The sequence below is a fragment of the Candoia aspera genome, chromosome 3 (assembly GCF_035149785.1).
Source record: "Candoia aspera isolate rCanAsp1 chromosome 3, rCanAsp1.hap2, whole genome shotgun sequence".
Lineage (NCBI taxonomy): Eukaryota > Metazoa > Chordata > Lepidosauria > Squamata > Boidae > Candoia > Candoia aspera.
The window spans coordinates 140,986,969-141,131,147 of NC_086155.1; the positions used below are offsets into that span (position 1 = coordinate 140,986,969).

The 144,179-nt window shown below is 39.7% G+C and overlaps 2 protein-coding genes across 2 annotated transcripts; both read left to right on the forward strand.

Moving 5' to 3' along the window:
• Window positions 1-725: 725 nt before the first annotated feature.
• HIVEP1 (HIVEP zinc finger 1) lies at window positions 726-100,570 on the forward strand. The gene is made up of 9 exons (XM_063298896.1): window positions 726-828; window positions 7,426-7,555; window positions 44,150-44,203; window positions 54,568-60,449; window positions 81,752-81,879; window positions 83,503-83,678; window positions 85,352-85,453; window positions 95,150-95,667; window positions 98,804-100,570. The coding sequence occupies exons 2-9, from the start codon at window positions 7,510-7,512 to the stop codon at window positions 99,974-99,976; spliced, it is 8,079 nt and encodes a 2,692-aa protein (XP_063154966.1). The 5' UTR covers window positions 726-828; window positions 7,426-7,509; the 3' UTR covers window positions 99,977-100,570.
• A 20,696-nt stretch (window positions 100,571-121,266) lies between these two features.
• On the forward strand, window positions 121,267-128,657 carry EDN1 (endothelin 1). The gene is made up of 5 exons (XM_063298897.1): window positions 121,267-121,537; window positions 123,044-123,197; window positions 124,620-124,778; window positions 125,708-125,824; window positions 127,291-128,657. The coding sequence occupies exons 1-5, from the start codon at window positions 121,474-121,476 to the stop codon at window positions 127,430-127,432; spliced, it is 636 nt and encodes a 211-aa protein (XP_063154967.1). The 5' UTR covers window positions 121,267-121,473; the 3' UTR covers window positions 127,433-128,657.
• The last annotated feature ends 15,522 nt before the right edge of the window (window positions 128,658-144,179 follow it).

Sequence of the window (144,179 nt, forward strand, 5' to 3'; positions counted from 1 at the left end):
TCCCATTGAAAGTTTACTAAAGTGCAAATAAATTAACTTACAGTTTACAACTTGATTCTGAAAGCCCTCTCTGATGCATTAAGTGGGTTCTGAAGTCTTCATTGATGGCACTTAAGCAAGGCAGGCTTAAGCTTCAGGAAATTTACTCAAGGCAGTGAATTCAGTAGGGATTACAATAAGGTAAGCACTGTAGGATGAAAGATGTATAGAGTTTAATATTATGAGCTACCTTGAACTTTTTAGAAAAATAAAGTAAGACATGCTTCCAGTGAAGAAGAGAAATATGAATCATTGTATTGTGTTATTTTAGAAATGAGAATGAAAAGCTACCAGATTCGTTTCTGTATTTTTATTGTATTTATTACTGTATTATTATTTAACAGCACTAGATAATTGCATTTATTGGTATTATTTAAAATAAAACGTCCCCTTGATGTTAGACTATCTTAGGAAAAACTCATACCATACAAATAGTGTACATTTTTTAAAAAGATAAATTAAGCCTTCCGTTTAGCAAAGACTTCGTCAGTGCACTCCTTCCTATCCTGCAAAGAGATCCCGTTGCCCTACAGACGATCTTTATAAACAGCTGATGATTGCAAAGCAAGCCAATCAAAGCCGCGCAGCGAAAGCCCGGGCAGGGCCAAAGGAGACCTAGCGTCGGGGGGTGGGGGGGAGAGAGAGAGAAAGAGAGAGAAGGAGCGAGCTTTAGGCGCCTCCCCCTCTGATTTCCTCTCACGCCCACTTCCAACAGCGAAGCTTTCCTTTTCTTTCGGCTTTTGTCGTTTCGCGTTAAAACTTAATTGGTAAGAACCGGCGCCGGCTTGGGTAAGTTCCCTTCTCCGATTTCGGGTCAGATTTGACAGAACCGGGAGGGTGCTTCGCCCGCTCGCGTGGTGGGGTGCGTGTGTTTCTGCCCGCGTAGTTTTGCTCGGTCTGTCGCAACGGGAAGGAGGCGTAGAAGGGGATTAAGCGTGGCTCCTAGCGAACGGGAAAACCCAACCAGGAAGGAGGAGGCGGCGGCGCCGGCAAGCGCAGCCTGCATGACCTGCCAGCAGCAAGGAGGAACCTCCGGGATCTCCGCGTCAGCAGCAGCCCCAGCGATGTGCATACATGGGAGGGTGTGCGTGTCTCTGTCCTGGAGGGATGGGCCTCTGCAGGGGGGCGTGCGACGGGCACCGGGGCTGGAGGCGGCAGCGCTAGCGCTACCGCCGCTTGCCTCGGTAAGGACTTTTCCCGAATAACTTCGGACTTTCCCCGGGGGAGGGAAAGCACCAAAAACCCTGAGTTCCGTCGCCTGGTCGTGTTCTTTCCTTGCTTTAACCTTTTCTTTACTGGACCCGAGGGAGCTCGCTTTCTCCAAGGAGCGAGAGAGACGGTCAAGGAGGCCTTACGGAAGTGCATCTGGGCTGGCAAGCTGGGGAGGGCTCAGCCAGAAGGAAGACCCCCTGAGCGCTGATGAGCTGCTTTCGTGCTCATGCATAGGATTAGGCTCCGCGTGGGGGGTGTGCCAGAGAGAGGGCAGCTTCCAGGCAAAGCTTTTACAATATTGCGCAAGTACCTTCTTTTATCCATACTGTTGGGTTCAGATGAAGTCTTCTCTCCTGTTTTCTTCACAAATTCCTTCATCATTTTTCTTTCTAGAAAAAAATCTTGTTAAAGTAAAAAAACAAACTCCAGGGTGATGGCACCGTGCCCACGGAGTGCTAGCATTAGAAGGCACCTTCTCCTGTGAACCACTCAAGCACAGAGAGTAATATAGTGGACAACCACAACAGGTAACCACAGTGGCAAAAATAGATCACATTGATGGAGCATTCTTTGAACATGGTGCCCTTAAAAGCACCTAGGATCTGGCTGGTGCTGAATAAATGGGGGATGTAGTAATAGCACAGCATCTGTTTTCTCCAAATGTGAAGTACTTTTGGCTTTCAGAAAGTGCTGGTCTACAGCTGTTGCCATCCTTCACTTTTGGCCATGGTGGCTGAGAGTGGGAATTTAGCAACACCTTGAATCCAGATTCCTTACCCTAATCTGAATGGCAAAACCATATTTTTTACAGAATCGTTTATTTCTTAGTTGGATGCTACTTCTTTCAGAATGCAACATTCCTTTAGGTAGACACCAGGTTGGATGAACTCCACATTGGCCTGATTTCCTGGTCATTTCTTAGATTGCCAACCTTGAAATGTAAGAACTACTCTGGACAGTATGGTTGGCATATGGTCCATCAGTATCCCTCCCATTGTTCTAAAACTTCTTTAAGTTTAGAATGATATAACACTAGAAGTTATTCTAGAAGAGGCTTCCATTATGTTGTTGTTACCCTACCTCATTTACATAATTTTGTAGGGGATGTGGGTCCAGACATTGCTTCCACTTGTAATCTTCCTGTGATTTTATACTAATTCCCTATTATTTCTATTATTTGTCCATTAAGAAAAAATCCAAAATTACTGCAGTATCTTGTAGAAAGGCTGTGCTAGTGTTTCTATAGTTAAATTTAATAGCAGAAGCTACCTGGTATTACCTCATAACATTTCAGTTTATTACATTTTCCTATACTTTTGTATCTTTGACCAGCTTTAATAGTAGATTTTAATTTTAATCCAGAGTTAGGCAGAAAGAAGATTGTGGCCCACGTAGTGCTTCCTGTTTGGTGGGTGTCTTGAAATGAAGGATCTGATTTGCCCTGACACTTCCTTCTTTTAAACAAGGCTGCTTCCTCAGACTATTTATGCCTTCATTAGCTATAGAAATTTAGCATATATATTCCATTCATTTAGAAACACTTGGGAAGGTTGGGAAAATCCATATTTAAAAAAAGAGAGTGAGTGACTGTGCAAGCTGGCTAGTCAATAACTGTATGTGAAAAAGAACCCATTAATAACATCTTGCAGTAAAATTGGGGTGTAGCTTGCTGCTGAAACAGACAGTACTAAGCAGTGTTGTAAAGTAAAATACTTATTCTGAAGTTTAGTCCTTTGACTCCCAAGTCAGCCTGGCTGGGAATTCTGGGAGCTGAAGAGCCAACACTGGAAGGCTAGGCTGGGAAGACCGGCACGTAGTTTTGGAGTTTAAAGAATGTTCACAGCAATGGTGGTTAATAACCCAGGGATACTGCCCCCTGCGAAGGTGCACAGCTCCCCTTCAAACCAGGGCTTTCCAGAAGGACGAATGCTGTCTCAGAGCTGCCGGGATTCTTCGGATGGTAAGGATCTGGAACGGCAGCGAAGGAATTCCCCCTCCCCCCGCCTCCCGCTTTGAGTTCTTAGTTTCACTTCTGCCCTTCCTCGTCGAGGGCCAGAGGAAGCGAGGAAAGCCCCTCAGCCACCCCTTCCTTCTTCAGTCCCGCCCCTTCTGTCCTAGGCAGACGGAGAAGGGGGCGGGGCCCGGGAGACCCGGTGACGTCACCCGGCCCGCTTCCTGCAATAGAAAGTGAGGGAAGGTAAAGCAACCCCCCTTTCCATTTATCTCCTCTCCCCCAAAGGCCCGGAGGCGCAGCCCAACGTGCGCCCGACTCTCCCCCCACCCGCCCCTGCTAGAATGGGGGAAGGGCACCAAGAAAGAGATGGGCGGGGGAGAGAAAAAAGAGGGAAGTGGCGGCGGCGGCCGCCTCAGCAAAAGCCCAACCCCCCCCTTAGCCTTGTAGGGTGTCTCCGCCCATTGACACCTTCTTTGAACCTCCCCCCCCCACTTTGCCCTATGGACTCCTACTTGCTCATGAGTCTTCCTGTACAGCTGCCTCCTCTTCTCCTTAATCTCTCCAACTTCCACGCCAAGACCTCCTAACTCCTCTCCTTCGAGTATCTGCCAGTGGCACGCCCGTACCTAGCCCGTTTGGCCACCCCGCCCTCAGCGCCCCTGCAGGCAGGGACTTTCTCCTGTCCACCTGCCGCCGCCACCACCCTCTCCTCTCGCCCAGCCGCCCGTGCTTTGTGTAGTGGCGGGAGAGGATGGGAAAGTGGGCTTGGGGGGCAGCTAGATCAGGCTGTGCTGCTAATCTTGGGTATAAACGACGGAGGGCGGAAAGGACGCAGCCCCGGGGCTCAGGGTTTGGTCGAGGGGCGGGCGGAGGGCTGTGGGTTTGCTGGGGTGGGTGGAAGCCGGGGAGACTGTTGACGTGTAGCCCGTGAAACGTGTGGAATACGCGGAGTGAGGTGGATGATGCGGAGAAGGTAGTATTTCTGAGCAAAGCAGCGTCGAAGGTCCTAGGAGGGAGCACGTGTTGGAATAAGGTGCTAGTTCAACGAAAGATATGTGCGTGTGAAGTATCTGAGGGGGGCTCCTTTCCTGAACGCTTTTCAAGGAAAGTGAGATGCCTGCGTGTTGGGTGCGGAGGGCAGGGACGGAGTGCTGGAGCTGGTGCTCGTGGGTACGAGCAAATACCTAGGGACGTGAAGGAAGGCAGCCGCGAGGGAAAGAGCCCGGGGAGATGGTAGGTGGGCAGGGAGCTCTCAAGTTGGAGCAGATGTGGGGAGAGTTGGCGGTTACTCTCGGCAAGGAGGGAGGGGCGCTGAACTTCCCGCCAGGATGAGGCATGGTCCCCGAGGAGACCGCTTGCTGAAGGGTGTGTAAGGGCCAAGAACTGCTAGGGTGGAAGTTGGGACGGCCCCGGCATGGTTCTGCTGCAGCCCCCGAAGGCAGAGCCGAAATGCTCATCGAGGGTGGACCGCGGATGTGGGCACCTGGCATAGCAGAGGAGGCTTCGCTCGTTTCCCAGCCCGTGTCTTACTCCGGCGACCCTTTCGGCCCACTCCGGCGTGCCTGGAGCGACTGGGGTAGAGCAAGCTGAACCGAGAAGGCGCTGGAGGGTTGGGGGGCGCTGCCGTGTTTATGTGTCTGTGCGGAGCCGGGGAGGGATGCGTGCGGCAGGGAGGGGAGGCCTTAGTGAGGAAGAGGATTGTGGGGAGGGGGGTTTAGCGCCGGGTCATGTTTGTGGAGGAGGCTGTCAAGCAGAGGAGGATCCCAGACGTCGCCGCCGTGCTGGGGTCGCCGGGCTTCCCGGCTGCTGCCGCGGTGGCTGCTGCTTTCTACGCCGGCGCCGCCATCAGCCAGAGAAGCGGCGGCGGCGGCGGCGGCGGCTGCCTACTGAGCAGGGTTGCGGGGGGATCCAGGAAGGGTGGCAGAAAGGGAGAGCTAGGCGCGCACCCCTCGTCTGCCAGCTTCCCTGCTGGCCGCTTCTTTTAGCCCCACTGAGCCTCCCTGCCCCTAGAGCTGGGGAAAAACACAGCTCCCCACGAAGTCTCCTTTAATCATGAGAGCTGCGGGGCAGGGAGAGCCGGGGATGAGCCGCGAATGCAAGGGCCGGAGAGAAGCCTGCATGGCTCGAGTTGTTGGCTCTGGCTGGCGCGGTTTGCTTTGGCTTGCGTTTGCGTGTTTGCTCCTGTTTGCTCCTGTCCTTTTCGGCTGCATGCGTTTGTATTCTGTGGCGTCTACAGCTTCAGCAAGGTAGGTTTTTTGCGTCTGGGCTGTGGCTGTGGTAACAAGGCATCCTGGGGAGCTCTCCCTCCCTCGGGTCGGTCCCGGTTTGCGCTCGTTCTCCTCCACCTCCTGGCATGTGTGCTGTGCTTTGTTCAGTTTTGCGTTGCACAGGGGTTTTCCCAAGCTCCTCCCTCTTTATTCATTCATGTTTTTCCCCTTTGCAACAGTACTTCTCACAGGGCTACCCGCCGTCACTGCGTCTCGTTTCATTTCCATTTTTCCGTAATGTTGTTTTGTTAATTCGAATGGGCTTCTTTTTTTTTTTCCATTATTCATTCCCTGTGCCCTTCCTCAGCTAATTACATAAGATATTCTTGATGTTTTCCTATTTGAAAGAATTGTCACCCAGGCGCCTTTTATGTCCTTAACTATTCTAAAAAGAGAAGGGAAATCCTGCTGGTGGCCAGCGGAAGTACTACTCTAAAAGAGTAAATATTATGTAATGTGCTTTTTATATATTGAGTCTAAAAATTCTTGAATCACTAGGTTAAAGGATTCATCTTAATAGCTGACCAGTCAGTACATCAGCATCTGCAATGATTTGTGACTGAGAGGCTGAAATCTTTAAATGTTGTTTTGTCTAAGACATTGGCAACATAAGTTTGGTAACAAACTTGATTGCCAATTAAAGAACGATCCATGTTTCTGGTAGGATTTTTCACATACTTGTTTACCTAGCAAGGCCCTGAAGGGTAATAACATTTTAAAAAATGTTTTTTTTTTTTGACAAGAATTGTGAAACAAGGGGAGAAAAAAGCAAGTTCTTCTCATATTGGGGTTAAAGAAAATAACCCCTCCTTGCAGTACTATGTAGACTAAGTATCTCCCTTGGGAGATCCCCAGCAAATAATTTATTTTTGAACCTCTCCCCTCTTCCGCATTATATGATTCCTAACAATTGTTTCAGGGGAGAAAGATGGCCGTACATTAATTTCTCTAATAATTTATTCATTCTGTTGGGGTGACATATCCTAAATAGGATATAAAATTTATTGAAAACTAACTGAAAAGAGCAGTATAGAAAAAGTGGATTAGAGTCTTTCTTGTCTCTTGTGCAATATAGAGAAAATTTTGTAATTCTGCAGGGTGCATAATTTGTGATCGATGAAAATCCAAAATGAGCTGTTAGTGCTTTTGTCTAGGGGTCTTTTGATATCTGTCTGAGATCTGGGAAAACATTAGCAAAACAGAATTGGAATACTGTATTAGAATATTCATTATATGCACATAATATTTTGACAATGGAGTTTTAAACTACTTGGGGAGGCATCTCCTTCATGAAGGATTTGAGGGGCACCTGGTTGCAGTTTCTTAAAAAGGAATTCTGGATTTAATAGATTCTCATCTGACCCAGCAACTTTGTCACAATCTTAGTAATTAGCATCTATTATTCTGGTCACATGTTTTGATGACCTAACATGGTGATAGGTAAAGCAAAACTCTACTCAGGCTGGAATGAAAGTGGATTGTCCTGCCGAGATACTTCCATTAGAAGTGGGCTGCAACATTAAAATACTTCTGTACCTAATACAAGTGTGGATACAGTTTTAAAGTGCTCTGTATGGTTGACTTCAGTAAGTCAGGATTAATGTATTGCTTTTTAAGTTGTGATTTGTGCTTGAGGAGGTGATTGTATAAAATTTTATGTTGAGTATAAATATTGAGATAATTAAACTTTTAGTCCTAAGTACATCATTTTTAAAGATTATCTGTGCTACAAACTAATGGGATATTTGCTTCCAGACTACTATTTTCTGTGTCACAAACATTCTATGAAAATTTACAAGCATGAAGTAATAATTACTTTGTATGTAAAGGTCACTCTCGTCTCATGTGATTACCGGCTATCCATATTGTTATAATGTAATCAGTTCATAAACTGACATTATATGTTTAGGCCACTGCTTCTGACATTACTTAATCTAATCTTTTTCCCCCCAGTATGTGGATTAATTGACCCCATTGGCATATTTATGGATCTGCTTTTGATCTGTTCTCCATTTCTGCAAAACTACCTATGACTGGATGAGAATGCCTCGAACAAAACAAATAAATCCTAGAAATTTGAGAGGTAAGAAAGAAACATTTATGTAGGAACATAAATATCTCTATGAATTAACACAAAATAAGGATAAAAAAGGATAGTGTTAAAATGTACTTGCTTTCAAAGATTAGTATAATGGGAGTAATTTAAAAGAAATGTTTTATACTTGAAGTTAACATAAATTTCAATATCCATTTTGTATCTCGGACACATGCACTCTGGTATGTTTAGTGAACTGTTCTTTACAATTAGTGAATTGTAAGGGGCTTGAAAGAAGACAGTTCTGAAGACAATTACTAGCTTGGCATGCAAGTTCATGAACTATATTCTCTTTAACAGGTGATATGTTGTTGCTATGATCCAATTATCGAACTTTAAAGGGTTAATATTAGAACCTTAATTTCATATTGATGTCTACTACATACTATATTGTTCTATACTTACTGAATGCAACCTGACTTAAAGCTTTTCTTGTGGCCCCTGTGACATTTGAAATTATTTTTTGTTGCTGCTTTTTTCAAATCATTCCTATTTCAAATGCTTTGGGTAATTTAAGTGAATTACACCCACTCCTCGTTTAGTGATGGAGTTCTGTTCCAATGACCAGGCTGTTAAGTGAAATGGTCACTAAGTGAACATGTGACTTGAGAGAGAGAAACACTGCAAAATTCTCTGGCTGCTGCCATCTTGTTCAGATAAAGTTCTCTTGTACATCCATGCCAGTGTTACTCTCACTCTGGCATGTGTTGTTGACAGGTGCATGAAATTTGGTCATAAATGCATGCATTGGTTAGAAAATGAATGTTTTCTTACTGTCGTATTTGCGAATGGTTGCTAACCGAGGTAGTCGCTAACAAAGGAGTGGGTGTAAATAACAAGCAAAGATAGTGTAGTGTAACAAATACTTGTGTAGTGTACTATACAACAATAGGGATTGTAGAAGGTTTTTTGGCTTTACATTTATAAATGAACCATGTTTGTACTCCTTGTGGCTGATTGACAATTGTGACTGTACAGTTGCAACTGAATACCAATATTGTCATATTTGATAATCACCTAGGTTTATGCCTAATTTTAGGCCATGAATTCTATCTCAGTAAGCTAAAATGTGAACAAACACTATAAAGGTGCATATAGCCTCTTTGTTCATGGTTCATAAACTGGTAAATAAATGAGATGGAAAGATTTGTTTGAATCATCTGAATGCAGAATCATTGCAGTTAAACACACACTCAAAAACCCAATATAGAAGATCTCTGTAAATCAGGATTTGTGATTATTTGGTTTGTTCAGACAAAATACATTGTAGTTTCTGGTTCAGGCATTACACAAAGTTCACCCTTTTCTGGTTTGTTCCTCTGTTTGTGGGAATGGATGGAAGAAATAAGAATGCATTGCTAACTACCATTACTCCACTGCTTGCCCCATAAACATATATTTTTGGTAGGATTAGTGAGTAGATTAGTTGATTTAATTAAAACAAAAAAAGTTGAATGGAAACTATACATTTGGAAGGTGTCTTTCTATGTGTCTTTCTACTTTATGTTGTTTTCTCTAGTTAATTCATTAAGCAATCAAAAGGCATTACTGTCATACTGGTTTTTATTTGTCATTAAAATACATGAATTTTATTACATCCATATTTCTGATTGAGGTATGTATCCTGATGCTAAATATATTCTACCTGTAAAACAATGAGCTCATAATCTTAAAATATTAGTATAATACCCTGTCTTGCAGTGAAATGCTTTAATAAAGATGGTGATGTATATAAAGTATTTCCTATAATTTCTAGGTTTAGGCTCTCTGCTTAGCCTCAGTTAGCTGGCTTCTGTTCCCAAGTTACAAAATAAGACTAATAATATCCACTCTTTAGTGAGACAAAGATCAACCCAAAATAAAGCATATTATAGTTAGATTATTCCACAGCTTCTTCAACTTTCAATACTGTATAGCAGAGATTAGCTATGAGAAGCATTACAACCCAAGCTGTTTCTTTAAAAGTGATGTACGCATGTAAATATACCTTGAAAATGCACATTTTGAATAATGATATTTATAGACTGTAACTGCCTGAGCTGGTTTAATAAATTATTCAAAATATTAAATTTGCCTCTAAGAGTTGTGTAATATTAACTCAGCATTTATTCCAAATGGGTGTATTAGCATTCTTATTTGAAAGAAGTTAAGGTTTTAATGTCATCAGTTTTTCCAAGTCTTTTTTCTTATTTGGAAAATTTACAGTTTGAATTTGAGAATTTGGTCCAAGTGAAGGAGAGAAATTTTTCCATCAATATTACTAATCTCTTCTCAGATTTTCCATTTATGCCTTTGTAAAATACTGCAAAACGTTTTGGTGCTTCTGTCCAATTTTTGTTAGCTGACTTTTGCAATCATCCTTTGATTTGATGCTTCTTAGGATTAAGGGTAACTACTGAGCTAAGGAAATATACAGTAACTGTAGAAATTAGGTTTACGTTCATAAATAAAACCAGTTAAGTTTCCAAACTTGAATCATCATCATCATCGTCGTCATCATCCTATATGACTCCCACTTCCATTGTATGTGCATTTGATAGTAAAGCTGCTTGCTGACCACTCATGGTGGAGTCAGTTTCTCTGATCTTAATTTAGAATCCATTTTTCCTTTGGCATTCATAATTTTTAAAAATGATTTGTTTTATTCTAGTACTACTATGTATGTTTAATGGCTATTCAGAACTGAGATAAATGGTTAAATCACTTGTCAAAGAAAATTATACATAGATAGATTTATGCCTTCTCTTTTCTGTAAGAGCTCCTGGTAGTTTATGTAGCAACAATAACTGTGAATTAGGTTGGGCTGGGAGATAATGATGTGCCCAAAGGCACTAGTGTGTTTCCTGTAATCCTAGACCACTACCTCAATGGCTCTAGTTCCTTTTTTGCCTGCCATTAGTGATCAAATACCATGTCCAAAAAGTTTTTGCATGATGGCAGATAAATTCACATGTCTTGGTTCTGCAAACTTTCATTAATCCACAACTCAGTTACATAAATATTGCACATATATATTAGTAGAATGCATTCAAGACAACTGAAATTATCAGCCAACTCTCACTGGCAGACAGAAAAAGGAAGAAGAGCCACCCGAACAACTACAGTGGTGTTTTCTCTCTGTATACACATAGTAATTGAAAGTCTCCATGAAGGTCTTGTTAAAACAGTGCTGATTTGCTGGGGTAGAAACACTATCCATGTCAGAAGCAGTAGAAAGGAATGGTATGCAGATTTGATCTAAGGCATGGGTTCTCAGATTTAGGGAAACTGCATCCCCTCTACAAAGATAAATGAATTTCTGCCACCTCCCAAGAATAAAACAAATTATTTAATTGAGGTCAGGGATGAGCAGGAAATAAATGAGCCCACTTGTATTGTGAAATTTTAAGCTATAATATTTTTATTTACAAATATTTTATTTGTAAAATAAAACAGATTAAAAAACTGAACATCACTAACATGTAGACTTCTACAGATGCTCCAAAGATTATGGATATACTGTTATATGCCATGCCCGCAAAGATGGTAGAGAAGACAAATATTTCCAAGAGAAGCCAAATCCTGCTATTAGTAGTCAGTGTCAGTGCATCACCAACATGGAACTAGTTTTCCAAATAAGCAACAGGTATCAGTTGCTATATCTTGCAGAATTAGAATTTCCTCCATATTAATGCCATTAAAAACCCTATTCCATAAAATACATAGTGCTGTAATCAAAGCAAGTCACAAAACTTTACAGATAATTTTGACATAATGGTAGATTTTAATGGTTACAACATTAAAACGTTTCTTTTAAAAGAAATAGATAAGTGACTATAAACATTTTCATTTCAAAAAATTGTATATAAATACATGCTGTACTTTAAATCAATTCGTTTTGAGTTCACAGAATCCTTATGCCTCTGCCAAAAAAAGGAACAGATTGGTGAGCATAGAAAAATTCAAAGTCCAAGCTTGACTAACATGGCAGAGGAAATTGCAAGCCTCTTCTAAATTGTTCACAACATCCTTGGGAGTTGCAAGCTACAGTCTGAGAATTATGATATGTTGCTCCTTGAATGAAATAAAAGGATGTCCCTTTGTCATTAGATTTTGTGCCTAGAATAATTACTGTGGCTTGAGTGATGTCTCATTGCATGTCACAAGATTTTATAGGATTAGATACTAACCATGACTTATCAGTTGGCCATTGATGCTTTAAATAGTTTATTTGACCGAAAGCTTCATCAGTATTGCAAAGAGAAAAAGAAGTATGCTTGAGTTTTAGCATGCAAGGGTTTTAAAGATACGCTATCTGACGCTGAAACCAAAAAGGCTTTTCTGGCAATTTGATTCCAGTATAAACATATTTCAGTTTAGGAATGAACATAATGCAGAACATCTTGATGCAATCCCATCTGTGCTTCTAATGGATCAGAACTAGGCTGCATTACAAAATGTGGTCTCGGTTTGGAGGAAAGAAATATTTTATCCCATTAAGATCAATATTTTTATTTCAGAAATCGACACGTGCATAACTGTTTATGAAGCTTTTTCCGTCTAAGCTCAGGATCCAACAGAATGTGGATAAAGAGTCAGTAGGAGGGCTGTAGAGTAGGATCACTGTCACATTTGTGGGGTTTGAAAAATAGTATTCTCCTGGATGCTGGGTATAACAGAAGTAAAAATCCTGTACTCCAAAAATTTGTATTTATATCACATTATGAGCTAGGTGTAGACTCAGGAATTATGTTATTCATCCCTGCTGTGTGGTAGCTATTTTCCAGAGCTCCAGAATTATGCACATTACTAAGAATGTAAGGCTAGGTAATATTGTTCTCATATTATTGGGCAGGAAAAAGTGATGTCTGAGAAGAACCTTTAAACTGAGCATTTCAACTCATGCTGTTAATCAAAATGTTCCTATACTTTGTCCTGGGCTAGATATTTAAACATTAACACTTCATGATTTCTGAACAGCAAATGAAGGCTATACTCAAAAGAATATCATGCTTTTCTTTAGAGATTACCCTTCCAAATACAAAGATGCAGTATAAATAACATGGACATGTTAATGATCCAGCTTTTGGAAAGGAATACTAGTCTCAGCAGGTGGTGGTACATGGCTGACCTTACCTTGGCTTCACAGCTGAGTAAAGACCAGCCTGGTTAGTACTTGGATGAGAGATCACTGGGTAGGACCAAGACTATAGATCAGAAGGAGTCTAATAACACTTTTTCTGAGTAACAGATTTGTTAAAAGGCATAAGCTTTTTAAGCTCATAAAAGATGATGCTTTTTAATAAGATGTATTAGAAAAGGTGCTATAAGAGTCCTGATTTCTTTCCACTGTAGATTAACAGAGTCTTTCTACAAAGTCTATTCCAAGGCTATGGGTGAGATTAAAAAGAAATTTAAAAACACCATGGAAAAAACAATAGCAGGCCACTTCTGTACTGTTCCCCCAAAACTGTGAGGGTATGTCAGTGTAGTCACCAGGAGGCCAACTTAAGGCTACCTTTACTATATTACCTTACTTAGATACATTAGTCTATGGGAAATATTGATTGTTTGATCCCAAAGACTGCTTTTCATTTTGGTATTGTTTTGTAGACTAAGTGGGAATTGGCAGGTGTCATGATTTACATTATTATCCCTTTTTTGTACTGTTGTTATTGTTACTACTATTATTATTTTCCTAAAGAGAACAAATCGAATTCTTGAGCCCAGGAATTTCTTTTTTGCTCACAAATTGAAACTGAGGTTTTATATAAAATCCATTCCTGGGTACCTCTATTTTCTCAATTGGCAGAGTGTGAAGAGTTGTTTTGTTGCAAGTGTTAAAAATGGAGAATCAGTTATCCTTGCCAATATAATTCACACTTCCCCCCAATATACCAGTTTATCCTATTCTATCTCCTGCCCAGATATGATCTACTTAATCAGATGCTCTTGTTGTTGTTTATTCATTTAGTCGCTTCCGACTCTTTGTGACTTCATGGACCAGCCCACGCCAGAGCTTCCTGTCGGTCGTCAACACCCCCAGCTCCCCCAGGGACGAGTCCGTCACCTCTAGAATATCATCCATCCATCTTGCCCTTGGTCGGCCCCTCTTCCTTTTGCCTTCCACTCTCCCTAGCATCAGCATCTTCTCCAGGGTGTCCTGTCTTCTCATTATGTGGCCAAAGTATTTCAGTTTTGCCTTTAATATCATTCCCTCAAGTGAGCAGTCTGGTTTTATTTCCTGGAGGATGGACTGGTTTGATCTTCTTGCAGTCCAAGGCACTCTCAGAATTTTCCTCCAACACCACAGTTCAAAAGCATCAATCTTCCTTCTCTCAGCCTTCCTTATGGTCCAGCTCTCGCAGTCATATGTTACTACGGGGAACACCATTGCTTTAGCTATGCGGACCTTTGTTGTCAGTGTGATGTCTCTGCTCTTAACTATTTTATCGAGATTTGTAATTGCTCTTCTCCCAAGGATTAAGCGTCTTCTGATTTCCTGACTGCAGTCAGCATCTGCAGTAATCTTTGCACCTAGAAATACAAAGTCTTTCACTGCTTCTACATTTTCTCCCTCTATTTGCCAGTTATCAATCAAGCTGGTTGCCATAGTCTTGGTTTTTTTGAGGTTTAGCTGCAAGGCAGCTTTTGCACTTTCTTCTTTCACCTTCATCATAAGGCTCCTCAGTTCCTCTTTGCTTTCAGCCATCAAAGTGGTATCATCTGCATATCTGAGATTGTTAATGTTTCCTCCAGCGATTTTAACTCCAGCCTTGGATTCCTCAAGCCCAGCATGTCGCATGATGTGTTCTGCGTACAAGTTGAATAGGTAGGGTGAGAGTATACAGCCCTGCTGTACACCTTTCCCAATCTTAAACCAGTCTGTTGTTCCGTGGTGTGTTCTTACCGTTGCTACTTGGTCGTTATACAGATTCTTCAGGAGGCAGACAAGATGACTTGGTATCCCCATACCACTAAGAACTTGCCACAATTTGTTATGGTCCACACAGTCAAAGGCTTTAGAATAGTCAATAAAACAGAAATAGATGTTTTTCTGAAACTCCCTGGCTTTTTCCATTATCCAGCAGATATTGGCAATTTGGTCCCGAGTTCCTCTGCCTTTTCTAAACCCAGCTTGTACATCTGGCAATTCTCACTCCATGAATTGCTGTAGTCTACCTTGCAGGATCTTGAGCATTACCTTACTGGCATGTGAAATGAGTGCCACTGTTCGATAGTTTGAACGTTCTTTCATGTTTCTTGTGTTTTCCAAATTTGCTGGCATATAGCATGCATTACCTTGACAGCATCATCTTGCAAGATTTTGAACAGTTCAGCTGGGATGCCATCGTCTCCTGCTGCCTTGTTATTTGCAACGCTTCTTAAGGCCCATTCAACCTCACTCTTCAGGATGTCTGGCTCTAGCTCACTGACCACACCGTCAAAGGTATCCCCGATATTGTTATCCTTCCTATACAGGTCTTCTGTATGTTTTTGCCACCTTTTCTTGATCTCTTCTTCTTCTGTTAGGTCCTTGCCATCTTTGTTTTCGATCATGGCCATTTTTACCTGGAATTTACCTCCGATGTTTCTAATTTTTTGGAAGAGGTCTCTTGTCCTTCCTATTCTATTGTCTTCTTCCACTTCTGCGCATTGCTTGTTTAAAAATAATTCCTTATCTCTTCTGGCTAACCTCTGGAATTTTGCATTTAATTGGGCATATCTCACCTATCACTGTTGCCTTTTGCTTTCCTTCTTTCTTGGGCTACTTCTAGGGTCTCAGCAGACAGCCATTTTGCCTTCTTGGTTTTCTCTTTCTTTGGGATGTATTTTGTTGCCGCCTCCTGAACAATGTTGTGAACTTCTGTCCATAGTTCTTCCGGGACCCTACCTACTAAGTCCAGTCCCTTAAATCTATTCTTCACCTCCACTGCATATTCCTTAGGAATATTAGTGAGCTCATATCTAGCTGATCTGTGGGTCTTCCCTAATCTCTTTAGTCTGATCCTAAATTGTGCAATAAGACGTTCATGATCTGAACTACAGTCAGCTCCAGGTCTTGTTTTTACCGACTGTATAGATGTCCACCACCTTTGGCTGCAAATGATGTAGTCAATCTTAATTCGGTGTTGTCCATCTGGTGAAGTCCATGTATAAAGCTGTCTCTTAGGTTGTTGGAAGAGAGTGTTTGTTATGCAGAGTGAGTTGTCTTGGCAAAATTCTATCAGCCTATGTCCTGCTTTGTTTTGTTCTCCCAGGCCATGCTTACCTGTAATTCCAGGTGTCATTTGACTGCCCACCTTAGCATTCCAGTCTCCTGTGAAATCAGATGCTCTAGGTTATCCAAATTTAAGCCATAATAAATATGTGGATTTCCAGATGGTGCAACACATTTTGTTGTGTTTTTTAAAAAAACCTTCTCTTCCATGAGAACTATATTAGAGCAGTTATATTCGTCAATCTGTCCCTTAACCTCCTGTTATATTTATTATTTGTATAATAAGTACACAGACTAAGTGGATAAGACGTACACTTATAGCTTCTGCATTACTTTATATGCCATATATTTAAATCATACCAGGGCAGCATGTAATTTGGCTGAGAAACTTGTTTTATTTTCCAGTGGAAAAAAAATTGTGTTGAAATGATAGTATTAAACATTCAGTGGTTTATTAATCATCAAAACTATGGAAACAGTTAAAATGGATTCACAGAATTTTAACAGCATTGTTTCTCTTTGCAGTTTATTTATTTTATAATTTAATTTCTGTGGCTGCCCACTTGCACACAACCTTGGTTCATGTCTCATGAGAATATTCAACATTTTGTTAGTAAGGAAGAATAATAATGAGTAACACTTTCCCTGAGAATGAGAAAAATGCTTTCTGAGAATAAATTTAAATTTCCCAAGTACTGTAACTTGCTGACCAGTAAATTATAATGCTTCCAACACACCTTGCCGAAACCCACTTTGGAAAATTAGAGGAAGCAAGAAAAAAAAATTAAGTTGAGGGTACTGCCATGTCTTCTTTACTAACATTTTCTTGGAGTGAACATAGCCTTTAAAGGGGAACAAAAGAAGGGACTAAAGAAAGATATTGAAGCTACAATTAATGAGAAATCTGGTGTAGTAAAATGGTTAAATGTGAGCTCAGTAGCTCCATTTGTGGATGCTTGTTTGAACATTATAGAGAAACACCATATAAGTGAGTGGTTGAAAGCCTTTAAAGGAACACAGAAAACAATTGAAGCTAAAGTTAAACATCTGCAACATCTGGGAGGACAAAAATATTCTGCAGTAAAGTGATTCAAAATATAAAGGCACAACAGCACAATGTATATGATACCGCACTCAATAACTGTTAACTCTGAGCAACTCTGATAACAGTCTGCTCCTGAGAGATGGGTTGACTGCAGAAACCGAGCACATGTTTCTTCCCCTTCTCCTTAAGTTTCTACTTTTTTTAGAGAAGTTAAATATTCATCATTTCCATGTAATATTTAAGGGGCAGCATTGTTCCTAGAACTTTAGATTAGGTGGGATTTGGTACCGGATCCTATTGGGCTGGTCCATTTTCCTTGGATATGAAAAGGTTCATATTCTGATCTGAAATGGATGCTTATAATCATCTAGCAAGATGAGAAGGTAGCCTGTGTTTATGTATGACTGCACTTGATTTCTCCTACATTCCGAGGTATAACATGAAACGGATGTGTGAAATTCCTTCTGATTTATGATTGTTTTGATCTTTGTTTACAAGTTCTATATAATTAGCTGTTTATTGGCCAAGAGATAAAGCATGCTCATCTCCCAGCCTTTTAGCAATTCAAAATAGTTCTTGCCTCTAATTCAGTTAGGTTAGAAATATAATTTTGAAGCTATCAGATTGTGTGTATATTGCAAATTGGTGGTTCAGTAGTGCTAAATTTGGGCTTGTGGGAAGATAAAGCCATCTGAACCTTATTTTAACTTGTGCTTGCAATTCTAATGTGAATTCCATGTTTTCCATTCCAATTTTTTGGGGTCATCCTTTCCTAAAAAAAAATAAATCTGTTTCTGCTGTTCTCTTCCTTTTTCTTCCTTATCTGTCTTTGCTTAGCAGCTAGTCCTTTGGGAGTCTCCCCTTGCACTTTAAGAAACAGGCAGCTGAATACAGTCATGGACTTGTACCTGCATGTTAATTTGAATCCTGTGCTTCTGGTAAACAGTGCTGCAAATGTGTCTCTTGAGTCAGTACCATAACGAATCAGTCTTTTTCCCGTAGGCTTTGGAAACACAGCTTTGGCAACTGTAGCAAAAACAGTTTGAGGTGGGGTTGGGGATTCTACTAAATGGAAGGAAGGCTCTCAAACTTCTTGAAAAGTTGACTGATATTGTATCATTTCTTTTACGTTCAGTGCTTAATTTTGCTCCATAAGGAAATAGGAGTTCCCAGATTACTTTTTAAAAAGTTGCTTAATAAACATTTAAAAAATTTTGTAATTTCCACCTGATTTTTAGAAAAGAACACTGTTGTTGGAAAGCCAAAAAGAAAAATGGCTTAGTAGGGAAGTATTTGGAAAGGATCAGCCAAATACGCTTCCTCCTAATTTTTATAATGGTCAGTATCAGCAACAAGTGGCTTTTATGATACTAGTGATCAGTGGACTAATGTTCTCCTTTCTCTCACACAATTGAAATGTTGACCACCACCACCATCAATTCACATAATTTGAAAGTCTACAGAAAAGAAGAGCAACAATTACCTTGCATAGCAAAATAAGAGAGGCATGCTTGTGTAAAACCTTTCTATAGAGACTTTTTCCCTTTCTCTAGTAGGTTACCATAGACCCAATGTAAAGGTCATTTACGAATCCATTAAGAGTGGATACTTTTACACAGGACGTTAAAACTTACTAAACCAGGCATGGACAACTTTCCTCTTTCTATTTATTTGGTTTTCCAGGGCTCAAGGTATATAACTGATACTGCACTGCCAACACCAAATTGGGTAGCATTGATTTTTTTAACCTGTTTTTTAATTATTAGAAGGGGGGTATAGAAAATGAATTAAAAACTTTTATGTATTAGATATTTCACAGGGGTTTTTTTAAAGATAAAATTGCAGCAATAAACATAATGTTGCTGCTATAGTTTGGTAGGGCAATCTATGGGGACCAGGGCTGTGGATTTGCCACTTCCAGCATGAACTGTGAATAAGAGTTGTAGACAGTATGGAAGCCCAGCCAGCTGAGTTTGTAGTATCCCAGCCAAAAGATCCTTTTCAGAACAGGAAGACGCCTGCTTGGATGAGGACAATGGGCTATGTCCTAGCCCCACACTCTATACATTTGTCCAGTCCCCTTTTGAAACAGTTTAAATTGGTGGCACTATCACATCTGATGGCAATAAATCTTGCAGCTTAATTGACCTGAATTCTAACATTGTGAGAGATGGAAAAACACTTCTTTCTATCTGTATTTGCATATTATGCATGAATTTATATTCTTCTGTTATTCCCAATCATTGTATTGTCTTTTTAACATGTTTTCTAGCTTTCTTCTACCTTTTTGCGGTGTTTGATGCTCAGAACTATATATGTTCTAAATGTAATCTCACTGTAGATTTATATGAGGGCAGTTTTATTTTATATTGCCTTCCTAAGATTTCAACCATAGAATTGACTTTTGTTTTGTTTTTACAGCAGCAGCACACTGGATTGATACTTTCTTTGAATAAGGCCCCTTTCCTGATCAGTCACAGTTAGCTTGTAAGTCATTAATGTGTGTGTAAAAGCTGAATTTTAGAGCCAATATGTGTCACATTACACTTGCTTACGTTTTACTGCATTTGCCATTTAAAGCCTATTTTCCAGTTTGTGGTGATCCTTTTGGAGCATTTTGCAATCTGTTGCTGATTTTATTATGTGAACAGCTTGGATATCATCAGAAAACCTGGCCACCTCACTACTCTTTCCCAACTTCAGAGCATTTTCAAAACATAAAAATGAACTATCCAAGCAGCGATCCCCTAGGGACTCCACTTGCACACCTCTCATACATGAAAATTACTGTTTTGTCCTCAGTCTCTTTTACTAGTAACCAGTCCATAATAGTGCTTGTTATCTTACCCCATGGTTGCTGAGTTTGCTTAAAAACTTTTGATGAAGGCCTTGAAAATCAAAGTCTGCAAATTCACTACTTCATCCTTATCACGAGACTTGATGGTATTTTTACAATGTATGGGAGATCAGTGAGACAAGAGTTTTTATTGTAACAAAAGTACTTCCTTATTCTTCTACAATTTCTATGTTTTGTCTTGAACAGACATTAGGCTAACTGGTGTATAATTTCCTATATTGTTGTGATCTGTTTTTAAAACTTACATTACACTGACAGTTTTCCTGTCTTCAAGAACAGATGTCTAATAATTGCCTCCTTTAGGTAGAGGAAAATAAGCCCTAGCCACAAGGCAGATACTTCTCTTAAATATGATGCCAGTTTGATCCTGTCCATTTTAATCAACCAGGAAATATAAGGGAAGTGCAAACAAATAACCTTTACCTTTCCATAAATCCTGTCCATCTCTTCAAGATTGACAAATTGAAAGTAATCCAGATTAATAGGACAATAAATTGCTGTGGTTACAATGGTTTGGCCTATCCCAGCACTAGAGTGCAAATCACGCTGGATCTGATGGACTTCATCTGTAAGAAATTATTCATAATGCTCACAAAATGCTCTGTTTCTCCTCTCTGAGTATCTTAATGAAGAAAAACCTACATGGAGCAGGAAAACTTCCTTAGCCTGTTCTGGATGGACATGATGGAAACAGAGAAGTACCAGAAAGTAGGTTTTCAATATGTTCCAGCCATCCAAATGCAATCTGACATATTTTCTTCATGTCCAATGCTGTGCCATTTAAAACCGTTATTATATATAACATAATTTATATTATGAAGAAAATAAGCTAGAGTTCCAAGAACAAGGCTGGCCTTAATGAGCTTAAAATTCTTGTGGGGGTTAGTATGCTTATTGTAAGAAATACAGCAAATATGTTTTTCAATAAAGCATTTAATACGATATTTAAAAGATTCGCTATGTAAAACATGCAACTTGGAATAACACAATAGGAAACAAATGTAAGAATCCAAATTCTTTGTTTTGCATATTTTCCCCTTGTGGATGCTCAATAACTGGAAAACTAGAAAGTAAACATCAGGTCCTTTGTTCTTATCTCTGTACTTAAATTTGGCTTGGGAGTGGGCATTATTAGACTCCCTATTTTATATGTAAATCTGGGGTCTAATGAGTAGAGATTTACCTACTTGCCTAAAGGACTTGAAAACTTTTTTTTTTCTATGATTGGCCCTTGCCCCAGAGAAAAATAAATCAGGGATCACACCTGATAATGGGTGGAGTTAACCCTCTTTTTTCCTTTTTACCACTGGTAAAACTTGGGGGATAAAGCTCTTTCAGATATTGTAGGCTTTGGGGTTGTTATACTGTAGTTACAGAGCAAAAATTACCTTTTATGAATAAGTAACATTTTGAATTTTTTTTGTAAAGAATAAAACATGGGGGGGGGTTGTTCTGAAAGTGTTCCTTTTCATGTATTGAAATGAACCTAGGCTTGGTGCATAAATACTTTTCAAATTAATAAAGTATGAAATCTTGCATAATTAACCACTGTGTAGTAACTTTCCATTTAAACAGCTGTTGATTGCTCCAAGTATACATATATTGAATTGAAGAAGGGTAGCTAAATATGCAGTTATTTTCCTGTTCTGGGTTTTAGTAATTTTTTGAAAAATAGTAGTTAGAATGAAAGAAATATGCACCATTTTTCCTTTATTTTCTGTAACAGCTAAATATGAATTTTATTTATTAAAATATATATCTTTTTCTGATCTAAAAAAAGTCTGGAAGGTTGCTTATTTAAAACCCCCCCAGCAAAATTAATGTAAGAACAATTAACACTGCAATTGTCATGAGTGAGGATGGCGAGCAGGGGGCCCCCATCCAGGCTGTAAAACGCATGCGTAGTACTGAGGAATTAGGTGGCCATTCAAAGAGACACAGATCGGGCCCGCCTTAGTCTTTGGGGTTTATATGTCTGGGTTTTCCCACGCTTCTTCAGTTGGTTAGGATTCTCTGTTATGTAGCAGTAAATAAACACTAGAGACCTATTCCTTGTCTCAGCATGGTTCCTGGCTGTTAGGACAGCAATAAGAACAATCAGGTTTCAGTAATAGTAAAGTAGGAGTAAAGTGCAGATGAGAATGAAATAATATATTGATCATTTATTTTGCGTGATTCACCTAACTTAGTAATTATGGGTACCAGAGTTGCAGTAGCAATGTGGTTTTGTTTCTCTAGTGCTGCATCATTGAAACGTGCCATTTAGACTCCTTAGATAGGCAAGAAGACCATTAATTGATTTAGCATTGTGTTTCCTGGTCAGTGAATGGGGGCTATACAAATTGAATTGATAAATAAATGAAACTGGCATACCAACTGGGTGTGGGCAAAGACCTTCTAGGCCATGGCCTCCACTGGGAATTTGATTCCAGATTGAAAGCTTGTACTCTCAGGGAGATCATAACCCATCCAGAACCAAAACTAGAACAGCCCTAAAATTGCTTGTGTTGAGTCTTAGCCTGTTCTCCTCAGCCAGACTCTGAAAGCCTCCAAACACCAGGTCAGGACCTCAGCCACACCTCCCATTTGATTCTGGATGGAGATACAGAATTGGGTATCATCCACACATTGATACCTTACCAAATGCCTATGAATGACCTCCCCCATGGGTTGGAGGAGAGGGTTGAGCCCTGGGGTACCCCATACTAGAGTGCCCAAGACCTCTCCCACCACAGGCACTGACTAGAATTGCCCACTTAGGAAGGAGCAAAGTTACTACAGCATAGTACTACCTACTTCCATCCTTTGCTGGGGATCCAGAAGGATACCATAGACAGTATCGAAGGCCATTATGAGATCCAGTAGGAAAAGGATGTCACACTCCCTGTATCCTAGTGTCACAAATCATCTATTAATATGACTATTTCTGTCCCATACTCAGCCCTGAATCCTGCTGGATGAGAATCTAGATAATCTGCTTTTTCCAGGGTCCTCTGTAATTGCTAGCTGACCATCTTTATGACTTTCCTCAAGAACAGGAAGCAAATTTGGATAACTATTACATATCACCAACCTTCCACAAACATGGAACATTTACAATAGAGTGATAGTCAGTTGACTCAAGGCAATCCTCTTGAAGAGGAGGCACATCAGTGCCTCTTTTAAGGTAGTCCACACTTGTTCCTCCTGCAGTGAGATGTTGACTACTGCCCAGATCTAGTTCCTTATCCTGCCCCTGACTACCTGAACCAGCTAGGTGGGCAGGGATGAGTTTACACATAACAGAACTGGCATCATAAAGCACCCTGTCCACTTGCTTGAAATCCATATGTTCAGAAACTTCCCAATTAACATTGTAATACATCACTGCTATCAACTGATCAGATTCTGGCCATCAAACTTTTAGCTTGGAGCAAATGCGAGCAATTTTATCATTGTCCAGTTAAAAGGTCACAGCAGCCTTTCAGTGAAACTTCCAGGCCAAAGTTCCTTAAAGAGTTCTAGGACATTTTAAATAGTACAGCTAGATTGCATGGAATGCAATCTGGCTGTACTAGAAAAAAAGGTTTGTTGCCCTTTTTACTGTGGCCTTTGATTGAATCTGAGTTTGAAATCTCTGTCTAGTCATATTCACTCTTTGTCTTCCACTAGTGGAAGAGTAACATATAAACTTTATCCCTGGAAAAGAGGAATGTAAAAAATATGTACAATTGTTATTTTTAGTTTAAAGAGTTTCATTGTGCAAGAATTGAGGTTGAAAGAATTTGTTTCTACATTTCTTCTCAAAAGTGAATTGGAATCAGTTCAGAAAAAACATTGGGAGAAATCAGGTAAAATAAAATATATAAACATGAAGAGTCCTAATTATTTTTTCTTACTTTATGCATGGAAAAAAATTAAAGAAGAAAACTCTTATGCTTAATTATTTTATACATATGCAAAATAATCTATCTTTGTATCTGGAGAATTGTTTTGAAAGAGGACTGAACATATCTCTACATTTAGAGGGAAAACACAGCACACTTTTTTTTAAAGTTTATCTAAATTTGGCATGCTTCTTTTTAAAGCTGTTTGGGTGGGGAGGGAGAAAAGCTGAAACCATGTGGATTTCATATTGTTATGTAGCTACTTGCAGTAAAATGTAACTTGCCACAGGCAAACTGTTTAAATAAAAGTTTAATCCATGGTATGTATGTTGTTAGTATCTATAAACTCTTCTTCCATAAAGTCCAAAATCTCTACAAGTTGCTAGGAATTATAATACCAAATGCTTTCTGATTGAAAAGTTGATGTAAAGTCAAATTATTGTGCATTCATTCTTAATGTACCTGGCTGGTCAAGCCATCTGTTCTCAGACATGTAATGCACAATACCATCTACGCTTGTTATGTTTGGAAATAAATTCCAGTATGTTCAGTGGATCTGATTCCCACATATGAACAACAGATTACAACTATACCAGTATCAAAGTATAAGGAAATATTAAAACTTTAGACACATCAACGTAATTACTGTTTATTGGCTATGAGTTGTTGGTACTTAGAAGGTTCAACAGACTGTGCATTCTTATGTTAAACAGATCCATCTTAGAAAATTAAGCTCTGTGAGATGTGCTTTGAAAAGCACAAATCTTATACACAATATCTTTGAGATAGTAAGCTTTTAAACTGGGAACTTCATGTACAAAACATTGGTGAATTTTTGTGGTGCTGCAAAACCGCCTATCGCAGCAAGCAAATGCCTCTAATTATTTCTCATCATGCACTTATCTGTTGGAAGCAAGCTTTATTTGGATTAATGTGGTCTGAGTTAACCACCAGGATCAGGTGGATTAGGCATGGTGACCTAGGTAAGGCATCACCATTTTGCTACTCTTTTTTTCTTTTTTAAAGACCCAAATCCTTTATAAAAGCTGTATTTTGTACTTTTGCTTGTTTGCTGGCCTTCACCGTAGGGTGTAAAGTTTCTCAAATACATTTCTGTTCATAATTCTTCAAGACCTTGCTATGTTCTTTCTAGTAATTGTAACCCTTAGGTTTCCAATAAATGCAGTCCCTACTTTTCAATAAGATTTGTGGAATTAGTCAATATTTAATATGGTGTGGATAAACTGGGGCTCTAAACTATAAAGTAGGTTATTAAACTATTTTTCTGAATTAATAGCACAGTTAAGTTGTTATTTATGTGGTAAAAAATTGCCAGTACAGTAAAAATACAAAATTATGTAAAATGTTCTGATAACCCTAATGTATTTTAATGCAATTTTATATACAACTTTCAAAAGCTGAGAAGAACCACAGTGTAGTGATGTTGGTAACATGATGGATATTAGGACTCAGGTCAGTCACTTTCTTTCAGTCCAAATTACTTCATAGGATCATTATAGAAGAATAAATGAGTTATGTATGCTTCTTTGAGTGCTCAGGTAGGATATAAATGATAAATGTGTTTAATTGACTTAAAAATCACAAGTTTAATGGTTTACTCCCATCCAAGTGGATACAGGGATGTGTTGGTTAATCACAACCAAGCTGTTTGCATTATATTCATTTAGAAGACACATTTTTCTACAGCTTCTTAAAACAATTTCTTCTTGTTCTTCTTTGGATGTTAACTCCTGTACATGGTTCAGATACAGTTTTTCCCAAGATAATTCTTTGGCCTCTTCTATTTTTTTTTTTTAAAGTCACTATGGAAAATGACGCATCTTGTCATTGTTTGCTTAAATCTTCAAAAGTTGACTTAAATGATTTGTGTGTTCTTTTTATATATAGCTGATCCCATTCCTATTGCATGAAGAAAAAACAGATGTTTGTCAGCTATTGTTTGCTTTTTCTCACTTGATAGCAGCAAGTAGAGAACTGAATAGCTGGGCTTGTACATCATACATTCACCAATTACATCTTCATGGGTTTAATTTACTGAATTAAATCATAGTTTAGCTTGTTGCGCAAATACAGCCAATATGAAGGTAGAAATAGATTTTTAGTTTCTGTGATCTAATTGTACAGTTGGTTTCAAGATTATGGGAATTTTATATCCAGTTTTCCACTTGGTGCTATCAAAATGACTTATTGTAGGTGTTTATGATTGCTTTGGATATAGTATTTGATGTAGGAAAAGAGTGACCAGACTCTTTCCATCGGCATCCAGATTCTTAACCTGGAAAACTTGCACAACAGAACAGCAGTGAAGAAGGGCATAGCATTTTTGGGGAAGGGGGGCAAGTGATGAACTATGAGTCATGATGTCATGACATAAACCTTGTGACTAACATTGGTGTCTGATGTTGGGACAGAAGTGTGAAAGATAGGTTGCAATGTACATTCCATCATTGTCATTGTGGTTTGATCTAGATGCCTATGGATTTTGGCCATAAAAGATTATGCTAAAAGCAAATAGCATACAGAGCAGTGTAACCAAGGATGATGGCAGTGGCATGAAGAAAGTAAACTGGGGCTGTGGTAGCAGGGAGCAGTTACCAGTTTCTTTTCTGGAGGGCTCTTTCACTTGACAATACTTCTGGGGAGTCAGATGGTTCGTAACACACTAGGTGCATAACCTGCAAATACTATTATTTTTCTTTTATGATGAGTCTTGAGTAGCTTTGGAGCATAAAGAACCATCTATTAGTTGATATTTCTATATAAGGGCAGAGACAGTTTGGCCAACATTATTCATGCCCCCCACAGCTTCTAAATCGGATTATTAAGTGGCAACTGTTGCATGTTCTAATTTTCTTAACTTGACTGAATATCTTAACTTGAATATCTTGATTGTATTGAAACTTGGATCCTAGAAATATTTTGAATGCAAACTGAACCATTAAAGTCGTAAGACCGCTATAAAATGTTTCTAATTGTGGGATCTGCTGAACTGTATGGATTAATTATGCAAAGTTGCCTTTCTCTTGCTGCAGTTGTCCAATGCTGTGGAAGTTCATGTGATTCGAATAGAATAGAATAGAATAGAATAAACTTTTATTGTCATTCCACATATACCAAGGTGCACATTAAAATAAAATTTCGTTGCAATTGGCTCACAAAAAATAATTACTATAATATATAATATATATTTTTAACCATTCCACTCCCCTAACCATTATCCCTAATAAATATCATGGTCCTACTTACAACATGTACCACAATGAAGTAAGAGGGGATTATTAAGAGTTCAGGAGTCTAACAGCCCAGGGGACAAAACTATTACCTAATCTAGCTGTTCTGCATCGAATGCAGCGGAACCTTTTTCCAGAGGGTAACGAGAACAAGCCACAATGAGGGTGGGAGGGGACACTGGCAATATTTTGGGCTCTAGACAGACATGTATACGCTATATCCTGAATCGGAGGAAGTGAAATCCCAATTATCCTCTCTGCTACCCTCACCACCCTCTGCACAGACTTCTTATCTGAGGCACTACAGCCTCCAAACCAAATAGAAATACAGTTGGTCAGTACACTCTCTTTAGTACTTCTATAGAAAGTAGGGAGGATGGGAGGTGGAACATGCACTTTCCTCATCCGGTGCAGAAAATGCAAACGCTACTGTGCCCGTTTTACCAAGGATGCAATATTAAGAGACCAAGTCAAACTTTTTGTTATCTGCACCCCCAGGAACCTAATGCTACTAACTGACTTCACAGCTATGTCATTACATACACCACTCTTTCTAAAATCGATGATAATCTCCTTGGTTTTTTCAGCATTTAGAACCAATCTATTTATGTTACACCAATCCACCAAACCCTTCACCTCCTCCCTATAAGCCCAATCATTGTCATCCCTGATAAGACCCACCACTGTTGTATCATCCGCATACTTCACAACAGAATTGGTGGTAAACCTAGCACAACAGTCATGGGCCATCAGGGTGAACAACGGTGGGCTCAGCACACAGCCCTGAGGAGAACCGATGCTCAAAGAAATAGGCTTGGAGATATTATTTCCAACTCGCACTGACTGAGACCTATCAGTGAGGAAGTCAAATGTATATTCTCGTACGTACATACATACATACATACATCAGTATAGTGGCATCTCTGTTTAACAACACTGCTTACAAAGCTTGTGCTACCCCCAAATGCTTTAATACCTCCATTAATGTGTTTCTGTCCTGGAAAGTGGACCAGAGAGTACCTGGTATGCCTTGACTAATTTGTCCCATTGATTTCAGTAGGTTTATGGTAAGCATGACTAATTCTCATACTGTGTGTGAGGACTTTCCAGAGCTGGGACCTAGGAAGCTAAAAGGCTTATTTACAGTGTGTCTGCCTAATACTCATTTTAAAATTTCTTTTATAGTTCTCTCTCTATGCCTGCTTAGTGAAAAAAACACTGCACGTAGGAGAAAATCTCCAAGAGTAATGGTTACGCCATGGGTCAGCAACCTAGGGCCTGCAGGCCAGATCTGGTCCACCACCCAAAATCATCTGGCTTAAAAGTGGGTCCTAAAAAAGAATTTAGGTTTGTAATTCTATCTCAGACTTGATGCAGAACCACACTATTTTAATAAATTGTAATGATTTGGACTGAGTTTTGAGCCCACATATAAATATAGATATGTGTTTATAGTGCACCTTCAGTTACTGAGGTTTCTTCCTCCTCCCTTCATAAGCATTTCTTTCCCGAACCACAAGAGGCGCTCCAAGACCCTGCAGAGCACGCTTTTGTTTTCCCCTAAGGAAAAAAAAACATCTCTATGGTTTGCCCTGAACAGTCCTCCCAAGTGCCAGTGTATTTGCCTGAGAGAGAGGGAGAGAGCAGCCAACCAACCACTCACAAGGCATGGCCACCGGCCCCTCTGTGAAAGAAGGTTGCTGATCCCTGGGTTATACCTTGATGCTGAAGCTGATCTAATATTTCAGGGTCCTACCCAAAAATGAATGAGGTTCTCTTCTTATTCTTCTTAATCTATTTTTTTAAAGTAATTGTTTAAAACAAACTTCTGTGTCTGGGTTCACTTTTTAAAGCAAGATATTAAAACATCCCAAAAGTCTGTAAAAGCAATCCAGTGGCATATTCTTTGTTGGGTATTGTATCAAGAAAACAAAGCTTTTAGTTTGAAAAACTTTTCAAAGACAGTGTATTGTTGTAAGGCTTTGATTTAGAATTTTACTCTCACAGAAGGATGAACAGATACGGTGCTTGAAACATTGGTAATCAAGAAGGAGAAAGCAAAGCCTTTCTGGAAATGTTTGAGAAAAGGCTTTTTCCACATGCTTTTTCTACTTGGAAAGTACTTGCAGTCCTAATTCGCCATTCTCTGGGGCAGTGTTTTTTTCTCCCAGCTGCCCCAATGTAGATCAGTGTGTGTGCTTTTCTAATATGAAGAAAATGAAATCAGATTGATTGCTGTTTCTTTAAGACAACAATTAAACAGGGAGGAGTAAGAGTGATGTTTTGACTGCTGGCATTTGTGGCCTCTTTCTTGGCAGTGTTTCATATTCCCTTTGCTTGCGTAAGAGGTGGACTGTCTTTACTGTAGCTACTGTTGCCATGGAGAGATAGCGGGGGAGGATTCCTAGGATCCCTAAGCCAGCAAGAGATTACGTCTTAGAATTGCGCTTTGAATATAGCATGATGTGGCAGGGCAATTCAGGTGTATTGTGGCACTTAGAATGGGGGATGACCTGTCAGCTCTCGGGTAATGTGACTATTAAAAAGCTCTCTAATTATCCTAGACCACAAGAAAAGGTATAAAGCAGTGCATATGAATTAGTTAGAAGGAAGGTTCTAGGAAAAAGAATTGTTTCTGTGGTGTTTTAAGCAATGTGGCATTTCCTTTTATATACAGGAGAAGTTTGCAATATTAGGACAACTATAACTAGAAAGAATTTGTGAGTGTTATCTGTATGAAGCCTCTGCTGCAGTTTGGGCTGTCATGTGAACAAACTTTAAATACCTAGATTTGTAAGATTAATTTTCTTTAGTCTCAGAATACAGTATATTTTGCATTTGCATGTAATCCACGTATTATATCGCAATGTAGCAGTATGTAAACAGAAATATGCATTTCTGCAGTAACAGTAAAGACTGTCTCAGTGCAGTAAGTATTTTACCAGCCCAAGAGTTAGTCACTGAGAGATTTTTAGCATGAATGGGAGAAATTACTATATAGAAGAAGGCTTTGTCTGCTTTGGTAAGTTCTTCTCGGGTTTTTCTTCTTTTCATTTTCTCCATCAATTACTACTGTTCTAAGTGGGCATTTGAACAAAAGTAGATTTTATTTTTTAAAAGCTCTGGAAACTCCAATTGGGAATAATTTTTCTTTCAGTCCTAAATAGTGATGACTTCTTTCCATGTAATCTTAAAATTTCAGTGTATTTTTTTTGAAAAATGTAGATTAATATTTACATGTCTAAAATTAAGAGAATGCTAACATATTGCCTTTAGTATTTATATTTTTCATATTTGATAGCTTGCAAATGTCCTGGCAACAACTTTGAGTAAATGCCAAATATTAAAATGATCCTATTGTAGTTGGAAGGAGATATGGAATGGAAGAGGGATCATTAGTAGGAAACAAGGTTGCATTATAGGTACAGAGCAATTCACAGTGCATTATTAAATAACATTGGCTGCAATTAATGGACTTTTTTTCTGGGAAACTGAATTTGCATGCTAAGCATATTGGATTTTGAAAGACCAAGTGTCCTAAATGTTCATAGTCCTTACTTTCCTTCTTGCTTCAAATCTTGTGACATAAGGTAGCACTGTGGGTAGATGTTTGAGGATTGTATTGTGGAGATTATCTCACTATTATGCAAATAGTCACTGATAGGGCTTGAATGTAGTAAAATTACCCTGTGAAATAGTTATTAGTTATCATGCTGCTGACTGATGTTTGTCTTTTGTGCAGTATATGTTTAAAGAGAGTAACAACCATTGATTTTTGAATGCCTGTTTTTTATATTTATATATATATGCAGTGTGTGTGTGTGTGTGTGTGTGTTCCAGCATTCTAACCATATTGAAGATTTTGATAGACTTTTTAAAAAAAAGACGAAATAAATATTCAAATTGTATGAATATCAGCAACAAGATGATACAGTCATATAGTGCTATAATTCATAGGTAATACAATAGGAGAAGGAAACTTTGGTTGTGATGGTATCTTATATAAAGCTAGCTTAAATATAATAATAGGTAACAGTATTTATATCAAAATAAGTTGCTTTTTAAAGTAAGAACTCTAATCTGAATCTGCTTAAAAACTATCTTTTCAATTTACCGTTCTATATGAGTGCAAGCTAGTGATCAGTATTGCTGACCCTTTTGTTAACTATTCAAAGAATGTCTGTGTGGGGTTTCTTGTGTTTGCTAAAAAAGAATATCCAGAAAGTTATACAATCAGTTGGGGAATACTGTGCTGTAGTTCTGCAAACTGTAATGCTGCCTTACGTACTAGCTTTCTGTTGCAGTTCTGGTATGTCTTTCTCCAGCTTCATAAATATTGTACAACAACTGCTGTTTATAGCTATCAAATGGTAATTTTTTTCTTTAGGGAGGCACATAGTTGTTTTGCTATTAAGCTTCTTAAGGGCTTGAGGATCTAAAATAATTTGCTTTTCTTGGAATGTATTTCTAAAATATTTTTGTCTGATTGTTAGCTTGAGCAATAAGTTATTTGGCAAATAGATCAAAATCAAAATTGTGTTACTTGACCTTACTATTATTTTTAGCTGCATTAGACATATGCAACTGAAAGCAAAAAAATAAACTGTTTGACTGTGCCTTTCACAGTGCAGGATTTCAGTAATTACTTCCTGTGGAACGGGCATGACACATCTCCTGATTTTATTCCAAAATTCCCTTAAAATTGAATGGAGTCACAGAATGTCTTCATCTGTATTATGTTGTGTACTTGAAGTGGATAGTGTTGAAATTCTGACTAGAATTACATAATGAGTTGTGACAACATCCAGCACATCTCAGAATTCCAATTTATATATATATACGCACAACATTATTATCTATGTAAGATAAATATGAGAAACTTCATTGTTAGACAGCTTTTTAAAAATGTCTGAGTAATGGTTCCAGTGCTGTAGGCTGGAATAATTGTACCACATAAATCTTACCTTCACCTCTCAGCTACTGCTGCTACTATTCTCTACCAATTCCAGGCATTCCACACTTTCAGAAGATGCCATAGGCTTCACCCTTTATCCAGGGTAAAAAAGACTAGAATATATTTTCAGAATAAGTATTGATTTGTGGATTAGAGTGTAAATGTTAGCAGTATATTCCTACTTTGTGGGACATGAAGAAATGCTAAATATTTCTGAAAACTATAAATCAATCTGTTGCATCAGTGTATTTGGGTATAAAAAAATACGGTTCTGTTTCTGATAGTGGCCCAGAGAAAACTGGCCAAAATAACTCCAAAAAGGGGGGGGGGAGGAAGAGAGAGAGAGAAAGTTATGTAGACATATAGCATCGTCTTGTAACATTCTTGTGACCCCAAACAATAAAAAATGTGTTGTTTTTCTGAAATGAGATAGTTCAGTTAAAGACTTCCTCAAACTCATGTTCTAGCGACCTCATGACCACTTGCATGGAGTATTCTTGGAAGCAATATCAAAATGGCTTACTTTCATCACCTTCTCCGATGTTTTTTCAGTTGCCCTACCCAGCCTGTAAGTACTGGAGTTTCCTGGTGGTTTCTCATCTAATACTAATGAATGTAACCTTGCTTAGCTTTTTCTAGATCTGCTAAGGTCAGCTTGATGCTGCCATCTACTGTGATATATACAGTATACTACTATTTGAAACTTTTTTGTTCTATCTCTTTCCTTTGACTCATATAAATCTATTTTATTTTATAAAAACTCCTTTGCTTTTCCTAACTTTGATACTCCACCCTTGTTCCTAAATTATAGTGCCTTATGTTCACACATCATATTAAGCCTAAGTTTGTTTAAAGCATGATTTATTAAGCAAGCAAGGGTTAGTTCTGTAAATGAGTAAAGTAATGATGATTGGGACAATTTCTGATTCATTTCCCTTTCTGTATAGATGGTTTGTCTTGCATGTCTCAGGAGTGATTAAAGGTTCAGGCAGTGCACAAACAAATACCTGTAAATAATCAAGGTAGTCAGAATTGTATCTCATATATCCCTGTTCATACATCATTAAGCCTCAGTTACAACAATTAAGTTAACAAACCCTAGTTTTACACTAGTTTAGTGCTCTAAAATGAACTATATATTATTTACTAATGCATATACATCAATTTGAGCATCATATGTAAATCAGAAAGAAATATATTATGGCTTAGTGTGATTTACAGAATCACTGTCCTCTTCAGTGGGCTAAAATCTATTTTATTAAATAGTTACCCTCAGTGGGAAACATGAAAACACAAGAAGTAGGGAAATGAAAAAAGTACTATGACATTTCCCCATTTTTGTTTGCTGATACTATAATAAGCATATTTTATTAAGATGCTAGTTCACAAAATCTCATATGATAAGAAATCTGTTAATCTTTAAGCTGCCATAAGAGCTCCCCCCCCCTTTTTTTAAAGTCTTGCTTTGCAGACTATATTGATTTACTATTCTGAGCTGTTACTTTTCTTGTCTTGAGTAGTAAACTTCAGGATCAGTGAACAGACTCAGCACTGCAACAATCTTTTGGCTGTTAAAATGAAGATAACATTTAATTATAATGTGGCATTGATTTATTACATAATAAAGACTGTCAATAAAGCAAAGCTTTCAACTGCTGATGAAAAGACATTTATTTATTTTTATCCCACCTTTATTATTTTTAAATAATTCAAGGTGGCAAACTACCTAATGCTCCTTCCTCCTCCTATTTTCCCCACAACAGCAACCCTGTGAGGTGAATTGGACTGAAAGAGAGTAACTGGCTCAAGGTCACCCAGCCGGCTTTCATGCCTAAGGCAGGACTAGAACTCTCAGTCTCCTGGATTCTAGCCTAGCACCTTAACCACTAGACCAAACAGGCTCTCTTTTAAGTACTTCTATGTCCTGAATCATTGCAATCTCATTACAGAGATCTAAAATGGAAAGGTAGACTTCTAGAGGGTATGTTAAGTCTCATAGAAAGTTCCAGCTCATGGGGTAGTTAGCTCTTATTGAGGGAGACAAGACCCTATGGGCAGGTAATCATGAGTGAAAAGTGGACTTTGAAAACTTACAATTAGTTTGCCTTAAACCTTGTTTTTGAATTAAGATAAGGAAACTTGGATGCAGGCAGCGAATGGGTATAGAATAACCTGAAGGCTTAGATAGGTTGTTGTGAAAGGACTTATAAGATGGCTGTTGCAAACCTGCTATTTGATTTAAGGGAAGGTGAAATCATTCAGGCATAATCAATGATATTGCATGCTGTATTCAAACATGTTCATGAAGTGTGAGAAGTTTGTTTTCTGGTAAATGAGTATTTTTGTGGTAGGTATGCCCCCCATAGCATCACTTTGAGAAGAGTTACCTCACTGGCAGCACTTACTGTCTTTTACATGCTCTCAAACTTTCAGATCTACCCACTACTTAATAGTTTTGAATTACATATTTACCTTGTAGTGTCAACTTGTGTAATACAATTTGAGTGGTATGATGAAACCACTCAACTTTATGCCCATGTTACTTATGATCGAGGGTGGAGTATCTCAAAGACATTTGGAAGAAAAATGTGGTAGTCCCAGCTGCCTATACAAAAGTTATCCAGATCTCCAAACTTATTATTGCTTGTACATGCACCCATGAATCTTTGAAATTTAACATCTATCTGTATATGTTACCACACATTGATGAAAAAACAGCCAGCTATGGCTACCACCACTGGTGATGCCTTCAGATGTAGCTTGAGGCATGGTGATATCATAAATCCATTTGTATATTTAACAAATGGTTGATTAATGTACTGCATCCTGACTGGGGTTATTTAACTTCATAGAAAAACTTTCATAGTATGTTTTTGTAACACTGCTGCTGCAACAATAGTTTTAAGAGTTATGTACTGACACACACTGATTGCTAGAAAGATAGTAATATTAATACTCTTCCTATCATACATGTGCAAAAAGTGATCAATTCTCATTAGCACTAACTTTTCTTGTAAACTGGAGAATGTCTGATTCTAATAATGACTTATACAAAGCTGACTCCTAGTGGTAAGTCTAAGATTATACAAGCTTTCATAGATCTTTTTTGTTTTGTAGGAGCCAGGTCAGTTTTTGGTACTACCTTTAATCTTTATATTGTACTAAATTATATCATTTAAATCCTGGATTTGAGAAACATATGGAATCCAGGTCCAAGTTCTTCATACTGTTAGATAGGAATGAGAAAGGTCTAATTTTGTTAGAAACGAAGTAATATTTTGGAGGTGTATAATACAGGTCATTACAGAAATCAGTATCTGGAGACAGTATTCATTCAATCAGCAGGAGAATTCCAATAGGTTTTTATAATTGTGCTTAATGATGGCAACGTTCTCCATTCTTTCAACAAATATTCGAGGATTTGGAATATGGAGTGAATTTGGAATATGGAGCCAATTATGATGAATGGGAGAAAAGGAGGGGTTCATTGTATAAGGGCTGAGGAGAGGAAAAAGCTCTTCAGTGAATTCTCAAAAGGAAAGCTGTGGGTCATACCTGGTCAGTCCATCTGTTACCATGGTTATACAGCCTTGTGGTCCTAAATGGGAAGTAGTCGCTGCAAATAAAGAATCCATGTGTCTTCATAGGCTGTGAGTTCCAAGATATTCTTGAAATACCATCTGCTTGTCCCCATCTGTTTCTTTGCAGCAAATAATTAGACATCCAATGCTAAATACACTGTTTGGATTGCAATGTACCTGTATGAGAAAATATATAAAATGTAGCCAGTGATGTGAAATTCTTCCATGTTTTAATAACATACATAATATAATATTGGCTAGTGCGTGTCCATATAGTTGTAGGTGTAGTACTAAACCAGAATGGTTTCCTTGTGGCCTATTGGTAGCAAAATTACTCTGTGAAATAAGGTTGGCAGCATGAGGATCTCTAGATATTTCAAGTAATGGGTAGAGTTTTGAAGATGTAACCAGTGAAACTTCTTTTAGGATCTGTGTTTAATATATTGCATATGAATATTTTCTGCCAATCACATCATTTTGAATTAATAAAAGTTTTCAGTCTTCAGAAGCAACCCAGTAGAGAATGGGTTGAAATCAAGAGATTATCAGTTTGCATATGACAAGGCAAGATTGTCACCAGTTGTTCAATAATGACTCAGTAGAGGAACACTTAGATGAAGGTACATTTGCTTGCTATCAATATAATTTAACTGCATTCAGTTTATAACACCTTGCACAACCTGTTACTTACTTTCTAGGGTGGGACCGGAATATGCATCGCTAAGCGATGCAGTCGTAAAGGGTGATGCCATGTGACTGCATTGCTTAGCAAGGGAAATCCCAGCAGTCCCCGTTGCCATTGTTAAGTGGGGATCACAGGTCGTTAAGCAAGGACTTCATGTGACTGGGACTTGCAACTTCCTGCCGGCTTCCAACAAGCAAAGTCAGTGGGGAAGCTGGCAGGAAGTTATAGGTCCTAAAAGACAAGCCTTTCCATAGACAGCTCACAAGCAGGCCAGTGAGTACTACGGAGTGCGGGCAGATGTGCAGGTGGGTGCTGCAGCCTGGCACAAGCACAACCAGGTGGGGAGTTTGCTGCAGCCCAATTTGAGCGTGGCAGGGCAGGGGGTGCTGTGGAGTGTGGGTGGATTCTGTGGTATGGCATGAACACAGCCAGGTGAGTGGGTGCTGCAGCACAGTGGGAGTGCAGGTGGGCAGTGGGAATGACTTACGGAAGCGACTTGCGACCTTCCCTGCCGGCTTCCCCATTTCTAGAGGATTAGGACTTTACAAATGGGAGGTGAAGTAGAAAGAAATACATTGATATTATGGTTCATATCTATGCATTCTAAAACTAATTCAGTCTGTATGGTAGAAGTTTCAGTACAGTTACTCAATATGAATTTTTCATGGTGGGGCTGGGAGTTAAAAGTAGAGTCTTCTTCAAGTCAAAATTGATTCTTGGTGATTTTGTGGACACATTCATGCAGTTTACTTGGAAGTATTGCAGAAGTGGCATACTATAGCCTTCTTCCAGAACTTTTTCAACTTTCTAGTCTGTGCCTAATCCTGGTGTTTTCTAACAATATTTAAGTAGTAGCCAGGCCCATCCTGCTTAATTACAGAGCCCAGACAAGGTCAGTGAGGGGCAATCATCTGCTGGGGTTGAATAGATATACTCAATTAAAAATTTGATTTAGTATTTGGCTTTTGTAAGCAGGCTGGTGGGCGAGTGAGTGTATTCATGGTTTTTTTTTAGTATAATGTATTCATTCTAGATACTGGAATGATCTAGAGATAATTCTCTGGCATTCAGGATTTCAGAACAGTCTAGACATTTTGCAGTCTTAAATGCCCCACCACCACTAAGTTAATCTGCCTTGGGTAAAAGTCAGTGCCAGAATATCCACTGACCTACGGAACCAGAATCATAGTCTAAAAATAGTATTGATGCCATTGTTCTTTGTAACTAGGAGTTATAATAAAACATTAGCACTTCTTTTTTATCCTGAAATGCTTGTGATAACAGCCTAGAGCTGTTACTGAAAGAAACTATCAACAAAGACTGTGCCTCAGAGAGTGTTTTACCCAACTGAATATAGTAATAAGGCACAAATGGGACAGCGTTTATCAGTATGAAAGTAAAGCTGTTATGTATTTTTTCTTGTACTGTAAATAGATGTAAATTCAGCTATTGACTTTTACCTTTATTGCTGTCATATGGTTTACCTAATTCAGTTGGTTACTTTCCAAATGTGCTGATTTTTGGAAATTGAAGTCTAGAGCATCCAGATAGCATCAGATTGGAGAAGGCTACTTGCCATCTTCCTCCTCTTCCTCTACCACCACCCACATTGATTGCTGAGAGGAATCACTGCTAATCTAAATGAATAAAAGCATATAGTCTTCAGAGACATTTTTTAAAGTTGCATCACTGTAAACCAATGAACCTTTACTGCACATCCACAAATCTTTAAGAACTGGGGTGGTTCAAGACCAGTTCACTGTTCAGTGAATAAAATATGCGTGTTAGAAATATAACTCTGTGAGCATATAGTTGCTTTTTTATTAGTTTTATTGGGATTGTATTTAGTAATATCACGTATTAGTAATGCATCTTTTTTGGAAGCTTCGAGTTCCTTAAAGCAGAAAGTTCATGATATATTCTCCAGCGCCCAAGTTTACAGGACATGAGTAATGCTTTTAAGTTATAGGAAAACGTAGTTTAATTGAATGTTAGGATATGTACTCACCAGGAGCAGTTCAACCATGGAACCAGTTATCTAGGGATAAAAGGTGCTGTGGGCACCATTTTACTGGATGTCTTCAAACAGAAGCTGGATAAACATTTATCAGGGATGCTTTAATATGGTTACTTGCACTGAACCAAAGGTTAGATTCTGTGGCTTAAAATTACCCCTTCTCAACTTTACAATTGTGTGATTTTGCCTCTTCCTTACAATCTGAAAGGGCATTTTTTAAAACAAACGAACAAACAAACAAACCTGTAATCAGAGATTTCTTTAAACTAGTGTATAGATTGTAAATGGATAGAAGAGTACAATATTTTAAAAAATTCCTATGATTCTGTTGTATCAGCTTCTGGGACAAGTCCATGCAAGCTTATATCTTATCACATACTCTTAAATAAATTACATTATTATACTTTAAAAAAAATAATTTGCATATCCTTTCTGGAGTGACTTTGGGCCAGTCACTCTCTCTCAGTCCAACTTACCTCACAGGGTGGTTGTGGGGAAAATAGGAGGGAGGTGTATTAAGTGTGTTTGCCGCCTTGAGTTATTTATAAAAATAATAAAGGCGGGATAATCAATCAATTAATGAGAGGTGTGCAGTAGTCAGATCCAAAGTGGGCAAAATGTTTCAGTTCCACCATGGGCAACTTGTTATACCTATCGGCAGTCCTTTAAAGAAACCATGTCTTTTCCTTGGCTTACTCAATAGCTGCACAGGCTCAGAAAAATGCTGGTTTGAGTTCAGGAAGATTTGTGGAGGTAGCTACAAGGTGTAACCACTAATTCTGTCTTGCTCTTCTTGACCTCTCAGCAGCTTTCAATACCATCGACTGTGGTATTCTTCTGGACTGACTTAGGCAGTTGGGGGTGGGCGGCGTGGTTCTGTGCTGGTTCACCTCCTTCCTCCAGGGTCGGTCCCAGTCGGTGTTGATAGGGAGTGAGAGATCCGGCCCGCGGCCCCTCCCCTGTGGGGTGCCACAGGGTTCAGTACTCTCTCAGCTCCTTTTTAACATCTACATGAAACCACTGGGCGAGATCATCAGTCACTACTGGGTGAGGTATCATCAATATGCAGATGATACCCAATTATACATCTCCATCCCGGGTGAAGTAAGTGATGCTGTGGCCACCCTTTCCGAGTGCCTGGGGGCTTTGGGGGCCTGGATGGGGGACAACAGGTTGCAGCTGAACCCGGGGAAGACGGAGTGGCTGTGGATTAATGGCTCCTCGATTTCTGGGGAATTGTCATCTTTAGTTCTGGATGGGGTTGCACTGCCCCAGACAGACCCGGTGCGTAACTTGGGGGTCCTCCTGGACTCACGGCTCCTGCTCAAAGAGCAGGTGGCAGCCGTGGCTAGGAGGGCCTTTGTGCAACTTCGTGTTGTGCGCCAGTTACGCCCCTTCCTGGAGCGAGAGGCCCTTCGAATGGTCACTCATGCCCTGGTTATCTCCCATATAGACTACTGCAATGCGCTCTACATGGGGCTACCCTTGAAGACTATCCGGAAGCTACAGCTGGTGCAAAATGTAGCTGCGCGGGCGATCTTGGGTTTCCCAAGATCAGTACACGTCACTCCTTTGCTCCATGAGCTGCGTTGGTTGCCAGTATGCTTCCGGGTCCAATTCAAGGTGTTGGTTATCACCTTTAAAGCCCTATATGGCACGGGTCCAGGTTACATAAGGGACCGTCTCAGGTTACATAAGGGACCGTCTCCTCCCCATCACATCAACCCATCCCACCCAGTTGTGCAAAGAGGGCATGCTACGGACCCCGTCTGCAAGAGAATTCCATCTGGCGGGGTCCAGGAGGCGGGCCTTCTCTGCAATAGCACCTGCCCTTTGGAATATCCTTCCCCCGGAAGTGAGATGGGTTCCCTCCCTCCTGGACTTTAGGAAACAGCTAAAGACCTGATTCTGTAATTACGCCTGGGGCGGGAGGGAGAGTAGCCATTCTTGGGGATGGTTAGTTTCTTAGCAGGACCCAGCTCTGCCTGCAATCATAAAGAACTTTCAGCCATCGTGGTTTTTATTATATTTATTGTATTATAGTGTTTTATAGTTTTATAGTTTTATTTATGTTTTATTGTAAACCGCCCGCAGTCCCTTTTGGGAGATGGGCGGTGATAAATTTGATTAATAAATAATAAGAAATAAAAATAATCTTGTAACCAGTGCAGCTAGAATAAGTGTTATGTGTTCTGTTCTCCTAGCCCATTTAGAACTTTTCCCACCACTTTTTTCAGCCAGTTCTGAATTTTTTTTAGTAGCAATTCTGTCCAGTGTACATTATAGTAATCCAATGAAGAAGTAACAAGAGCATGGATTACCCTATTTCAGCAGCATGCTGCAGAAACGCTAATGAAAAAAGAATAAATAAATTTCATGTGATAACTTGAAAGCATGAGAGCTTGAAAATGTGAAAAAAAGTGGGGCTGCACATGCAGCCTGACCCTGACCCCCTATTTTTTCCAACCTCCATTCAGCCAAGAGGTCTGAAGAAGTGTTATACACGTTTGCATCATCACAGATGTTAAGTCTCCTTACAATCTGGGACCCTTATAGTACAGGGTCCTGGATTGCATAGGAAACTGTACTCGTGTTCAAGTAAGCACAAGTCTCATTAGGAGCTGCCAGCTGAATGCATGGAGGGACTGCATCTGCAGCCTTATTTTTTTACTTAGTTTGAGCTCTCCATATTTTATGCAGAATGCTAAAAAGAGCTATTGCACTTTATAGAGCCATGAAGAAAGATCTGGGAATACATAGCTTGGGGGTGGAGGTGGGAATGTAACTGAAATAGAAAAGTGTCAGAAATAACAAGGGCAAGTCATAGAAGCATTGTAATTCCTTTTTTCATTTCCTTTCTGCTTTCAGCAGCCTGTACAGCTGCTGTGAATTTCTGTTGTCTGAAAACTCTGGCTTTGGGTATGTGACAAATAATGGTCCATGAAGTTTGCCACAAAAATGGGATAAAAATATCATCAATAAAGAAAATTGTTGCTTGTATGGAATTGGAACTATTCACTTACTTGAGTTTGGTTGCTTTGGAGAACTGATAGCAAGGAATAGAATTATATTACTGTTATTAGAATAAATTGTTCAAACCATACAGACTCACTTGCACATAAGAGCCTAGCTATGAAAAAGCATGCCAACTCTGAGGGGTTTATAAACTAAGGACTGTTAGAAAATATAAAAATGAAACATGGGAAGCAAATACTTCAAAGCGTTAGAGGTTTTATTTTGAGTTTTTGTTTCATATTTTAGATCTCAAGAGATTCCCATCACCCACTTCTTACCTCCGGACACTTGAGACTGATTATATCATTCAGCAACTATTATAATGATTTGCAGTGATTCTGACCAGACACTGCATCTGCTTTCCATGCTTTCAGAAATACTGGATTACTGTGGGCATCAATATTTGAAGCATGTTTTCTGTTTAGATTTTATCAGCTAGATGTGGAGGTGGAATTGATTATCATAAATATTTGCTCTGTAAGCAATGCCCATTTCCCATGTTTATAATTTTTTTGCAAACATTTGTTAAAATTCTCATTCATCCACCCTAACAATATTTTAATGTTCAAATGAATAAAAATCACACATTTTGGAGCATCAGGAAATATAGCTACACACACACACACACACACACACACACACACAGACATGATATGCAAATGCATAATAAAATAATTATTTTGTGAAAGATTGTGGGACCCTTATCTTGAATCAAATCCTAGTTCAGATAGGGATTCATAGGATGGCCCTGAGTAAATCTCATTTTGTCTCAGCAAGGTGATGTGAAAATGATAGCAACCTGTCTCCATGGTTGTCATGGCAATAAGTTGAAATAGACTATAAAACAACTTGGCAAATTTAGAATAACAGTTCCATTTATTATTTATTTATGCTCACACAGAGTTTTAAATACTTTGGACTTTATACAATAAATTAAACAGGACATTCTGGGTAGCTTTATTGTAATCTTCATGTATTGCCTGTTGGTCACTGAGCACAGTGAAAGCATGCTTGATTATCTACTGCAGCCTTAACCAATCTGGTGCTCTTTGAATATTTTAGTTTACAGCCTCCATAATTCCAGCAAAATGCAACTGAAACTGGGAATTATGGAAATTATTGTCCAATACAGCTCAGCATCTAGCCAGCCATGGTTGATCTTTAAGCAGGGTCAGAGATCACTAGAATCCCAGGATAAAGGTAGACCAGGAAGCTTATAAAGAATCTTGTAAGAAGGCAGTAAAAACTATTCCTGATTTTTTTTTCAGTTAAAACTACATGGCCATGTCTATGAAGTCATTAGGAGCTGAGCATGTTTCAAATATACTTCTTTTTCTGTCCAAGACAGTTGGAGGGTACCAAATTGGACAAGGTCAGTCTTCTGGGGAAGACTGACAAATACAGTAGAGTTTGCACCCTTCTGGAGATGAGAAGGGGAAAGGCATTAATATAAGCCTCATGTTAACTTAAATCAGGGATGAGAAAACTTCTGGCATGCCATGCTATCTCATTCAGGGAAGGCAGCAGACATCCCAAGTAAGTAAGAATTAGTAATAGGCATGCCTAATAGGTATGTTTCTTGCTATTTTTTAAATTTTTCACTATGCAGGTTAGCACATTAGAATTCATGAGTAGCTGTGTTTTAATTTTGTCTCTGTGTATTCTGTTTCTGTGATTTTTATTTATCTGTGAATTTATTTGAAGTTATATCCTGCATTTTCATGTGTTTTGTGGCTTTTTTGGAGGGAGGGTTAAGAAAGTTGCCAGATGCAAATGAGTTGCTATGGTGTTTACTTTTCAAGTTGCAAAATGCAAAAAATGATGCTGCTTTGTATGTGAGTTTCTATATTATTTTTCTGTGTTTGGACAAAAATTGTCAAATGTGCAATATGCATGTGCATTATGAAGAAGCCTCAAGTTAATAGCTTGGAAGTGATGTATTTTGTATTATACTGGTATTCATGAGATGTGAAGTTAATCCATTGCTATTGCTTCTTTGCTGGGCTCAATTCTATGGTTGCTCAGGTAGGCTGCAATACATGTACCTAAATTTGCCTCCATTGTTTTCCATGTTATAAAATGGAAGAAATGAACTATTGGCCAATTTTTCTGTAAGTGGGGTAGTAGGTAGTACTCAGCATATACTAAGAGTCCACCAAACATTATACCTGTAGGACAAGAATGAAGGAGCAAAGACTTATCTGGGGTTCCTATTGTTCTTTATGGTTGAATATGTCAAATATTTTGGATTTTGTTTTATTGGAATAAAATGGGGAGTGGGGAGATGTTTTGTTCCAGTTCAGATAGATAGATGGATAAATACTGTTTCATGTACACCTTGCTCTCCTTCTCCAGCACAGAAAAAATTAAATTGCTTTAATGGGCATGGCTTTACCCTAGAGCTGGAGCTTTCTGCCCTGTAGCGTTATCTTTGACATTCCTGGCCTATTGGAATGTGTGGGGAAGTCAGATTTAGTTCTCCAGCTCTGATTTAGAATTCCAAGATGAGCAGTTGTTTCTATCATATACATTTTACAACTTGATATTTTTCTGAAGATCTGTATTTGGTAGATTGTATTTTTACAAAAAGAATTTGTTTCTATAACTGTTTAAACTGGTTGGACTATAGCATATTCCATCAACTTTCTGTTGCCATATTCTGATCTTCATCTTAAAGCATTCTTTCACTTTTCTTTGCCAGATCTTTATTATCTTAAAGCATTCTTTAATCCCACTGTATTTGAAAAACATTAACTTAGTGTCTATTTATTAAACTGGAGCTCCTAGATTTTTATTATAGATTGAGCATTTTCCTAGGCAAAATATTAAGTCTTATTTCTTAGTACTAGCATTTTTATTCAGAAGAAAAAACAATAGTAGGTTGTACTAATTAACTCTTAACAGTTTTTAATACTAAAATGGGGTTTTGCCCTAAGTTTCTGTGGTGGGCATTTGCATTCTATATGAGGATGAGTAAACTATTCAGTAATATCAAGAGTATTTTACAAATACAAAAAAAAATCAACAAATGTTAGTTGGAAAAAATTAATAAACTATTCATGTTTAAAATAAGTTTTGCTTTTTTTTAGTTTTGATATTTTTTTCTCTTAGATAAAATTGAAGAAGCACAAAAAGAACTAAATGAAACGGAAGATTCTAAGAAAGGTAAGTCTTGTTCCTTCTTCTTCCCCATCAACCTCATAATCTATTTTAAGTCTGTGTAATTCCAGATGTGAAAAAAACAATTTACTCTGATTTGGAATAATTTTTAATGAAGAAAAAGCAGAAAATAAATTCTTAAAATAAAGCAATAAAAAGCATTTTTGCTTGAACTGTATTAGAGTAAATAAGATTTATTTTTCCAATTGGAAAGATTAATGGTCCATCACACCACAGAAAGTATTTTTTATGTTATGTTACCATTCATTGCACATACTCCTTTAGGCTATCAATTTATTTTCTTCTTGGGTGCACATACATGTATGTAAAATACATATGTAAAGTGTATATTATAAATTCATTAAATTATGGATTTGCATCCTCTAAATACTTGCCCTGCAAAGTACTACGAATTAATTTTGGGAAAGGAATTGGGAACACTAGTGACAGATTAAGGATAATCCATAAGGATCAGGCTATCCTGATCTATTTATTATGGGTCCAGAAGGACCTTTGAAGTTTTTGTCTTGATAAGTCACTATATTGTACAGCATAAGACATTGGATTCTGATTCAGTAACTGACTAGAAAACTCATTTCTGATGCAGAATTTCAAAGAACAGTAGCATTTGTAATTGCATATGTTTTTTCAATCTTTTACTGCTGAAATCGTTTGAAGGTGCCAGAACCATCAGAGCAGGGATTGTTTTGACAATAAAGACGGAAGCACACTGCTTGTGTTGATTTAGTTTTCAACTTTTAAAGCTATTCTATCTTTATTATGTAGGAAAAACTGAATGCTTTTTTTGCCAAGTATAGTAATTTCCACAAAGATACTGACTATATTTCCAAATGGAGATAACAGTTGCAGCATAATGTTCTGTGATTGGTTTTCATGGTTGTGAAATACTCAGTTGAATAGAAAAACCTACAACTTGCTCAGAACTAGCCCATCAGTTGAAGGTTGGGTAAAATAAAAGATGTTATTGAAACCATAATGAAGTATTACGTTGCTGAAAAATACCTGTGGAAGCGAGGGAACCTGTTGATTATAGCCCAAGTATTAATCTGGTTCATAGTAGCCTATAAGAGCAACTTGCAGAGGTCACTTAGCTGCATAATTCTTCCATCACCTATACACTCTCCATCTACTACTATTTAATGCAAAGCTGGCTGTGATAAGCCTCATTCATGACTTAATTTAAAGGTCCAAAGTAGTTTGCATTACTGAAACCTGGTTGAGCATGGGGAGATTTCACTGTCAGAAATGTGCCCTTCTGGGTTTCAAGCATGGCATCAGCTGTGATCCTGGGACAGGGAAAGAAGTGTGGCTGTTGTCATCTGGAAACCTCTGGTGGTTTTCAGAGGTGCTGTGCTGGACATAGCTGGATGTAAGATCTTGTTTGTGAAACTGGGCTGGAGGGATCAGTTGGAATTGCTGCTACTGTACCAGCTTCCCTGCTAGGTAGCAGCTTCCCTGCCTGTGCTCCTCAAATCTGTGGTTCAGTTGGTGGTGGACTCTCCCAGGCTTATGATTCTGAGAGATTTCAATCCGACTCCTCTGGGCCCAGAGTCAGAGGTGTGCCTTGGGAGTTCATGGCAGCCATGAGACCTGATCCAGATTATATGGGGCCCTACGCATGAGGGGAAGGGAACACACACTAGATCTGGTCTTTGTTTTTGAGCAGTGGTTACATGTTCTGGTGTTGAGGAATAATGTCATCAGTCCCTTGTCATGGACAAATGACTTCCTTGTAGCCTTAGAGTTCTCAGCTAGTACTTTTTGCAGGGAGGAAGGGCCTATTCTATCAGTTTACCCTAGGTGACTGATGGACCCAGTTGATTCCAGAGGGAGTTTGAGTGTTCCTGAAGCTCTGTTGCATGGCCTGTCCAAGGCTGTAGGAATGAGCAGGTTGGAATGAGCAGGCAACAACAGTCCTGGATCTGATCCTGCCTGTGCAGATTCTTTGCATCTGTGAATCCCAGAACCCCCCTGGTTTTCAGAGAGACTTTGTGAGATGAAATTATATGAGAGTGCCACTGGAGGAAAATAAATAGCAAATATGAACACAGATAAAAATATTTATTAAAGCTTACCTTATGGTGATAAGAGCAGTGACAACGGGCTTATTTCTCTGCTCTTATTGCATCTTCAGGTAGCTGTCTGACAACCATGTTTCAAGCAACCAGGTCCCTCCTTGGTAAGAATGAAGTAGAGGAGCTTCTCCAAGGCTACTGTGAAGAGTATTCTAAGCATCTGTTGGATAGAGTCACTCAGATTTGCTTGGAGTTGGATTCTGGCTGGGCAGGTCATATGGAATTGACTAAAGTGCAGTCTCAGTTATCTGGAAAGAGTTCCAACTTATGCACAGGGTCCTTGGGACTGTGAGTTTGGGTATCTGTGTCCCTTCTGGCTAGTTAAGACCTCCCGGAAGTGACTTGTAGTTGGATCCAAGCTGTGGTGAATGTTTCTTTGCTGGAAGGAATGGTTACACCTGCTTTGAAAGAGGCAATAGTCCATCTCCTCCTGAAGAGCCATCCTTGGACCCAAAATTACTGGAACAATTTTTGTCCAGTCTCCAGCCCTTCCTTTTGGGGGAAGATTGTTGAGAGGGTGGCCAGCTCCCAGCTTCAAAGGGCCCTGTGGATCACCTGGACCCTTTTCAGTCTAGTTTCAGGCCAGGTTTAAGCACTGAAACATTAAGCATTTAGTCATGCTTGTGGATCACTTCTGGAGGGCTTGGAATGGGGGTGGTGCATCTGTCCTTGTCCTTCTGGATCTCTCAGCATTCAATATCTTTCTGGATCGGCTTAGAGGATCGGGAGTGGGATTTTGTGGTGGTTGTCCTCCTATTTCCAAGGCCAGTTCCAGTCAGTATTGATAATAGGTGAGAGGTCTAACCCTAGGCCCCTGCTTTGTTGAACCTCAGTGTTCAACTCTCTCCTATTTAACTCCCTTTTAACATCTACATGAAGCCACTGGACAAGGTCACCTTCTGGTGGCATGGGGTGAGATATCATCAGTATGCAGATGATACCCAGTTGTACTTCTCCGCTCCAGGCTGTGCAAGTGATGTTGTAGAGGTACTTACCCAGTGCCTCAGTGCTGTGAGGGTTTGGATTGGGAGGAATAGGTTGCAATTGAAACCTAGCAAGACTGAGCAAAATCTCTGGGTTTTGAGGCTTCCTGAGTCTGGAGCTGCTCCATTTATAACTCTGAATGAGGTAGCACTCCACCAGACAGAATTGGTGTGCAATCTGGGACTCACAACTCCTGTTTGAGGAGCAGATGGTAGCTGTGGCTAGGAGGACCTTTGCACAAATCATTGGTTACATCCATTTGTGGATTGAGAGGCTCTCATGCCTTAGTCATTTCCCATCTGTACTACTGTACTACAGTGTGCTCTACATGGGGCTGTTCTTGAAAAGCATTTGGAAGCTTCAGCTTGTCCAGAATGCGGTGTCATGCAGTGTTGGGTACACCAAGATTTGCCAGTGTAATACCTCTGCAGCATGAGCTGATTGGTTCCAATATGCTTCTGAGTGCAATTCAAGGTGTTGGTTTTCACCTTTAAAACCATTCATGGCACATGACCAGGTGTCAGATCCCCCCAATCAAAGGATTCACAGAACCCCTTATCGGAGCATCTGCCATCGTTTCCTTCTCAGTGGGTGTAGACTCTGTGTCGCCAGATGGGAGGGGGTGTGAGGTTGGAGTGTGAAGTGGATTGTTATGGCTATGGGAGACATCAAGGACAATGGCTTGAGATACACCAGAAACACCACCTGGATGGGAGGGGGGGTGACATACTTTCGTGGGAAAGGGAACCAGTTAAGGGAATGTAGTTTTAAATCTAGGTTTAAGTGGGAACTCTCCATTCGCAGCTTTACCTCTGTACCATTCATTTCGCTTCATTAAAACAGTTAAAGGAACACAGCCTCCCGATTGTTATTGTGTGAATGCTCAAATGAACAGGTGCTGACATTAAGCTGCGAATCTCTTGTGTTCGAAAACTCTTCCTGAGAAAGTAACTCAGCTGAGAGTTAACGAAGCATGCCAAAACCCAGGAAATCCCCAGCGAAGCAGCCATCGCCTCTGCCGTCATTGGAGAGGACAGTGCTGTACGCAAAGGTGGAAGAGGAAAAAATTGAGTTGGAAAGAACTCAGGGAGTGGGGAGAGGGAGTGTGAGATGGAACCCCGACTCAATACTATGGAGTTGGAGAGCATGCTCCTCTCATTCAATTTCGTACAAGAGCCTCAGACTCCAAGCGTGATAATAGAAGAACCAGTGATGGGACCTTTGCAGTCAGGTGCCAAGGAAGAGGAAGAAAGAGCCCCTCCACCTCTAGAGTAAGGGTGCTGAGCCCGGGATCCCACGGAATGCGGTCAGACCACAACGGGACACTGCAGGAAATGCGGGGATTGGAAGCGAGGATGTCTGCTATGGAAGTGGTGCTGCAACAGGTGTCAAAAACCCTTGAGACCATGGCGTATCCTTTAGCAGAGATTTCGACCCAGCTCTCCAGTGGGGCATCGCCCAACTCGTGAGGAAGGCACCACACTCTAACCCCTACCCAAGACTTGGAATCCCCTGTGAGGCACCAACAAAGCGGAGGCCACCAGGAGAGCCAAGGCGAGTGGAGGAGAGCGGCAACCAGCGAGACGCCTGTGGTGACCCCCAAAGAGATACAAGTTAAGTTCAATGGCGATCCCCGACAGCTGGCGTTCTTTTTAACCAGCGTGTCCATCTACATGAAGGAATATGGGTTCTGCTTCCCCACTGAATACAAAAAGGTGAGCCAGGTGGGGACGAGGCTCCGCGGAATCTCAGCGGAATGATATGTGCAGCTGCACGATGCCATGGCCCCGGAGCTGAACAACTTGCAATATTTCATGAGGGCACTGAGGGAGTGGTTCGAAGACCCACTTGATAAGATGAAGGTGAAGGCGGCCATCCAGCAACTTAGGCAAGGGGGGAAAAGTGTGGCAGAGTATGCCATGGAATTCAAAGCCCTGGACGGAAACATTATGAACTGGTCGGAGACCACCAAGGTTGACTACTTCAAAGGGGGCTTGCAGCCGGAGGCCTTAAGATGGGCACTCTGCCGTGGAGACCCCCCTACTTTGAAGGAGTGGATCTGCCTGGCGGGGGAGGTTGAGAATACCCAATTCCAATTCCGCAGACAACTCCGAGCACAAGCAACGGGGAGAAATATCGGAGCACCAGGGCAGTTCCCCTTTGCCCAGTGAAAGGTATTCCGCAACAAAGAGTATTGAAAAGACCGCACCTGGAAGAAAGGCGGCTATTTCAAGTGTGGCATAGACACCCACCGAGTGGTGGAGTGCCCTTGAGGAGAGCCCGACGCACCCAAGGGAGGAACCAAGCCGACCAAAACTCCACCGACTAAACGCAAGGCAACTGCTGTGACAGCGCTGGTGCGCCGAGACCCAGATGTGAAATCACTGATGGAGTCAAGCGAGGACTCCAACCAGGAGGAGCAGAAGCTGGCGGGAAACGAATTTCACCTGTTCTAAATCACGCCCGCGAGCAGGTGGAAATCTCTGGGCACAACATGCCTACTTCTGAGGAGGAAGACAAAGAAGATCCTCTGGTGAGTGATGATTGCCCCACCTTGTTGGCCAGAGTAGAACTAAAAAACTTAAGAACCCGACACAAAGCCAATTTGACAGCGATGTTAGACTCGGGGTGTACAAAATGCTTAATACACCCTGCTTTAATTAACACGCTAAGCCTCAAAGCTAAGAGACTTAAGCAACCAATCATTTTTACCCAGATGGACGGTTCCATTGCCCATGGGGGTCCCGTTGAGTTCCGAACTGAGACTGTAGCCATGAGGTTGGGGGGGGGGCATAAAGAAACCTTGCAGTTCATTGTTGCCCCTATCGCTAACTACTCCATCATCCTGGGACTACCATGGCTAAAAAGTCGAAAGCCAAAAATAGACTGGGAGTCTGGTGCCTTATTGTTTAAAGATGGTGCCAGCAACCTGTCGGCTGTACCACAAGAGGAACACAATGTGGCTGGGATACTCCTCAACCAAATTCCAATGGGAAAACCTAATGCACAATTAGACATTCCAACAGATTATTCCGATTTTCTTGATGTGCTTGATGAAAAGGAATGTGACCAACTACCTCCTCACAGGAAAACTGACTGTGCCGTTGAAATTGACCCGAAAGCTAAACTGCCCAAACCAAAAATGTATGCTATGACAGAAACTGAGAAAAAGGTTCTCAGAGAATTCATAGACAAGAATTTGGAGAGAGGTTTTATTGAGCCAGCTAACTCCCCCTTAGCAGCCCCGGTACTTTTCCAGGCAAAGAAGGATGGCTCTCTTAGGCTCTGAACAGATTACCATGGAATAAATGCCATCTCAATAAACAACCAGTACCCTCTCCCCTTAACGAAGGGCATGTTAACCCACCTATTGAAGGGAAAGGTGTTCACCAAGCTCAATCTCAGAGAAGCATACTTTAGAATTAGAATCCGTGAGGGGGATGAATGGAAAACTGCATTCAACTGCCCTTTGGGCTCCTATCAATACAAAGTGCTCCCGTTTGGGTTGGCTGGGGCCCCTGGAGTATTTAATCAATAAATTAATGAAGTCCTCCATGAATGTTTGTACAAGGGAGTCTTGGTTTATTTGGATGACATTTTAATCTATTCTGACAGCTTAAAAGACCATGTTCCCCTAGTTAAAGTGTTGCAAAAGCTAAGAAATGCCAAACTTTATGCTAAGCTCTCTAAATGTGAGTTTCACAAGTCACAGCTTGATTATTTGGGCTACCGCATCTCCTCAAATGGCATCGAAATGTACCCTACCAAAGTACAAGACATAATGGGGTGGGAACCTCCGCGTACCAGGAGACAACTCCAAAGTTTTTTGGGTTTCACAAATTTCTATAGAAATTTTTTCCCCTAATTTGCACAAATTGCCTTGCCTCTCACAGATTTGTTTAAAACTAGGGGGAGGGGGGAAACATGAAAGGTTACTTCCCCTGGAGCTAAGCTAGCTTGGACTTCTGAATGTCAAACTGCATTCAAACGTTTAAAGTTTCTTTTCACCAGAGAACCTATTTTAGCTCACCAAGACCCAAGCCAACCCTTTATTGTATAGGCTGACTCAGCCGCGGATGCCGTCTTGGTTCAAAACAATGAAAACAGCTTTCCCCGCCCGTGTGCATACTTCTCCTGCAAATTTACAGACTCTGAACACAACTGGCCCATTTGGGAAAAAAAGGCTTTTGCTGTAAAAACTGCTCTCACACATTGGAGGCATCTGCTAGAGGGTGCTGAAAATCTCTTTGAAGTTTGGACTGACCATAAAAACCTCCAAGCTTTACAAACTCCCAGGAAGTTAAACGGCAAGCAGATTCGTTGGGCTCAATTTTTCAGCTGCTTTAATTTCACCCTCAACTTCCTCCCTGGGAAGAGGAACTTTCTGGCTGATGCACTTTCTCGCCTTCCGCAATATCATACTGCCCAAACTGAAATTGTAGACACAGTCTTTTCTCAAAAACAGCTTGGCGTGGCTTGCGTAACACGCAAATAAGCAGTAGCTGGGAAAGTGAAAGTGCAGGCAGACCTAAAAGAGGAACTGCTTTAGGCACTCCCTAACCATCCTTGGCTACAATGTAACAAAGCCCAATTGTCTGAAACTGACAATGTCTGGTATTGCAATGATAAAATCTACGTTCCTGAGTCTCTTCGCCAGATGGTTTTACATCGTCCTCATGATGTTAAATCTGCAGGACATTTTGCCTTCACAAAAACTCTACACTTGGTGAGGCGCCAATTTTGGTGGCCCTTCCTTCGCTCTGACGTACATTCATATGTCACCTCATGCCATGTTTGTGCCCAGGCAAAGAGGAAGGGGGGAAAGCCGCAAGGACTTTTGCGACCCGTTGCCTCCCCCAAAGCCCCATGGAACTAAATCACCATGGATTTTATTGTGGATTTTCCTGAGAGTAAAAATAAAACAGTAATTTGGACTGTAATTGATTTATTTTCCAAACAGGCGCATTTTATACCTTCTGCCAAAATCCCAACAGCTCAACAACTAGCAAAGCTGTTTCTCACTCACATCTATAGGATCCATGGGTGTCCCAGCCGTGTAATTTCAGATAGAGGAGTCCAATTTACTTCCAAATTTTGGCGTGCATTTTTAAAATTAATTGGAGTCCAACAATCTATCAGCTCATCGCACCACCCTGAGACGGACGGGGGGACTGAATGAGCTCAGTCTACTCTAGAGCAGTTTTTACGCTGTTACATCAGCTTCCAACAGGATGATTGGGTTGACCTCCTCCCTTTTGCTGAGGTTGCTTATAATAATGCTGTGCACCAAAGCACTGGGTTTCCCCCATTTCACATTGTTTATAGGCAAGACTTTGTTCCCATTCCAGGAGCTTCAGCTACAATCTCTGCCTGATTCTTCAGTGGCTGACTGGGTTACCCAGATCGCCATGGAATGGCCTGTCATTCACCAGGCATTAGATCATGCACATGACACAAGAAATTTGCTGATTTCCATAGGTGCCCTGAATGGAAGATGAAAGTTGGAGACTTTGTTTATCTTGCCACCAAATTTCTCCGCTCCCAACAACCTTCCAAGAAACTAGCTCCTAAATTTGTTGGACCTTTCCCCATTACCAAAATCATTAATCCTGTGACTGTACAATTGTAATTGCCTCCCACTCTTAAGCGACTTCATCCTGTTTTTCATTGCAGCTTGCTTAAACCTGCCCCGGAACATTCTAAGTGGCACCAGCCTGCAGCAACCCCTCCACCCATTATGGTTGATGGGCATCAACACTTTGAAGTTAAAGACATTCTGGACTCTTGGTTTTATCGTAAATCTCTTCAGTATTTGATTCAATGGAAACATTTTCCTGATCCTGAGTGGGTTGATGCATGTTAATGCTCCTATTCTAACAAGAAAATTTCATTCGAAATATCCTTCCAAGCCTTCACCCTACTAGCCCTCTTTTGCATTCTTATTGCTTTACATTGTTTTCTCTTTAATCTTCTTGAGGGGCAGTATGTCAGATCCCCCCGATCAAAAGGATTCACAGAACCCCTTATTGGAGCATCTGCCATCGTTTCCTTCTCAATGGGTCTAGACTCTGTATCGCCAGATGGGAGGGGGTGTGAGGTTGGAGTGTGAAGTGGATTATTATGGCTATGGGAGACATCGAGAACAATGGCTTGAGATACACTAGAAACACCACCTGGATGGGAGGGGGGGGTGACGTACTTTTGTGGGAAAGGGAACCAGTTAAGGGAATGTAGTTTTAAATCTAGGTTTAAGTGGGAACTCTCCATTCGCAGCTTTACCTCTGTACCATTCATTTCGCTTCATTAAAACAGTTAAAGGAACACAGCCTCCTGATTGTTATTGTGTGAATGCTTGAATGAACAGGTACTGACACCAGGTTACTTGTCGGTTTATGTCTCTGGGTCCCCTCAATGAAACAATGCCATCTTGTAGGACCCAAGAGTTGTGCCTTCCCTCTGGACCATCCTCCCCCCAGAAATCTGGATGGCATTGACCATGTTGGCCTTTTGGAAGGCTGTAAAACCCTGGCTTTTCTTACAGGCATTAGGACCAGATTTTTGGTGGAACCTGATACTGGTCAATGTTGTTGAATGACAAGGACTTCAGCTTTTGTATTTTGCATTCTATGTTTGTTATATATGTGTGTAGTTTTGTAGTTTTATGCTGGGGGGCGGGTTTGGATTGTGAGCTGCCCAGAGTTATATAAATAAATACAGAGCATATTATGGAATATTGTTGAGTCAAACTTCATTTTAATTATGTTCATATTAAATTCAGTATCCAGAGACATAGCATTATTAATCTGTTGCCCCCAAAACATAAAGTTTTGGTGGACCACAATTAACTGTGCATAAACACTTATATACCATTTTCATTTATTTGCTTGTTTGTTAATTAGTTATGCAAGTGGGTTGCAAAGGAGTAATAAATGATGACCATTATAAGAGTGGAATAACAGGTACTGATACATATCTTGTCTTTGTTCAGTATCATATATAAAAGAACTTTAATATTTTGTAGAATTCAAACAAATTATATGACAGTGAAGACTCTAAAATTGTCCAAATTCCTGAAATGTTATGTTGGACTCACTCTGCTGAAGGATGAACAGCTCAGGTGAACCTGGGCAAGTTAGTATGAGTTTTTTATTACTACATTTAGTAGTTGCCAGTTCTAAAATGTAGGGATTAAAAAGAGCTCAACATTGTATGTGTTGAAATTGGTTTGTAAATTAAACTGTTAATGTTTACACAATCAACATGTGATTTTATTTCTTTGTATTTGGGCAGACATCTCCGAGGCTATTACAAGAGGGAGCACAGACACAGTTAAAGGTGTGAAGCGTAAAAAGGTTGTAACTGAGAATCATCAGACAAAAATACCAAAATCACCTTTGAGAACGCCAGCTCAGGCAAAATCTAAAGAAAAAGTAGAAGACCTTTCATCATCATCTAAAATTCTTCCTGATACTTCAGAGCTATTAAAAGAACCTCATCGTTTGGCTCCACAAAATGGGAAACAAAATAAACAAATTGTGGGAACATTTAATAATGAGGTAGCTATTAAAATATCCACAGCTGAGACATTACTACATGCAAAACCGTCTCTGTTACCTCAATCCTTGGACTTAAATAAATGGTCAGTAGAAGAATACAGTTCAACTCAGCTAAATTTACCAGTGAAGAAAGGTTCCACTAGCTGTTCAAATACATCCAAGATAAACAACAATGAATGTATTAGCTTCGTTGATTGTAGTAATTCATCCTCCTGTACAAATACTGCATTTGATGTCTTACTGAAAGCTATGGAGCCTGAACTGAACACTTTAGCACAAGAGTGCCCTTCTACTGGAATGCAGATTGATAAACTGAGACCAAACAGAACTGTAAACACTTCTTCCTCTCTTGCATCCAATACACTGAGTGCCCAAAGTCATGATGCTTCATTACAGCAAAAAAATGTAGCTGGATCTCAGTTTTATGCTTGCACATCACAGACTGTGCATGTAACAACATCAGGGAAGACTTCTCAAGCACATATGCATTCAGCTGCTCACTTAAAAGAACAAGTTCCTGCAAAAGCTGGACAACACAATCAACAAGTAACTGCATGCCCAAATTTCATTAGTTCTGTGGTACATCAACAGAATCAGGAAAATCTCAAACTCCAACATATATACAGTACAGCTGTAACTTCTTCAGTAACCCCACAGTCTTCTGTTACTCAGGCTTTTTGTCAAAATCACCTAGTAGCAAAATCATCTTCTCCTTTGTCAATTAATACAGCTCCATTACCCAGCTCCACTGCCCAAATACCTATAGCTCCCTTGTACAATTCAGCCCAGATAGCCTCAGTTGTCACCCATGGTCCAGAACAGATATGTAACCTTCTAAAAGTCCAGAAGCCTAAGAAAATGGGGAAATATGTCTGTGAGTATTGTAACAGGGCATGTGCTAAGCCCAGCGTTCTTCTAAAGCACATTCGCTCCCACACAGGAGAACGGCCATATCCTTGTGAGACCTGTGGATTTTCTTTTAAGACTAAAAGCAATTTGTACAAGCACAAGAAATCTCATGCCCATGCTATCAAGCTTGGACTTGTCCTCCAGCCAGACTCTTCTGGGCTGTTTCTCTCCCATGAATCAGATAAAGCACTTAGCATTCATTCAGATGTAGAAGAAAGTGGTGACAGTGATGATGAAGGCACGGCTGATGAGAGGCAAGATGATCAAGGATCATTAGATCTGGAACCTACTCATGTAGTGAAAATCCCTTCTAATTCTGAATCATTACGCAAAGGTAATCCCATCTCATTAAGCAACCCAGAATATATGGTAGGCAGTTCCTCATTTCGGGAGTCAGCTATTCAAGCAAGGACAGCTTTACCTAAGGTAATTGTTTACCCTATAAATATGTCTCCTTTACAATGTGATTGTCCCAAAGTAACAGTCCCCAACTCTACAGTCGCAAATGTGAAATCAGATATAACTTACAGTGACTTGATAAAAGAGTTTGATACAAACCAACACCAGAAAAAACAAGTAGATATTTCTGAGGAACAGCCTGGGACCCCCTTAGGGGCAACAATACACGCACAGTTACAAAGACAGCAGGCAACAGATTGTTCTCAAGAACAACAAGGAAAATGTCTCCTGAGTCCTAGAAGCTTAGGTAGCACTGATTCAGGCTATTTCTCACGTTCAGAAAGTGCAGACCAGACCATGAGTTCACCAGCTCCATTTTTGAAGGGGCCTCCCACAACTGAAAAAGACCTAAGTAAAGTTTGTGGGCCACGAATGAGTACCACAGTGGTAACTGTTGCACAGACTACTTGTGCTGACAAGTCTTTTCTTTCATCTGGTCAGATGAGACCACCTTTGGCCACAAAAACCCTTGAAGAACGCATTTCAAAATTAATATCTGATAATGAGGCAGTAGTGGATGACAAACAATTGGATAGTGTGAAACCACGAAGAACATCCCTTTCTAGAAGAGGCAGTATTGATTCTCCGAAGTCCTATATTTTTAAAGATTCCTTCCAGTTTGACCTGAAACCAATGGGTAGAAGAACTAGCTCAAGTTCTGATATACCAAAGTCTCCTTTTACACCAACTGAAAAGTCAAAGCAGGTTTTTCTCTTGTCTGTACCAACCCTTGACTGTTTACCTATAACCAGAAGTAATTCTATGCCTACTACCAGTTATTCAGCTATACCTACCAATGTAATACCTCCCCCACATCCCCTGCGCGGAAGTCAGTCTTTTGATGATAAAATTGCCTCTTTGTATGATGATGTCTTTGTGCCAGGACCGGCCACTCCACAGCTCCAAGCTGGACATACTCGCACACTTGTTCGGCAAACAGCAATAGAAGATTCTTCATCCAGTGAAGGGCACACATTTGGACCAGCACGATCTGTAGATGAAAGTTATGGATGCAGTGTATCAAATGAATTCTTAATGGCAAGAAGCAAGTCATTTGTACAAGGCTCAAATTTGGATAAAATTAAAAAGTCACATCAAGGCCGAGGAATAATGTTTGAGTGTGAGACTTGCAGAAATAGATATAGAAAACTGGAAAATTTTGAGAACCACAAAAAGTTTTACTGTTCAGAGTTGCATGGACCAAAAACTAAGGCAGCTATTCGAGATTCTGAACATAAAACTATTGTGAACAGTACACAACCACAAATACTTCATTATCGAGTAGCAACTTCAACTGGTGTGTGGGAGCAGACATCTCAGATAAGAAAAAGAAGGAAAATGAAAAGTGTTGGAGATGAGGATGATGAAGCACCAACAAATGATACTAGTAGCCTGTCAAAGAATATAGTGGAAGTACAGAGCCAAAATAAACTAGGAAACGCTGTCTCTAAACATGCTGTTATCCTAGATTCACACAACACTTCAGTTCAGAAACTGGCACAAGATGAACCAGAGACTCAAATCTCAGAGCAAGCCACAGAGCCAAAAATGTTGCTGCATGGGAAGAATCACACTGTTCCAACTGTGCATGAAAAAAATGAGCTGAAAAGACAAGGAGCTGGGATTTCTGTGATTCAGCACACAAATTCCCTAAGCAGACCTAGTTCATTTGAAAAATCAGATTCTTTTGATAGAATATCACCTATTTCTTTCCCAGCAAACAAGCCTGAGAAGTTCCATTCCTTGAATAATGTAATTAAAGAGGAGAAACATCCACTCTTGAGTACTTCCCAAAGTCTTCAGGCAGCAGGAGCAACAAGAATTCAAATTCATCATGAATGTAGAGTTTCTCCTAATGAAAGGAATGCACCAGTTCAACCACTAAGACTTGTTCGCCAACATAACATACAAGTTCCTGAAATACTGGTTACAGAAGAGCCAGATAGAGACCAGGAATGCCAATGCAGTGATCTTGAGAAGACAGAAAAATTTAACTGGCCTCAACGAAGTGAAACACTATCAAAGCTCCCCTCAGAAAAACTTCCACCAAAAAAGAAAAGAATTCGTTTGGCTGAAATTGAGCATTCATCTGCTGATTCAAGCTTTGAATCTACACTTTCTAGAAGTTTGAGTCGGGAAAGTAGTTTATCACGTGCATCTAGCTTCTCAGCATCTTTTGATAAAGATGAAGTCTCTAAGAATGAGAATGTTTCTAAAGTAGAACCTGTTAATAAAACCTTGGAATTCCTTACAATTCCTCCCTGTTCAAATACACTTAGTGTGCCTGGTCCTCCTTGCAGAGAAATGCGACGTGCTGCTTCTGAACAAATTAATTGCACCCAGCCTTCCATGGAAGTACCTGAGTACAGGAGCAAGAGCTTTGATTATGGAAGTGTGACTGCATCAAAACCTGTCTCACTTAAAGAGAGATCCTCTTCCAAATTGACTTCTAGTAGTGGTGGCACTGGACATGTACCTCTTTTAGAAAGGAGGAGGGGACCTCTTGTAAGACAGATCTCTTTAAACATTGCTCCAGAAAAGAATCTGCCTGACACTGTATCACATGCTTCCTTGCAAACAGCTCCTGCATCAGATACTTCAACAGTGTCTTTTCATAGGTTGCAAAGTTCTGAGACACCTTTTGAGGATATTTCTTCAGATTCTCAGCACCCACAAAATTATACCAAGACTTTGCAGGAGTCAGTAAAGAGCAACAACTTTCTTAACCTTCCCTCCACTGAACAGTCTGTAGGATCTAGTCTAAATCACCATGATCAGCAGTCTTCACTGTGTCGGAATTCCCAAGCATCTCTTAAAGGATCAGCACTAGGAACTCAGAAAAATCTAAGCATGGTTGCTAGCCAGCATTGTAAGCAAGAGGATTGTTTTGCACCTAAATATCAACTTCAGATTAAAGCCTTGCATGTAGAACAGCAATACCCTTCAGGTCTTCCAGGAACAACTGGCATAGAACATGCTGGGGCTTCATTAGAAATATTTACTAAATTAAATAATAACATGTCCAAGCCATATGTAGCTCAGCCTTTGCAACAAATGGTTCCTGGTAACAACAGTGGTCCAGTCTATCAAGCTGAACCTTTTGTTGTTCCTGTGCGTATTCACAGTAATATTCCTTCTTATGGCTTAGCTTCTGTTGCACCCATTCCTCAAATTCTAGTTACCCAGAATCAGGTAAGCCAGTCTCTTTGCAAACTAAATACTGCATCAGTGACAGTAGCTAAAGATCAGACTTTGATGCCAAAATCCCACAAAGATAATCTGAGGTGTTTGCCGTGTTCACAGCCAGCACCTTTGTTTGAGAACTTGATTTATGAGACAGAAAGCAAGACTTCAGTTTCATTAGGATCTTTAAATCTGATCCAGAAAGTGCCAGTTGGTGGACTTTTTCCTCAACAGGAAGCCACAGCTTCAAGTAAACGCATGCTTTCCCCAGCCAATAGTTTAGACATTGCCATGGAAAAAAATCAGAAACGTGTTAAAGATGAAAGTGGAGCTGTTTCTATCACAGGTGCTGTTTCATTGCATCCACTGAACATTAAACCAAATGAACCTAATAAGCAAAAGAAGCCACTTTTAGTACGGCAAAGCTGTACCACTGAGCCCCTTGAAAGTTTCCCATTGGATCAGGAGGAGGATGAAAGTGGTGGAGCCAGTAATTCATCAGATGTCCTGTTGTCTGGTTCACCTGAATCTTCTCAATCTAAAGGTTATTCATTTGTAAAAGAATCCTTAGAACAAGATAACCTAGCAACTTCTGGAACCACAGATTTTTCAGGCAGAAGGCCTCATCAGTCTCTTCCACTGAACACTCCTTTATTTCTAAAAAATCTAGGGGACAGTCAAGAAAGGATGTCCCCAGGATTTAATGAAAACAAGAAACCCAATATCCACAGCCAAGCAAACTCTGGAGCTACTTTTTCTGCTGTAAATGCAGGTGATATACAGAGATTATCTTTTCCAAGCCTAAAGACAGCAACAAACTTTACATGGTGTTACCTGTTAAAAAGGAAACCAGTACATCTATTACAACATGGCCAACAGTCTTCAGCTTATTCTTCCTGGTCTATCAGTCCCAGCAATCCCAACCCACTTGGTTTGCCAACAAAGGTTGCGCTTTCTCTCTTGAATTCAAAACAGAAAGATGAAAAATCATCTTATACTCAAGCAATAAGCTTCAAATCTGATACATTGGTCTACTCAAGCAAATGGGAGAACAACTTACTTAAGGTATTTAATAACTACATTGGCTACACTTACCTTAAATGGGGAAATTCTAGGTTTAAAGTATTTAAGTAGCTTTTTTAAAAGACAACAGATTTGTATTTGGGAAGAACTTCATAATGCTCTGCATATTAAGGTATTAACTAATACTGCTTAATTACATTGCTGATTAAGAAGGATGATCACATTTCATGAGAAGCATAAGTTTTGCAGAAAAAGCCAGGTGATTCTGGAAAGAGCTATATATTCTTTGAACATTTAAATTTGCAGAATGAGATATGTAACTCCTCTTAAATTCCCCACTTGAATTTGAATTTGTTAAAAAAGTGAGATGAAATATTAAGGCCATTTGTGCTACTTTACAGTACAGTTTCCCCAAATCAAGGTTAACCATACTAAAGGTGTGTAGTATCTGGATCATATTTGCATCAACAAATAGATGTTTTCTCAAGCTGAAAAAATATGTGAGAAGATTTATTTATTTATTCGATAGTGTAGTGGCTGTCCAGCTCCCAATGACCCTGGGCAGCTTACAGTTAAAAAAATACAACTCCCCAAAAAGAATAATGAATGGTCCCAGAAACAATATATAACCAATAACCAAAATAAAGCCATCCACCAGGGGCTCAAACTTTCCTCGGCTGCAGAGCCTGGAAGAATAGCCAAGTCTTTAATAGTTTCCTGAACATCATCAGGATGGGAGCCATCTGGATATCTGAGGGAATATCATTCCAGAGGGCAGGCACCATGACAGAGAAGGCACATTTCCTAGGTCCCACAAGATGACATTGCTTAAGTGATGGGACCTGCAGCATGTCCACTGCTATCTATCTATTCTTATGGAACATAATTCAACGTAGACATTTATGTGCTCATAGCAGCAGTAATCATGATAGTGGACTCTTGGAAGTGTCAAATGAAATATCCAATACTCAGTAGCATGGTTGAAACATTCCTTTACAAAATGGTAGGTGCTTCATGGAATCAACAATATTTTGATGAAAGGACAAAACATAGATGTTTCTGTAAAGCAGCTGCACTAAAACTAGCTATGGCAACATAAGAGGAACTGAATCTAAAAAATAAATATATACAAGGTTTGCGCAGATATTAACTCATCATTTCTTTGATTAAGAGATCAGGAGTGATGTGCATTCATCTCCTCTAAATGAAATTGTCCCATTTCTACCCCCCACCTGCCTCTGATGTCTTAAGCATAGTTCTAGGACTAGTATTAACTGAAGTAAAGGTTAAATAGGTTCCCCTCTTAACCTGGATTGTTACCCAACTTTATTTCGTGTTAATATTTTGGATTATATAAGAATTCTGACTTGATTTGTTAGTAGTTTGATGAAAAGTAAAGTTACTTAATTTGCTGGAAAGAGCATATATCCTTCATCTTTTTGATTAATTGCCCCTCTTTACTCCAACATTATTTCTGTAGCAATCTGCCCAGTTCAAAGCTGGTAAAACTCATGTTATAGATACTGGATTTATTAAATAGTACACTAAAAATGTAGCAGATTTATAACCTGGGTTATGTAACTTTTGTTAGGTATGCTCAGATTAAAACTGAAAGAGGTATAAAACAAAGAATAGTTATTTGTAAACATAAATGTCATCTTCAGAAATTACATATAGTGTTCTTACAAGTTTATACTTATTTTTGAAATGCCATATGTATACCCAGTGTTAATGAGAGCCCAAACATAGAAATTTTCCGCATTTAATGAGGCTCATCTTTCTTTATGTAAGTAATTTTTTTAAGTAATTGCAGATGTTTATATAGTGGGGTGATGAATTATTGCCGTTATATAGTCTTGTTTAGTACGCTCTTCACCTTTTTTCTTGATAATCTGTCAAATATTTACATGAAAGGAATATGAGAGGGGAAAAGGAGTAATGTGGGGCACAGTTTGAGACTCTGGAAAAATGCATGGTGCCTGCAGAGTGAAAGTTGCCTATATCAGTGGACCCTATACTTGTATTTTTTTCTTCTCAGAGTCCTCACTCCCAGTGAGGAAGAAGCAGTGACTCTGGCTTCTCCTTCAGTGAAAGGCAGGTGGGGTTAGCTTGCTTTCATCTCACTCTCCCTTGGATTAGACTATTGCAGATTTCATGATGATTAAAGTAAGCATCCTGGCCAACTTCGTCTAGGTTGGTTAAGCCTGCTTAGTATTTGGATGGAAGACCACTAGGAAATTCCTGGGGAGTTGGCTGTAGTGAACTTATTGCCGACAAGAAAACTTTATGGGTGTGGTTATGGAAACCAGGAATCAAGCTCAACTTGAGAACATTTTTAACTTTTGAAGCATATATATCTGTGAGGAAAAGTCATTGTATTCACTGGAATTTATTAGAATACATTGGCTATTAGGCATTCCACAAGCTGTCTCTTTTCTTTCTTTCTTTGTCCAGTTGCCACTTCTTTTTGTTTCATCTCCATCCTGTTCTGTTTCGTGCACATACTTTTTCTTTCCTCCCTTTCTGGCTAGCCTTTACCCTCATCCTTTCTCCACTGTTTCTTCTTTTTTGCTATTTCTGTTGGATGCATATGTGTGTAAGTATGTATGTATGTATGTACTCTGTGTGTGTGTGTGTGTTACTTATTTATTTAATTCAATGCATACAAATAAGGAATCCTTCAATTTTACAATAGGATGTCCTAGTTCATGAGCAAATTATTTTAATCAGTTGTTATTTAGTTAATAATCATTTTATTCAGCACAAATTTTCTCCAGGATTGGTTTCAGCTGGAGATGTAGGGGAACTGGGCATTATATAAGAATTTTGTGTCTGGTTAATGTAATTACCTTTTGGAGAAGTACCTTAAATCCACGGTTGTCCTTTTGGACAAATTGAATTTATTATACTGGTTTTTAATAAAAGTGATAATTAGTATCATGAGAATATATAATATGAATATCTGATGCTAAATTTACTACATGACTGTTCTGGGTCAGGAATAGGAATTGGGAGAGGCAAAAGCATAGTACATAATCCAAATTCTGATTCCAAAAATGATACTTGTCAACAGATAGACGCACATAAGAGTAATAAGTCAGTCCAGGAATCAGTACCAAACCCTTAAAGCTGTAGAGAGTGTCCATCATTCAGGTAGAGAAAACAAAAGTAAACGTCTACCAAATATTCAAGCTGCAAGGGTATTTGATCATATAGGGTCACAAGCCCTAGACATTATTGGAGCTTTATACTGGGGCTCACTCAGTATACTTTATATTTACATACTGACGTCATATAGTTGAGTTACTCTGTAGTATATCTGTATTTCTTTTTTTACTATTATGAGACATTTGAAATATGCAAACAGAGTAATAAACAGAAATGAACAAGAAAAAAGATAATGGAATAAAATATAAATGAATAAACAAAATTTTTAAAATGTCATAGAGATTATAGTTTTTCAAATATATCAGTTAATTATGAATAACTGAATTTATTGTTTTGAAAGATTAAAAATTGCTATTAAGATCTAAGCTAAACATGAGTATTAGGAACCATAGTCAACACAGTATAAATCACTGATAAGATTATGTGCTGTAGTAAATTCAATCCATTTTGCTAATAGTTCTAATTTAGGTATCCTGTAAAACTGAAATACGGACTCTCTCCATAGGGAAACTGAACTGTTCAATATGATACAAATTCATTATTAAGTTGTAAAGGAATGGTTTCCAGTTGGTAGTATACCTGTATTTCAAAGGGGCTCTCTTTTGTAACTGAGTACTTCAGCCACCATTCATGTGGGTTGAGTGACTGTACTGGGAGTCTGAATCAGAGTCTTGCTCAGACAATCTTAGGCTAAGGTGGACTGATTTTGTCCAGGTCCGCCTTAGCCTAAGATTGTTTAGATGGCTTGGAATGGGATTGCTTGACTAGCTTTGCTGATCTAAGGAATCTTTCTTAGATAATGCCATGACAATGACATCTAAAGTTTGTGAGTGTTGTATGTGAGAGAAAGAGAGTTACAAAGGCATCTTAAAGGAGTTTGCAAATACACATTAAACTCTATAAAAGCAACAATGCAATGAAAAGGAGAGAGGAAGGAAGACAAGGGCAGAAATGAAAAAAAACATTTGATGTTCATACAGGGGAGGCCTGGATAAAGAAGAAGCTCTTCTACAGGTATCTAAAGATATAGCAGTACATGAACTACTGGTGTGAGAGCACTCCAGAGTGTAGGAACCTCAGTAGAGAAAACCTGCCCATTAACAATTGGAATGTGGCATTCTGTCATTCTCAGGGGAAGAGGGAAGGTACTAGAAAGAATAGGGAGTGCCAATATGTTGTCAGTGGTAAGTGAGGGGAGTCAGGTGAGGGAGATTTGCGGGGGAGGGGCTGAGACGAACACGTTTGATAGGCTTTGCAGGGGCATTAGCAGTGACAGAGGGCAAGTCATTGGGAAGATGGGAGTGGGTAGGCTGGTGGGATACACTGGGAGCTACTGACAGGAGGAAAAGAGAGCCTTTCCTACTTATCCCATAAATTTACTTTAGGATCTCAGTGGTTTTTCTTTTGACCAAAACCTGGAACAGCAAAAAAGTTCCTGAGTTTCTGCTAAACTGCATCCAGTCTGGAATTATTCAGCAGGACTTATTGGAATGTGATGTGTTTGTTTCAGATTTGAAACAAAACACATTTTCCATTTAATGCACATACCTATTTATTGGTTGGTGCCATCAGAATTACTGATATGTGCCCATTTGTTTATACCTCTGCCAGCCCAATCTAGAAATGTAATGTTTATAGAGTATAATGCCTTCTATGGAGTATCTCAGTTCCTGATGGCCTGTTGAAATAGATTTACAAATAATGCCACAGAGAATTCTGCAAGGTTCATCAAATTTAAAACTCAGATCATTACTTCAGAGAGTTTTTTGAAGACTTTTGAGAGACTCAGTTGTACTTAGTGTGAAAATTTAATGTAACTTGATGAGATTCCCTTGCTATTATTTAAAGATGATAACTAACGTTTTCAAATATTTAATGGTCTGTCCCTTTACAAAAAAAATGATTGAATCTGACTCATTGTCAGTAATTGTGATCATTCCTTTTGAATAATACAATTAGTCACATGATTACTACCCATTATTAAATGCCACATTCTATACAGCTCTCATTACTTCTTGAATTGAATGAATTTATTGTCAACATAAAAAAGTGAAGGTTCTAAGAATTGGAAAAAGGGAGGTAAATCAGGAGCCAAAAATTGTTTCCAACTTTTTTCCAAATTTCTGGAGAAAGTTGACTTTGAGATACTGGCTATTAGTTTCTATTATTGTCAAAGAGGCATGGTATTATCCTAACCAATAAGTAGTCTAACTTAATTTTGTACCAATGAAATAATATTTCAAATTTGTGTACATAAATATTAATCAAGGTTTTTTATCTTGCATTCCTTGTCCTTAGTTTTTTATAATTATGTATAAATGAAGACATATTTATTCTCTATATATGAAACTAGATAGCAGATAATAAATCTGAAAGGTTTGAAATCAAAATCAAACCAAACCAAAACCCCTTGAGGAATAATAGGAATTTTTAATTGCAACTATTCTACAAAGCAGTTTTAATGAAAAATATTGTCATGACTTAAATTTCATTTTAATTTTATGCAGAAGAGGATTACAATTACAAATTGCATCAACCTTTGGTAATAATTACTTCTAAATATCTAAATCCACCTGGGCTAATTGTGAAGTCACATACTTTTTTGGAGCAGTTTCTGAGATTCTTATTAATATTACTTAGGGCAGATGATTTATCAGAATTAATTTCTAAGCTTGATTAAATTAACTGCATGAAACTTGATTAATTCAAATGCAGTTGAGATATACACCTAATTGGATTTTAAAGAAAAATAAGAATGTTATTGCCAAATTAGTTAGCATGGTATTTTATTTTATTATTAAGAACTTGAATATGTTCATTTTTCTTTCTGTTCCATGCTAACATTTCTTTAGTAAGATTACATAAAATGAGTGATGTGGGCATCATTGTTTGATATCCTTCTTCAGAAAAATTTTGTACATGCTAATTACTGTTGGTGCATGTAGATATAATTGATTTATCTTCAGTTTGCAATAACAATTATTAAAGCAACTGACTTTAAAGAAATTATGTTTTAAGAAAAATACATTGTTACGTAATTGACATAGATATAGTATCATTTCTTTTTTATAATATTCAGGTCCAAGTATATCCATGTTGGGAATTGGTTGTTTTTTCTTTTATTACAAAGCTGTTTATTTCATCTTGTTATTGATGAATGGTCCTTAGTTTTGTAAGATTACAGGATTCAATGGAAAATTGAAAAGAACAGAAGGTTTCAGTATAAATTAATAAAATATTTATTTAAAAAAGCTTGCTCAGGTTTATGGAAAAGGAACTTTTTGATCACCAAAATTAATTTGAGATCTCACTCTCAGAATTATTGGAAGTATAGATGGAAGGTATCTATATTGTTAATAGAATATTTAGTGACATGTTTATCCATTGCTTTGTGATTCTGGATTTAAAAATATCTACACAAGACAAATGTGTCATTCCCATACATCCTAGAATTTCTGTTTCTGTTATTACAGTACCAATTCTTAGGGTTGCCTTTATATTTGGCTATACTATGTGATTGTTGGTGTATGTGAACTCTATGCCAGCTCAGGATGGGATATTATGCGAAAAACATACTAAGTTTCCTCAGTGAGATTTACTTCAGAGTAATTCCATAGGATTGGTAAGGTCATCAGCAACACGTGGCTTCTTGGCTCACTAAATTAGTTACGGAAAATAAATGGAATACATAATCTGGTTTATTTGCATATTTATGTAGATTGCAGTATTTAGTTTTCCTTGACACAAACATTTGACATGCAATGCAAAGAACACACAGCATTTCTTATGACTGATGTCTTCTTTCAAGTCCCCCCCCCCCCGCAAAAAAAAGGAACTGTATCTAATATTTTCTCATTTTCATTCTGGGGCTGCTTGAGGGAGCCAGTATAGTTTTGTTTTTTTTTAAAGAGAACATTACCTTCTAAATATTGGTCTTCTAAAAATTATATTTAGTGTTATAGTTTCCATATGTCAACAGCTGCTGCTTTTCTTTTCCCTGGACTATCCTTGTGCTGATCAAAACCCATTAGGATTAAGTAGTAAATAATTTGAAGATGTGATTTACTGTCAATCAGGATTATGTACATGATACCAGTAAGGGCTAGAAGATTGCAGTAGAAAACGGAAAAGAAGAAAGAAGAAATCAATATAAATTTAAAAAATATCCATTTTAAAAGTTCTGCTCAAGTCTGTAGAGATGGATTTGTTTTGACTATAAAAATTATTATCCAGAATGTGAGTACTTTCAGCTTAGTCTTAGTTGTAGTGCATTTTGATTGCATATGCTGAGTTTTCTGATGATTCATTCTTTCAGCCAGCCTGTCCCGGATAACTCAGCTTTCTAAAAGCTAGTTGTCCTGTATGTGTGGGCATGGTCATTTCTGGGAATTCTGGAAGTTAAAATCCACATATCTGGATGGACCCCAAGTTGGAGGAAACAAGGATAGCCATTCAAATAGAGAATTGTCCTTTTAAGTGGGACAGATGGGCATCTTACTGAATTAACATGTTTCTGAACTGCATTCTTTTCTAGCTCCAACGTTCTTGTGCAGCCTTTCTCAATCTTTTGACCCTGGAGGAACCCTTGAAATATTTTTCAGGCCTCGGGGAACCCCTGCGCGTTCAGGCTCAAATATAGGCCAGAAGTTACAAAATTATTATATTTGTTTCATGTGTAAGCCTGTATATATGCACTAACAGTGTTCCTAAACTAAAAATAAAGAATGAAACTTACCTCTTTAATGTGAAGTTGCCTGAATTCGAAATAATTTTTTAAATAAATCATGATCTCCCAGGGAACCCCTAGTGACCTCTCGTGGAACCTTAGGGTGCCACAGAACCCTGGTTGAGAAACCCTGCTGTAGTTGATACTGCTAAAATGGACACAATCATACCTTCTCTGTAACATGTCAGGATAAATACAGTGAATAAATATAGTGGCACAGAGTAGAACAAATGTGATTCTTGTCAAAAAATTGGAATTTAAAAATCTATATTTAATATGTGGTTAGCCTAGTTTGAAAACACATTTTCCCCTATGCATTCAATGCCTGTGTATGAGTATTTTGATTAACCATGATTTGCATAGAGGAGCCAAAACATTTTGGATAATTGCCCAGTACATTGATCTCAGTTATTGTATCTAGTTAATATGGGGCAAAGTAGTGAGTCAAGTAAAATTTTACTTCTGTCCATATTTAGGCCAGTGATTGTTTCACTGAACAGCAGCAGAATTTCCTATCGCTAGTATAACTAAATATTTGTGGATGAATTACACAATAAATAAAAATATGTATGATTAAATGCCTTCCCCATCTAACATATTCCAGATATGTTGGGAATACAACTCTCTGAATTCTCAGCCAGCATGGGCCATATTGACTAGGATTTCTGGGAGTTTTCCTGTTGTTAATCAAAGTAATACACTATTCACATACGCAGGAATGGGACATTAATTGGAAGTGCTGCATGGATGGGTTCGGTTTCCAACACATGATACCTAGTTGAAGTGGATATTACACCATCTGCAATATAGATAATCATTAGGAATAAGGATATAGCTAAATATGCTTTATTCATTATTTCTTTTTAGCATTTTTATCCTGCTCTTAAACAATCCTCCAAGGGTAGCTTAAATATACACTGAAAATATCATAGAGAAGGAAAATGGGTTGTGGAGGGAAGAGAGGGTAAAGTACAATTTGGTTTTCTCTCAGTATGATAATCTTATCCAGTATGTATGTATGTATGTATATTTGTATGTACACACACACACACACATACACACACACACACACACACATACTGCACTGAGGAAGAGGAGTAATACATACATAGGTTTTGCTGCAAGAAAAGCTGAATTGGCCTATCTGTATGAATGCTAATAGTTGATCAAAATATTTGGCATAATTTATTGTGCCACTACTAGTAATGTGGCAAATAGTTCTAGAAGTTGTATCTCTTGATTTCTAGAGAAGAAATCCTCCACTTACCCAATCTAGCATCACTAGGTATTGTTGTTGTTTATTCGTTTAGTCGCTTCCGACTCTTCGTGACTTCATGGACCAGCCCACGCCAGAGCTTCCTGTCAGTCGTCAACACCCCCAGCTCCCCCAGGGACGAGTCCGTCACCTCTAGAATATCATCCATCCATCTTGCCCTTGGTCGGCCCCTCTTCCTTTTGCCTTCCATTCTCCCTAGCATCAGCATCTTCTCCAGGGTGTCCTGTCTTCTCATTATGTGGCCAAAGTATTTCAGTTTTGCCTTTAATATCATTCCCTCCAGTGAGCAGTCTGGCTTTATTTCCTGGAGGATGGACTGGTTGGATCTTCTTGCAGTCCAAGACACTCTCAGAATTTTCCTCCAACACCACAGTTCAAAAGCATCGATCTTCCTTCGCTCAGCCTTCCTTATGGTCCAGCTCTCGCAGCCATATGTTACTACAGGGAACACCATTGCTTTAACTATGCGGGCCTTTGTTGTCAGTGTGATGTCTCTGCTCTTAACTATTTTATCGAGATTTGTCATTGCTCTTCTTCCAAGGATTAAGCGTCTTCTGATTTCCTGACTGCAGTCAGCATCTGCAGTAATCTTTGCACCTAGGAATACAAAGTCTTTCACTGCTTCTACATTTTCTCCCTCTATTTGCCAGTTATCAATCAAGCTGGTTGCCATAATCTTGGTTTTTTTGAGGTTTAGCTGCAAACCAGCTTTTGCACTTTCTTCTTTCACCTTCATCATAAGGCTCCTCAGTTCCTCTTCATTTTCAGCCATCAAAGTGGTATCATCTGCATATCTGAGATTGTTAATGTTTCTTCCAGAGATTTTAACTCCAGCCTTGGATTCCTCAAGGCCAGCTTGTCGCATGATGTGTTCTGCATACAAGTTGAATAGGTAGGGTGAGAGTATACAGCCCTGCCGTACTCCTTTCCCAATCTTAAACCAGTCTGTTGTTCCGTGGTCTGTTCTTACTGTTGCTACTTGGTCGTTATACAGATTCCTCAGGAGGCATACAAGATGACTTGGTATCCCCATACCACTAAGAACTTGCCACAATTTGTTATGGTCCACACAGTCAAAGGCTTTAGAATAGTCAATAAAACAGAAATAGATGTTTTTCTGAAACTCCCTGGCTTTTTCCATTATCCAGCGGATATTGGCAATTTGGTCTCTAGTTCCTCTGCCTTTTCTAAACCCAGCTTGTACATCTGGCAATTCTCGCTCCATGAACTGCTGAAGTCTACCTTGCAGGATCTTGAGCATTACCTTACTGGCATGTGAAATGAGTGCCACTGTTCGATAGTTTGAACATTCTTTAGTGTTTCCCTTTTTTGGTATGGGGATATAAGTTGATTTTTTCCAGTCTGATGGCCATTCTTGTGTTTTCCAAATTTGCTGGCATATAGCATGCATTACCTTGACAGCATCATCTTGCAAGATTTTGAACAGTTCAGCTGGGATGCCGTCGTCTCCTGTTGCCTTGTTATTAGCAATGCTTCTTAAGGCCCACTCAACCTCACTCTTCAGGATGTCTGGCTCTAGCTCACCGACCACACCGTCAAAGCTATCCCCGATATTGTTATCCTTCCTATACAGGTTTTCTGTATATTCCTGCCACCTTTTCTTGATCTCTTCTTCTTCTGTTAGGTCCTTGCCATCTTTGTTTTTGATCATACCCATTTTTGCCTGGAATTTACCTCCAATGTTTCTAATTTTCTGGAAGAGGTCTCTTGTCCTTCCTATTCTATTGTCTTCTTCCACTTCCGCGCATTGCTTGTTTAAAAATAATTCCTTATCTCTTCTGGCTAACCTCTGGAATTTTGCATTTAATTGGGCATATCTCCCCCTATCACTGTTGCCTTTTGCTTTCCTTCTTTCTTGGGCTACTTCTAGTGTCTCAGCAGACAGCCATTTTGCCTTCTTGGTTTTCTCTTTCTTTGGGATGTATTTTGTTGCCGCCTCCTGAACAATGCTGCCAACTTCTGTCCAGAGTTCTTCCGGGACCCTATCTACTAAGTCCAGTCCCTTAAATCTATTCTTCACCTCCACTGCATATTCCTTAGGAATATTAGTGAGCTCATATCTAGCTGATCTGTGGGTCTTCCCTAATCTCTTTAGTCTGATCCTAAATTGTGCAAGAAGAAGTTCGTGATCTGAACTACAGTCAGCTCCAGGCCTTGTTTTTACCGACTGTACAGATGTCCGCCACCTTTGGCTGCAAAGGATGTAATCAATCTGATTTCGATGTTGTCCATCTGGTGAAGTCCATGTATAAAGCCGTCTCTTAGGTTGTTGGAAGAGAGTGTTTGTTATGCAGAGTGAATTGTCTTGGCAAAATTCTATCAGCCTATGTCCTGCTTCGTTTTGTTCTCCCAGGCCATACTTACCTGTAATTCGAGGTGTCATTTGACTGCCCACCTTAGCATTCCAGTCTCCTGTGATGAAAATAACATCTCTTTTAGGCGTGTTGTCCAGTAGGTGCTGCAGATCCTCATAGAACTGCTCTACTTCAGCTTCTTCAGCATTTGTGGTTGGGGCGTATATTTGGATCACTGTGATGTTAGATGGCTTGCCCTGAATTCGAATTGAGATCATTCTGTCGTTTTTTGGGTTGTATCCAAGCACTGCTTTAGCCACTTTACTATTAATTATGAAGGCTACTCCATTTCTTCTGTGGTCCTCTTGTCCACAGTAGTAGATCTGGTGGTCATTTGATGTGAAGTGGCCCATTCCAGTCCATTTCAGTTCACTGATGCCCAGAATGTCTATCTTTAATCTTGACATCTCACCAATAACCACATCCAATTTGCCCTGGCTCATAGATCTTACATTCCAGGTTCCGATGGTGTGTTGATCCTTAGAATATCGGATTCGCCGTTCACCACCAGCACCGTCGGCTGCTAGCCGTCCTTTCGGCTTTGAGCTAGCTGCGTCATCACGTCTGGGGCTAGTTGAGCTCATCCTCTGTTCCTCCCCAGTAGCATTTTGACCATCTTCCGACCTGGGGGTCTCATCTTCCGATGGTATACCGACATATCTCTGGTTGTACTGATCCATTTAGTTTTCACGGCAAGAATACTGAGGTGGGTTGCCATTACCTTCCCCAGGGATCGCATTTAGTCTGACCTCTCTGTCATGACCTTCCCGTCTTGGGTGGCCCTTCACGGTTTAGCTCATGGCATCATTGAGGTGCTCAAGCTCCAGCACCACGACAAGGTAACGATCCTTTGCTGAAGATCACTAGGTATAGCCCATATAAATTTCATGTTTTTTTTCTGTCAGTCTTAAGTATCAGAAGCGTGAAAAATAATTTTCCAGTATAGTAAATTCCACACCCACGTTTTACATCTATTTTACAATGCGTAATTATGGGATATATCCCTGCCTTCAACTGTATACAGTATAGAGATTTATAATCTATGTGTACATAGGAAAGACTCAGCCCTTGAGGATGAATTGTAATAATATACAGTACTTCTCTGTGATAAATCTGACTTACAGCAACAGAGGCTTACAGAAAGAGTATAACGCATATATGTAAGATTCTTTTATTTTACAAGCCATGCTTGTAATGGCATAATTCTGTGCCTAATTGCATAAATGATCAGTGTAAAGTTCTGACACAGTTGACTCAATAAAATTCTGACTTGTGCATCCAGATGAAATGCAGATTTCAGATGTATTGATGATGTGTACAGATGTTAAGCAAAAAGCCACAACTAAAAAAGTTCTCACACAGCTACCTGATAAAAGACGCATAGGCACGTCACATAGGCTCCTCCACACTCCCCCCCCCCTTTCCCTTAACAGTCCAGCATTCCACTCCTGTCTGGCTGGTACGACCTTGGATTTCTTCTCACTCTCAACAACTTTTCCCCCCCTATCTGGAGCTTGAGATTTGTTGCTTCAATGGCAGAGAACACAATCAACAGATCGAACAACTCTTTGATTGTGGGTTCTGACATACTGCATCTCCTGAAAAAGAAAGGTATCTAATACAATTAATACAAAGAAATTATCAAGTAAAACAAGGTTTAGACGTGCTAGGATACTTTGCATGAAACTTGTTTACGAGATCTGGAGCCCTCACATGACAGCTATCCACCCACTCATGGTCCCGAAAATGTTTCCACTGGATTAGATATTGAAGTTTGCCCCGATGTTTCCTGGAATCTAAAATTTCTTTCACTTCGAAATGCTGTTCTCCATTGTTAATGAGGGGAGATGGTGCTGGGGTTTCAGGATGCCCCTGAGTAGCTTCATGCAGATGTTTCAGAAGGCTGCAATGAGAGACAGGATGGATCCTTTTCAGATTTTTTGGGAGTTTTAGCCTCACAGTTACTGGGTTGATGATTTGTTCAATTTCAAAGGGTCCCACAAACTTCAGGCCTAGTTTTTTAGACTGCTGCAATGATCCTAAATTTTTTGTAGACAAATATACTTTCTCTCCCACCTTAAATTTCCATTCTGAAGACCTTTAGTTGTCAGTGTATTTTTAGACTGCTGCAATGATCTTAATTTTTTTGTAGACAAATATACTTTCTCTCCCACCTTAAATTTCCATTCTGGAGACCTTTTGTTGTCAGCGTATTTTCTGTAACTTTCCTTGACCTTTTCAAGGGTTGTTTGAATTACTGGCCATTGGGCACATATCTGTTTCATCCACTCACTAGCAGCATGGGATACAGATAGTTGCTGTGGTAGTTCGGGGATGGGTACAAAGTCTTGGCCATATACTACTTGGAAAGGAGACAGTCCTGTACTTTGGTGAATAGAATTATTGTAAGCAACCTCAGCAAAGGGCAATAAATCCACCCAGTTATCTTGTTGGTAACTTATGTAACATCTTAAGAATTGCTCTAAAGTAGAGTTTAATCATTCACAAGCTCCGGCCAATTCCCGATGATGCGAAGATGATAAGGCTTGGGTAGACCCCACCTCTCTTATAAATGATCTCCAAAATTGGGAAGTATACTGGGCCCCACGATCACTCACAATCCTATTGGGTATGCCATGTAGGTGGTACATGTGCTGAATAAAGAGCTTTGCTAGCTTTTTGCAGTTGGCATACCTGCACAGGGGATAAAATGTGCATGCTTAGAGAACAGATCAGTTACTACCCAAATCACAGTTTTCTTTCTGCTTTCTGGCAACTCCCCTATAAAGTCCATTGCAATCTCTTTCCAGGGTGTGGTGGGATTAGCTACTGGCTGCAGCAACCCTTGTGGCTTCCCTCCTTTCTTTTTAGAGACTGCACAATCTGGGCAGCTGGCCACATAGTCCTTTACATCTTGTCTCATGTTAGGCCACCAAAATTGTTTGTGAATTAAATGCGAAGTCTTTACCAACCCAAAATGCCCAGCTGACTTGGCATCATGGCTGCGTAACAATATGTCCCTTCGAAAGGTTGCAGGTACATAAATCTTACTTTCCAACCACCAGAGTTCCTCTCTTTCTGTAAGGGAATCTTTATTAGTGCGCAGCCAGGGATCGTTCTGAAGTTCCTTAATTAGGTTCTGTTTTACGTCACCAGACACATTCGGTTTCGTTGTTGTCTCCTTCGCCTGCCTCCTTGTAACTACCAAGCCCAGTTGTTGCTTAGGAAATACAGTGTCTACTACCTCTTCCTTTTGGCTAGTATGTTGGGGAAGGCATGACAGTGCATCTGCCAAAAAGTTTTTCCCCCCAGGGAGATACTTCAAAGTGAAATTGAATCTGCCGAAAAACTGTGCCCACCGTATTTGCTTGGCAGTTAGTCGCTGCCTTGTTTTTAAAGCTTCCAAATTCTTATGATCAGTCCACACTTCAAAAGGTTGTGCAGCCCCCTCCAATAGGTGTCTCCAAGTTAACAGAGCCCAGCGCACAGCAAATGCTTCCTTTTCCCAAACATGCCACCTGCGTTCTATTTTACTAAACTTCTTTGACAAATAGGCACATGGCTGCAACTCCCCCTTTACAGTTTCCTGCAACAACACTGTTCCAATTGTGACATCTGATGCATCAGCCTGTGTCATGAGCACTGATGGTGAGCAGGAGGGGGCCCCTATCCAGGGGGGAAGATGCATGCATTGTAGAGAGAATTTGAGCTGTCATTCAAAGAGACACAGAACAGACCCGCCTTGACTTTTGGGGTTTATCTGTATGGGTTGTCTCACGCTTCTTCAGTTTGTTAGGAGTTTCTGTCTACTGTAGCAATAATAAAACACTAGAGACCTATTCCTCACCTCGGCGTGGTTCCTGCGTGTCAGAACAGCCTGAATGACAAAGGGTTTAGTGGGATCGGGATGACACAGGATTCGTTCAGCAGTGAACAACTGCTTTAAATTGTCAAATGCTGCCTGGCATTCGGGAGTCCACTTTAGCAACGCCCCAGGGCTTTTAGTCTTTTTTGCTTCTCCGATCCCTTTCGTCTTTAATAACTCAGTGGTAATGCAATCAGATTGACTACATCCTTTGCAGCCAAAGATGGCGGACATCTATACAGTCAGTAAAAACAAGACCTGGAGCTGACTGTAGTTCAGATCACGAACTTCTTATTGCACAATTTAGGATCAGACTAAAGAGATTAGGGAAGACCCACAGATCAACTAGATATGAGCTCACTAATATCCCTAAGGAATATGCAGGGGAGATGAAGAATAGATTTAAGGGACTGGACTTAGTAGATAGGGTCCCGGAAGAACTATGGACAGAAGTTCGCAACATTGTTCAGGAGGCGGCAAGAAAATACATCCCAAAGAAAGAGAAAACCAAGAAGGCAAAATGGCTGTCTGCTGAGACACTAGAAGTAGCCCAAGAAAGAAGGAAAGCAAAAGGCAACAGTGATAGGGGGAGATATGCCCAATTAAATGCAAAATTCCAGAGGTTAGCCAGAAGAGATAAGGAATTATTTTTAAACAAGCAATGCATGGAAGTGGAAGAAGACAATAGAATAGGAAGGACAAGAGACCTCTTCCAGAAAATTAGAACCATCGGAGGTAAATTCCAAGCCAAAATGGGTATGATCAAAAACAAAGATGGCAAGGACCTAACAGAAGAAGAAGAGATCAAGAAAAGGTGGCAAGAATATACGGAAGACCTGTATAGGAAGGATAACAATATCGGGGATAGCTTTGACGGTGTGGTCAGGGAGCTAGAGCCAGACATCCTGAAGGGTGAGGTTGAATGGGCCTTAAGAAGCATTGCTAATAGCAAGGCAGCAGGAGACGATGGCATCCCAGCTGAACTGTTCAAAATCTTGTGAGATGACGCTGTCAAGGTAATGCATGCTATATGCCAGCAAATTTGGAAAACACAAGAATGGCCATCAGACTGGAAAAAATCAACTTATATCCCCATACCAAAAGGAAACACGAAAGAACGTTCAAACTATCGAACAGTGGCACTCATTTCACATGCCAGTAAGGTAATGCTCAAGATCCTGTAAGGTAGACTTCAGCAATTCATGGAGAGAGAATTGCCAGATTCAGTCCAAGCTGGGTTTAGAAAAGGCAGAGGAACTCGGGACCAAATTGCCAATATCCTCTGGATAATGGAAAAAGCCAGGGAGTTTCAGAAAAACATCTATTTCTGTTTTATTGACTATTGTAAAGCCTTTGACTGTGTGGACCATAACAAATTGTGGCAAGTTCTTAGTGGTATGGGGATACCAAGTCATCTTGTATGCCTCCTGAAGAATCTGTATAACGACCAAGTAGCAACGGTAAGAACAGACCACGGAACAACGGACTGGTTTAAGATTGGGAAAGGAGTACAGCAGGGCTGTATACTGTCACCCTACCTATTCAACTTGTACACAGAAGACATCATGCGACATGCTGGGCTTGAGGAATCCAAGGCTGGAGTTAAAATCGCTGGAGGAAACATTAACAATCTCAGATATGCAGATGATACCACTTTGATGGCTGAAAGCGAAGAGCTGAGGAGCCTTATGATGAAGGTGAAAGAAGAAAGTGCAAAAGCTGGCTTGCAGCTAAACTTCAAAAAAACCAAGATTATGGCAACCAGCCTGATGGATAACTGGCAAATAGAGGGAGAAAATGTAGAAGCAGTGAAAGACTTTGTATTTCTAGGTGCAAAGATTACTGCAGATGCTGAGTGCAGTCAGGAAATCAGAAGACGCTTAATCCTTGGGAGAAGAGCAATGACAAATCTCGATAAAATAGTTAAGAGCAGAGACATTACACTGACAACAAAGGTCCGCATAGTTAAAGCAATGGTGTTCCCCGTAGTAACGTATGGCTGCGAGAGCTGGACCGTAAGGAAGGCTGAGAGAAGGAAGATCGATGCTTTTGAACTGTGGTGTTGGAGGAAAATTCTGAGAGTGCCTTGGACTGCAAGAAGATCAAACCAGTCCATCCTCCAGGAAATAAAGCCAGACTGCTCACTTGAGGGAATGATATTAAAGGCAAAACTGAAATACTTTGACCACATAATGAGAAGACAGGACACCCTGGAGAAGATGCTGATGCTAGGGAGAGTGGAGGGCAAAAGGAAGAGGGGCCGACCAAGGGCAAGATGGATGGATGATATTCTAGAGGTGACGGACCCGTCCCTGGGGGAGTTGGGGGTGTTGACGACCGACAGGAAGCTCTGGCGTGGGCTGGTTCATGAAGTCACGAAGAGTCGGAAGCGACTAAACAAATAACAATGCAATTTGCGCAAATTGCGGGATGAACTGGCGGTAAAAATTTGTGAACCCTAGGAAACTTTGTGATTGTCCCCTAGGTTTAGGGGCTGCCCATTCTAACACATCTGTGACTTTAGTGGGATCCTTCTCAATGCCCTTTTCAGACACCCTATACCTCAAATAATCCAGTTGGTTCTTATGGAATTCACACTTAGACAGTTTAGCATACAACTTAGCATCCCTCAATTTTTCCAGCACTTTGCGCACCAGTGGGATGTCCTCTTGTTCACTTTCTGTATAGATTAAATTGACATCGAGATACACCAAAAAACCTTCGTACAAATGTTCATATAACACCTCATTTATCAACTGCATGAGTACTCCAGGACCCCCCTTCAACCCAAACGGGAGAACCAGGTACTCATAGCTCCCCAAAGGGCAATTAAAAGCTGTCTTCCCCTTTGACAAATGAGACAATAAGTCCTTCATTAGGGGCAAAGGATACTGGTTTGAACTGCAAATGCCATTCAGGCCTCTGTAATCAGTGCATAATCTCAAAGACCCATCTTTCTTTGTTTGGAAAAGCACCAGCACAGCCAAGGGAGAATTGGCTGGGTGAATAAATCCCCTTGCCAGATTCTTGTCTATGAACTTTCGTAGCACTTTCTGCTCTTTCAAAGACATAGCATACATTTTGGGTTTGGGGAGCTTCAGTCCTGGTTCAATTTCTATTGCACAGTCTGTCTTTCGATGGGAGGGGGGGGGTGGTAGTTGATGACATTCAGCCTCTCCAAACATCTTTAAATCCTGGTAGGGTTCGGGAATTAATTCATCAATTGTTGCAACCCTCTCCACCTCTGTTGACACTGCAGCCAATTACCCGACAGTCTCCCTTGCTTCTTCCTCCAATTCTTCCGTGTACAGTCCATCTTTGGGTGATTGAATGTTTCCAGCCACCCAATCTACTTGGGGTTGTGAGCCTTCACCCAAGGCACTCCCAATATTATTGAATAATTAGCTATGGCTGCAATTATGGGTGCCCACTCTCATTTCCACTTCCTCAGTACAGAACATTGCAGGGCCCCCAGTAGCCTCAGAGCCATCCAGTTGGTTAAACACTATAGGCTCCTTCAATTTCTGGACTTTCAATCCCAGCCCATTTACTATTGCAGGGTGAATCAAACATTTAGCACACCCTGAGTCCACCAGTGTATTTAAATCCACGCTCTTATTTATTTTTTAGAGTCCTTAACTGCACCCCCACTACCACCATGCCATTATCTCCACTCACCACCACTCTGTCGTACCCCTTCTGTCCAGCCTGCTTGCTGGCACCCATGAAGGCAGGCCTTACTTGTTTCCCGCCGGCGACTGGGTTTCATCTGAGGAATCCACCTCAGAGGCCTCTGAACTGATGAGCAGCTGCAGCGCTTTGCTGGCCACTGCTGCTTTTCCCTTAGCGACAGGAGTCTTCGTTGGCTTGGGCTTTGACTTTGGCGATGGGGTGGGGGGTTGGCTGGAACAATCCACAGCTCGATGGCCTCTTTGCCTACATTTAAAACATAATCCTTCAATCAATGTTCCTTTTCTTCATCCCAAGTTCTTCTCAATGACGCCCTTGGGGCTGTGCTCCCCCACAGGGCTGGTTTCTTGATAGGCGCTTGAATCTGTCGTTGCTTCTTTAAGCGAATTTGCTGAGCCTCCACCATCCCAGCCAGACAAATCCATTCATTTAAGGTCTCTGGTTCGCCTCTGGCCAGGCATCGGTCTAAGATGTCAGGCTGTAATCCATTCTGGAAAAATTCCACCTTAAGTGACTCTGGCCAGTCAATTAGATTCCCTGCTAGGCTTCTAAATTCCATAGCATACTCCGTCACTGACCGATTCCCTTGCCTCAGGAACTGTAGACTGGCTTTAGCTTTTATCCGGGCGAAAGGGTCTTCAAACGGTCTCTTAGAGCCGTCGTAAAGTCATCAAAATTCCTCAGCTCTGGGGCCCTGGTGTCATTCAAATCTACCAACCATTTGGAGGCTTCTGCTTCCAGATGCGTGGACATGTATCTAACTTTTGCTCCCTCAGAACGAAAAGTGTCCCCAAATTCCTCCATAAACTCACATGCACCAGGAAGCACACCAACTCATTCGGGTCCCCTCCAAACTTCACCTTCAGGTCATGGAATGCTTTCAGGCTCCTGGAATGTCGCCTTGGTCTTCACCCTGGCTGGATCCAAACGCACCTCCTTGCCTGCCGACCTGTCGGTGGAGCTGGCCCTGCCGCTTCCTCTCCCTCCTCTTGGGAAGGCCCTGACTCTCCCAATTCATCCCCCGACCCAGCTGCTGATGGACCGCTCTCTTGGGTTGGTGTTGATCGAGTTAGATGACTTACTAGGCTGTCCACCGACTCTTTCAAGCTGGCTATTGTTGCCGCGGACTGCATTTCATGCTCCAGTCTTGTTAGCCTCCGGTCGGTCATTAGGTCTCAGCTCCTTACTTCCTGTTGAGTAGACCTCCATCTCACTGGCATTTGCTCCATTCCATCTCCCAACCTAAATGTCCAGCCAGGCTTGGATTTACGCAGGAGCTCCTTTCCCTCATGCTCCTCAGAATCTGGGGAGGGAGGTCAGCCAGCTGGGAGCTTTCGAGCCTTCGGCTTGGCCCCCTTCTCCTTGACTTTCCCTCGAGCTCTTGTAGCTATCGAGGTCCCGGCCACTGCTTCCTCCTCTGCCATCGGCCTCTCTGACTCGGCCCGCTCAGTTTCTTCCATTTCAGCCAAATGGAACAGGGGAATGTTGGCTTTCCTCAGAGATGAATTCTTCGGGTAAAGCTGTAGGATTTTTAGTTGTGGCTTTATGTAAAGTTCTGACAGTTGACTCAATAAAATTCTAACTCATGCATCCAGATGAAATGCAGATTTCAGATTTATTGATGATGTGTACAGATGTTAAGCAAAAAGCCACGACTAAAAAAGTTCTCACACAGCTACCTGATAAGAGACACATAGGCATGTCACATAGGCTCCTCCACACTCCCCCCCCTTTTCCCTTAACAGTCCAGCATTCCACTCCTGTCTGGCTGGTACGACCTTGGATTTCTTCTCACTCTCAACAACTCCCCCCCCCCCAATCCGGAGCTTGAGATTTGTTACTTCAATGGCAGAGAACACAATCAACAGATCCTAACAACTCTTTGATTGTGGGTTCTGACAGTCAGTCGCATTGTAATCAGTGGTGTTTCTACCTAGATAAATCTACTTAGGTGGCAATCCTATAAATTGAATTAAACGTTATTTCTAGTCTTAGAGAAATTATGTGTTGCTTATGAAAGCAGTGATAGCTGATATTGATGGATCTATCTGTCATGCCAACAAGGCATTTTAAAATCAATTTGTACAAATCTATATGCATTTTGAATTGGTTAATATTAGCTGCACAAATGGAACTAAGTTGTGCCCTACTGATAAAATAATTTTGCCTGAAGTGGTAGATTTTATTTGTATATTAACAAATATTACTAATCTGCTAGTGAAATTTCATTTACATTTCTTTCAGCAAGCATTGGTTAAACAAAAGGCAGCAAGGAAATTCACCAATAAAGAAAACTCTGAACTAAGTACTGATCAAGATATTGAGAACACAGCCAAAAGTGAGCCACGAAGAGTTAAAATATTTGATGGAGGGTGAGTGCTTTTGTTCTAAAAGCGCTGTAACTTTTTATTGATTATTTTGAACTGAAATCTGATTATTCCACCCTCTGGTTTTGTGAAATAGAATTGTATGCATTGTGGGGAATATGATTAGGCTGAGAGGTTATTGCTAGGTTTTAATTTAATGGTTTTGGTAATTTGGTAGGTCTAGCATCCTGTTTTTCTAAATTATTTGCTATCTTTTTGTCTCAGTTGGCACTTACAGTCTTAACTCTGTTTCCCCTTTTTTCTGTTCTTGCATTTTCTTGCTTAATTCTTCAAACAAAGTTCAGTATAAATACAGACCTTCCCAAATTTAAATAACTGTTTCATTCCAGAAAGCTTGCATAATGCAATTTTTGTCGGGAAAAGTCGGGAATTCACCCATGCGATATACTACATTGCACTGTACACATAACATCTGTTGTTACGCACCGTAGATGTCACATGTAGAAATATTTGCATACGGTTGAAATTACATAAATCACTTCTATGTAACCCATAAAATGGGTTGATAACCCCATGGTTAACCCTAAACCACATTCCATGAATCCACAGTCCTATTGTTTTAAATTAGTATCATCACCCAGTTGCTCAGTATGAATTATATTAGGCCCATGGCACTTAGAAATCCCAGAGGGGTCTATAGTGGCTGGGAATGTGTGGGAACACAAGACTAGCATATTGGGAAGACTGCTTTAGAGCTTGTTAAACATCTAGCCAGCAGAACATCTGATATGCTGTGTCATTCTGCTCTTTTAGCACAATTTCTAGCAAATTGGTTGAACAGCTTTTGGAGTAGAACTTAAATGATAGGCATCTGAGTCTTTTGTAGCCTAGTAGGCACATTTGTAAGTTTGAATATGTTGTGGGTTTCTCACAGTTGTTATGGGTACATCAAGTCACAAGACGTGAATTTACTAGAAAGCAAATTCATGAGGTTGAAACTTAGTGAAAAGTAAAATAAAAGGTCTAACTCCAGAGCACAAGACCACACTTCTGATACCACAGTTTTCTACATCAGTATCAATTTCACAGAAGGCAAGAGCGATGAAGTTCAGAAGCAGGTAACTGAACAGTAGAGAAATCTGATTTCAGTGTTCAAAATCATATATTGCCCCCATAACAAACTATTCATTTCATTGAAAATAAACTGTGATGTCCAGGAAAAACACACACACACACACCAACATACATCTACACACAAAACTTGCTAGCAAAACAGCTTCCTGTGCTTTCCCCTCAAATACTCTAGGACAGTGTTTTTCAAAGTTGGCAACTTTTAGATGCGTAGAGTTCAACTCCCAGTACACTGGCTGGGGAATTCTGGGAGTTGAAGTCCACACATCTTAAAGTTGCCAGCTTTGAAAAACTCTGCTCTAGTATGTTTCCTGGCACTCCCAAGTTTTTCTTTTTCTTTTCTTACCAGACTGTGGTGCTGGGCTGCAGTTCTCAGGCTTTCAAACTATAATTTAAAAAATTAGCTTTTAAAACGTTAAAACAGGAGAGTAAATGAGCTGATGTCTATTTCAAGTGTTTTTCAAATACCATGCATAATGTTGATGCCCATAATTCTATTGCTCGTATTAGATCATTTTTCTCTCTCACTTAAATTAGATATAAATCAAATGAAGAATATGTCTATGTTCGCGGGAGAGGAAGAGGAAAATATATATGTGAAGAATGTGGGATACGCTGTAAAAAGCCCAGTATGTTGAAGAAACATATTCGCACACACACAGATGTCCGTCCGTATCATTGCAATTACTGCAATTTCTCCTTCAAGACTAAAGGTAGTTAACTTGTTCGTGCATTATTGTTTTGGGTCCTCCTCATCTCCAGACTATCAGCAGGTGCTTCTCTGGCTTGACACATCAGACTTAACTGAATAGATGATAAACGTATAGAAGACTTTCTATAAACTACATAGACTGTATAAATGACAAACTACATAGACTATAAAGGTTTTCATATTTTTTAAAATTGTTGCTTCAAAGCAAGATTTGGAAAGTTGCTATAAAGCTATGAGAAATTCAGAACAATTTATAATGTTCCATGTCTGTTACTGAGTACTAATAGTGGTCGCCTTGCCTGCCAAAATACCCAGGAGGAATTTTGGGTGCAGAAGGTACCTGCCTCTTCTGACAACACATCCTGTATATAATCGCAGTACAGGCATTTGTCAGGCAGACGTATCCTAGAATGATACTGATTTTGCAATTTTAATTCTTGCAATTAATCCAGGCTTCGCTCAGAATTGAAAAATATAATTGTGCTGATTTGGGTAAGCTACTGCTCCTTCTGCTTTTCGTAAGGAGTTTATAAGAAAAATGACAGAACATTTTTATTCCATTTGTGCACCCAAAATACTGAATTAAACCTCATTGTTCTAAGTCTGAATAAACTGAACAAATTTAACAGGCACTGTTTTGGAGGCATGCTATGTCTATTTGTTCTGCCATAAGTCTAGATATTTAAAAAATAAATTAACTTTTTATAATTTATATAAAAGTGAGATGACATTCACATCAAAGCTTTGGCATAATTCTGCTTCCTCGTTGCTTTATTTTATTGCTTATTTTAATTAAAGGCAATGCAAATATAAAGTTCAAATTTTATGTAACTACAGAAGAAAAACCATTGCATGGTATTATAAAATTGGTTCTTTTAATTATGACAAGGCTTGTTGCAAATTTGGATAAATCTAATTATCATACAAGAGGAAGTACGGCAAAAAATGTGAATGGAATGGCAAATTTCATAAAATCAGCACTGTCTTGGTTACTTTCCTTTAAAAGTCTCCTTCAAATCAAGCTAAACTCTTGGTGACTTCACAGATATACTTATATAGTTTTCTTGGCAACAATGTAGAAATAGTTTGCCATTGTCTTCTTATCCACTTTTATATTTAGTAAGCCCAATCTTATTTTGCTTAGTCTAGGACAGGGTTTCTCAACCAGGGTTCCATGAGAGGTCACTAGGGGTTCCCTGGGAGATCATGATTTATTTAAAAAATTATTTCAAATTCAGGCAACTTCACATTAAAGAGATAAGTTTCATTCTTTATTTTTAGTTCAAGAACACTGTTAATGCATACATATAGGCGTACATATGAAACGAATATAATAATTTTGTAACTTCTGGCCTATATTTGAGCCTGAATATGTAGGAGTTCCCCCCGAGGCCTGAAAAATATTTTAAGGTTTCCTCCAGGGTCAAAGGGTTGAGAAAGGCTGGTCTAGGTGCATAAAAAAAAATGGTGTTAAAATCCTTGGGAGCAAAAGTAATTTATTGACTTCCTATAATTTCCTCTAATTTATTGGAAAGCTATCACATACCACAACATCATGCCCCACATGAAACATGTGATGACTGGCATGCTTACTGTCATGATCCTGTGCTGCTATGCATTCATTTTTAAGAGTAAAACAATGCATTATTGGTTTTGTTTTGATTTTTCTTTTAGGAAATTTGACAAAACATATGAAGTCCAAAGCGCATAGCAAAAAGTGTATGGATTTGGGAGTCTCAGTCGGGTTAATAGATGATCAAGATATAGAAGACTATGGTAAAGGTTTTCATAATTCTTAAAATTTTAATTGTATATTCATGGTTGTAATATTTTTCCCCTTAAATATTTCCCTTTCTCTGCTAAAACCTTTCAGTTACTTTCATGAAAGAAGCATTTTGGATACCTTGTACAGTCTCTGGGGGTCATATCCAAGCCATTCAGGGTTCATGTGCACCCTGGTATACTTCTGAACTTCTATTCACTCACCAAATTTCTCGAAGTGATAAGATTGGGAAAAGGGTTTTGAAATCTCACAAGCCTTCATTTAATGAAACGTGAATAAATTAAATCCACTTAAAATGGAATTAAATTCCAGTTTAATTGTGACTGATCTAAACAATGATTATTTTGAGATCCTAATCTAAGTCATAGCATTGAGCATATTAGATAGAGGATGCCTCCATCAACTGAGGTATTATATAATAAATTCAATTAGGAGTCTGGGGAAAGAAGACACATATAAATTGCAAAATTCACACAGAGATTCAAATGGGGAGATAGAATTATTGTTTAAGTAGACCCTGTGAATTAGAATCTAAAGCAACCTTTCCCAGCTTGGATGAGCTTAATATAATATATTGGACTATAAATTCTAACATTTGATGGTGGATGTAATTCAGTACATATGGATGGTGCTGGGATTAGAAGACTGCTCTATGCTATTCCATTATATTCAGTTGGTGCAATTGTTGTACATTGGTCATGACTCTACAACTTTGCCAACCTGATGCTCTTCAACTGGTTGTCAACTCACAAAATTCCAAAGGTTATACCGTTCGACAGTTATGGAAGGGATACCAGGCTGGGGAAAGCTACTGTGTAGAATATGAAATACTGCACTTTGGTAAGTATATCAAATATTTAGATCTGAATGCATTAATCTACATAGCCAAATCTCAGACAGATGTACCCATTGTCCACAGTCCACCAGCAGATATCAAGGCTTAGCCTATGCATTCTGCAAAATGACCTGACAAGGACACGACAGGATTGTGATTCCCTGGAAAAGAATGAAATATATGGCTGCAAAGCTAGAGCTTGAGATTTATTTATTTATTTAATAAATTTATATGGCTGCCCATCTCATAAACATGATTCTGGACAGCTAACAATTAAAACAGAGTACAACCAATAAAAACCATAGAAATTAAAAACAACAGATATAGCAGCTGAGAACACTCATAACACTGAAATTCAAATTGCTACCTGTCAAAGTGAGAAATCCAAAAATCAGTGAAAAGGCCCAAGCCATTATTACAGGAATGATGAATCCTACCCCATCTTTCCTTTCCATTATTTTGGACGTACAAAGATGCAGTAATAAACCAATCTCATCTCTGCTCTATTTTATGTTTTTATGTGTTCTTAGCCACCCACAATCACTAGGTTGAAATTTTTTAGTTTATTAATTAAAAGTTTTGAATATTCTCTTTTTTTAAAAGAAGGTAACTTTTAATACATAATGAACCTAGCAAGAGAATAATAGGTTAGAAAACTCCACCCCCACTGTATGATATTCTTTCATGTAAGTATTTATTATCTAAAGTAAGTGCCATAGGATGTATGTATGTATGTATTCCATTAGCTGTTATATTTGGAACTGGGAAGACCCCTGAATTCTGAGATTTAAAAATATAAGATTGTACAATGTAATGAAAATCAGGCAATCTTTAAAAACTGGAGAGTATCCTGTTCAGTAAAATATGCACTGTGTGTCTCAACCTGGCCAGTGGGATTCTCATATCATAGGTAGTGCCCTCCCATAATATGCCAAGGAATGGCTTTTGGCTTTTATTCTGCAGCCAACAGACTGTTATTCTGTTAAACGTATGGAATTTGTCCTAGCCCTTTTCATTATTTGTTATCTGTTGCATAAGAATTCACAGGTAAACCTTAAGGTTAATGCTCAGATAGAAATTTAACCCACCCTATTAGCTCCTCTTCATTCTTGAATGTCTCTTATTTGGTTTTCCTATATCTTAAAACAGAATAATAATTTTGGAGATTGGACAGTTTTTTAGTGAAAGGAGGAACCAGAATGTATTTGTTGGAAAAGCTATTATTGGTCAATAAGAATTTGTGGAGTTTCTATCATAGTTATTATATATTTTCAATTTGGTTTTGTGAGACTTGCTCATTAATGATTAGAGGATCTACAACAGCAGGTTCGGTAGATTGTGGCAGTGTTTTCTGGTTTCAGATTCACTATCATTTGGGTATTAGTGAATACCACTTAGTTTCCCTTTTATGTTTCAAATCACCCTTGCATCTTTCATCTGATCTAAAGAATGTTCTTCCCACCCAAAATACAAGGTTAATATGTTTGGAATGCTGGCTTCTGAGCTAAGCTGTCAGATCAGGTGAACCATTCAGCGTGATATAGTACAACTTAGGCATATCATTTTTCACAGTGCTTGCCCAAGTTTTCATTGCGCATTCCATTTAGATAACAAATGCCCAATCCCAAATTCATTTGCTTGGAAGAAAGTTCTGTTGAATTTGATGGAATTTCCATAAAAATATGTTCAGGACTAGTTTCACGTCACTCACAGTTTCCTAAAGAGTTGATCTGTTCCTCAGAAACATTTAAAATGTGACTCTTCTCCAGGATTTTAATTTTATACAAATATATTCGTGAATACCTAGCAAAGATTCATACTATTTTAACTTCTGCAGAAGGTTGCAGCATAATTTATGAGGCAGTTTCCCACCAAGATTATATGACAAAATCCGTAGATTTTCTGCCTTATGGTTAATGATGAGAGATCCTCCAACATTAGGGAACTGTTTGAATAATACTTTAAATTACTTTTATGAAAAGGAGCTTGACAGTTAGTAAGCCATATCATTTCAGGATAAGCATCAAAGCCTTTTTAATCTCTGGTGCTTTTACATTGTTCCCAATATAAGCTTCCCCAGTGGATATCGGTGTTAGAAAGAAAGAAAATAAAAATAAAACAGATATAAATATAATTCAAATTTGCAGACTTTTAAAATTTAAGTGAGGAAACATGTGAAACTAAAATCGTGATAGTTACAAATGCCTATTGGTATAGAAACATCTTTTTTGCACGGAGAGGGATTCTCACTGTGAAAACCTAATACAGGCTATAAGAAAACCTTTCCATCACAAAGGTTTTCATATACAAGTCCATGTATAGAAATTTAATGTTATTTACATTTATTTAAATTGGGTATTACTATATTTGTACTTTCTCTATAGCTTTATGTCCCATAAGAAAAGGGTTTGAATTTGCTATCATTGCTATAGGTGGTGAGTTGCTGTTTCTGAAGGTGCCTTCATCATCGTTAATGTGTTGTGCATATGGTATAATTTAGGGAGGTTATGCAAATAACTTGGTAGAATAGAACTACAGTATGCCAATTCCAAATAGAAAAAAATTAGGTAAAATACAGTATTCAATTTTATATTATTTCTTTAACATTTATCACTACCACCAACTCTAATGTTTAACATTAGTTGATGATATTAAGAAAGCCTTTTAGTGCAGCTCCTAAGAAGTATTTTATTAGGAAAAAGGGAAGAAAAGGCTTCCAACCACATTATTAGTAGCTGCTTTCAGACCTTAGTGATAACATCTTTAGCAAGATAAGCATCTTTTATTTGTTGTTACTCATACTGGAGCCTTCAGCAAAGGATCGTTACCTTGTCATGGTGCTGGAGCTTGAGCACCTCAATGATGCCATGAGCTAAACCGTGAAGGGCCACCCAAGACGGGAAGGTCATGACAGAGAGGTCAGACTAAATGCGATCCCTGGGGAAGGTAATGGCAACCCACCCCAGTATTCTTGCCGTGAAAACTCAATGGATCAGTACAACCAGAGATATGTCGGTATACCATCGGAAGATGAGACCCCCAGGTCGGAAGGTGGTCAAAATGCTACTGGGGAGGAACAGAGGATGAGTTCAACTAGCCCCGGATGTGATGACGCAGCTAGCTCAAAGCCGAAAGGACGGCTAGCGGCCGACGGTGCTGGTGGTGAATGGCGAATCCGATGTTCTAAGGATCAACACACCATTGGAACCTGGAATGTAAGATCTATGAGCCAGGGCAAATTGGATGTGGTTATTGGTGAGATGTCAAGATTAAAGATAGACATTCTGGGCGTCAGTGAACTGAAATGGACTGGAATGGGCCACTTCACATCAAATGACCACCAGACCTACTACTGTGAACAAGAGGACCACAGAAGAAATGGAGTAGCCTTCATAATTAATAGTAAAGTGGCTAAAGCAAAGCTCAGATACAATCCAAAAGACGATAGAATGATCTCAGTTTGAATTCAGGGCAAGCCATCTAACATCACAGTGATCCAAATATACGCCCCAACCACAGATGCTGAAGAAGCTGAAGTAGAGCAGTTCTATGAGGATCTGCAGCACCTACTGGACAACAAGCCTAAAAGAGATGCTATTTTCATCACGGGAGACTGGAATGCTAAGGTGGGCATTCAAATGACACCTGGAATTACAGGTAAGCATGGCCTGGGAGAACAAAACAAAGCAGGACATAGGCTGATAGAATTTTGCCAAGAGAACTCACTCTGCATAACAAACACTCTCTTCCAACAACCTAAGAGACGGCTTTATACATGGACTTCACCAGATGAACAACACCGAAATCAGATTGAATACATCCTTTGCAGCCAAAGGTGGCAGACATCTATACAGTCAGTAAAAACAAGACCTGGAGCTGACTGTAGTTCAGATCACGAACTTCTTATTGCACAATTTAGGATCAGATTAAAGAGATTAGGGAAGACCCATAGATCAGCTAGATATGAGCTCACTAATATTCCTAAGGAATATGCAGTGAAGGTGAAGAATAGATTTAAGGGACTGGACTCAGTAGATAGGGTCCCGGAAGAACTATGGACAGAAGTTCGCAGCATTGTTCAGGAGGCGGCAACAAAATACATCCCAAAGAAAGAGAAAACCAAGAAGGCAAAATGGCTGTCTGCTGAGACACTAGAAGTAGCCCAAGAAAGAAGGAAAGCAAAAGGCAACAGTGATAGGGGGAGATATGCCCAATTAAATGCAAAATTACAGAGGTTAGCCAGAAGAGATAAGGAATTATTTTTAAACAAGCAATGCGTGGAAGTGGATGAAGACAATAGAATAGGAAGGACAAGAGACCTCTTCTAGAAAATTAGAAACATCGGAGGTAAATTCCAGGAAAAAATGGGAATGATCAAAAACAAAGATGGCAAGGACCTAACAGAAGAAGAAGAGATCAAGAAAAGGTGGCAAGAACATACAGAAGACCTGTATAGGAAGGATAACAATATCGGGGATAGCTTTGACGGTGCGGTCAGGGAGCTAGAGCCAGACATCCTGAAGAGTGAGGTTGAATGGGTCTTAAGAAGCATTGCTAATAGCAAGGCAGCAGGAGACGATGGCATCCCAGCTGAACTGTTCAAAATCTTGCAAGATGATGCTGTCAAGGTAATGCATGCTATATGCCAGCAAATTTGGAAAACACAAGAATGGCCATCAGACTGGAAAAAATCAACTTATATCCCCATACCAAAAAAGGGAAACATGAAAGAATGTTCAAACTATCGAACAGTGGCACTCATTTCACATGCCAGTATGGTAATGCTCAAGATCCTGCAAGGTAGACTTCAGCAATTCATGGAGAGAGAATTGCCAGATGTACAAGCTGGGTTTAGAAAAGGCAGAAGAACTAGAGACCAAATTGCCAATATCCGCTGGATAATGGAAAAAGCCAGGGAGTTCCAGAAAAACATCTATTGCTGTTTTATTGACCCATTCTAAAGCCTTTGACTTTGTGGACCATAACAAATTGTGGCAAGTTCTTAGTGGTATGGGGATACCAAGTCATCTTGTATGCCTCCTGAAGAATCTGTATAACGACCAAGTAGCAACGGTAAGAACAGACCACGGAACAACGGACTGGTTTAAGATTGGGAAAGGAGTACGGCAGGGCTGTATTCTCTCACCCTACCTATTCAACTTGTACGCAGAACACATCATGCGACAAGCTGGGCTTGGGGAATCCAAGGCTGGAGTTAAAATCGCTGGAGGAAACATTAACAATCTCAGATATGCAGATGATACCACTTTGATGGCTGAAAGCAAAGAGGAACTGAGGAGCCTTATGATGAAGGTGAAAGAAGAAAGTGGAAAAGCTGGCTTGCAGCTAAACCTCAAAAAAACCAAGATTATGGCAACCAGCTTGATTGATAACTGGCAAATAGAGGGAGAAAATGTAGAAGCAGTGAAAGACTTTGTATTTCTAGATGTGAAGATTACTGCAGATGCTGACTGCAGTCAGGAAATCAGAAGACGCTTAATCCTTGGGAGAAGAGCAATGACCAATCTTGATAAAATAGTTAAGAGCAGAGACATCACACTGACAACAAAGGTCCGCATAGTTAAAGCAATGGTGTTCCCCGTAGTAACATATGGCTGCGAGAGCTGGACCAAAAGGAAGGCTGAGAGAAGGAAGATCGATGCTTTTGAACTGTGGTGTTGGAGGAGAATTCTGAGAGTGCCTTGGACTGCAAGAAGATCAAACCAGTCCATCCTCCAGGAAATAAAGCCAGACTGCTCACTGGAGGGAATGATATTAAAGGCAAAACTGAAATACTTTGGCCACATCATGAGAAGACAGGACAGCCTGGAGAAGATGCTGATGCTAGGGAGAGTGGAAGGCAAAAGGAAGAGGGGCCGACCAAGGGCAAGATGTGGATGGATGATATTCTAGAGGTGACGGACTCATCCCTGGGGGAGCTGGGGGTGTTGATGACCGACAGGAAACTCTGGCGTGGGCTGGTCCATGAAGTCACGAAGAGTCGGAAGCGACTAAACGAATAAAGAACAAAAAAACATACTGGAGCATGTAGAGAATAATCTTTATTCTGAAACTCAACTGTTTCTTGATTATTTGTATTATTAAATGTTTGTATTAATAAATATAATTTCATACGATTCAGAGTTTCAGAATGAAATTGAGAAAAATCAACAGTAGTTCCTCCGTTGTATGGAATCTATACTACTTCTCCCAGCTTCATCACAGAGAATTTAACAAACGGCATTGTTTATTACAATATTGCTAGTTGTCCTCCCCAAGAAGAGCAAGTGTAATGTAATGGATAATGTGTTGGATTTGGACCCACAAGGTTCAAATCCCAGTTTGACCATAGAGTTTACTTGGTGATTTTGGTTCAGTCACTCTTTCTCTTAGCCAACTAACCTCACAAATTAGGAGAGAGACCCTCCCCATAGGTCATGTCTTGAGCTCTCAGGGCAAAGGCAGTGTATAAATGAGAGAGAAAGAGAAGCATGCATGTTATGATAGTGGACTCTCTTGTACTGCTCTTGGACCTTTACGTTCTTTCAAATTCAAAAGAACCTATTTTCTACATTTTATCTTGAAAGATATTTAGAATATTACGGTCCCTTAAAATAGAATGACATATCCATGTTCTTTGTTACTAGCATAGATTGATAAGCAACTGCTATTAAAAATGTGCATATACCACAAATTTCACTTTGGTCCATGATGATTGGGTATTTCCAAAAATGGCCCTCTTCATCCCATACTCATTTGATCCAAGGCCTGAATCTAAACCTCCGACTATAATGGAAACCCAACTTTAAAAAAAATGAGACAAAATTGGATAAGATTTTCAGGAATAGCAATCTATTAGCAAATGGCATTATTTCTTGACAATGGAAGAACTTACTGGATTAAATAAGTTGACTCTCTTGATTATGCCTGCCAGATTCCCTATGAACAGATTCAGTGCCTTTATGTAGCCTGCCTAGTTTAACTGCAAAACTACATTTTCTTTCCCCACTCATGTGGAGAAATTGGGCAAAAACATACACGTTAGTCATTCTGAATTCTGAGTCACTAGCAAATTTAGTTAATTTCTAGGAGTCCAACATTGATTTGGAGATGTCTGAAATCCCTCAATATCAACCTGACTTAGTGTAGGATCCATCCACACCTAATGCTTACATGTACATTAGATGGTATTTAGTAAACATGTAGGTGGCACATACAAGTTGGGAACTGTAACTGTAACTGAATCTATATCTTTAATTAAGCTGTTGTATCCAGCATCATACAAGTAAATTTCATTTATGCTATAGAAGTTTCCCTGCTCTTCTCATATACTCCACCCAAGTCTTGTTACAGGAGTGACCTTGAGGAGGAAAGAAGGGAAGAAAAACACAGTAGTAATGTGTGCTGCAGGGTTGATGGTTTAGAAGAATACAAGGTTCTTCCAGTTCCCTTTCCCAATAGATAAAACAAGATTTTGATTTAAAAGATTACGGGGGGACAGGATGTAAAAATGCATGATTTCTATCATTTATAATCAAAGGCTAAACAACACACAAACTAGATTTGAGTTGTTATATTAATAGTGATAATATTCTGTTAGTTTCCCTCCACACAATAGACCATGCAGAGTAAATTGCTATTAAATTTCATAAATTCAGTTGAAAAAAATTGATTAAAAAGTATTGAACTATGGCTTGACTGTATTCATATTTATGATCTCTCTGCATCAGAGAGCAAGCTAATGGCTTTCTGTCATGTGACCATAAACTTGATAGCTGTAAAGAACAAATGTTAAGAGCTTGCTTACTTCTCTTTTTTAAAATTTATTTTTAAGTGATAAAACTATTAGGAATTTTGAGAGCATAGACTGTCACACGCCAGCTATTATGATTATGACGATGATTATGATTATTCCTCCTCCTCCTCCTCCTCCAGCACTACTATAATAATTATAAAATTACTGTACAAATTTTTAACTATAATATAGCCTGCTCTCTTCTTATACTGCTGAAGTTAATTTAACACCAACAGTGAGCTAGGTATGCTATGCTATGCTATGCTTGCATGCCCAATCGCAGGAAAACACACATGTGGTTTAAGGGATTGCAGAGAGGTCTGCATTCGTGCCCCTGTGTGCTCTAAAGCATCTTTTGGTCTTTGTATGCAAAGCGCTGCATTGCTCTAATAAAAAGCTTCCAAGTATTGTATAATACCTCTTCAGCCCTCTCACAGGAGCATTCTCCATAAATCTGATGAAACAGACCATGATCCTTGAGTGAAAAAGTAGAGTAAAAATCAAATAGAATAAATAAGAAAAAGCCAATGAAGGAGTAAATTTGCTGGATTTTTAAAAATAGCACAAGTTTCTTTCTTGTTGTATTGAAAAAGACTACCATGGCTACCCCTCTGAAAACCATTAAAAAGACTAGTGGCTATCTGTCTGTTACACTGGGTAAACTTTCCTTTCATAGGGCTTTGTTAGAATCTTAGGAATGCCTTAGTCAGCCCACAAATGGTTGGTTGATTAAAACTGAAATGTGATGTACTGTATCCGAGGGGGATATGTTGCATGTCTGAATGCTCCCCCTTGAAAAGAAGTTGGAATGCTTCTACCATGAACAGCACAGGCATACCTTCCACAAGTTACGGAATCAACCGTTCTAAAGTCCTTCTATCCAACATGCTACCTTTTGGATGGGGCAGGGGGAGGTTTCATATTTTCCAAGGATTTTTGAATGTACTTCCATCTACTTGCATGAAGTAATGTTCAGAAAAGGAAAGTAAATGCAGTGGAAAGAGTCTCCTTGAATTGCTGGGCTGTTAGAGGAGAATTTAATTTTGTTCTCTTTCATAGGTGAAAAACAACGGCTAAATTACGAAAGGTCTGGATTTGATGCAGAGGATTCAGATGGGCCAGAGGAGGAAGACAATGATAATGAAGATGATGATGAAGATAGCCAAGCTGAATCAGTTTTATCTGCTACTCCCTCTGTTTCAGCCAGTCCACAGCATCACCCCTCAAGAAATGCTTCTCACGAGACTTCGAGTGCTGATGAAGAAATTAGAGTTGCAGACTGTTTTGCTGGGGTTCACATAGACTCTGTGGATGGCCTGCCAAAAGCACTTCTCACAAAAATGACGGTACTTAGTACAGTGCAGTCGGACTGCAGGAACTCAGGGCCACTGGTAGCAGCTGTTTCCAGAGAAGCAAAAAAAGAAAACATGCAAGACAGAGCAACAAGCACAGAGCCTACTGTCCCTTCAGAAACACTTCATAGGTCACCGTGTCATCAGATGTGTGTGGACTTCCCAGGTACAGAAGAAGTTTTAGGAAGCACCAGTCCTTCTAGTAGTACTACAGCAACTTTGAAGGTAAGAGGAAAGTTTTTTTAATTCCAGAATTTATTGCAGGGAAAGCAGGCAGTGCTTATTGTTTTATTGGCAAAATTAGATTTTTCTTTGACGTAGATCATAAGCGTGCTGATGTGGGCATTTAGAAAAAACACTTCCACTGTTTGAAAATGAGTCACTGCAAAATTGGAGGATTAGACTGCATGTTATGGGCCTTTGATGCAATGAAATGTATGGGATTTATTTTTGAAAATGTTACACTGATATAATTTGCATCATTACCCTAATGGCTGAACTGACGAGAGTGGATGTTATCAAGTTATATCCATCAGGTGTACATAAAATCTTGTTTCCAGTTTCTCTGTCAAACCTAGTTGAGGAATTTGGATGTGTAGGATTGGAGAATCCTACAGTTTCAGTATTCACATTAGAGTTGCTTTGTGGGGTCCAGCTGAGGAGTTTGCATATCATACTCTGGACTTGCTATATTCTACTTCCTGGATGTGGGTGATTTGAATTGGGGGAATAAGGGAGGTGCCTTCATTTCTGTTATAGGTTAAAGTAGAAATAGGTTCTTTGTGCAGTTAGTGGACCAATTAAGACCAATCTGAAGAATTCCAAATGCTTTGATCATCACTGGTGTTTATGTCTAACTATGGAATGGTGTACTAGAGAGGACCAAAGACATATTTGCCAAACACTTTCTCCTGCAACATAAGCCCAGTTAGCTCCCTGGTTTTCAGAAGGAGCTGAAAAGATGTTGCTGTAAGATTCATTGTAATTGTGATTAGAGTCTCAAAAATTCATTACTTTGCTTCTTTTGTGACACTGATAATAATAGCAAGCTTTCTAGTCCGACTTTACATCAGATTCAGTTATTGTGGACTGAGGATATTGTTGGCAGAGTGCTAGAAAGCATTTGGCCCAGGAGAGATCAGAAAAGTCACACACCAGGCATTTCTATAAAATAATTTTATTTACAGAAAACAAACTTATTTAAAGGCTGTTTGCTGAGAGGAGAGATGTCTCTCAGCTGCATACTCCCTGCAAGCCTACACAGAAGGGAAACTGAAACTAAAACAAGTTCAGGCAAGTTCCTCCCTTAGGCAATGCAACCATTAACACGTGAAAAGGGGACAATTAAATTCAACCTCTTCACCCGGCCAAAATGATTAGTTACCATAGTAACCTTAATCTGTAGTAGAAAACATAATAACATTCCCCTTTTTATACTACAGAATAAGATGCAAAACAATTTTCTTTGTTAACTCTTTGTGTCTTGGTACAGCAAGAGGTTTGGTTAAAATATCAGCAATCATGTCTTTTGATTCACAATATTTGCTGGAAAATCTCCAGGTGGCTCCAAAGAAAATCTTCACAGGTCTTTGCTACCTGCCTTTACATTGTGCATGAGATGTGGAGCTGATCTCTCTATTCTCTCTGGGTTTTACTGGGCTGCTTACTGGGCTCATAACCTGTTGGCAGAGTGCTAGAAAGCATTTGGCCCAGGAGAGATCAGAAAAGTCACACACCAGGCATTTTTATAAAAATAATTTTATTTACAGAAAACAAACATATTTAAAGGCTGTTTGCTGAGAGATGTCTCTCAGCTGCATACTCCCTGCAAGCGTACACAGAAGGGAAACTGAAACTAAAACAAGTTCAGGCAAGTTCCTCCCTTAGGCAATGCAACCATTAACACGTGAAAAGGAGACAATTAAATTCAACCTCTTCACCCGGCCAAAATGATTAGTTACCGTAGTAACCTTAATCTGTAGTAGAAAACATATTAACAGATATGGCCACTGTGTTGGAGGAATTAGTCAACCCCTATTTTCTTGATTTTTGTCCATTTTGGGTTTTAACAGCATTTTGAAAGATTAAGCACCTCTTCAACTCACCTAGACATGTGTTTGGCTGCCCTTTTTAAGATAACAAATCTTGCAGGTCCTTCTTAAGAAGCCTTCTTTGGACTGTGAATACAAAAAATCTGTCATCCGGTTGCTAATAACCCCTTTTTAGTAAGATGCTTTAAACAAGGCTATTTGGGTGCAATTCAAGGTGCTGATTATCACCTATAATGCCCTTCATGGCACAGGGCCAGTTTATTTGACGGACTGTCTGTCTCCCATTGTTTTTACTCATCTGGTAATATCAGCCAGAATTGGTGCATTTCAAGTCCCCTCAATCAAACAATGCCATCTATTGGGACCCAGGAAACATGCCTTCACTGTTGTAGTACCTGCCCTCTGGAATAATATTCCTCCAGAGATCTATGTGGTTCCCACTCTGATGATGTTCTGTAACTTGGCTGTTCTCCAAGGCTTTATGGTAGGGTGGTTGTAGAGCACCGCACCTTTGATTATGTTTATGGAATGTGGTTTGCCTGGATGCACATGATCCTTTTTCTTAATGTTTTCTATTTTTTTAAGTGTAAGCTGCTCAGAGTTGTTCTGAAATCAGATGGCTTCTAAATTTAATAAATAAAATAGTTGTTGTTGTTGTTGATTAAGTTGATTATCAGGCCCATTATTAATCCCCATTTGGCCTGATTTTAACATTAAAATGTTAAAATCTGATTTTCAGGTTCAGATAGCATTGGGCAGTTGTTCTGCTCAGTTCCATGACACTTTCCACCTTGGATGTGGAGCTGCCTGTAGAGAAGCCAACTTCATTTAAATCACATCAGCAGAGAGAGGAATTTAACTGAAGTGCTCATGTTGTGATTGCTTTGGTTTTTGAAAACCTAAACAGTGCTGGAATCTTGACAGATGTTGCCACTGGTACCTGTGGAAAATATCATAAGATTATTTTTAACATCACTGCACGGCCATATGGCCTGAATAATTCTTCAGATGAAATAATATGTCCTAATTAATGCTGTAACTTTTTCATTAAGAAATTAGAATACTTAGAGTTCTTGACATGTGTCAAGTATAGAAACAGAGAGGATATTTTGGGCTTCTCAGAATTAATTTGAAACAAAGTGACCAGGAACTCCACTCATGTTTTTAGTCTAAAACATCAAAAAAGTGAAACCCAGGTCTCTCAACTGAATCAAATTCCATGCATTTCAGCCTAAGAAGGAACTAGGAGATGCATACTTCACAGTTATTAACATAATTGCCTTTCTCTTGCTTTCTCTTTTCTTGTGCAGAGCACAGCTTCTACAAGACTTCCTTCTGTACCCCTAGACCGAAGTACACAAACTACAGTTGCCGTCCCTTCAATAGCATCCCCTTTTGTGGAAATCCAAGAGCAAAAGCATGGGGAACATCAACAAACCATGAAATTAGCACCTCCTCAGACTCATCTGTTTAGCCACCTCCCCTTGCATTCTCAACAACAAACCAAGAGTCCCTATGGAGTGGTTCCAGTGGGGGGGATCCATGTGGTACCTGCTGGCTTGGCCACATACTCTACTTTTTTACCCATTCCAGCTGGGCCAGTACAGCTCACTATTCCTGCTGTTAGCGTGATCCACCGAACTACAAGTGCTTTTGGCGATCCAGCCTGTGCAGTCTCTGGCACTGCAAATCACCTTGGCGTTGCAGAAGTGAACAGTGTGGTTCCCTGTATCCCTATAGGCCAAATTAATGTGCCAGGCATCCAGAGTCTGAGTGCACCAGCCCTGCAGCCCCTTCCATCTCTGAGCATGGAAACAGTGAATATCTTGGGCCTGGCTGGCACCAGCATTGCTCCGCAGATACATCATTCAGGATTAACGCTCAATGCCGTAGGGTTACAAGTGCTGACTGCAAACCCTTCCTCTCAGAGCAACACTAGCCCTCAGGCACACATTCCGGGCCTGCAAATATTAAACATAGCACTGCCAGCTTTAGTTCCTCCAGTGAGCCCCAGGACTGCAGATGATCAGGGGATAGTAGAACCACCAGCCTCCAAGAATAACACTTGTGAAACGTTCCCAGATCAGGGTTCTGGGAGCTTAGTTACTCTGGACCCTGCTCAGACTGCCAGTGCTCTATCTCCTCAGAAGGCACCCGTCGACAAGCGGTACAGCATCAAAAATCTACTGGAAGCGGCTCCTGCGAGGGAATACCAACAGCATGACAGCCTGGATAAACTGGACTCTGAAAACCCTGACTTGGAGAGTCCCATAAAACCAAAGTGCAATATTAGTTCTGTTCAGGTGGGACAGGCTTCTGGGTCAGAGCCTCCTGCAAAGGTGAATTCGGACATTTTATCCAGTTGCCCCGGACATCAGACGGTCCCTCAGGATAAAGAATTCCATCGGCCAAAAATGCTGCCGAAGGTGGACTTAAGCGATGGCAGCAGTGATGATGAGGACAGACTAGTAATTGCAACCTAGGGTGTTCTGGTTCCATGTTGGGTTGTGTGTGGGGGCGCGCGTGTTTTGTTTTGTGCGTGTGTTTTTTTAAGGTAACACTTACTAGGTTTCTTTGCAAACCTCCCTTTTACTTAAAGCACATATTTTCTGACACAAACTCATTACTAATCTTTGTGCAATCATGAACTCTTGACCAATAATTGTTGTTTCTTGTCAGCTCCGGCCATTTTTTGTACATGTTGTATAGACAATTGTGCCTTTTTTGTGTTTTATGTTTAGAAAACTGTACAGATTGTCAAAAATATATATTATATGTATATTAAACCTGAGTAGTTACTTTTGTTTCGTAAGTAAAACAAAATCTTATGTCAAATGAAATGATTAAATTATATGTTGCACTGTTAAATGTAAATTTTTATGGCTGTGGGGCGAAGTTTGTTTGTACAGATTCAGTTATGTACAACTCCATATTTATTGTATCCATATTAGTCTGGGGGGGGAGGAGAAGAGTTCTGTCCATTTTTCTCATGTATGACATTAGCTTTACACTTAAAACAAAAATCCCATATCTGTGTTATTGAACTATTTCAGTAAAATTTTTGTTTACTGACTTTACTACTGGCTCAAGTGGTACCTCCTTCTAAATGAACCAACAGCAAAGAACAACTCTGTCATTATTACTACTATTATTATAAAAATAACAGTAAAATTATAAATTCACTGCTAATAACTTCTCCCTTGGCCCTCTCTACCCTCCGCAATTAGTTTCTTAGGAGAGATACTGAAAAAGTGATGTATTTCTTTTATATATATTCTATATATATATACTTAGCAACATTGTAAAGAGAACTTCCAGAAGAGTTTTTTCTTGTTTCAATATATATTTTTTTGTATTCCCAATAAGCAACTTCTCTTTTTTGTAAAAGTCCTTTATTAAAAGAAAAAATGAAGGAAGGCTTAAAGCCAGACTGTCACACAAGAAAATGTAGTTACCTTCGTGACAGTGATAAAAACCCTTCAGGCTACTTTTTATTTTTACTGAAAAACAAGCATAAAGCCTTGTTTTTTAAATAGTAATGTTGAAAAAAAGTACTTCTGTTGTCTCCATTTTTTGGAGTAGCCTTCATAATTAATAGTAAAGTGGCGAAAGCAGTGCTTGGATGCAATCCAAAAAACGACAGAATGATCTCAATTTGAATTCAGGGCAAGCCATCTAACATCACAGTGATCCAAATATACGCCCCAACCACAAATGCTGAAGAAGCTGAAGTAGAGCAGTTCTATGAGGATCTGCAGCACCTACTGGACAACACGCCTAAAAGAGATGTTATTTTCATCACAGGAGACTGGAATGCTAAGGTGGGCAGTCAAATGACACCTGGAATTACAGGTAAGTATGGCCTGGGAGAACAAAACGAAGCAGGACATAGGCTGATAGAATTTTGCCAAGACAATTCACTCTGCATAACAAACACTCTCTTCCAACAACCTAAGAGACGGCTTTATACATGGACTTCACCAGATGGACAACACCGAAATCAGATTGAATACATCCTTTGCAGCCAAAGGTGGCGGACATCTATACAGTCGGTAAAAACAAGACCTGGAGCTGACTGTAGTTCCGATCACGAACTTCTTGCACAATTTAGGATCAGACTAAAGAGATTAGGGAAGACCCACAGATCAGCTAGATATGAGCTCACTAATATTCCTAAGGAATATGCAGTGGAGGTGAAGAATAGATTTAAGGGACTGGACTTAGTAGATAGGGTCCCAGAAGAACTCTGGACAGAAGTTCGCAGCATTGTTCAGGAGGCGGCAACAAAATACATCCCAAAGAAAGAGAAAACCAAGAAGGCAAAATGGCTGTCTGCTGAGACACTAGAAGTAGCCCAAGAAAGAAGGAAAGCAAAAGGCAACAGTGATAGGGGGAGATATGCCCAATTAAATGCAAAATTCCAGAGGTTAGCCAGAAGAGATAAGGAATTATTTTTAAACAAGCAATGCGCGGAAGTGGAAGAAGACAATAGAATAGGAAGGACAAGAGACCTCTTCCAGAAAATTAGAACCATCAGAAGTAAATTCCAGGCAAAAATGGGTATGATCAAAAACAAAGATGGCAAGGACCTAACAGAAGAAGAAGAGATCAAGAAAAGGTGGCAAGAATATACAGAAGACCTGTATAGGAAGGATAACAATATCGGGGATAGCTTTGACGGTGTGGTCAGTGAGCTTGAGCCAGACATCCTGAAGAGTGAGGTTGAGTGGGCCTTAAGAAGCATTGCTAATAAGGCAGCAGGAGACGACGGCATCCCAGCTGAACTGTTCAAAATCTTGCAAGATGATGCTGTCAAGGTAATGCATGCTATATGCCAGCAAATTTGGAAAACACAAGAATGGCCATCAGACTGGAAAAAATCAACTTATATCCCCATACCAAAAAAGGGGAACACGAAAGAATGTTCAAACTATTGAACAGTGGCACTCATTTCACATGCCAGTAAGGTAATGCTCAAGATCCTGCAAGGTAGACTTCAGCAGTTCATGGAGCGAGAATTGCCAGATGTACAAGCTGGGTTTAGAAAAGGCAGAGGAACTAGAGACCAAATTGCCAATATCCGCTGGATAATGGAAAAAGCCAGGGAGTTTCAGAAAAACATCTATTTCTGTTTTATTGACTATTCTAAAGCCTTTGACTGTGTGGACCATAACAAATTGTGGCAAGCTCTTAGTGGTATGGGGATACCAAGTCATCTTGTATGCCTCCTGAAGAATCTGTATAATGACCAGGTAGCGACAGTAAGAACAGACCACGGAACAACGGACTGGTTTAAGATTGGGAAAGTAGGGCAGGGCTGTATACTCTCACCCTACCTATTCAACTTGTATGCAGAACACATCATGTGACATGCTGGGCTTGAGGAATCCAAGGCTGGAGTTAAAATCGCTGGGGGAAACATTAACAATCTCAGATATGCAGATGATACCACTTTGATGACTGAAAGTGAAGAGGAACTGAGGAGCCTTATGATAAAGGTGAAAGAAGAAAGTGCAAAAGCTGGCTTGCAGCTAAACCTCAAAAGAACCAAGATTATGGCAACCAGCTTGATTGATAACTGGCAAATAGAGGGAGAAAATGTAGAAGCAGTGAAAAACTTAGTATTCCTAGGTGCAAAGATTACTGCAGATGCTGACTGCAGTCAGGAAATCAGAAGACACTTAATCCTTGGGAGAAGAGCAATGACAAATCTCGATAAAATAGTTAAGAGCAGCGACATCACACTGACAACAAAGGCCCGCATAGTTAAAGCAATGGTGTTCCCCGTAGTAACATATGGCTGCGAGAGCTGGACCATAAGGAAGGCTGAGCGAAGGAAGATCGATGCTTTTGAACTGTGGTGTTGGAGGAAAATTCTGAGAGTGCCTTGGACTGCAAGAAGATCAAACCAGTCCATCCTCCAGGAAATTAAGCCAGACTGCTCACTTGAGGGAACGATATTAAAGGCCAAACTGAAATACTTTGGCCACATAATGAGAAGACAGGACACCCTGGAGAAGATGTTGATGCTAGGGAGAGTGGAAGGCAAAAGGAAGAGGGGCCGACCAAGGGCAAGATGGATGGATGATATTCTAGAGGTGACGGACTCGTCCCTGTGGGAGCTGGGGGTGTTGACGACCGACAGGAAGCTCTGGCGTGGGCTGGTCCATGGAGTCACAAAGAGTCGGAAGCGACTAAACAAATAAACAACAAAAAAGATTTAAGTGCTACAGTAGCTGTTCATTTCAGTTACAAGTTAAACTTGCTTTGTAGCTTTTTTGTCCAGGATGAATCTTTTAGAGCAGTGTTTCTCAACCTTGGCAACTTTAAGATGCATGGACTTCAATTCCCAGAATGCTGGCTGGGGAATTCTGGAAGTTGAAGTCCACACGTCTTAAAGTTGCCAAGGTTGAAAAACACTGTTTTAGAGTATATCTTTAAAACAGATCAGTTTCATTCAGTGAGGCAAGACATTGAGAAACATGGGTGCCTCCTATCTCTTTTCTTTGAAGGACTGGACAGTGTTGAATCACACAACAGATGTATAGGAAAAAAGCCTTGGGGAACCATATCCTCTACAGTCCTAGTCCATAGCTAGATAGGAGAGTAGAAGTTAACATTTAAAGGCGAGACACTTAATACTAAGGGGTGGAGGGGTAAAGAATCGAAAATTTTTCACCCATCCCAAGACTTCACTTGCTTTAGAATATACAATTCCTGATCACATATCCTGGAAAAGAAAAGAAAAAATTTCAGCATTGCTTGCTGAAACTAATTTTATTGCATTATAATTAAGATGACAAGAAGTGGATTATATGCACAGTAAAAAGCCACTGGAAGTTTCATAAGCATTAATTCTGTACATTAATATGGCAGAACAGAATAAGCTTGACGAGAGTAAGAAATATATAGTAACAATAAATACCAGTTTCAGTGGAAAACTCAGCCTAATCTACTATTTCATATGATGCCAATGGATTATACAAACATTTGTATTACCTTTCATAATAGTGTTGAGCAGACTTCCAAAATCATGCAAGAGATCGAGCATAAAGTCATTTGAATTCCTTGCCAGACTTTCTTGAAACGTTGCTGAAGGTTGTCTAGGCAGCAGAGATCTAATGTTAAGTAGAAGCTGCAGGGATATCATGTTGGAGACCGAGACATTTAATACCTGAGATAAATCTACATTTAACAGTATGAAAGGAGGGTTGGTTAGCAAGGAACCTCAGATCACTCTGGTTTAGCCCTACAGAATACTATTCAACCCTATTCACTTCAAGGTTCCCCTGACACCAACAATGAAACAACTGCATTCCTGAAGTTCACTCAGCGAAGCAAAACCTTGCATTGAGATGAGTTAATTAACCAGGCATGCTTAGCTTTATTTTTAAGACAAGGTTTGTTTTGCCCAAAGAGGTCAAATGTTAAAACAGCCTTGTTTGATTTGCCACCAAACTAAGAAGGTTTATGTGAAGTTTCTTGCATCCAGGAAGAAGCTGCTCTTGACGTAACGTCTGACTTAAACACCATGGCTAGCAATTTTATGAAAATGGTTATCGAAGTTGAGATCCTTTTCATGTGCCTGCTGAGTTTTGTAATGGTTTCATACTGAATGTATTAGCTGCAAGGTTTACCATGTCATATGCTGAAATTCAAAACTAATTCAGCATTATGACGAAAAATTCAGGTTTGTCCATTCCCTTTTTTATGACTGCTTTTATGTCCCCAGTGAGTTTGATGGCTAAGTAAGAAATTGAAACGAGGCCTTCCTAGCCCAACACCATCCCTACTGTTACACAACAGATATATGCTAGCACATCCATTTGCATTGTTTTCATAGTATTGTACTGGCTCAGCCAAAATGGAAGCATCCATGCTCAATGGTGAAGTATCAGCATGCTTGCAGGAGCACAGACAGTCTTTGCTCAGGGCTGATCAACATGTTTCTGACCCTAAGTTCTCCAGACCATCTGATGTCATCCAAGTGCCTCAACAAACCTTTCTCCCCAGCAAATGCTTACTAAAGGAGTGTGAAAGTAGCAGTTTTATGGAAATTTATTCTTTTTAATAAAGTCCTCCACAAACTTCCCAATTAGATGAACCCAGAGCCCCACTATGAATTCACTGAGTTGCAAGCTAAGCTATTTAACTTTTGGGAATGTAATTATGTTTTTTAAAAAAAAAATTCTCAAAGCACAGGAAGACATCCAAGCCAGAAACAATGGTATGATATAAAACTGGAAATGTTGTTTGGTAAATCAAAGTTATTTCTCTCTCTTTGGAGACTGTAAAACCGATGGATTCAAGGACATTCTTCCTTTGCCTCTCCATTTCTTGCAGCACAATTTAGAAATTAAACACAATTATCTCTAAACATAATTATACATGTTATTTCAATACCATATTTCCCAAAGTTTAATACCTATACTACTGTGATGGCGGTAAACTGTTCCTATAGAACAATTATAGAGGGAGACATGCTTTTGATTCTCCTCACTTTTGGCTCTAGCCAACAGATGCCTTTGTAAACCTGCTATGTGATACAGGCAGTCATACAGAATATGTAGAAGAGGAGGAGAACTGTGACCCTCCAGCTGTTGTTGAACTACAACATCATGCTTCTGGTGCTGTAGGATATTGTAGTTCAGAAACTTCTGGAGGTGCTTAACTTCTCTGTCACAGAAGTGTGATTCCAGAGTTCTGAGTTTGTAGAAAGGAGATACTTTCATATCTATATCTACGTGAGAATTCAAGCAGGGGATCCATTTCCTTAACTATGATTAGGAGATTTTCCATCAGGAACTATTTGGAAACCAGTAGAAGTGCCAATTTTTCCAATATCAACCAATGATTAGCTATGCTACAGGATTTCAAAAATGATCAGATTTATTGTGGAAGCATATAGAAATCTTTATATATAATAAGCCCAGCTCCATTTCTTTTTAATTAAAGGTACTTCCATGTGGTTTTTGAAGCCATTCTCAAATCAGCACCATGCTCCTGCATTCTTATACTGCTGAGTCAATTTACTTCTACTTTTAAAATATAGAGCTTAGTAGGAGTTAGAATTCTCCCCTCATCCCATTGATGCATCTCTCCTGTTTCACTAAAAATGTGCAAGTTCCATCACAACTGATTTTAGTAGAGCAGAGGAGAGTTTCTTAGCAGCTTTTCCTTCTTGCATGTATTGAGTTTATTAAAAGCATAAAACAAGGCACTTTTCTAAAGACTGGAGCAGAGCATTGATTGAAGCATCCTTGTTTATACTCAACTCATCAATTGAGTATAAACACCGAGAATGAACACAGCCATTCATTCTCAGCTGGGATGATGAACTGGCTGAGCTGGAAGTAGTGTATACTGGCAAGCCCAGCTTCCATGCCTTTAATAGTGACTTAATGGGAATATAATCATACAATATGAAGAGAAAAAAGTATCAAAGTCTGCAAACACTCCAAATGATCCCATGCCCTGGCTTTTTCATACCATATTAGGAGAAGGGATCATTCCAGCTGGGACAGAAAGATTCACTTACCCTTCCCTAACATTGCAGTTCCACTAGATGACTCCCCTTTCCATGCACAATTAGTGTTTCAAAAAACTTCTGTTCAAAATCAGGTTCACTGATTGCAAACCAGTGTGCATAATGTTTCTATGTGTGTAGGGTCGCCTTTCCCATCTGGCACCTCCCAGATGGGTTAGGACTCAGAATGTCTACACATCTGGAAGGTACCATGTTGGGGATGCTGCCTTTGGGTCTGAAACCTGTGCTCTACTGACTCCATTCAATGCGCCATTCCTTAATTTACTTGAATTACACTTAGCCTTTCTTCTTAAGAAATTATCCGAGGAGGAGGAGGAGGAGGATATACCTAAATACAAATAGTTTTTGAGAGGCTATTTCTGCCTTCTGAAAAAAAAACACTTGGCTATATCAGATAATTTGCTGATCAGAACAAGCATCCGCCATCAATCCCTTGAAAAGCACATGAAGAACTTCAGTTACATGCTGGCTTTATAGCACACTGTAGTAGTAAATGTTTTGGCTTCATTTCATCAGACTCACTGCAACTGCTTGCATGTAATTATTGCTTGCAAAGAGCAAGAGAGCCAAAATAGGGCCTGAAACACCAAAGGGTATTTCAGAAGCTTCTTAAAACATACTGAGGTCAAAAAACAAATTGAGACAAGGAAGGACCAGATTATTTCAGCAGGATTAAAAGGTCAAAGGCCTGGTGCAGAAAAGCAGGGCCAATCCCACACAAAACCCTTACTGCAAGACCAACCAACCAGAGCAGAGAGTCCTCTCCAGGCCAGCTTAGAAAAGGAGAGGGAAGGATGCTTAGCCCAAGCCCACCCCAGTACAAAATATGCCTTGCCTGATACCTCTCTTGATGTTATGTCTCTCAATTGACAGTGCCTGTTCTTGCACTACATTGTGACCCTCTCAGGGACTTGCAGGCTGACAACTTCTTATTGTGATCTAGTAGTTTTTGGGTAGCTCCTCTGCCTCTGGTTTTCTGCTGGGGGCACTCAGTAGAAGTCATTAATGGTCCACCATACCCAAAACATCTGCATTTTTAAAATTTACTTAATGATCTGCTTTCATTTTGCAGACCTCTTCCTGGATGCTACTGTGCCTATTATTGGACAGCACAAGATTGCTCCCGAAGCAATGAAATGGCAAGTCACTAAACAGAAAAGCTGAAGGCTTGGAATCCTTCTGGAATTTTTTTTTTAAACTCAATTAACTGCATTTTGTATCCTGAAGAAGACAGAGTTCCTCCTCTGGCACTGATAGCATAATCCTATATATGTCTATTCAGATGTAAATCCATTAAATTCAGTGGGAATTACTCCCAGGTGAGTGGAACATCGGACTGTAGCTTAATTTGCAGCTTTATCTTCTTTGCAAATGCTAATCAGTAGCAATAAGGAGATACTTCCACTAAGAGCTTGAATCTCAAATAATTTGTGATCGTCTGGCTGCTTTGAATGCTCACAAGCAGGAGAGTTGTTTCTAAGTAACAGAGCATGTCATTATTTAGTATATATGCTAATAATCCACCTGGTTCATTCCCTTTAAAAAAAATCTAGTACACAGCAGACCTAATAAGTCATTAAAGAGCACAATTCAAGGGGAAAAAATGAATCTTAGCAATACCTTCCATTTCTTTCCATCTCTTGCAAGATGCCCCTCAGAGAGAGAAGCTCAGCAGCTTTCAGAAAAAGGTCTTACCCAAAAGGTCTTACATGCAACTCATCTACCTCCAATATTGTATGTGTGCTAGCTCCCCCCACCCCAGTGCCCATACAATGTGGGCACCTATAGAGAGAAGGAGCTTTGTGAGGACAATTATTCAGAAGTGACTCTAGATGCATGAAGCAGGACTCTTAGTTCCTACTCCTATGGGAGCCACTAAGTATGCTTCTTCTTTAGATGTTTATGTTGTATGGACTCTTAGGGAAGTTTTGCAGCTTTTTGGTAAAGCTGCCTTCTGGTCACAGAGTTTGAGGGCTTTTTTGTCTCTAATTCATGTAGTTCTAGAAATCTCCAAGAATATTATAAGCATACCAAGACATACAGGATCAACTGTAAGTGAACAGGAGACAAGTGAAGCATCTTTGTGGTTGCCAAATTGTTCTGGCTGATGATACTAATCATTTATCTTGCTTATGACATCAGTAGAAATTGACACCAGTGTTCATGGGTTGGTTGTCCTCTACAGTGAGCTGCATAATCAAAAGATTTGGTGTCTTTAATCCACGAAGTAGACACTGGGGGTAAGGTGATGTCAGGTGTTACCAACAGCCAGACTGATACTGCAATATATTTGTTGGAGAAACCTGCTTTCCAATAGATTTATATTGAGCCTAAAAGAAATGGGTGCCAGTACATTTCAGATGCAATGAAAGTCGTTTGATAGGTTGGCTATTATAAATCCCCTTACATTTTCACTGACCTATTGAAGATCAGTACTTCATTTTATATCATGTTCAGATGGAATTACACATCATGCTAAACCATAAAATGGTAGTTTGTGTTTAGCTTAGTGCAATGTGAGGACACCGATATTGTGATTCTTATGGATTAGTGTTATATATAAACTAAGCCAATGTGCCTTATCTGAGCCATAATTTTTAAGTCAAACTCAAGCGTAATATAATCTGTGAACCAAAATATATGACAGCAGGGAACTGGTAAGGATATTTTGATGTAACTTTTTTCTGCTGGCTAAACTCCATTCCTCAGTGCATGGGTTCTTGGAAGGAGATCTCCAATTGCAAGCTGGAGTTTTGGATCAATCCTGTCTCTTAGCAAAGTGAAGATCACTGATCTGGACAGAATTCTAATCATCCCATGGAACTTACTGGGCAACTTTTATCTAATCATTCATTTTCATTCTAACCCACATCGCAGGGTAAAATTGGTGTAAGGGAAAATTGGAAAGAGGACAGAATCATGTACAGTATGATGCCCTGAACTCCTTGAAGAAAAGGTGAGGTACACCTATAATCAATAAATGAGTGGGAATCTCCGCACAGTGACAGATACTTCTGGTGGTTGGTATTGTTGGAAGGGAAAATATATTATCTTGGAGGATCCTTGAAACAAGCTATTGCATTGTACTTTTGCTGTCTCAGTAACACTTTTTAGAAAATCTTTCTCCTAGTCCTCCTAATAGTAATAATAGCATCACCTCCTTCCTCCAACACGAAGCTCAAGCGGGCTGTATAATTTTTTCCTATTCTATTTTTAGAACAACTCTTTGAGTTAGGCTAGACTGAAAGATTGTTGTCTGGTTCATACAACATGAAGCCCTTAAGCCTAGTGCGATTTGTTTGCTTTCTACTTTGTATGAACTCACTCATTATTGTTTAACATTATGTGTTAACCAAGCTGCTATGCCTTGTTCAACAAACTTGTTTTAAAAAGTCCTGACTTGGTACAACACAGCGGTACCATTCATTGGCTTAAAATCTCCTAATGAACCTAACTGCTGAGTGGGAATTTAAAAGAATGCCTCCAATGCTCTATTCCTGGTTCTCAAAAATTGATTGATTGATTATGTGCCTTCAAGTTGTTGTCAACTCCTTTGGCTTAATTATCCTGCCCACTATTTACTTTCATACAGAGAAAGCAGGAAGGCTGAGGCTTTTATTCCACTACTAAAAGCACTGCAAAAAAAAAAGTTACTACTGATGTACTACTAAATTCTCGCTTGTATTTACTCCATTCTCTGTTTTCTATTATAAAAACGTAGAGTGCGGCACCACCTTGTGGCTTGATACTTCTACTAAAGCAACACCATACGTATATCATGCTGGAGAAGAATTCATTCTTCTCAAGCTTAGCATGAGAAGAACCATGCTAACAACCATGGCCTTAAAACAGCTCATTCCTGGAGTCAGTTCTAGAAAAATGTGGAACAAGTTATGTAGGGATTATGTACCACTAGTATAAGCCTATCCTCCCATTCAGAAGGAAGATCTACTGAGTTCAGTAGCATTCATTCCCAGATAAGTAAGTAGTCTTCCCCAATATGACACTCCCCAGAAGTGTTGGACTACAGCTTCCCAGGTGATGTCACCTCCTGTCTCGCTGCTACATATAAGGCAACTTTATGTATTTTCTACCTTCTTTGCTTGAACCCTACATCTTGAACCTAGCAAAGGCTTGTCATCAAGGCAGGAACTGAAGAAGAAGAAGAGCACATAACTACCATCCTGTTGCTAAGTAGATCTAGATTTGGTATATTTATTTATTGTTTAAATTTATATGGCTGCCCATACAATATGCACCTTTGGGTGGCTAACAATCAGTGAAAAAGAACTAACAGTAAATAGAAACAGTTTACAAAGACAAATCAACCACAACAGCAGCAGCAGCAACACAATGCAATTGGAATGACTCAGAACACAACACTAAGGTGGGCTTATTGACAGATTGGCCCAATGCTCAGAAGCTGTGTTTCAACGGAAGACAGCATGTGAGCCATCAAGATGTCATCTTGAAATCCACTATGGAAGGAAGACAAGGCACCAATTAATAGAGCCAGGTTGGCCTAGTGGTTAAGGCAACAGGCTAGAAACCAGGAGAGTGAGAGTTCTAGTCCTGCCTTAGGCATGAAAGCTGGCTGGGTGACCTTGGGCCAGTCATTCCCTCTCAGCCCAACTCACCTCACAGGGTTGTTGTTGTGGGGAAAATAGGAGGAGGAAGGAATATTAGGTATGTTCGCTGCCTTGAATTATTTATAAAAATAATAAAGGCAGGATAAAAATAAAATAAATAATAATATAATCTCCATCATAATGTGAAGATCCAGAAATCCTACCTGAAAAAGCCATATGGGTTTATAATTTAATATGTGGCCTTTAAGAACTGTGGGAAAAGTATGTCATATGTCATGAAAAAATGAAGCTGTGGTGTTGGCCTTGCCTAGAGCCTGTAATAATAAGCAAGTGCTTCGAGAGAGAAATACGTTATTGCCTATCATGGGTAGACTCCACAATGGATGCCAATTGATCAGTGAGCACCATGTGGCAGCAGTAGATCCAAATGCAATTGCTGTTTGACAGGTAAATAGAGTAGAATATTCTCTGTTTTCAAAATGGCCATGAGTCACCCCTCTGTTCATAGTGTATTAAACATAGAAAAAGTAATTACTGTTTGAAAGATCCTATTGCACTAAGGGCTCCAGGAACTACCTACTTTATTTATTTATTTATTTATTTATTAATTATTCGAATTTTGCTACCGCCCATCTGCCCCAAAGATAGTTTGCATTTTCTCCCAAATTCATTACTGCATACCCTCCATGCAGGTTCAGGGATTGTGTGATTGTTTACCACTTCACAGTTTTGTAGAAAAATGCTCCTAAAAGCTAATGAATATCTACAAAATACTTCCCCTTAGGATAGCTAGGAGCAGAATCTAGGCATTCATTCTTTGCTGGTTTGATTCTTCTGGCTGAATGGATCTCTTTTCTTGTCTTCCTCTTTTAACAGTATCACATCTTTAATCACAATCCTAGATGGGGCAGTTGTCTAGGCCCTTTACAGCCTCTGTCCATCCATATGACTGAACTTTGAAATCAATCCCTTTAATATATGGCAACGAATCTGAAACATGCAGCAGAGCTGAAACTCATTCTGTTTGATAGCTCATTCAAGCCCATTACCAAATGAACCTTATTAAGGCAGCTGGCAAGAGGAAAGTAATAAAGGAATAACTAGGATATGTTGGGAAATGTGTTCTGTGCCATGTAAATGAATCCAACATGACTGTACAAGAGTGAAGTGCTCAGGGATATTGGCTTATATGGCTTATACCCTGGATTCATAATTTTTGCTTGAGTTTGTACGACATGTTTAACCAAACAAGTTGAAAGACCTAGTCCCTGCATTTGCACAATGCGCAAAGTCTGGATGGTGTTGACTCTAGTTCGTTCGTTTCTTAGCATCTTGTATGAATGCAGTCTGTTTAGTTAGTTAATTGTTCAGTGTTTTGAGTGAACCCAGAAAACATCACCAGGCTAAGTATCTTGCGTGAATGTAGAGTATCCTTCTGCTTTCACAGACCCATCTTCACCAGGATGAGCAGCTTTCTCCAGCAAGGATGGGGAAATTACATGTATCAACCTTTTATCTGCTAGGCACCAATTCAGCAGTACCGGAAATGTCAGTAATTTTATTTCCAAAACCAGGTGGGAAATGGACAAACAAAATATGCGCACCACATTTCCCATCCTCCCCCATGGGTGGAACTGCTCAAGAACTCTATCAGTCTCTCTCTCTCTCTCTCTCTCTCATCTGTGGTCCCACAGGAATGCAGCCTGGGTTTGGAGATATCACCCTGGAATGTATGTGTGGGAAGAAACATCCTCACTGGCAAGCAAACACAATATTATATCTGGATTTTTTAAAAAGGCTGAGCAGATACATTCACAACAACATGTTTTATCAGTGCATTCATGTGTCTTGGGGATGCAGGGGTGGGGAGCCCTTAAAAATTAGCTTCCTTTTTTTTTCTTTTATTATTTTTTGCAACACAATTTGTATCGGGTGACCATTTAAGCATCACCCGAAGAGCATCAGCAGAAACTCGGACAAACATTGCATAATCTCAATGGATGCTAATTGATAGGTATACATGGACATGTAGACATAATTTCCATAATCTAAATAGAACTGTAATCCAGCTGTCCATAGTCAGTTGGACTAAGATTGTTAGAGGTGAGCAGCTCAGTCAGTACCTAAGTGGTCACTGTGGTGATGGTGACCAGACCAGCTCCCATTTTTCCTTTTTATAGCTCTGAACCTTTAAATTGGACTTGGCCTGGACAGCCCTTCAGACAGTAGACCGTCCTGTGTAAAATGGGTCACATAAACGCCTTAGAATGCAAACCAGTAGCTATTATACCATGGAACAGAAAGGAACTTACTTCTTATTAGACATGTCTAGGATCACATTGTTAGCCCTTTAGCACGTCTACCTGTTCACTTAATTTTTAACAATAAAGATGTGGGATCCATATTGTACATGTAAATTCAAAGAACCCTTGTTATTGGGAAATATTAAAGTGCCAATAAAGAAATGCATTCTGTAGTCAAATGGATGATTCTAGGAAAAGTTTTACTGCAGCCAAGCATCGCACTAGGCTTACAACTGAGAGTCGGAGCAGAGCTGTTCCATGTCTGTGTTTTAACAAACTTCCATCAGTCTTTTGGGAAGGTGGCTTTCAGTGTCAATCCTATTCAGACTCTATATGCCCATGAAGATACTGCACCCATAGCTTGTGTATTATTGCACTGTTTATAGGATTAGAAAGTATCACACCTCTCTATTTCTAGGAAGACCTAGAAGTATTATATACTGTTCTTATTAAGAGATCCATACCCAGAAAAGACAGGAAAATTGAAGAAATGTTTTGTCAAAATATACTTAATGTGAGCTCTCTTTCTGTGCTCTCTCTGTATGTGTGTGTGTGTGTTTTACACACACACAAGTTCTCTAAGTGTCTGCTATTTTTCTGGCTTTTTATACTGATGAATGATCATAATCAATTACCTACTTACTAAATGCATTTTAAAAAATGTATTGGTGGTTCTTTACTCCGATGAGTATTGAATAATTTACCACATCAATTGAATAGCAATGCCACAATAGTGGAAAAGTTTATACTGTGTCTGTGTGACCTTAACCCTGCACCTTTATCAGAGGATTTCAGCAGATATAAAGAGCAGATAATTTTGCCCTTCTGCACAATCCGTGGCCTGCCTTTCTGCAACACACTGAAACACAAACTGGCCTGCCACATTTTAGCCTAGTGCACTGTGTCAACCCAAGCTGTGCAAAAAATATATGGTCCCTTAAGTTTTGCAAAACCAGAAAATTGGGTTGAATAAACCATGGTTAAATTATCCATGAGCAGGTGTGTTGTGCAAACAGAGTTATAATTATAAAATCGCCTTTCGATTTAGAAGCTGGTTTGCCACTCTATGTAAACTGCTGTTTTATTAATATATTTTAGTGGTGTTTCAGCTTTGTTATAATTTGCTTTGAATTTTTCTGTACAACTACGAACTGCCTTGAGTGTAATCAGCTAGTAGAAAGGCAGGTGTAAATTAGAAAACTAAGCACTGAGGCTATGATATTCCAGTGATTTATTAGACAATGGTGCATGTCCACAAATATGTCTGGAATAAGAGGTGTCGTCCCCCCCCCCCGCCATCTTTTAAATTAGGACTTAATCAACATTGGAAAAATGCAGTGGGAAGGGAGGGCATGACATGGAAGCTCCCTGATGTGGGTGCCCAGGTTTGGTGAGCTTTACCACGCCCCTTTCCAGAAGGCAACCCAACTCCTCAAACACCAAAGCAAGGCTGTAATTCCAAAGTGCCACAGCTTCCAAACTGTCAGTTCGAATCACTTCCCAAACGATGCCCACCTTTGGAATGCTAGGCCAAACTGTCCTAAACCCAGCCTTACAATGGTGCTTCCCAGTTAAAATTGCCTGCCTGTAGAAAGTAAATTGCAATGCTAATTAACTGTTAAGGCCTGCAGTTGTTTGATGTTTAAGAATATATGTTTTGTGGCCTGCAACAAAGGACGAACAGGGGCTGGAGAAAGGACTTCAAAGGTCCCCTAATCCCTCACAGAGGTGGCTCCCAGGGACAAAAGGTGTGTGGAGCTTCAATGAAGGACTGAATGATGCAGAGCCCTTATATCTGACACCAGTTCTGAACAATTAGGCTTCTAATTATGGGACTATAATGTCCCCAGGCTCAATGGAATGAAAGAATTGGAGAGATTAAACCTTCATATGTAGGTTGGAATGTTTTGAGTCCAGGTCACAGAAGGACACAGAGAAATCTATAACACAAAGAATAGATAGATATTCAAAGATCTTCCAAAACCACAAAAGTAATTCTGCCCCAAACATGTGTACACATGTATACATAATTATGCCTATTAAAGAAGGACTCTTGTCCTCTTTTATAATATGGCTTGCAAGTGACTATGAATGACCACTCTCTTTCTATCTAAACTATTTATAGGGTTGTTGTAAGGATAAAAGTGGAGGACAGGATACATATTCTCTGAAACTTCTTAAATAATAGGCTGTCCATCTAATACTGAAAAATAAATAAAACAATAGATGTAATTAAAACATGGCCAATGTGAATTTCTGCACTAAATATCCCCACCCCCGAAAAATTGATGGCATATTTAGGATTAATGCTGGAAGGGTGAGAGGTATTAAGTGGCCTCTGTATCTTAACAAAAGCTTGGTGAGCAGAGAAAGCTTTTCATGGTACAGAGAATATATTTTAGTTAACTGAGCTATTGCTCAAAGCACAGAAATGGTCAGGAAAAAGGCTTCCTATGAAAAGTCCAAATCTTTAGTGGGTGAGATAGCTCTTTTAAAATAACAGGTATCCAGGGTAGTAAGGATTGTATGTCACTTCGTCTGTTTATCTTTGCCTTTAACTGCACTTGCTATTCAAGATATAGCAGGTGAAATTGTTCACAACAGGGAGGTACATAATATCACATGTTAACTGTGTCATGTCAAGTGTCAGAAATATAACAACTCTGATAATTAAATCAGAGGGAAGAATTATCTTTTCTCATAGTTGTTAATTGGGTATTTCATTAAGCCACAGAGCTGAGGGCAGCAGAGCAAATTAACAATTCTATGATCAGTGATTGTTCTATGGAATTATGATAACCTATTCTCTGTAATTCCAGAGTGCTGGATAACAGGGTTATACTTGAGTTACAGGAAAGCAGATTTCAGATGAAAATTTGGAAAATCTTCCTAACAATCAGAATAGTTTAAGATTGGAACCAATTATCTATGAAGGTGGTGGGACCACCTTTGCTAGGAGTGTTCAAACAGAAGCTGGTCATAGGATGCTTAATTTTGAATCCTATCCCTTGATGAGATTCCTTCTAATTCTGTGGCTCTGTCTTCAAAAGTTCTGAAAAATGTCAAAAATATGTTGAGATTTCCAGAGTTAAGGACCTCTCTGATATAAAAATGATCTGGCAAGCATAACATACTCCTCAAATGAAATGTATGTTATAAATGAACATACTAGACACCAACCATTTTAAAAAGATAATATGTCCTTCAAGTCAGGCTCAAGTCTTGGTGACTTCCTGGACTTGGCAGCAGTATGGAACTGGATTGTCCTTGGCCTTCTCTGGGATATTTTTTCCAACTTCCCAGTCTTGACTGCAGCTTTGGTCCACCATCCAAATACTAAACAGTCCTGACCTTGCTTAGCTTCATTGCTCTGAGAAGGATGGCCAGGTGCTATCATCTGCTGAGATGGCCTTATTTTTTAAGGTGGAGTTATAGATTTTTAACTGAAATACTATCTTTTTTTAATCAAAGCTTTGCTATCATATAGTAAGCATTAATATAATCTAGTCTTCTGCTATCTTTGTGCATACAAGATCTTAATGTAGGAAAAATGATTTCATGAATACATGTTTGGTTTGTCCTTTTATCCATTAGATTTATAAACCGCTTCACTCTAGAATCTTCAAGTGGTATACAAATATAATCATAATACAATAATTCTACAATAAAATACAATATAAACCACACAGCAATACCAATATTAAATCTTACTCTGGCTCTTATCTCTCAAGGTCTTCCAAGATGGCCAGATCTTAACTGTTCTCCACCTGTAAGATTGGGGGCCATTCTTGTCACAGGGATGAGGGGTGAGGGTAAGCTGTTCCACAGATGTAATGGTATGTGGGAATGACCTTGGGAGATGGGGGAAGAGCTGCAGTCAGAGCAATGGCTGGATAAGAAGCAGCTTAGCCTGCAAAAGGAATGGGGGCATGGCAAACATCTCGGAAGGGACCCTCCCTAGTTTTTTGAGCTGGGGGAAAAATATACAGACTTGCAAGAATCTGTTAATGTAACCTTACAATAAGGTAGAATTAGTTCATCCGGGTGTGCTTCCTATCTGGACTACCTTGCAAGGCTGACATCAGGAGAGCAGCCATCAAGAAGGCCTACCTCCATTCTCCATCTTGTTGCACCTCCTGATAGAAGGGGACCATCCACAAGTGCTCTTTATTCACCCAGATTGGACAGGTAGAATTTACTTGGGATAGTTTCCCAACTACCTGCCTAGGACCTAGCCCATATATTCTTCAAAAGCCTGAATTCATGATTTTTTTATCACCCATAATCTTTTTTCCCCTACTTTGAAGCATTCAGTAACAGACATGTTCTACATACAGTTTTAAAACTCCTCCAGATTTAAGGAAATTATGTTCCTCAATACTCTGAATCATAGTCTTCATTTTGGCATGGCATTTGGAACTAGGAAATGTCAGTTCACACAGTGATGTCCATATCAGTCTGATGACTGCTATATGATCATTCCTCCTAAAAACAAGCTTGTATGGTAGAATGCCTACCAGCGTGTATAGAGAGTTCTATGGGCAAACTGGGATTTTGAAGGGTGCAGGCTTTTGGAGAGGATGATTGACACCACTTCCTTCATTTCTGTTCCCTTCTGCCATCGTTCTCTTCTGCTGTTTTTGTGCTTTCTGTACTGTTCTCTGCTTTTTAAATGTTTTAACAATTATAAACTGCCCAGAGTCACTGGGAGTCAGGTGGCATATAAATTTAATATATTATTATTATTATATTTCTGAACTATATTTTATTTTAATGTTGTTTAATCTGTTCAATTGCATCCAATTCTTGGAGACTTCCTGGACAAGTCCCTGCAGTTTTCTTGGCAACGTTTTTCAGAAGTGGTTTGCCATTGCCTGCTTCCAAGGGCTGAGAGAGAGGGACTGGCCTAAGGTCACCCAGCTGGCTTTGTGCCTAAGGCAGGACTAGAATTCATGGTCTCCCAGTTTCTAGCCTGGTGCCTTAACTACTACACCAAAGTGGCTCTCCCTTTCTTTACTATATAAACACATCTATTAAAAGGGTTAAAAAAAAAGTCAGCCCAGCCAGGACCTGTGAGCATCCAGGATATATGGAATGTCAAGATGACTGTTGAAGAGTGGAAAATGGAAATAAGGAGCAGGAGAAAAAGGACTGATCTTGCTCAAAGCCCAGAGGGGAAGAGGTAGAGGAAGCGCACTTGGCAGAGGCTCAGGTTGAAAGAAAGAGGGAAATTACGCCTATTCTCTTTCTCTCTCTCTGCAAAAGTATTGTGGGCTGAGCATGCCCTTTTTTTGACTTTTAAGGGCCACTGGGAGCCTAGCCACTGATTGTGTAACATCCACAGAGGGATATGTTTCAGATTCTGGCTTGCTCTGTATGTATGTATGTGAGGGCTCATGTACTATTTTAGCTCTTGTTTTTGAGAGTGAAAGGGAAAAAAATACAGCCATGTTGTCAAAAATAGGCTGTTGCTGCTGAATGTTGGCAGTGTAATCTGAGAGTGCATTGCAGGCTGCAAATCTAAGTCTGCAAGGGACCCACTCCTGAAGGAACTGCTAGTGAGTCCCAATTCCAAGCCTTCTGGAACAGTGTATTTCAAGCTTGGCAACTTTAAGATGAGTGGACTTCAACTCCCAGAATTCCCTTGCTGGCTGGGGAATTCTGGGAGTTGAAGTCCACTCATCTTAAAGTTGCCAGGCTTGAAATACACTGTCCTAGGACTATGTAGGGTAAGGCAGGGCAGCAACTAGGGGGGGCAACCCGGGCATGTGCCCTGGGCGCTGCAGTGGTGGGGTGCCAAAATAAGCCCTGGTGGGGTGCCAAAATGAGTGCTGGGGGGTGCCAAAATGGGCACGGAATCCATGTTTGCCCCGCATGACACAGACCCTAGTTGCGGCCCTGGGGTAAGGGATGCAAATGATACCATGTCACAGCATTTTGTCAGTTCCTCTTGTTCTTACCGGAACATAACTCCAGCCGTAATTCTTGCATGATGGTTTGGTTCTATTATTTCTGTTGTAGATAAATATAGATATAGATATAGATATAGATATAGATATAGATATAGATATAGATATAGATATAGAGAGATGGAGATGGAGATGGATATACACTGTATGTGTGTGTATCTTGGTCAGCACATTTGTCATAAAGTCAGCTCTGTTGCATGCATGTTGATATCCCAAAAACGATCAAGGCATCTTTGGGTTTTTGAACAGAGCATGTATAGTTTCAGTTTTCTTTTGTTTTTGGAAAGCATCACAGACAGAAATCTTCTTTCTCCAGGTGTCACTCAGCTCTGAAAAGCTGCTTAAGTGAGAAAAGGGTTGAACAGTGAAGGGAGACCCCCAAAGCCAGTTAAAGCCAGACCTAAAATCTAAGTGAGCACATTGGCAGTGTTGCTGCTTGCTACAAAATCTGAAGAATGTTTGTCTGGAATGACTCTTTGATGGACTTTTCAACAAACCTCCATTGTGCAATACAGCACAAGGGCAATAGGCCATGATTATTATCTTAGAGGGATGATGGAAAGACTGCAGCTATAATGTGATCGGTATTTTACTGGACTGGTTATATGAGCAGGAAACCATAATAGAAATTTCCAGTCCATGAAACCAAATATTTGGAGAGTTTTTAAAAGTAACACCATAATAAATCAATCTTACCAACCTGGTGCTCCCCCCCAACACCAATATGTTGGAACACAGTTCTAACCAGCTAGCTAGCCAAGATGGGTTTGTGATCTGGGCTGAGAGAAATTGTAAAGCAATATATTTGGAAGACTTTTGTGAAATTCGTAACTGAGTGAAATAAGTTAAGGAATTGCTCCATGGTAAAAAAATTAAAAGATGGAACAAATCTAAGATTCAACACCTTTTTTTAAAAAAATGGGTGCACTTGCTTAAGAAGGGGAAACATATTATTCTCCTTACTGTTCATTTCTGCGCCAGAAAGAATTCACCATACAAAAACGGGGGGGTGGGGGGAAGAAGAGACCTGCAGTGGTTCTGGCCAGCAGTGCGCCCCCTGCGGGCTGAGTGCCGAAGTCTCCCTTCGCTCTCGGGAGTCTTCTTTTCCTAAAAGTCTGCGCCGGGTATTTATTTTCCTGTGTAACCCTGCCAGACGGCGTCTGCCTCTCTGAAGCTTGCAGCGATTTCCTTTCCAGCCTGCCCTTATCTTCTTCTGCACGTTGACTCTCGGTGACTAATAACACAATAACATAATAAAGTCGGATTTGTTTACTCCGCTCTCTAGGGGTGCGTATAAAAGGCGCCGCCGAGAGTCAACCCAGCCAGAAGCGCTCGCAGAGCCTCGCTGGAAGAAGGAGCGCCGGCCCATCTGCTCCACCCCCTCCTCCTTGCGCGCAGCTTTGCTCTGTCGCCTTGCGGGCTGCGGCGGGGGTCTTGGGTCGGCGGTTTCAGGGGTCGGGCGATCGCGCAGTCGCTGCACTTCGTGACTGCCTGCAACCTGCCGCAGGAGTAAACCGGGTTAAAGGCGTAATTGCACTGCCTGCTCCTGGGTTTGCCGGAGGAACCGTCAGGATGGATTACAAGCGGCTGATCATTCCCCTGCTTTTTGTGATCAGCTGGGTTGTTCAGCACGCGGGTAAGTTGAAGAACCCTTTTGTCTTCTAAGTTCTTCTGCAAATGAACTTAGCCCACGCTGGGCTTTGCCGATAGACTGCATCCAACCAAGGAAGAACGGCGCAACTCTGATGCTCTGTGGTCTAAAACGTTTCCACAGCCAGGTCGAAGCGCTTGCTAAGCCTCGCTAAGGGGCACTCCAGGACGACGGTCCTTAAGGCAATTAATCCGAAATAATTAGTTTGTCCTAGATTCGAGCCTCCAGGCGAAGTCCGCTCTGAGAGGTGGCGGAATCCACTACTGTACAGCGTTTTAGCTGTGGCCGTTAACAAATTTGGCTTAACTGATTGGGATCCAGCAAGTTTTATCAATAGGATAAAAAAAAAAAATTCCTTGCTCCTGTGAGAGCAGTTGTAGGAACAGTTCTGCCTCATGAATTCATTAGCCCGAGGTGATCAGCCAGAGGGCTGGGGCGTCAGGTGAGTGACCCATGAGTCGGAAGGTTAGAGAGCCAGGCAGCAAAATCCTGAGGCGCTGGACGGCCGACTGCGAGCTGCAGAGGAATTAAGAGCGCACGAACCCATTGATTGAAAAGAGGCGAGGCTTCTTGTCAATGGGCATAAAGCTGGCCGTTCTCGCACAACACGCTAAACTAAAAACCACAGTGAACAAGCCACTGCGATTGTATTCGTACGATACGCTAAACCAGAACAATCATGGGTTAATGTGATGGCGTGGTTCGTACCTCTTCGAAGCAGAATGTGTTCTGTTTGGTTTTGACTTAGCCACCGTGATATGTAAATCATGATTTATAGTTTATCGGGTTGTGTCAGGCAGCGGTTATTAACTTCCATGCCTTCCCATCACAAGCAACCTCCCTCCCTGCAGTCGAGCGTCACTTCGGATGTTAAACAGCCTTCCCCAACCCCGCGTCATTCACATGTGCTGGTTGGCCATCTGGGGAGTTGTAATCCCAGATTATCTTGAGGGCGAACATCTATTTGGGCGATCCCACTAAAGCGCACGGTCTTCGAAAACTGACAGGAAAGGGTCCCCACCCCCGCTTGCGCTTATGTTCGTAGAGGTAGTCAATCCAGTTCCCTCAAACTATTTGGGACTACACTTCCCATGAAGCGCGCTGCTTCGGGGCTCGGAAGCGCTGAATAGAGTAGCCTGACGGGGCGAGACGGCCCGTCAACCCAATGGAGGACTTGGTTGGTTTTAAGCTGCGCGGCGCACCGATCGGAGCGGGCTGCGCGCTTCGGTTCCAAGGCACCGGCGGCGGCCGCGGACTGGCCGGTTTGTATTTCCCGGTCTGTCCTTGCGCTTCTTAGAGACGCGGGTCGCCCAGCGAGGAGCCACGTGCAATTCTGGAAGCGGCGGCGGGCACGTCGGGCTTCCCCAAGAGATTCCGCTTTGCCTTCCGAACCGTGCGCTTTCCCTCTGGGTCTCGGTCAAGCACCTCCTGCTTCGGGTCGCTGTTGGCACCGGCGCCGCTCAGCGCTCGCCTCTTTCTTGCCTTTCTCAGATGCCGCGCTGGGTGCCTGGGCAGGGGCAACCAAGCAGCCCGCGGGCGCCCCCTCGCCGCCGCGCAGAGCCAAACGGTGCTCCTGTTCTTCCCTGATGGATAAAGAGTGCGTCTACTTCTGCCACCTGGACATCATCTGGATTAACACTCCAGAGTAAGTACTGCCTCCTCCTTGGCACTAAGCCATTAATGTAGTTTTTATCGCTCTGCGGTTGCGGTTTAATTAGTCTGGGATTCCTCTGTTAAAGCAGGCTCGGCACATCTCTCCTTTATCTGACCGGGGCTATCGGCCAGATCCAAAGGAGCACAAGTGGGAAATCTAATTGCACTTTAGACTTCGGATAATCTTGGGGTAGCACTGTTTGTTCAGGCAGAGTTTGCTCCTAGCACTTCAAAGAAGCAGAAATGAAAACCTGGTATTTTCCAGATATGTTGGATTACAATTTCCATCAGACGGATTGTGGTGATGGGTGTTGTAGTTCAGTGAAGTGGAGAGGACCAGGTTAGGATGGGCTGGTCGAAAGATTACTGTGTTGGTGTAACAGTAGTGCACATCAGGGAGCTGTTATTAACGTAATTCTGTTGGATCAGCATCTAAGTCTAATACAGTTGCATCTGGCTTGCTTCCAAGCAGTTTGTCGATTTGCAGTCTTGCTCTTTGTAGCTATGAATTTAAGTGCGCAACACTGCAGCTTGGGAAGAAAGGGTTATTAATAACAGCAAGAGAAGAGTGGAAGCTTTTACCTACATTTGTTTGGATGTATGTCTTAAGTTTGCAATCCGTTTCCATGGGCTGTTTTTATTCAATTGACAAAGCCTGATTTTTGCTAGCCTAAAAGCATAGCATAGTCCTAAGGTTTAATTTAGATTCTTCTGGACTGTATTTTATATTTATATTTATACACATACACATGTATATCTATGTATGTTTGGTAGTACAGCAGTGTTTAAGTGAGCTCAGCTATTTGCTCTCAGGCATGAAATCTGATTTTAATTGACCCATTTGTGGTGTTAGACTGAAATTGGCTTGATACACTATGAGCAAAGTTTTTTTAAGACAAAATCTGGCCCACAAAGCTCTCCTTTGGGGCTCTGCTGGATCAGCATCATGTAAAGCAGGACTGCAATTAATCAAATTAGCAAACGGAAGCCAAAGGCAGGTTGCTATCGGACAAATCATGTTGTGTAATCCTTGATAAGTGTGCTGAAATGTATTTGAAAGCCACCATCTGCTGCTAGCATGCACCAATCCTGCTTTAATTATTTGGCTTAATGGAGCTCTGCCTGTAGTGTGTGAGGCGAGAGAGGGTGCTTCTTTGCTAAGTGGATATTAATGGTACAAAATTATTGGAAGTTTGAACTGAGACAGGCCTCATAGATGACTGCGTGTATGGAGCTTGGCAAAGCCAGACATTTCACACCAAACTGTAGTTCCAGACTGATCCTACAAGCATGGCCAGTGGCGAGGGATGATGGGAGTTACAATCTAAGAATAACTGGGAGATCCATGTTGCTCATTAAATATATTTATTTATTTATTCATTCATTCATTCATTCATTCATTCATTCATGCTAGACGGACCGTGCCATATGGGCTTGGAAGCCTTTCTCGAACCAGACGGTCCCTAAAAGACTTATCATTTGAGAAGCTTCAGCCATCTCACGGCAGATGCCACTGTGCGAGCCTGAAGGACAAGAAGTGTATGAGCTTCTGCCAGGCAGGAACAGAGCACAGGTAGGTTTTCTCTCTGCTTTCTTCTAACCTATAATGAATGGAGATCTGGATTCCAATACACACACTTCGTTTCTAAGTATTTGGGCTACCACAGCCTGAACATTTGTGCTGTTATCAGTGAAGTGACCAAACGCTACAGGTTCTGAAGCATCTAAGGAAACAGGGTGGCCTTAGAGATAGAGCATTAGACAGGGTTAGGGTCCTAGTCTCTATTCAGACACAACACCCAGTGAATGATTTTGAGCAGGGACAGGCAACTGATGCCCTCTGCATCTTTTAAACTTCAAAAGTCATCATTCCCAGCTGGTACGACTAATGGCACAGGTCTGTCAGAGTGCAGCTTTCAAACTTTTAGAGGACATGGGATGCTTTTCTCTGATCTTGGATATCTTCAACTAAATCAGTGTGATTAAAGCGTTGGGCATGAACCACCCTCAGCCACGCAAGCTCATTTTGGGGCTTTGAGTTAATTACCCTCTCAATTTATTTTGCTCTGTAGAGTTATTGTGGGGAAAATAGGGGGGGAGAAATAGTGATTTGAGTTCCTGGAGAAAACCAGGTTATCATTTATTAGATTTATATCCTGCCTTTCCTCAGACCCTCAAATTGGCATATGTACACTTCCTCCTCCTCCAAACTTTTCCCTCAATAATCCGATGGGGCAGGTTGGGCTGAAGAGGGTGAATGGCCCAGAGTCACCCAGTGAGCTTCTGTGGCTTTAGGTAAAGTCAACAAGAAGTCCTCGTCCTGCTTCACAACCCTTACGCCACATGCGCTGTCTAAATCTGACCAATTGAATGAATGGATGAATGTTGTAAAGATAAAGTTATAGAGGAAGAATAAGATTAATGTGTAATAAGCATGCTACAATATGGGCAAGAAATGTGAATGTTTCTCACAGCTGCACTTTTTGTTGTTGATATGAACAGATCTCAGTCCACTACAGAGAAGGGATGGAAGCATCTTCTTAAAGAGAGAGACTGCAAAGGGCTGGGACTGAAATGTACATTTCATCAACTGGTTGACTCTGTCAAGAAAATGAAGAGGTAAAATTGTCCTTTGCAATTTCTGGAAAAGGATTGATTCCAATAAATGTGTACCATCAGCAGAATACATGAAATCTCAAGCAGATGAAAAGTTAGCCCTTTGTTTCAGTAGAAGCTAAGTGGACTCTTCATTTTCTTAACTGGTATATGTAGCTGATTCCAGTTCTTGGAAATAGACATTTATGAATTACATTCAGTTGAATTTCCTTTAGACTGACTTGGCAGAGGGCTTTTTCCCAATGTGCAGTGTTCAATTAAGCTGTCAATATACTGCTCTCTATATACAGTGAAACTCAGTTCATGAGACCTTGAGCCAACAGACTCTGCAGAAAGCTGACCAATTTTCTGCACCAGTGAAGGTCATCTTTATAAAAATGTTTAAATGGCATAATCCATATCATTATGCAAATCACCCAAGGAGAGTACTCCTAATTTAAAGAATGTTTTTAATAACCAAACCCCCTCTTCCAACTACTCCATTAAAATTAGGCTTCATTGTCTTTTCTTCTAAATGATAACGTCATTCTTCCCAGAGGTTTCTTTTAACTTCCATGGGACATTGTTGTTTCCATTGCCATGCTGAAAATGGTGGGAGAGGTTTAATTCATACTATCATTTGTGTGAAGCTTTTTGTAATAACAGTTATATCAGAATTTTGCACTTGAATACTTTTCAGTAGCACTGGTTTTCTGCAAAGAGGCTCAGCCTCTTTAGGGGAAAAAAACACGCATTCCATAATAAATGAAATTCTGGCAGGAATGAATGTACCCAATTTCAGCATGTGGGTGCAAAAATACAGTGATTAGCAGTGTTGCCTTACTGAATTTAATGCACTTGGATGCAATTTAGTTTATCGACGAAGTATGGTACTAGAAGAGTTGCCGCTCTTGTAAATAACTCCTTTCTGCTGTAGCTCTAACAAAAGTCAAAAACAAGGGAGTTTAGCAAGTAGATACTTTTAGCATCCCTTCTTGTTTGATAGATTATATTGATTGATTGACTGACTGACTGACTGATTATGTGCCATCAAGTTGGTGTTGACTCTTAGTGATTCCATAAGTAGATCTTCTCTGGGCAAACTGTCCCCAGCCTAGTCCTTCAGGTCTTCCAACAGTGTACCCATTGCTGCTGTAATTGAGTCCATCCACCTTGCAAATACTATATTTGTATTTTATTTACCTCCTGCACTTCTTCCCAAAGTGAGATAATTTTGAATGCTGTAAGAGTATGGGAACTTATATGCCTTGCATAACATCTCCAAAAGTAGTATGGAAAAAAATAATACAGCTATAGGTATTCACATATAACACTGAGTTATAGAGATTGAAGGATTTGTATTACCAGAAAATGTTGATTAATTAAATGTACATGTGACTAAGACAACCAGTATGCGTGATGCTTATATCTATACATACACCAACATACTTGATCATTTAACTTGATGAGTTATCTGTTTTTTTCTGCAGGTTGGATACACTTCGAAACAGCATTAAAACTTCTTCCAGTATTGCCAAACTGACAAGCAAGCTGCACGAACCAAACCAGTTGAAGCATAACCGAACATATAAAAAACAAAACATTTGGCAAAGTCTGAAAATGACATCGTAGTGGAAAGATCACCAGTCCTAATCCTTAAGTCATCAAAAATTTCTGACAAAGCTTTGCTGAAGCTGTTTTGGCTTCTTAACATTCCACTCCAGGAAAAGATCAAGGAGTGTTGATCTACATATTAACTCTCTAAAAGTAAAGGAGAGCCCCCATAAATATTCCATTCAGACTGATGACAAAGCAGATAAATCCTGGCATCTTGTTGGAATTCAGTTGGTCCGAGTGGGTCAAAGAAGGTATTTTTAACCAGCTCCTTTACAGACTGTCAGATGAAGAATGGATGTCTTTGGGTCCCAGCTCCAAAAAGAGAGTTCAAACATTTAAAGCATCAGCTCCTTTGATTTGTCAGGGTTCAGCCACAATATAACCCAAGCTATGTTGTGGGCAAGCTCAGAAATGGAAAGATCAAGATTTGAAAGAGAAGACTCCTTAGTTCTGATCCTGATTAAAGGCCAAATGACTGTGCTATTTTGATCAAGGCACGTCTTCCAAGTTACAGGTCTACCTCATATGCTCTAAGTTGCACTCTTACCAAACTAACATAACAACTATTTTGTGAGTTTTGAGGGTTGGCTTCAACCTCTTATCTTTAAGCATAATTGCCTATAGTCCCATTAATTTAGTCTTAGATTTTCAAGACTGCAGATCAAATTTGTCTATGCTGTAGTGGTAAGGGAATGAAGTAAATTGCCTCCATCTCAAAGATACAGTGACATTTGGGAAAGTAGATCTCGCAGTTTTTCACTGGATCATGCTTTTAAAAGAGTGTTATTCGAATCAGAGTGATAAAGGATTGTTAATAAGTGAAGTTCAGTATATATGAAAAAACTGAAATCTAGTGCCGTTGAGTGAAACATGATTTGAATGATCAAAGTTGTACTAAGAGGTTGTGCTGCCTAGCCTTGTTCTCTATAAATAAAATTTGAAGGCAACAGCTAGTTTAAAACTAAGATCAAAGGCTTATCCTGAGCAAACATTAATAGCAATGGATTTATCTATATGATAAATTTGCTGAATAATGTTTCTGGATCATATTTTGTATGATGTGTTCTTTACCATTATATATTATATTTATATTCAAGCGATTATCAATTATATTTACTATGTTGAACGTATATTGAAACAGGCCATATTGGTCTATATGTCTTATAAATTTCTGTATGAAATTGGAAAATTCTATATGCCTGTTAAGGTAAATATACTAGAAATAAATATTTTGAACTACTTGGTCTCTTTTATAGTGCTTGTGTTATTATTTTTTATACTCTCTTTTATGTAGCTGCTTCACTTTCATCAGGCATGATATGGTAAATTGAAGTTAGGACTCATTTTTAGGGAACAGAAAATATTTTGCATATTGATTGGTAAGTCCTCTAAATCTATAGGTCTCACTGGGACAAGGTCTCAATCTAGCATTTTCCAATGCTACAAGACTTCATACTCATATATAGTTCACATGTCATATCAGTTTGTTCTAGTGGTTAAGGCAACAGGCTAGAAACAAGGAGACTGTAAGTTCTGGTCCCGCTTTAGCCATGAAAGCTTTAGCTGGGTGACCTTGGGCCAGTCACGCTCTCAGCCCAACTCACCTCACAGGGTGGTTGTTGTGGGGAAAATAGGAGGAGGAAGGAGTATTAGATACATTCACCGCCTTGAGTTATTTATATAAAAAATAATAAAGGGATAGAAAACAAACAAACAAGCAAACAAATAAATCCTTCTCACAAATACCTAATTTGAACTGAGTCTTAGGAAACAAAATGTTTTATTCCATACTGTTGGACCATCTAAACTGCATTTCCTAATGTTCCTTGTAAGTACTTCAGGCAAGAATGGTGACCATATGTCAGGCATTAATCAATGATATAACAGGATTAGAATTAGTATGCACACTCATAAAACAAATACATATCATTTAGGTTAATGATTGCTGGCAACCTCAGTGTAAATTGGTGTTTGTGCATAACTTACTTCCAAAAACCATCCAAGTGACACATTATTAAACTTCATAGAGTTGTCGTTACTATTTTTTCTGTTTCTTAGATATTCTGTTCCTGTCCTTGCACCTTCAGGATCATTTTGGTATATCAGAAGTTACAAACCCCAACTTCCAGAAATGCAAAATGGCATCTATGTAATGGCATCTGTGTAACAGTAATGTGGCTTACTGTTTGGATGAAACAGTACGCCACAAAGCTTGGCTTAAAGAGCAGTACACATATATTAACTAAACTTATTACCTTAGTGTGTTTTGTGAACCCACTCTATAAATTAACACAATTACAAATCTATAATAATAAAAATAATTAGTTGGGTCACACAAGTATGTTCATCATTGTTCCAAGGTTACCATAAGATTAAAATCTCTGTGATGGGAGCCCTGCTCAGTGGAATGATTTCAGATACACTGCAGTCTACATCGATTACTACTTATTCAGTTAATTGGAAATCAGAAATATTAGTCAATCTGTCCTTAGGGTTTAGGCTAACTCATGAACATTGACTGTATCCTAATCCCAGAAAAATAACAGTGGCCTTCATGTTACTGAACTAAACTGGAGCTGAGAAAAACAGCACATGGCTGTATTGGCGTGCCCTGCTCAATGAAACCATAGTTTCATTATGGCATGCCCTACTTAAACCATAGTTTATTTAAACCCAATTAATTACCTGTAGTTTACTTAAACAGTAGATAGAAGTATACATCAATTGCATGGACTAGATTTGCACACAGATGAGGTCATTTCTAGCCTACATGTGATTCAGTGTGTCATGCAACTTTGGTCTAGTACAGAATTTAATTGTTAAGAGAAATAACTTTCTTATAAAACAGCTTTCCCCAGTCTGGTTCCTTCAGCATGTTAGCTGAGAATTCTAAGAGTTACAGTCCCAACCCATTTAGAAGGCACCATTGAGAAGATTGATGGAAAGCAGAGTTTGCTTTATTTTATTACTGCACTAACAAAGAGGGTTTTAAAATACATTATAAATTAATACTTTATTATTTTAAATCAGTCATTTTTCACTTTCCAGCTGTTTGAGAATCAGAATGTCAGCAGGTGAGGACTTTCCATCATTATGCCTATAGGCTCGGCAAAACTTCACTTTAGCCTAGAGCAGCATTTCTCAAATTCCCTGCAATTGTACAACATGAAATAAAAGTTTGTGGGGGGGGGAACCTCTTCCCTATTTTAGATAATTATTTTATAACAACAAGTCTTAGCACAAACTTGCTGGTTAAGACACCTTTGAAGAGGTGTCTTTGAAAGACCTTTTTTGGTAGCTAAAGTCTAAGCAAGCATATACAGACTAGACTGTTGACTCACTTATTGGGGATGAGAATAAAAAAGTAACTTTTTTTTTACTCTTAGGGGTTTTAGTTTGGAAGCTAAGGTGTGTTTTCATTTATGAAGAGGTGTTTAAAATCAGCCTGGGCTCACCTCTGACATGGATTGAAAACGAACTTACCATATTTCAAGGAACTTACCATTATTCCCCATAACATGAGTAGGTTCAACTTTTCATAAAATGAACTTCTTTACAATAGGCTAAATAATTTTGGGAAATAAGTCTTTATATCAAGTGAGTAATGCTAGGGGCTGATGCATGAACCTTATTAGTAGGTAATTATTTCTAAACTTTCTCATACAGTGTAAGTCTAATTCTCCATTGTACTAAACCATAATGTGGTTTGTCTGCTACTGTTTTAACATGATGAGTGAACCCACACAGTGTTACTTAACATAATGTGTAAACCACGCTCTTGATGCTTGTTCAACAAACAATGAACAAACATCTGTTTTTTTTAAAATCAGGCATTTTAAAAGATCCTGACCTAGGGATGGGTGGGAACACAGCCATAATTCAACATAATTCCCTCAAAATGCACTAAAACAGACATTACAAATTGTATTTATTAGTTTGACCCAGATCCTTCCCCGCAAAATTAAGGGGCTAAATTATTTACTGTTCAGTTACATATTGTTTGCTGTTCTCTCAACACAACTGTGTGCTTATTGTAGTTGGAAGGTGTTGTTGCTTTTGATCAGTTTTGGGCTTTGAAGAGGTCCATGTGAATGTTGCAGCTTATTTTTTTAATCAAATGGTAGATTTCAGGAATAAAACCATTAATTAGAATAAAAGTATTCACTTTTAGAAAGTAAAATCTTGTGCCATACCAAGTATGGTTTTGTGCCATACCAAGAAAACTGTATGGTTGGGTCTATGTAAGTTACAAGAGCTGAATGTGACTTGAAGGTGACTTTGCTGTTATTACTATTGTTGTTGTTATGGCTGCTAATGAAGTGAAAGGGAAAAAAAATGAAATGATGTAGTGTTCCAGCTGTTTTGGTCAGAAATGTTGAAGAGTGGCTACCAGGCATTAAGGAACTGGAAATGGAGAACTGTCATATTTCTGTATTTCATCAGTGCCCCAAATATCCAAGGTTAACAAAATAGCTAAGGGCAGCTAATAGGTCCAGAGGTCACATTTTGACAGACTGAGTCCCTTGCCTTCACAGATCAAAAGTCTTCTTCTTTCCAAGCTGCCCTGAACTTGTTCACCTGAAGCTGCCCTAGGAAAGGCAATACAATAACACATTGCAGGATGTGCAGCATGAAGAGTGATACTCATATTTACTGCAGAACCTCACCTTGGTGATGCCCTCTGGGGCATGTGCCCTGCCAGGCATGTCTTTTTGCTAAACCTGAGTGACATTTTCACCATCTGTCAAACAGTTTATTTTGAGAAGTAGCAGCAGGCAAAGATAAAAGAATTTGTAACTAATAGATTGCAGAAGCTGTCACTACTCTAATAGCAACAATATTTATATATTGCTGCCAAATATTCAGAGTGCTTCATGTACATTATCTTAGTAATTTTCACCCCAGACAGATAGAAAGAACCAATATAATTACTCCTATGCTGGATGGGAATTGTGGAATTTGTAATCTCAGCATTTTGGGAGGGCATCAAGTTGCAGAAAGATATTCTACTTCTCAAACAATGGGTCATGACTCTGGGAAGTAACAGGTAATGTAGAAGGAGGTTGCAAAATTCTTTTTTAAGATGGCAGACAAAATGGGATTGCTGTCAAAACTTGCTTCCCCTTTGGGCAAGCCACCAATGGAGCAGAGCACAGGGCAAATTATGAGAAATATCTGAACACATGGCTCCAGTCATCCATCAAAGCATCTGCCAATCACACCAGTGCTATGATAGATGCCTAGTTTTTGTTTCCCTGTTGACTGGTGACTTCCAGCCTGGCAAGTAATATTATTTGGAATATTTGTAGAAGTTTATACGTTAGTGAAGTTCAGTACTTTGGTCTGTAATTATAAATTTCTGGCATTATTCTCATTTTTTTCCCTTTTTACTTTTTTTAATTTACTAATAGTGGTGATAAAAATAAGCTATGTGAAGAAACTATGGTGAAATTTGCGATAATCAAAGAACTGAAGACATAAAGAGTAATAGCTTGATATTCCACTTGAGTATCGATGACAAAAGTTTGTGTGCTTAGAGCACACAACATATTTTTTTAAAATTTAACTCCCTTCCCCTCCCTTTTCATATTGCTGATATGGTACCCAGTTAGATAATAAAAACAATTTTAAAGATTTTACTAGTTAAGAGACATCAGCTGCCATCCTAAACTCACTGGCTACATTCTGCTTAGAAATAGGTTGATGGAATATACAATTGTGCCCAAAATCTTATTGAATTAAATAGTTCCATGTACATATGAAACGTTGGGAGAAATTTTCATACCTAAGTCACAATTATATATATCAAGTTCTATAAAAATGAATCAATAGAAGTTAATTTTTTCATTAGATGTGTAAATACAGAATTTTCAATACAATTACAGCTGAATTACAGATGCACATTTTTCCCACTCTGCCTGGACAAGGCACCTGTCCAGAGAGTCTCATGGCCCTGCCTGGATATGCCAATCCCAATCCCTCTCATATAGGCTCTAGGCTTTCCTTCCTGCTCTACCTGGATAAGCCAGTTTGTCCAGGCAAAGCAGGAAAAATGGGTTTGGGGCTCAACCATAATGCATGCAGTGATTAACAATCAGTCTCATAAACTGGATTGTAACACCTCTGGCTCAGTGGTATTAGCTGTCCAAGGTTTCATGTAGGATGTTTTCCAGCCCTATCTGAAAATGTCAGGGATTGAACATGGTCTCAGTGTGCAAAGTAGGTGTTCCAACGATCAGCTGCAACATCTCCTAAAAGAAGAATCCGTTTCACTGAGAATATCTCATTACAATTCTGGATTTTCTGGCATTAATTCTCTTTAGTTTGTACGATATTGGATTTCAGAGCATGTAGCTTTTTTTGCTGTAGATGAGAAGTTATACATGTCAACTTTTCCTTTTCTTTAGAATTACTAAAAGCACACTCTCGTCCACTGAAAAGTAGGACACCCTTGGTCTTAATGCAACTGGCAGAACAACTTGGTTAATCAAAGGTAACATTAACCACATTCCCCAGCATACCAGGAATAGTTTCTTGAAAGTAAAATGACAAGAGTTAAATATGGGGGCAAGTAGACTGAAAAAACAGATGTTTGTTTGGCAACACTGAGATGTCCCTGTGTTGTAATTCTAGGTTAAAATGCAATCAGTTGGTGAAAGGTGCTTGTAAAACCATTCTCTTATTGGCAGCCCCTGACACTGTTATGTGCTGAAGTAAAGTTCTTTCAAATGCATAACTTATTTTGTGCATACCTACATGCTGGGAGAAGATTTTTCATTGCTGGTCCCAGATATTGCAGTTTTGTGATTCTGTTCTTTCACTTTGTGTTACAAAGATCATCATTCCCATGCTTCTGTAGGTAGACATGAAAACATATTGTTTTCATATGAGGGGGAGATGGGCGGTGATAAATTTGACAAATAAATAAATCAATAAATATTGTAGCAGATAAGACATGGAAAGCTCATCTGTCATTAGAAAGACCCTAAACACAGTTTTATTTCCTTTTATTTTGTGAGCAGTGCTTCAGATGTATATCTGAAGTGGGGGGGGGGGGTTTCTATAAAATATATGTGCATCCTCTTGTACCATATTTGCCTGGAAGAAAGACATTTCCCCTCTCCATTCCATAATTTACCTGTGAATTGAGGTCGTCTCACATTTGTTGAAAATGAAGAATGATGTAGAAAAAGAATAAACCATTACAGACAGCCCTGGAACAGATCACTTTGAAAATAAGATCAGCCATCCCACCCAATTATTCCCTGCTTCCTTAGTTAAATAAATCAGTTGAATTTAAACAATTTTGTTGCCTAAACTAAAATAAATGCCTAAAGAGATCTTCACTCCCTTTCCCTTTTCTCTTCTGTGTCCAGTTAACTATCCTTTACTGCAACACCATCCACTTTTGTTCAATCCTTTCTCTCCCCTTTCCTTCCAAGTGCAGGACTTTCCCCAATTCCACCTCAATCCTATCTATATATGTGAGTTTAGTGTGTGTTAAAGATGCTTGTGTATATAAAAGAGAGAATCATTGATATATACAGATAGGGATTGATTAGTTTTCCAAACGGGGTACCTTATTTTCCAGGCAATTAATTTTATTCAATAGGTAATCCTCAATTCATATGAACATTTGTATCCTGGCCATACTATAAGGGAAGTTTCTAATCAATACAATATTGCTACTGGGTTTTTAGAAGGTCATTGTGCACATAAAAGACACATTTGCCAGAGAAAGTTTAAGTGCATAAATGGGTTGTGTTTACACAACATATCAAGCCATGGGTTGTTTTAACAGTTGTTTATTATTGCAGTCATATGTTAGAATTAGTCTTGTGAACAAGTAAAATAGTAATGGATTCTTTCACTAATTCCTTATTTGTTTCTTTTCCATTTTTAGTTATTGTTGGCTTACATCTCTGCGAATTGGTTAGATGTTTTTTTTGGGGGGGTAATCCCCCTATGAGAATAAGTCCAGTAAACTAGAAACAATACACCTTTCTTGCATGTAACACCAAGCCACTATTACAATCAATGAGTAAGCCAGCAATAAACTGGTTTACTATTTGAAAGCCATGATTATTAACTGACACCATTACAAGTAAAAAACGGAAGTTTCCTTCAAGCTGAGCTTGACTTTTGGGATCTCCACCCTTCTAGGCTCAAAAATTCAGTGATGACGGCTCCACCATGCAATAAAGAGGGATCTACTACGTGGGAGAAATACTATGTTGGCTTTAGACAAAACTTTAAAGTGCATATGATACCAAAAGTTTTTATTGTCAAGGCCACAGCTAAAAGAAAACAAATGAATGCTTTTGATTTGTGATGCTGGAGAAGATTGTTGAAAATACCTTGGACCATAAGAAGAACAATTCATGCAATACTAGACGTAGTGAAACTAGACTGCCGAAGCTTAAATATTTTGGACACATAATGTGAAGGTAAGAATCATGTGATCCTGACACTGGAAAAATTGAAGGCAATTGAAATAGAGGCTGATAGAAGACAAAGAGGCTAGTTATTATCACCAAGGACCCAACTCTGAACTTACAGGAACTCAAAGAAGGAGTCGCTGACAGACAGTGCTGGTGAAATTAGGTTTATTAGGGCTTGAAGAGACAGAAGCAACTGAAAACTGGATATCTATAACAACAATGATTAACATGACGCTGAAATAAAGATGATAAAGAAATGAAATAAAGATGATGGTACTGGTATATAAAAGCTATGCTCAAGTCACAAAATTATCTTAATAAATGGCATATATATATACAGTTTTTATCAGCCCACTTCCCTTTACAATGTTAATGCATCACTGCAAAGAGGATCTTGAATTTCTTCTCATTTTTATTATAACATAATATAATCTTATCAGTGGATCTGTCTGAATTTTTTTTTACTGAACATATGGTGTAAGTGTGATAATCAGTATACCCTATTTTGGGTACTTCTCAGTAATCAACAGATGAATGGCTGAATACAAATAAAGAATCAAGCTGTTCCACATTTTGCAAATTTGGGATCAAATAATGCTATAATACTGAGTTCCTAAATCCATACTGTCACTAAGAATTGAGCCTGATTCAAGGGCAACTTTACCTTGAATCTGGCAATGGGGTGATTTCTGCCATGCACATTCGCCTCTGATTACAAGACCAAGACTTAATTCACAGATCATATTAAGCCATAGTTTGCTTTACCTTTGTTAAGCAAGTCGTAATTATAGTATATGGACTCATCCTATTCCTTTCCCCATGTGGAACAAACATGCCCTGGCAGCATCTTTTTTCTGTCCCCATTATATTACCTTCATTTCATCCCCAGCCCATGTGTAAGTCAGGCTTAAGTCATACTCAGATGTTTCAGTATTAAAATAATATTTATGCCCTATTTTAACACTGACTGAAGTGTCATGTATGTAAGATCTACAAGGTGATCTCTACTTTTGGACCGTTGTGCTGAGGACCCTCCCTGGAACGCAAGGTGAAACGTCTGCAAAAACCATGATCTCTACTTCACTATTGATCTACCTAAGCCTGGAGAATCCCAACTAAAAGTATGTATATAAAATCTGCTAGGCTCTGTCTAGTAATATACCCATTACTTTGGAGGGAGATCAGGTGACTGCAATGACTGGAAATAGAGGCAGGGTTTGACAATAGGGACAAGTTTGAAATCAGTTTTGTTTTCTGCCAACCCAAGGACTGAAAGAGTGGGGAAAGGCCCATAGACAGCATTTTCATATAACTTCAAACACAGTCTTTTTCAATAGCAAATGAAAATGTGTATCAATGGAATAATTTTCATGCATGTGTGAATTGTGATTAGGCAAACTTCAATAAAGAATTTGTGGATGTCTATAACTCAAGAGGAAAATTAGTAACATTTCTTAAAACCTCTGAATGTGATCTGAAGCACTCTTAATATTCCTGCCAAGTCAGGAAATTTGAAATGAGGTTGGGGTGGGGCCAGTTTCAAGAACTTAAGCACAGTTTTATCTGATTTGGATCTCCATTCCAGAATTACTTTGCACTTCTGTCAAATCATCTAAACCATTAGCATAATAAAACAAAAGCAGGAGTAGACTCCATGCACAGATGAGGAAAGGCAAAAAATTCTATATCCACTGTAAGTTGTGCAAGATTCTGTTTAGCAAAATATTTGTTGTTTGTTCATTTAGTCGCTTCCGACTCTTCATGACTTCATGGACCAGCCCACGCCAGAGCTTCCTGTCGGTCGTCAACACCCCCAGCTCCCCCAGGGACGAGTCCGTCACCTCTAGAATATCATCCATCCATCTTGCCCTTGGTCGGCCCCTCTTCCTTTTGCCTTCCACTCTCCCTAGCATCAGCATCTTCTCCAGGCTGTCCTGTCTTCTCATTATGTGGCCAAAGTATTTCAGTTTTGCCTTTAATATCATTCCCTCAAGTGAGCAGTCTGGCTTGATTTCCTGGAGGATGGACTGGTTTGATCTTCTTGCAGTCCAAGGCACTCTCAGAATTTTCCTCCAACCCCACAGTTCAGAAACATCGATCTTCCTTCGCTCATTTGCTATCCCATGAGACAGTGGTCTTACACCACGACCCAATTAGCCCTTTCCCTGGTCTGGAATAATGTCATTACCTCTGCAGAAAACCAGAATCTATTGTTTTACACAAATGTCTCAGCAGCAGCAGCAGCAGCAGTCTCAAACGGGATCATTGACTCACAATCAAGCAATTATAAATTGCTCCATTCCCCCCAGGATAGGCCCAAATTACTCCCTTTGGGGTAATTGCCCCCAGTTTCAGAACCACTCCTATAAAAGGTATCCTAAGATGACTCTTGACTTTTTTCTTTCTTTTTTTTTGGCATGCAGTTGTGTTTTGTCTACATTTTCGAAAAATATCCTTGCTCCAAGATGGGGTGGCTATAGTTAAAAGAGAAAGTGGTGTCCACCAATTACTATCCTTAAGTTGTCCTGCATTGTAACTATATGGACAGTCCCAGTGACAGGCCTCGCTACCGAGACAGAATATGGCTCCGCCTCTGTGTGGCACGCATTTATGGCACTGAAATTCCACAGTTTTAACTTTATCTGATTGTGTTATGTTGTTGCTTGTGGACTTTGCTTGAGCAAAGCTAGCCTGAAGCCCTTGTGCTGTAGATCAAATCTTATGGTTGTTAGTATTTAGGATACTATAGCAAAGATACCATGATTCCCACAAAAAATGGTAGATTTAAAATACGTTGAGGCTGTGATCCCATTTACATTTAAAAGTACTTAGACACAAATTGATTGTATAAAATAGCCTTCCCCCAAAGATTTAGCTCCTGTTTTTCTGCAGGCAACATCACTAATGAGAGTTGAAGTCCAACAGCACACCTGAGGAACCTCTAGTGGAGTACAGTAAAGACAATATAAAATGTCTAAGTAACAAGACAGTGGAGCAAATAATTTGGCTATGCCTGATTCTAGAGAGGGACCTTTTCATGTGCATTGTGTAAGATTTATTTCAGCAGTTTCAAAGAATATCAGGTGACATTTGTCATCTTTTACAAACTCATACGATTTCTTCTTTCCATCTATTTTCCTTCCTATCAAGGAGAATAACATGTTTAGTAGAAGTACCTGAACATTCATAGCATTTAATTCCTGAAGGTGTTTCAGTAACATTATATGACTTTGATGTAAACAATGACATTTGCTGACCCTTCCCCAATTTTCTCCCTTAAAGATGGGAAGTTACTCTAAACATGTAAATATTTTACCTAATTGTGCACACATTTTAATTTAAAAAGAAAATTGCAATTCCAGAATTTCAAAATACCTCAGCTCGCAGGTTGGAAGCTAGTTTATTACCTCACTTCTACTTCTTCGTTCACTTCTCATGTTCAAAGTTTAAGGAATGTTTTGTTTTCCCCCCCCCCCTCTTTGTTTTTTGCCAGCACAGAAGTCAAGGAAGAAAAAAAGTTATAGGACAGTGATTCTTCATTCCCACTGTAGCTGTAAGTCTTCAGAATCTGTTCTGGATAATCTTTCAACCCTTTTGAACAGCTGTTGATGGCATCTGAAGGACAGAAAGGAGGTAAATATTCCATTGCATCAGCAAATTGGGTGATGCAATGGAATATATTGTGTTTATATAATTAGCAAGAGATTGGTGCTTTGTTCTTCTGAAATTGCAGTATTTTTTTAAAAAAATAGAACTGTGTGCACAGTCATAACTACCTCTATGTTTCTCAACCTTGGCAACTTTAAGAGGTGTGGACTTCAACTCCCAGAATTCCCCACCCAGCACGGCTGGCTTGGGAATTCTAGGAGTTGAAGTCCACATCTCTTAAAGTTGCTAAGGTTGAGAAACACTGACTTCTATGATGGGAGGTGGGAAGGAAGAGTGGCTGATAGTGGGACAAGCACATATAACTACAAATACATCCTGTACATTCTGTCATGATGCACTCACTGATCTAGACAGGATGCTATGATTCCTTTGAAATAACACAGAAAGAATGAATTATGTTGACTATATGTTGCAATTCTGCAAACAATCAAAACCAGTAAAGTATCAGCATAATGCAGAAGGAGACATGCATCTGGACAAAGCCTATGCAAATGACTTGCAGCAGCATCTGCTGCTGTTTAATTAACTGTTTTTTGAGCCATCATACTGATAAAGAGTTCTGGATAACTCACACTTGCATATTATTTTCTGCTGTTTTGGGTGGTCTTATCCTTCGATCATCATCGGTTTGGCTCTGAGATTGAAGAAAGTAAATTGAATTTTTTATAAGGAGTACATTCTTTATATCAAGCTGTTGCACCATTTTTGGACTCTTGAATTCTAGAAAATATGTCAGAAAAATGTTTGTCATAATTTCTTATGATTGCTGCAAGATTAACCTGACAAACCTGCCAGGGTCAGAATGTTTTTATTATAATGATGAATGACAGAAGAGTTATGGAAGAATGTTTGCAGTATGAAAATATACTTCTTTTTAAAGAGAGATAATTGCTTTTCTGATTCTGGAAAAATACAGTTTTTGATAGATGAGCTGTCATATTCTGAACAGACGTCTGTGTCTGCAACCTTGCATAGGTAAACATTTCAAGTTCCCATTAAAATAGATGAGATTTAACCCTTCTATGTATGTCATTAAGATTAATATTGAAACCAATTTTATTTTATTTTTACTATATTTTTACTATATTTTTTCAAATTACTATTTTTCTTTCTCTGAGCTTCCTAGTTTTCTCCTGGGCTGTTTGTTTGCTTTTAATAAGTATACCAGTGCACCCTTTCTTCATGAGGGGGCATTCCTGCCTGTGACAAAGCCAATCACAGTGCAAGGGCTGGCCTAGGAGAAAGTAAAGCACAGCAGACAAACCAAACTGCAGTACTTGAACCAACAAAAGCAGGAGAACACTACCTGAAAGTAGAGCAGGGAAACACAGCTCTAAGTCACATTTGCATGAGTGGGGGTGAATCCAAGACAATGTTGTCCATCCCCCCCCCAATAGTTGCTGGCTCCTATTATTCACAGGGCAAACTGGCAGCATGGATAACCCCTGAATGGGATCCATTAAATGCAACTCATTGGTTAAACTTCCTTTCAGAAAGTGCATTGTCCATGAAATGCCCAACATTAGGGACTCGCACATACTAGTTTCAAAATAACTGACATCAAATAGGATATGATGGTTAAGGGCTTCTGTATTCAGTTTCCTTTTCTGCAGATGTCATTAGGAAAGAGAAAACCCTCATGCTATGCTCCTGATCCAGATTGCCATCACCACCACCAATGGCAGTCTTTTAAGAAACCAAAAACAAACACACACACGAAAATTCTGTGATTAAGATTTTGTCTCATTTATTATTCTTTCTGCTAACAGCTTTTGTGTGATGCTAGGGTGCATGGCAGGGGGGCAAAGTAAGCACAAAGGAAAGGGACACTACACTTTTTCTTGAAATTTAGATGATGGGTAGGAATTTAGATAACAGGCAGGTATGTAGACAATGGATGGATAGGCTACAATTGACTATAGCTACAAAGGACTGGCATAGTATAAGGCATGGTTCTACTCTTTAGCAAGTCCACCAGCTGCTTGAATGCCCTCCAACTTACCTGCTGAGTTCCTCTATGTATAAGTGAAAAGACTATACACTTCATCCCAGTGTTGTTAAATGGAATGGGCCTTCTTTATAACATCTCCAGCATGATTACTTATTAATGCAGAGATGCAGGGCACATAATGCAGGATTATTATTCACTTTCTGCATCAAAAGCTTTACTCACACTTAACACACCCATCCATAACTGTCCATCTCAAAGTCTGGCAAGTTCTGAAAAGTCCTGAGCTAAGTCATCCACTGTGGGTAGTCCATTATTGTCTGTGATGGCTCTGAAATAACTGCAGTTCCCATCCACTTGTGTAACTTCCAACAACGCCTGACTACTCTTTTCTTGGTACTCTTCTCATGCCTCTTGGTACTTTTTCATCTGAACACCATCCCTTCATCCAGTTCATATGGGAACTATCTGTGTTTCCATAACTGTCTCTTGTTTTCTCTGAAGTCTTCATTCTGGTATTTTCCTACATGCTGCAGAAGGTGCATCTAACAGAACATACCTTTCTGTCTTTCTTTCTTTATTAGATTTCTAGCCCACCTTTTGTAAAGAGCTCAAGGCAATGTACAGAATGCTTCCTCCTCCTTTTTGTTCCCTGTAAGGCAGGTTGGGCTGAGAGAGAGTGACCAGCCCCAAATCAATGAGCTTCTGTAGTTGAGAGTGGGTCTCCCCACTCCTAGTCCAACACCTTAACCACTACACCACACTGGCTCTCTTAAGAAATTAAGAGTTTATTTATTGTCCACTGTGGGTGGATCTCATGTACTTCAGCTTCAGCTTCATGACCATTAATACCTTCACAAAAAAGCATAACACAAAGTTACATATTAACATAGTATTAACAATATGATATCTACAACCCTGCGTTATATAATGGTACCAATATACTGCTATTACAATATACTGCTATAGGATATATAGTGGGAATGGGATATTGAAAGAAAACATTGAGAATGGTGGAACAAGAATTGCAAGGGTGAGAAGAAATGAACAGTGTAAAGTAATATTTTCACACATCCCTGACTGTGTTTTATAGGTGCACAACTTGAGGCTTGTGGACTGTACACCGCCCCTAAAAGCTTCATGTGCAGTCCCAAGAATCCTTCAAAAGTTGTTATCATACTGCCATTTTTAATGAGGCCCAAAGGAAATTTCTTTCCACTCATGTATATAATAACTATATTTAATATGATAAAATGAAAATTGATTTAAATTTTGTCCTGGCCCCACCTACTACTTTCTGGTATATAAAAATCGTACAGAAGACTGACTAGAAGCCACTGTATGGAACACATTCACAGTGACTTCCCCATCTATTAACTATGCTGGATAGGGGTGATGGGATAGTAGTTGAGCATATTTGGATGGCATCAGTATTGAGGAAGGCTGTTTTAAGAAAGAATCTCCTATAGTGTTGGGGAAAAGAGAATTGTATTGCAGGGTAAAGAGTACCCATTTAAAGGACATATTAGACAGCTTAAATGAAATGCAGGTATATTGAATATTTGCTACTGCTGATGCATTCCTGTTTTTTTCAATTGCCTTTTTGATTGTCCTCCACTCTCTTCCTTGAACCCCAGATGTTACTACCTATAATCCTACCAGACAGGTGCAAAGTCTAGCTTGAACTCAGGCGGCAAGTACAGCGTAGCAGTCTTACGTTCCAGACTGCTGAGTGAACAATACATCAAAATATAGACAAGCCCTTGCAACCAAACAATTCTTTTTTATGAGTTTCACATCCAAATTGCCCACTGATGATTTGTTATAATGATCCCCTAGATGTAAGCCATCCAATTTTGATAAATTTTCATTAGATTCTACTACTGACCAAATCCTATGCAGTTATCAATTTCATTATGCTTTAATAGGGACTTCCAGAGCAGGAGAAGAATCATCGTTCAATGTGAAAAGTTGCAAATTGAATACCAGGCATCTTCAGCTAAAGGATCTCAACTGGCAGGGCAGGAAGTTTCCAGTGTCAGACCCTGAAGAAGCACTGCCTCTAGGTAAGATTGGGCTAGATGCTAGAGAATCCAAGTCAACTCTTCACTCAATCATGACAATGATTAGATTATACTGGATTGGTCCTGCTCTTTACCTTTAAAGAAAGCAAATGGGCAGGAGAGACTCATCAAATGCCACCCTCAGCTCTTTCAAAAACTGTGATTAAACTTAAATAACTATACAGACATAACTGCTACAAGAGTTGTATACAATAGAAGCAGCATAAATAAATAAGTCATCCTTATATATTGATATATGGCCTCAAATTTTGATATTGAAACCCTTGGGAAGAAAATAAAACAACACAAAACATTTTAAATGAAACAGAGTGACAAGGTTGCCTAATGAATAAAAATTACTAGCCTTAGGCCAGAGTGAACTAGACTCAATTTCCTGCTGAGGTGTATTGCTCATGTTGGATTAGCCATGACATCATAGCCTAGGCAACTACACAGGAATAGAATGAAGCCAAAATGCCATATACTGCAAGTTAAGCCCTCAAGGAAACACCAGGTACCAGTGCTATAATTAAAAACACCCCTGTTTTGTAAAGATTCAATTGTATCTAGTCTGCCTTTCATACATTGACAAAATATTTCTACCAATGCTATTGGAAATTGGATTAGGCCTTAAACAACAG

Bases quoted from the DNA above. Each gene is read 5' to 3' on its own strand.
- HIVEP1 (XM_063298896.1), top strand. From the start codon at position 7,510: ATGAGAATGCCTCGAACAAAACAAATAAATCCTAGAAATTTGAGAG. The intron at 85,454-95,149 runs GTAAAGGTTTTC...TCTCTTTCATAG, and splicing joins TCAAGATATAGAAGACTATG to GTGAAAAACAACGGCTAAAT. The intron at 95,668-98,803 runs GTAAGAGGAAAG...TTTCTTGTGCAG, and splicing joins GTACTACAGCAACTTTGAAG to AGCACAGCTTCTACAAGACT.
- EDN1 (XM_063298897.1), top strand. From the start codon at position 121,474: ATGGATTACAAGCGGCTGATCATTCCCCTGCTTTTTGTGATCAGCTGG. The intron at 121,538-123,043 runs GTAAGTTGAAGA...TGCCTTTCTCAG, and splicing joins CTGGGTTGTTCAGCACGCGG to ATGCCGCGCTGGGTGCCTGG. The intron at 124,779-125,707 runs GTAGGTTTTCTC...TGATATGAACAG, and splicing joins CAGGCAGGAACAGAGCACAG to ATCTCAGTCCACTACAGAGA.